The sequence below is a fragment of the Gopherus evgoodei genome, chromosome 4, assembly GCF_007399415.2.
Source record: "Gopherus evgoodei ecotype Sinaloan lineage chromosome 4, rGopEvg1_v1.p, whole genome shotgun sequence".
In the NCBI taxonomy this organism is placed as follows: domain Eukaryota; kingdom Metazoa; phylum Chordata; order Testudines; family Testudinidae; genus Gopherus; species Gopherus evgoodei.
The window spans coordinates 70,124,569-70,235,782 of record NC_044325.1 but is presented as its reverse complement, the minus strand read 5'-3'; the positions used below and the strand labels follow the sequence as shown (position 1 = coordinate 70,235,782).

The following is a 111,214-nucleotide window of genomic DNA, read 5'->3' as shown; positions in this document are numbered from 1 at the left end:
ACAAGCCCTTCTTAACCAAAGGGGAGGGAATAAGGGAAATTGAATGGGGGGGGGGAGAGGGCTCTGTTAATTTCTTTAGTTGAAAAGGTTAAAGTTGGTTCGCTCTGTCATCTACACACCCTGCAGGCCTCAGCCCCTGGGATGATAGCAAAGGAGAAGCATTACCAGTGTGGGAGTTGTCAAGACATGGGCAGGAATAAGTGCACTTAACACCAGAGTCACCATTATAATCTGTGGCCTCACTGCTGACAAGGTGTGTTTTTAACTGCAGGTATCTAGTATGTATTAGCTATTCCATTAAAAAACAATGGGGGAGACAAGGCACTTCAGTTTCACTACAGCGTAAACTAGGTGAGGTGAACATTATACCTCTACCCATCCAATGCAAAGAAGTAACAGAATAATTCATGTAAAAATATCTTTGATTTTGGCAAAAAGTAAACTTGTCAACAGGACTTTATTTTTAAAGTGGAAACCTCTTTACCAAGCTGCTGCTGCACCCTCTGCAACTCTCACTCTGCCTCCTCAACTCCTCTCCTCTCCTTCCTGTTTGCTGTCCTTTCAGACTCCCAAAAGATAGTGCTCCCAGTTTTAATAATCACAAGCAACATCTAAACACCACAAGAACACCACCGAAATGTATCAGAACAAAATAGGCAGCAAACCTAAAGGCTATAAAACTAAATCTTCAATTAGAAATGTAAACAATTCAGTAGAAAAATCAACATGTATGCAGCAAATGAAATAATAGAAGAGTAGTGTCTGTTTCAGTGTTTGCAGGATGAGAATTACTTACAGAAATAAGATTTTTTAATACATTTTAAATTAAAAAAGTGTGTGTGGCAGGGGAACCATATGTTACTCTGGAACTCCAAAGTGGCATTGAATGTTATAGTGGGATTCTCAAAAGCCTCTAGGTCCTTTTGTCCCTCAGAGAATATTTGAGAACTAAGTTCTACACACAGGTGGTGATATGAAAAAGCACTAGGGTACAGGATAGAGAAGCAAAACAACAGTGACAAATATCAGAGGGGTAGCCATGTTAGTCTGGATCTGTAAAAAGCCACAAAGAGTCCTGTAGCACCTTATAGATGGATGTATTGGAGCATAAGCTTTCATGGGTGAATGGCCACTTTGTCAGACGCATGTAATGGACATTTCCAGAGGCAGGTATAAATATGCAGGCAAGAATCAGTCTGGAGATAATGAAGTTAGTTCAATCAGGGAGGGTGAGGCCCTCTTCTAGCAGTTGAGGTATGAACACCAAGGGAGGAGCTAAGGACTATAGATGATGGCCCGCAGAGTTCTGTTGGTTTCTTTCTTGGGCTTATCTTGTAGCAGGAGGCTTCTGGGTACTTGCCTGGCTCTGTTGATTTGTTTCCTGATCTGCCAACAGTGACAAGGGTGATCCCCATTGGCAGAACAAAAGAAACTGAAGAAGTTTTGATATCAGCTCAGGCAATCAGTCAGCCTTGGTATATATATATGAGCCTGAAGAATAAACTTGTGTCATAAAATAAAGAAAAAAATAGAATTAAAAATGTAAATTACAAAAGTGTGTGAGATGTGATTGCTGAAGCTACTAGCAACTATTTAAATATGAATTACTATTTGCTAATAAAAATAAAAAAGGCACAATGACATCTGCACAATGGTAATGAAGGAACATGAGGACATGCCAAGAGTAATAAAAATAGCATTTTAAAAACTAAATAATTTAAAGGAATTAAACTACATTTACAGTGCATTGCCTGAATTGGACTGCCTTTTTCTTGTAATCTGAACAGCAGCCAAGACAAATTTGTGAACTGCCATGAGGGTTCATATAAACAGATTAGGCAGGAGCACCAGAAGCTTCCTAGAAGTGGGAGGGCAACTGTCACCCTGGCCCCTGCTCTACCCCTTCCCCCAAGGCTCTACCTCCACTCGCTCCTCTCCGCCCCTCACTCCGTTGCTTGACTTTAAGGCAGATAAAAAGTGATGGGGTCATGGCCCCCTGGCCCATCCTGTTCCAGCACCCCAGACTAGGTTTTTTTTTGTTTTTTTTTTAAGAAAAAACACTAACACCATGAATGACAATTATGATTTTTAGGGGTGGTGTTCCTGTAAAATATTTCACTGAGTCCAGTCTCTTTTAGCAGCTCAATACATCATTTCAGATAAAGAAGTGCAGTCTTATCTACGCATTGGGATGCACTTTGCCCTTGAGAACCCATCCCTGGGAAGCAGGTGCTGAGATGTATCTTTCTGAAAGGGAGGAAAAATCCCCTCTTCCCCCAACATCCTATTTTTGCAACCACTGCAAAGGGCTCACTTCATTTGAGGTAACTTTTATCCCTTCTACTCCTCTCTATATCTGGAGTTTTCCTTTCTGCCACTGTCTGGCAGGGCGATACTAACCGGCATTGCACCTCCTGCTGGCCATCTTGGGAATTAGCTCTTTCCAACCCAGCACACCCTCCACAGGCCGGCGTCTCGTCTGCCACTAGCCCTGTGTCCCTCTCAGACCCCAGTGCCCTTTGCCCAGGGATTCTGCCCGCCACAGTACCCCCTCTCTCTGGGTCTCCCCTCCCAGGGGAACCCCCAATCCTCTAAACCCACCTTGCCTCAGTGGCTACTGACAGTCATCATCTAGCCCCTACTCCCTGGGGCTGACTGCTATCTGAAAACCACTCATCATCAGCAAGGGGATTAGGACCTACTGCCTTTGTCTATCTCTGGGCTGCCCCTCTGCAGCCCCAGTACTAGGCTGGAGCTCCTCAGCTCCCTCTGCTTTTCCTCAGCACTGCTGTACCTGAGGTACCCTTCTCAGCTCCTAGGCAACCAGGTCCTTCTCTCTCAAGAAGACAGAGGGAGAATGTGTGCCCTAGCTTCTAGCCCACTGCTCTCTTATAAGAGCCAGCTGGGCCCTGATTAAGCTGACCACAGCTGTGTCTGTTTTCCCCATGAGCCTACCTTTTCCCAGCTGCAGCCCTCTCCAGGGCTGCTTTAACCTCTTCAGAGCCAGAGCGGGGTGACCACCCCGCTACAGAGTGCCTTTACCTCTTTCTTAACCCAGACTCCTGCCCCCATCCCAAAGGTTGCCAATCCTCCAGGATTGTCCTGGAATCTCCAGGAATTAAAGATAATTCCTAGAAGACAATAAGGTGATAAGTAACAGTTAGCATGAATTTGTCAAGAACGAATCATGTCAAATCAAACAAATAGCTTTCTTTGACAGGGCAACAAACTTTGTGGATGGGGGGAAGTGGTAGATGTGGTATATCTTGACTTTAGTGAGGCTTTTGATGCCTTCTTGCATGACCTTATCTTAAACAAACTAGAGGAATACAACCTAGATAGAGCTACTGTAAGATGGGTGCATAACTGGTTGGAAAACCATTCCCAGAGAGTAGTAATCAGTGGTTCACAGTCAAGCTGAAAGGGCATAACAAGGGGGTCCCACAGGGATCGGTTCTGGGTCCAGTTCTATTGAATATCTTCTATGATTTAGATAATGGAATAGAGAGTACGCTTAAAAAGTTTGCAGACAATACCAAGCTGGGAGAGATTGTAAGTGCTTTGGAGGATAGAATTAAAATTCAAAATGATGTGGACAAACTGGAGAAATGGTCTGAAATAAATAGGATGAAATTCAATAAGGACAAATGCAAACTACTCCACTTGGGAAAGAACAATCAGTTGCACACACCCAAATGGGAAATGACTGCCTAGGAAGAAGTACTGTGGAAAGGGATTTGGTGGTTATAGTGGATCACAAGCTAAATATGAGTCAACATATCACTCTTGCAAAAAAAAAAAGCAAGTATCATTCTGAGATGTAATAGCAGGAGACACAAGAAGTTATTCTTCTGCTCTACTCTTTGATTAGGCCTCAACTGGAGTATTGTGTCCAGTTCTGGGCACCACATTTCAGGAAAGATGTGGACAAATTGGAGAAAGTCCAGAGAAGAGTAACAAAAACAATTCAATGTCTAAAAAACATGACCTCTGAGGAAAGATTGAAAAAATTGGGTTTGTTTAGTCAGGAGAAGAGAAGACCGAGGGGAGACATGATAACAGTTTTCAAGTACATAAAAGTTTGTTACAAGGAGGAGGGAGAAAAATTGTTCTCCTTAACATCTGAGGATAGGACAAGAAGCAATGGGCTTAAATTGCAGCCTGGGCGCTTTAGGTTGGACACAAAAATGAAAGTGGAGTTAAGCACAGATTGCCTGCCATCCCAAATTAGATTGTGGTTGACATTCAGCATAGAAGTTTCAACTTAACTACTGTTTAAAAGAAAAAGAAAAGCCCTCTGTGAAAATATCTTGTTTGTCCCAGTTTACAGAAGATATCCAGAATGTCACATCACAAATACCAGTAGTCTTACTAATTATAAATATAGAAGGCTTAGTAATTAATTGAAACCACAATATGTGCAATGTCATAGAATTATGCCATATGGAATATTGTCAGTGAAGCTAGAAATACCAAATGCAGGGTTAGTTGAAATTGCTTTGGTGCTGACTTCTCTTTCATAGCCAATTTGGTGAGGACATGTAGTACACCAATTTGAGCTAGATTATGGTGCTAGGCACAGCATTGTGTAAACGGGAAGGAATTTTCCTCCAGGGCAGATTGGCAGAAGCCCTGGGGTTTTTCTGCCTTCCTCTGCAGCATGGGGCACAGGTCACTTGCTGGAAGATTCTCTGCACCTTGAAGTTTTTAAACTATGATTTGAGGACTTCAGTGGCTCAGACACAGGTTTGATACAGGAGTAGGTGGGTGAGATTCTGTGGCCTGCATTGTGCAGGAGGTCAGACTAGATGATCAAAATGGTCCCTTCTGATCTTAAAGTCTATGAATCTATTAGGAAAACTTTCTAACTGTCAGGGTGGTTAAGCCTAGGGAGGTTGTGGAATCTCCACCATTGGAGGTTGTTAAAAGCAGGTTAGACAATCACCTGTCAGAGATGGTCTAGATAATACTTAGTCCTTCCATGAGTGCAGGGAACTGGACTAGATGACCTCTCAAGGTCCCTTCCAGTCCTATGATTATCTCTATTTGAAGATTATGTCATGTGATGAAACCTCCAGGAATATGGCCAACCAAAATTGGCAACCCTACCTGTGATGGGGGATCCACCCACCACACTGGCGCCTCCTAATGGCTGTCTTGGGGATTAGTACTGCAGGTCGGTACGTCTTCTCCCAATGGTGTCTCACCCACCATCATGTCTGCTCCCAAACCCATATCACTCCAAGGACCACAGCATCTTCTTCATGACAGCCCTCCAGCTATGTCACAATCTCTACTCCCCATCTTCCGGGGGCCTTGCAGTCAACTGTCCAGCCACTTCCCCAGTGGAGAGTGGGGTGGACCCAGGCCTGCCCACTACTCTGGCTCCCAGCCTAGGGACCCTGTAGATGGCACCCACATATTGCATCCTCTGCAACTCAATACATTTTCCTGGGCCACTTCCCCATGGTCCCAGCACCTTCTTCACCCTCGCATCAGGATGCCAGTCCTAGCAGCCAGCCAGGAGCTCCCTCTACTCCCCATTCCTGCCCAGCACGGCTCTGCCCAGGGAACTAGCTTCTCTCTCCACAGCATCTAGTTCACCCTCCTTAAGCTCCAGGGAGTAACTGGCCTTGTGCTGCCTGAGTCTCTTTTTATATGGCCTGTTGGGCCCTGATTGGCTGCTTCTCATAGCTCCTCTCTTATTGGCTGCTTCCTGCGTAGGCTGTTTAGGGTTGTATAAACCCATTGCATGTCAGTATGGGGCAGACAGCCCATCACACTACCCATCCCTGATTTTGCACCTCTTCTTCCCCTGCCTCTAACTGCTCGACCCTCCTGTGTGTTCAGGTTTTCCCTACACACAGATTCTGCCCATTTCTTGCTTTCGATTTGCCCCCCGTGAACAGCATGGAGCACGTTGTCATCCCAAGTGAGGATGCTACAGAAGATATTTGCATGCTCAGTAATAGCAAATCAGCAAACTGTTATGCTGGGGAGCAGACCCTCTACAGGCCCGGTTCAGTCACATTAGTGGAAATGCCCTGATGGAGAAGCTGGTTGCACAGAGAATGAACTTCAGCAGTCTTCATCAAACTTTTGAGGGTGTGTGGAGCTGCCCCATTGTCTCTTGGGTTCATGCTGCACCTTCACCAGCACAGGAGCAGGCTCCCCTATGAATCATTACAGACCTAACTTCCCAGCAACTCCAATGATGGGATTCACTCATAATAATAACAAAAGAATGTGGTGCCGCCATGCATCCAGCTCCACCATATGGCCATGCAGAGCTTTGAGTGTTTTGTTTGCTTTCCTTCTTACTTTATTACTATTTTGGGAGCCAGAGAACATTTCTCCTCTGCTCTGTACCATGCTAATTGCACTGATGGTGTTCAAGTAGATACTAACAATACTAAAGGGGTATTAGCATGTTAAAAATGATATTGTAAAACAGCCCTTACCTTCGTTACAAGTATTGCCCTATTACAACTAAACAGATTTCGTAAATTCTGCTTTGCTTTTCAGTGCTAATGCTATTTTGTTGATGTGTTTTCATTTCAGTTAATGGATATGAGTGATTCCAATAGCTTTTTAAGTACATAGTCTGAAAAGCCTGTGTGCCTCAAACTGGCAAAGAATTCACTGTCTTAACTCCACAACCCTGGGCCTCCTTCCCTATCACGGCTCTCTAGGATGGGCACTCAGGTAGCTCAGGGTGGGAGCCATGAGGGAACATATTCTTCGATAACACCACTACATCTGGACATTTCATGTAGCTTAGGACTCACAAGAGTGGATGTGCGTGGTTCACTCCACTGCAATGGAGCATGTAAGTAGCTAAATTTGGGACTTTAGGAACAGAACAAATTAGACTGTTTATTGTACTAGTATACTTCCTGTTTCTCCACTAGATGGCATCAAACATCTGAACATAAGAATGGCCATACTGGGTCAGCCCAATGGCTCATCTAACCCAATAGCCTGTCTTCCAACAGTGGCCAGTGCCAGATGCTTCAAACAGAATGAACAGAACAGGGCAATTATCGAGTGATCCATCTCCTGGCATACAGTCTCAGTTTGTGGCAGGCAAAGATTTAGGGACACCGTGAGCATGGTGTTGCATCCCTGACATCTTGGTTAATACCCATGGGTGGACCTATCCTCCAGTAGCAAAATTTGGGCCTTTAGGAACTGGGCAAAGTAACCTGTTGATTGTACTAGTATACTTCCATTTTTGCCACTAGATGGTGTCAAACGTTAGTGCAGTCACTTCACATTGTCTCCTTAGAAAGCTGCAGAAAGTTTCTGCCAACTGTGGCAAGGGGGTAACAGAGAGTAAATAAGTTCCTGTCCACACAAATCTTTAAGTTTGTAGCCACTTACTGGCATGGTCAGCTTTTAAATGTGGGTTGTGTCTGGACACCAGGAGGTTAAATCTCAGTGGCTGTAACAGCTAACAATGGGTCTCCGCATCCCTGCCTGGTCTGGCACAGGGGTGCTTTTCTCTAACCAAATTAGCACACTTGGTTGTTTAGGACTTTTTGTTTGTTTGTTTTGAAATGCAGATAAGGACCCCCCCCCCAACTGTATAACAGGATTGGCCAGTCCTCCTTTCTCCCAGCAATCTTGGCTGGTGGACAGCCTAGAATGCATTGCCCCATGCATTTCTGCTTCTGCTCTGTAGTCAAGTTTTCTGGACCTGGAATATCCTACTGAGATCCCATTGGATAACTGCCTGGATTTTCCCAGAATGCACTAATACAAACATTGTTAGGCAGCACAGAAAATTTGTCAGCGTTGCTTATCACCTGTTAAAATGCCTGTTGCCTCCAACCAGCTGCAAAATCACAACTACAGTTATGGTATGGAGGGATTCAGTGATGCAGCAATTTGCAGCCATTTTCTGATCTTCCCCTCTGCCTCCAAATGAGAGAGACTGAAGATGGTCCAAAACCAAAATCCTCAATCCAAATACCCCCAAACCATTTGGATTGCATTATGGTCCTGAGCTGCAAATTCCCAGCTCGACTCCCCATAGTGTGCAAAACTCTGAGGCCACTAAACTCTGAGGCCATTTAGTGCTGCTAAATACTGGTGGGACGGAGGGCATACAGGCAGATACTCTTTCACTTAGGGCCTCGCCTTTTTGTGCTTCTGTAGGAAATATGTGATAGTGAGACTTGGGTAGGACGAAGTGAGGTTCAAACACAAAGTCAGCCTCTTCAGGAGGGCTGAGTTCAAATGCCTACCAGGTCACAGATTAAATGCATTTAATCTCATCCTAATTCTCAGTGATTTTTTTCCACTTCCCCAGACCCACCCTGCACTTTGGTTCGATTTACAGTCTGAGTCAAACTGGGCCAAGAGGACTGAGCCTCCTGGCAAAGCTAGAAGAGGGCAACATGATGGGATTAGGAGGTGCTGTAGCTCAGGAGGAAGGCGGTGCACTGGCAGAGCTGTGACGGAGAACAGGACTGGAATAGCAGAGCGTGTTCCAGTTCAGGACTGATGTGCATTGGGATACCCAAGGAGGAGAAACATCTACAGCACCTGCCTGCACTATTTATAACTGAAATCAACACTATTAGTCCTTCATTTGATGTTCAAAACAGCACCTTTTTCAATCAGATAAGGACAAGTTACAGGTGTGTTGTCAATTGGCCAAACATTGCTTTAAACTGTGCATGTGCAGCCCCAGCTGGCTTTCATGGGCAGATCTTCTTGCCTCTGAGGGCAGAATTTCTCTCATAATATTTAACTGTCTCTTAAAGCTCATTGACTAATCCAGTCCTCAGACTCCAGCTGCCACCAGTTTTTCATTTTAGCCACGCGAATCAACACAGCCTTGAGTAATAAAACAAGAGGTGCATAACTTTCTGTAGGCTCTACAAAAATGAAGGTGTAGAGCTTGGACCATCTGTTATCATGGCACGAGTGTGCATTTTAGTTTAGATTAAGAACCACAGTGAATTTCTACTAGTAACCACTTGCGTGCACCTCACAGCACCAGGCAGTTGGTGCAAAATGTGTCAGGTGCTGCCACCCATGGAGTTGTATCACCATAAGGTGTTCGCAAAATGTCAGCATTTCCCAGGAACACGATTGCCTTGTGCATGCTATGCAGCAAAGGGGTTCATTATACGCCAATGGATTTGAAAAGGGACTGAATGGAAGTGGGAGATTGAAAGCTTCCTTAGTAATCAAATGAGACCTGCACAGCCTGAACATCTGGACAGCATCACAGCAAACCTAGATCACTGGTTCCCTGCATCATTTAATGAATTAATTATAAAGAATTGCTAAGTGCTTCAAACACAGGGCCAGCTCTAGCCACACGTAGCAGACATGAGTACAGTTGACAGTAAGAAGAGATGGTGGGATGGCGTAGGGAAGAAGCTGCTGAAGGGGAGAGGCTGCAACCAGGAGGTGCAGAGGAGCTGCTGCATGGGGGTTGTTGAAGGGGTGAGGTGCGCACAAAAGGAACAGCTGCCTTTGAAGTTCTACATCAGGTCATGGCAGCGAGGAAGATGATGTGTCAACCCCCATTGACACTTAAAAACCTACTAAGATGCTAATCTAAATTTCAAGCAGATAGTTCAAGGAATTTAATGTCTCATATGAAGGGTCCTGGACAGCTTGGAGACCTGACTAAATACAGAGTGAAGAAGAAGAGAATACTATTGGATGGAATCATAGCAGGGAGATGGACAGATCTATTGTAACCACTGAGTCCATCCCCAGGCTTGAAGTCAGGACTCTGGAATTCGACTCCCCCTTCTCTCACTTGTGTGACCTCAGGCCACTGACTTAGGCCAACATTTTCAAAAGTCGATATCTAAAATCAGGCATCTCAGTCCATGTTTTGGTGCCTAATTTGCCTGATTATCAGAGGTGTTGAGGACCTTCAGTTCTCCTGGCAGTCTGTCACTATTTATATTAGTAGGATTTTTACAACAACATAGGTGAGAATGGGGCTTTCTAGACAGATAAAAGTCACATTCCCTGTCCCAAGCAGGCGATAAGCTATGGGTTGCAGGATGAAGCCCTTATGACCCAGTCTTGTTCCCAAGGAACTCATGGTACAGCCCCCAAGGACTGCTAACGTGCATGACTGGACCCTTAGATTGTTAATGCCACAGGGCAAAGATTTTGGACCAAATTCAACACTCTTAAAGGAGAAGAGTGGGAGCAGCTATGCCAGAATTGAATTTGGCCCCTTGTCTTCCTATGTGCTCACTAAGTACCATACACATCAATGGTACTATATAAATAATAATTGTAAGAAGGATCCTGATTCATTGAAGCAACATTGAGCTGTAATAACAGTTCTGCACTTAAGTGGTGATTCCCCTTTTATTAAAGCCCTGATTGCTTTTCCATGTTAGACAGGCCAGGAGACGGAGCATAAACAAACAATGCATGATGATCAAATATACAATCATAAGTAAACTGTAGCACATCTGGTGAAGATGTTCTATGCCGGGGTGGCCAGCCTGTGGCTCTGGAGCCACTTGTGGCTCTTCAGAAATTAATATGCGACTCCTTGTATAGGCACCGACTCCGGGGATGGAGCTACAGGCGCCAACTTTCCAATGTGCTGGGGGGTGCTCACCGCTCAATCCCTGACTCTGCCACAGGTCCTGCCCCCACTCTACCCCTTCCTCCCCCCTCCATTGAGCCTGCCATGCTCTCGCTCCTCCCTCGCCCACCCCTCTGCCCAGAGCCTCCTGCACACTACAAAACAGCTGATCAGGAGGTGCAGGAGGGAGGGATAAGTTTATGGAGGGATAAGTTTATGGAAGGGATGGTATGATGGGATAGCTTAATTTTGGCAATTGATCTTTGATTATCAGCAGATAAGTATGCCCAGTGGTCTGTGATGGGATGTTGAATGGGATGGGATCTGAGTTACTGCAGAGAATTCTTTCCTGAGTGCTGGCTGGTGAGTCTTGCCCACATGCTCAGGGTTTAGCTGATCGCCATATTTGGGGTCGGGAAAGAATTTACTCCGGGGTAGATTGGCAGAGGCCCTGGAGGTTTTTTGCCTTCCTCTGCAGCGTGGGGCATGGGTCATTTGCTGGTGGATTCTCTGCAGCTTGAGGTCTTCAAACCACAATTTGAAGACTTCAATAACTCGGACATAGGTTAGGGGTTTGTTATAGAAGTGGATGGGTAGGGTTCTGTGGCCTGCTTTGCCCCCACTACTCCCCTTGGAAGGCTGTTCCAGAAGTTATTATGGCAAATAACTAGATGTGATGGGATGAAATTAAGAAAAGAAAAGAATTTAGGCTGAATACTAAAAAAAACTTCCTGACAACGAGACAGATGGAATCATGTCCTATGGGAAATGATGGAAGTCACATAACTTGGGTCTTTTAAACCAGACAAAGCCTTGGAAAGTATACTGTAGGGAACAATGCTGCCCTAAGCTGGATGGCCTATGAGATATTTCCAACTCTAGTATCAGGGATGCTGTTCTTTTTTAGCAGGCTAAAATCTTGAAAATTAAAGGTCATCAAGTCACTTACCATAAATGCCACATGTACCCCATTTCTGAACTGCAGAAGATGCAGGGCTGCTTAGCTGGGACTGATATCTTCACAAATGCTATTGCTTCTTGAAGTTACTGGCTATGCAAGAGAAATATGGGCCTGATTTTCAGAGGTCTTGAACGCTTACAACTCCAACTGAAAGTATGCTGGGGGAGAGAAAGGAGCCCCTCTGCAGCCAGGCCCTATGTGGTGCTGGGACTGGCACTTTTCACTGTGTTGTCCCAGTGCAGTGGTACAAAATTCAGGGAATTAACTGACAAAGACTCTAAAAGCAGAGCTACTGTTTTCTATGACCTTTAAGCATTTCAGAGCTGGGGGTCCCCAAATCCTGGATCAGGAGAGGGAAGTAGCCAAGTGACAAGGGCCTTCTGAAAGAAATGTGTCCCCAAATCAGGAGAGCTGGCATTATTGAAATATAGATTCTGAGAGCAGATTCTGTTTATTGCTTACCTCTCTTTCTCTTGTCCTACACTTTCTTAGAGGAGAAGTGTCCTCTTGGATGAAGCTAGTGTTCCAGCATTAGTATAACCATGCCTGAACTCTTATCACCTCATCTTTGCAAGGCCAGGCCCTCTATAAGAAGAATCATTCTCAGCTGTTAGTCTCAAGGTGCCAAGATGGCTCCTCTGAGTCTCCTTTTAAAAGGACATTGTCAAGTATTTTTGGCCCCAACTTTAGGTTTTGTAATTAAGTGAAAAAAGAGGTTGGAAGCAACAAAACATTATGAATTAAAATATTTTCCAAATGTACACAAACATATATTTTTTCTAGTGGAAAATGTTTGTATTTGCAACTTCCCTGGCAGTGTTAGGAGCCCAAAGAACAGCACAGAGCAGTGCGGGAGAAATAGGAAGTAAGAGTGACTAGAACCAGAAAGTGAAATCAACCAATCTAATTTCACTCTCTGAAGGGTAAGCAAAATGCTCAAAATAAACAAACTGCACCAGTAGGGACTAATACATTAGATTTTAAAAACTCCATTTTAATCATTAAAATGTGGTTAATTACACAGGTAACAATATTGTTACTATACTTTTTGATTTCCACAGTGTTGTTTTTCTTTATTCTGGTCACCATTGGTCAGGTAGCTTGGCCAGCGTGAAGAGGTAAGCAGCAGTCTTGAGGACTAGAACACATTCTGAGCTATGAATTAGCCATAATGATGGTTTGATTCTCTTTCACCTCCTTGTCCCCATTGCGAAAAAAAATTATCTTTTTATAGTGCTAAGAAGCTTGCACCAAAGGAGTGTCCTGCAACCTCAAAAATGTCTCCTCTCCCCAAAGGCTTGAATGGAGGAAGAATGCAGCTTGCCTGGATTAAAATAAAGCTGGTTATGTATGCTGTTTAGTAAAACATTTCGAGGAAGCATTTTCCTTAGGAAAGGTATGTCACTGGAGCCTTGATTCCACCTGGGACTTCCAATGTGATGCTTCATATGAGATCAGATGCAAGATGGCAGGCTGGGGTGATGGATGGATAGCAGTCGATCAGGGACTATTTGCTGTTACCGCTTAACCTGACTGCAATGTTCCCTCGCCAAATGAAAGCTCTGGGAGACCTCCACTCAGTTCCTTCCAGTCACTGCACATACCTGTGGTCACCATGCTGGTTTTTGGCAGCGACCCTGGGAACTTCAAAAAAATGGAGATTGCATGGCTGGTTTAGGTAGTGACACAAGTCACTGCAGGGCAACTTGAGTGTGCAGTACTGTATTGTGTAATGTGCTTGGGTGGCAGCATTTCTGGCAACTTCATAATAATGGAGACAGGCCTGGCTCCAGCTTTTTTGCTACCTCAAGCAGGGAAGAAAAGAAAAAAAAGCTGGAAACAGTGGCACTTCGGCAGCAGCTGTACCGCACCACTTCATTCTTTCCTATTGGCTGCCCCAAGCACCTTCTTCCTGCGCTAGTGCCTGGAGCCGGCCCTGAATGGAGAATATGATTCTGATCCTAGTAAATCATCATGGAACAAACCAGGGTAATAGATAATGTGATGCTGACTCTGTACCAACTACACCAGGAACCCAGGATAATAGAGTGTGGTGCTGGTTCTGGTAGCTATGCCAAGAGCAGTGGAATAATTGACAAGGCGGTACTGATTGTGGGTACCAGCCAGGGGTAGCCAACGTTAACAGAGAATGTGACTTTGGATCTGGGCAGGGATACTAGGAACTACAGCTCTTTAATATTCATTGTAGAGATTATGAAACATTAGAAGCATGTTGTAAAAGTTTCATTGTACACATGTGCATCATTGTAGGGGGATGCGGTTAGACCATACTGTAAAGATTGAATTTCTGGCCATCAAAAGCCCCTAGCGTCTGCTACCATGCCAAGAATGCAGCAGTTGTCCCAACCTCTTCACAGGGTTCTAATTATTCCTTCATCTCTCTGGGCATATAGATACACACACGTAGCAAACTGAGGCCATGTATGTACAGACACTAAGCATATCAGTGGGGATCAAACCCAGGACTTTCAATACCAAGCCCACAATTTCTATAAACTTGAGATAATGGAGTAGCTTGCATAGCTGGTTGAAATTAGCAGGCTGTTATTCTCACTGTGGCTGACCAGCAGCAGGAGACAGTATTATCCACATTAACAGCCTGATTTTCAAAGGCACTGAGCACCCAGAGCTCCTCCTGTCTTCAACTGGAGCGGCTGGTGCGCAGCACTTCCAAGAATCAGGCCCTAAGTCAATACATTACACATGCATCTTCAGGCTATTTTGTCTTCCTCTTCTGCACAATTGGTAGAGGAAGAGGGACCTGGATTTTCCTTTTCCATGCTGGTGTAGCCTCTGAACATAATTCCTGGTCAGGTGATTGAATAATGGAATTGGCGTACCTGCTCCCTTTTCCACCTTCCCTCCACCACAGAAACCATCACCGTGGGCATAATACATCTATGAACCAATGCTGGGGTGGTTGGTCAACCAGCTTTGCCCTTTTCTGTCTGAAACGACTGAAATAAAGAGAGTGTTACATAACAAAAGATTCCATGGGGATGTACATGGTGCAGCATCCTCTGCTTCCTGACAGGATTCCAAGCTGCCCTCTCCCTCTCAAAACAGCCTCTGAGGCAGGTGAACAAATGTCAATTATTCTGATTTATTCTCCGTCTAGATAGCTTTTGCCTTCCTGGCTTGGCTTTAAATTTAGACTGGGTGGATGGCTGCCAAGGGACCCATATGTTGGGTTCTGTGGTTCTGGGAAGAAAGACTGCAGGAAATAGCAATCTGCCCAAGGGATTCCCTCTCACCACCCTCTCACTCCAAAAGTCCCCCCACAAAACACATGGTGCCAGAGGCAGCTGGCTAGCCAGTCAGAAGACAGATTTAACACCCCACTGAAAAGGAAGGGAAACAGCAAACAAGGGATGCAAAACTGGTGACTTGAGTAGGGGAACTAAGAGAACCAATCCACCAGAGGCCACCCCTGCACCTACTTAGTAGCTACCCCCAAGCATTAGCCTTCACCTCCTGTTGTAACCAAATAAAAATCATCATTACACATTTGTTTTCTAGGTAAATTTGGTATTGTTGTTGGGGGGAGGGCAGTCCCCTGATCTCTTAAATTCTAACACAGAAAACTGGTGGTCGTAGAACAGCAGTACCTTTCACTTGTCCTTCGAATGATTTAGAAACCTGGTAATTACAAAAAAGATCAGTAGGACCTTGTTGCTGGTCTTAGAGATGAGAAAGTCAAGCTGAGGCTCTGCTTCCTTCATTTGGTATGTCCAGGAGGAACGCTGTAGGTGGGGGGCAGCCTTGACAGAACTGGAGAGGAGAGAGAGGGGGAGATAAAAGAATAAAAACAGTTCCAGCCAAGGAACTTCACAGTATGGTTCCCCTCCAGTCCCATGCTCTTGTGCCCAGAAAGTCAACAGTTCTCTGTGTATCAAGGAGCACAGGGGGCCTTGGGAGGAGAATCCAGGTTAGCCACCACACTCGTCAGCACAATGCTGTAGTTCAGCATCATTTTGCCAAGCAACAGTAGTGACAACCCTTCAAGAAGGATCAGGAGCTTGTCTTCTCATTAAAGTGGGTTTCCCCCAACGTTCTTGGGCGAAGAAAAGGAGAAAGAAAGGTGTTGTAAGAGAGGAAATTAGGAAGAAATAGAAGAAACCCAGAGAGTGAGAGAAGGGAGCATGTTGGGCACAACTTAGACCCGGGTATGCCTACAGGTTCGCGAGGTGCCTGAGGCTGAGGCAGCCGCAGAAGTGGATGGGGACTCTTCATCTGTCGTGTCTCCCTGCTCTTCCTTGTGGAGGCCGAGGTTGATGTGGCTCTGCAAGGCTGCTGGGGTCAGCCACTCCTTGGGGAGGCAACTTTGGAGGAAAGGGATGCACGAGCTGAAGTAGGCTAGGCGATTCACCCAACGGGGGATCTCCTTCCCACACAGGATCTGCAGAGCAAACAGAAAAGGAACATGGTTACCAGCACCAAGGCATATGTATCACGAGGCTGCTACAAAGACCACCACCTCCTCCTCCCCAGTCAGTCAATGGCCTGGATTCCTCAGTGCTCAGAAGATTCCTGTTTGATTACAAGGGCTATCTTTTGAGGTCACAGCCAGCCTTAAACTCAAACAATGTAAGCTTCTTCTTGGGGTGCCTTAGGCAAACTCCCAAGTGACTGGCCAACCCAACCTGTCCCTCAATCAGCAGGTTTGGGGAAGGTGTGGAAAACTACTCCTGTCCTCTCTCTCTCCTCTGGCTTTTTGAGACCTTGTTCTTATTTGGGGCTCATAGATCAGTCCTGCAGGTAGCTCTCAGAATACAGTTGATGTCATTTTCACTCTGTAATGCCAAAAGATTTGGACTGACATTGCCCTGAGCTTCATTACGCTGACGGTTGGCCATAACCAGGTGAATGGATGATTGTGAGGAACTATTTTGTCTGCTCTCCACTTTCTGTAACATTGATGCAGTCAGGTTGATTAATCTACAAAGTAGATTTATGCCACAGCACCTTAAGTCCTTTTCTTATTGTAACTCTTAACCCCTCCTTTCTTCCCTATTCCTACTGAAATAGGAAAAAGAAAGCACCAAGAACAAATCTCAGTATCTTGGGGGTCCTACACATACCACATGCATTGTTTTGTGTATGCTTTCATGGCATGTATACTGCCATGTTTTGCTTTGCTTTGCTAAGAACCACACAAAATCTGACATGATGGCATGGGATGGTTCAGGGGATTGTTTTTGTGACATAGACCCTTTCTCCCTTAGGCCATAAGTCCAAATACATTTTTACTGAACCACAGTAGCATGTGGAACTACTTTAAAGTTTAGAGATAAGTGTATGAAACTCAGGGCATTGGTACTGAGCATCAGAGAAGTGAATAGAACCATGTACCTTGAGTAGCTCTTTTGCTGCCAAAATTACTTGTAAACATCCAAGTTATGTAGGAATCAGTAATGTTCTACATTTTCATTTTGGGGACAAATTCCTACATCAGTGACTTTCTCATGGAGTCACTACTCCTCCCAAATTTCTAAACACCACTGCCAGATCTTCTCATGGACCATACCCCTACTATATGGATTTAAGAATAGTTAACAGGAAAGGATCTGTAGCCCAGACTGATCCACAAATCACAGTTTGAGAACCACAGAGTAAGACTTTGTCAGCAGTCATTTTAGTTCCATCCAGGATCTTAAGAAAATTCATTTTTTAAATTATATTGTATAAATTTAGCCCAAAATTCACCTTTGAAAAGCAAATATTTTACATATCTATCTCCTTGAAGCCTGACCAGTACCTCCAAACCTAGTACCATTGCCTCCATTTTTGGTTGCATTTCCCCTCAATCCCTTTTCCAGCCCCAGTAGCTCTGGTAACAGACCGCCTCCTTGGAAAATGAATATATAAAATAAGGTGCCGTTTTTTAAAGTATGCATTTAATTCTGGGGGAAGGCACTGGATCAAAGCTACAAAGGAATCATAAAAATACCATTAGAACAATGAACATGGTAGTGGAGCTTTTGGAGAATTAGTGCTAGGAAAAGACCTGCAGAAGGAAGGAGTGGTTGGAGTGGCTGTTTTGTTTGATTCCTTTCACTAAGCAGCTCAGAAAACTGTGACAATTGCTCCTGCCATTCTCTATGTGGAAATGATGCTGAGGGATTTTGCTTTTATTACCTTTTTCACAGGGCAAATCAATGAAGCCAGGAGGAACTGTAAAGCATACTTCAGGACATGTGAGCATCAGGCCATCACTCACCAATTAGGACAGTTTATGGCGCTCGAGTGCAATGATGATGCCTAAGATCACGTCTATACTAGAAGTGGTACAGCTACAGCAGCTCTGTAGTGTAGATGCTTCCTACAATGACAGGAAAGTGTCACGGGGCAATCCACTGAGAGACCTTTCAAGCTTTAATCACAAACCAAAACCACTCTAGATCTCCTTTGCCCCCACCATATTGTACAGTACTGTGTTTTTCCAGCAGGCCACAGCCTGCAGGGTTATTTACATACATTTACAGTCCAGAGCCAGCTTCCCCACTTGCTTCAAGGGCAGGGACTAGTACTAGCAGCAGCCAGTCTTGCCTGTCTCTGCCTTCCTTTAGCTCCCTCCTCTTCCCCAGCACTGCCTTTCTGTCTGCTTATCTTATCCCAGGAGTAGGAGTTGCTTCCCCCTCAATGAGACCCTCAGCTGTAGCTCTCCTCAGTGAAGTGGCACCCTCAGTCAACTACCCGCCTTCCAGTGAGGTCTCCATTAGTATATACTGGTGGGGACTTGAGTGACAGGGAGCCAAGTTAGCTCCTGACTCAGCACACCCTGTTACCAAGGGGTTTTTCCATAGCCGTAGGTAATCCACCTTCCCAAGTGATGGTCGTAAGGGCAGTGGAAGAATCCTTTCATCAACCTAGCCTCGTCTACACCAGGGGCTAGGCCTGTCTAACTACAGCATTCAGGGATGTGAAATTTTCACACCCTGAGTGCTTTATCTATGTCAACCTAGCTTTTAAGTGTAGACCAGGCCTGAGTAGTTCCCTTCCCTCAGACACACGTCCATCTGAGTCTTCTCCATCACCAAAGCCACCTTGTTACTACTCCACAGTGGAATAGAAATCTCAACAAGGTAGCAAAAATGAACTTCAGGAAATCCTAACAGTAGTACAACCTTTTCCTTAAGTTTGAGCTGTCTGCTTTGCAATGTATTGTTGTGGAAGTAGTACACACCAGTCCAGAGGTAATAGAGAAAACCAGATTTTAATGAGATTAGACCAAGTGAACTTAATTAAAGCCATACAAGGAAAATGAAGAGGGAGAATTCCAATAATATCAGAATCCCTGGAAGCTCTGCCCATTGTAGCTCCCCAGGCAGAAAAATCAGTTAGAGACATTACATCAGGAGAACAACTCACCTACCCTGATGGCCAGACACTGTTTCCAGCCATGTAACCTTTTCATGGGTGTCACGCATGCCAGACAATGAGGCATACTTTCCCACTCCCCCAACCCTGAGAGGGGCATTCCCTTCTGTGGAGAGATGTGTACAAGCCCTTTTGAGACACAACAGGTAAACTGTCTTGGATCAGAAACACTGGTCTTGATTTCTAGATCAAAATAAACACCCATCATGCTTTCAAAAGGTACCTACTGGCTGCCCTAGGAAACTTTAAAGAGCTGTAGTGAATCCTCATCTGGATTGCTGTCAGGCTTTGCAGAGTCCCTGGGAGCATGACAACTGTACTGAAATGTAGATGGAATAAGGAATGCTGTCTTCTCCCAGTTTGTCTGAGACTTTGAGAAGGCAGTTGAGGCTCCTAGCTGATTCTGCTAATTGGGACAGGGAGCCTTTTGCACTAAACAAGCCCTTTAAGTTGACTGTAAAGATGCTTATGCCCCCTTTGAAAATGAAGACAGGGAGCTACGAGGGCTGGACTAGGCTGCATCACACTGAACTCTGACAAGGAGCATGAGGATGCTTAGGCATCTATTTGAGGAATAATACAGTTTGCTTTGTACCTCTCAAATGTGCCTCGATTTAAGGAACATTACACGAAGGCCTTGTCTACACTACCAAGTTTTGTCACTAAAACTGCCATTTGTCAACCCAAACAGTGAGTGCGTACACATTGTGAGGCAACTTTTGCCTGGGAAAATGTCTGGTTTTGGTGACAAAATACATTCATACTCATGATAGATTTATGTCTTTTTCCCCTACATTTTTTTGACAAAGTGCAAGTGTAGACACCATGTTTCATTTCACTGCTTTTAATGGGCCTCCAGGAGGTGTCCCACAATGCCCATCCTGATTGCTTTGGCCAGCAGTTTGAACTCCACTGCCCTGCAGCCAGGTAAACAACCATCATAGAATATCTGGGTTGGAAGGGATCTCAGGAGATCATCTAATCCAACCCCCTGCTCAAAGCTAGACCAATTCCCAGACAGATTTTTGCCCCAGATCCCTAAATGGCCCCCTCAAGGATTGAACTCACAACCCTGGGTTTAGCAGACCAATACTCAAACCACTGAGCGATCCCTCTCTCCCCAATCCACCCTTCCCTCATAGACGCCTTGGGAATTTTTGAAATTCCATTTCCTGTTAGGGCTCAGCATGGAGAGGTCTCATCGCATCTTCCCCAGTGACCATGCAAATGCTCTCCCGCCTGGACCACTGTGGAGCTGTTGGATCTGCTCAGTATAAGGGGACAGGAGGCTGTGCAGTCCCAGCTGTGCTTGAACCATAGGAACTGGGATACCTACGGGCAGATTTATCGAGGCGTCTGCTAAAAGGGCCATGATGGGGACATGCTACAGTGCAGAGCGAAGATTGAGGAGCTGAGGCAGGTGTACCATAAGGTGAGGGAGGCAACCGTTGCTCCACTGCTTCACCTAAGACCTGCAGGTTCTATACGGAGCTGGATGCTATCCTCAGTGGTGACCCCATCTCCACTGCCAAGAGCCCTGTGGATACTTTGGAGGGCACGGAGATGGCGGAAAGACAACCTAACCCAGAGGACAAAGTTACTGATGAAGAGGTGGAGTTAGATGAGGATGTGCAGCTCCCGGCGGGGTTGTCTCATGGGGCAGGGAGCCAGGAATTGTACTCCACTCCAGAGGTACCTAGTCAGCCTCAGCAGTTGCTCTCAGCAGTGAGCATGAAGCAGGAGATGAGACTCCTGGCAAGTGGCTGTGGCTTGTGTAGTGCAGAGGTGGATTCAGGGCAAAGAAATGTGGGAGGCTGGCTGTGTTTCTGTGAGCTGGACATTTCCCTGTGTAGCTAATCAATACAGCAGAACAGGGTGTTGATGCATGCCACGATCTCATGGGAATCCTCTAGAGAGATCTCCAAGGAAGTTTCCTGAAGGTACTCAGTAATCCTCTGCTGAAGGTTCCCTGGCAGAGCAACTTTGTTCCTTCCCTCATTGTAGGAAATTTTCCCCATGCCATATGGAAATCACTTGTGTGGGGACCAAAGTTACACATAGATGAGCAGCATAGGGAGCAGGGCAGAAGCCACAAGCATGTAGTAGATGTACCCTCATTTCCCTGCTTACCTTTAGCAGTGAGATGTCTGCTAGAATTACCCCACATGTGGAAAAGTGTTGGAGAATTTTAGAATTTGTTCCCTAGAATGCTGCACCATGACCCTTGCAAAGAGTGTGTGCTCTTTTCCCCATGTGGAGCTCCCCTTCCTCCCCACGCCAACACTCACCATGCTTTGAGTGTTCGCAGAGATGTGTGTCTGACTAGGGTCAGTGAGAAAGTGATAACAATGTTGCAAAAGGTGTATTTAATTAAAATGTTTCAATGCTGTGCATAAATTTAACAATCTCGCTTCTGTGCATTGTCCCCTATGCTTTACCAGATGTGGCCTTCAGGAACACCCCATACACCCCTGCCAAGTGTCTGCACAAGAAAGTGCCCAAAACTCAGCAGAGAAAAGACAAGTTCCAGGACATCCTGCAATGCTCCAATGCAGAAAAAAGAGAACGAAAGGAGTGCTGGGAAGCAGGGCTGGTGCAACCATTTAGGCTACCTAGGCAGTCGCCTAGGGCATTGGGATTTGGGGGGCACCATTTTCTTAGGCAGCGACTGTGGTGGCCAGATCTTTGGCCGCCCTGGTCGCCACCGGCATTTAGGTGGAGGGAGCTGGGGCAGGGGAGCGCGGGGAGGACCACCTGCAGCAAGTAAGGGGGGGGAGGCGACACGCAGGGGAACTCCCCGGCCCAGCTCACCCCTGCCCTGCCTCCATCCCGAGCACGCTGTGGCTGCTTCACTTCTCCCACCTCCCAGGCTTGCGGCGCCTAAGCTGATTGGCGCTGCAAGCCTGAGAGGCGGGAAAAGTGAGGCAGCGATGGCGTGCTTGGGGAGGAGGCAGGGCAGGGGTGAGCTGCTTCACTTCTCCTACCTCTCAGGCTTGTGGCGCCAATCAGCTTAGGTGCCACAAGCCTGGGAGGTGGGAGAAGTGAAGCAGCCACGGTGTGCTTGGGGTGCTCGTGCTCGGAGCAGGGGTGAGCTGGGGCGGGGGGGGCACCTCAGGGCGGAGGGGGGTAGCTGTCATGCGGAGGGGGGCGCAAGGTGGAAGTTTCGCCTAGGGCACAAAACATCCTTGCACCGACCCTGCTGGGAAGCCAAATAGCATGACAGAAAAGAGAATCGCGTGTTTGTTAAGGACACTACTGAGCAGATGATTAAAGTAATGGAGGAGCAAATGCAGATGCTGAAGTCCTTAATAATGCAGCAGACTGAGCAGATCAGTGCTTGACCTTCACTGCAGCACATTCAGAACTCTTTTCTGTGCCCCTCAAACTCCTCCCGCACATTTCTTTCCACCTTCCAGGACTTCTTAATTTCCTCTTTACTCCACCCCCTTGGACAACTTCCACAATGATAGCTGAACCTATACACAGTTGTGAAAGTCTGCCCTTCCCTGGTTCCTCCTTTCCCACTAAGCATCTGTGTGTTTGTGTGTGCTTTTTCTTGTGCAATAAAAGCAAACTTTTATAACGGTAAATCATCTCTTTTTTTAATACAAGGTGAGATTACAGGCACTGCCAATACATGCATATGCCTTTTAATCACTTTATTACAGGAATATCATGCCCCAAATGTCACCATTGCCCCCTAGGAAAACTACATGTAATGTAACATTAAAGCAACTCACACAGAGATATACGTTACTGGTGGTCATTGTCAAAGTGCTGCCTCAAAGCCTCCTTGATTCAAATAGCTCCCCTCTGGGCTCCTCTGTCAGCCCTGGTATCTGGCTGCTCAAAATCAGTGGCCAAGAAGTCTGCTTCAGCACTCCACCCCGAGCAAACCTTTCACCCTTAGCTTCACAGAGATTACACAATGTATGACACGTGGCTATGACCATGGGAATATTATCCTCAGTGAGGTCCAATTTGCCATAAAGGCATCACCAGTGCACCTTTAATCTGCCAAAGGCACATTCAATTGTCATCTGGCACCTATTGAGCCTGTTGTTGAACTGCTCCTTATTGCTGTCCAGGTGTCCCATGTAAGGTTTCATGAACCACAGTTGTAAGGGGTACACAGGGTCTCCAAGGATCACTATGGGCATTGCGACCCTCCACCCTCCCCGTAATCTTCTGGTTAGGAAAGGAAGTCCCTGCTTGCACTTTCTGTACAAGCTCGTGATTCTGAAGATGCGTGCGTCACACACTTTCCCATGTTGATGTTAGTGAAATGCCCACGGTGATCCACAAGTGCCTGCAACACCATGGAGAAGTACCCCTTCCTATTGATGTATTCCATCTCAAGGTGGTCTGGTGCCAAAATTGGAATGTGTGTGCCATCTATCGCCCCTCCACAGTTAGGGAAACCCATTTCTGCAAAGCCATCCACTATTTCACACACATTTCCCAGAGTCATGGTCCTTCATAGCAGGATGTGATTTATTGCCCTGCACACTTGCATCAACACAGCCCCAACGGTCGACTGCCCCATTCCAAACTGATTTGCGACTGACCAGTAGCAGTCTGGAGTTGCCAGCTTCCACACAGCGATTGCCACATGCTTCTCTACTGAGAAGGCAGCTCTCATTCTGATGTCCTTGTGCCACAGGTCTGGGGCCAGCTCCGCGCACAGTTCCAGGAAGATGCTTTCCGCATCTGAAAGTTCTGTAGCCACTGCTCGTCATCCCACACCTGCATGACGATATGACCCCACCATTCAGTGCTTGTTTCATGAGCCCAAAAGTGACGATCTATCCTATGCACCTGCTCTGTGAATGCCAAAAGCTATCTAAAGTTGCTCCTATTCATATCGTGCAGAATGTCAAGCACCTGCGAGTCTTCCTCAGTTAGGAACTTCACAATTAACTGCACTGGCCTCTGCAATGTCTTCATGACAGTTAACAGAGCATAGGAGAGCAGTGCAGGATCCATCCCTTCTCACCAAGATGCTGGGGTGCACAGCAAAGAAGGGCCGCTGAAAAAATGCCACAAAAGAAAGCCGGAAGCCCATGGAGTTCTGGGACAGAAAGCAGTGCATCACGGGACATATAGCACTGTCCCAAGATGCGCCGCAATCCACTCCATCATCCCACAAGACCTAGTGACAGAAGGACTGTGGGATAGGTACCCACAGTGCATTGCTCACATTGTCAATGACAGTGCCCCCACTGTGAAAGCAATCTGCCGACAGAGGGAACGAGTGTGAACACGAAATTGCTATTTTTATTAAGTCAACTTTTGGGTGTTGACATCACTTTTGTTGACACAAACTGGCAGTGTAGACAGTGGCCATCAGAGAAGTACAGCTGCTAGAGAAAAAGTCCGAAATACACATCCCAGGAACAGTTTTTCTTGTTCATACAAACCCCCTGTGACTTGTATCCATTCACTGCTGTTGGTCCTAGACCTTCCACAGCTTCTGTATTCAAGTCTGAGCTATTCGTCTTGCCCCACTACATTTTGGTGCCATGGGGGTTGTCACTGCTCCTACAGACAGAGATTCAACACTTTGGGCTAGCAAGAGTGGGGATTGAGAGTCACTGCTTATCCCCATGTACATCCATGATATTCCTGCATCTTCCCCCAGCTCCCTTCTGGGAGAACGGCTCACACTAAAACCTGCATGCTTCATGCATTGCCCCCATTTGAGGCAGAAAACTTCTGCAGCAGCTATGCGTACTTACTGCCACCATTAGGGGGCATTTTACAGCCGAGAAGTTGGCTTTCCTTTACTAGAAGTTCTTCTGGGAGGGTTGGCTAAGAGCTGCAAATGCCCCCGCTGCTGTCTGGGGAGCCAAGTGGAAACACAGTTCAGACATATAGAGCAGAAGCCAAAAGTGAAGGAGAGATGGGAACTGACAGTCTGGGATCTAGTTCTGGAGAGCTGTCAAGTCCACACCAGCGCTTCAGCTCACCAATTTACAAGTGACGCAGAAAACAGAGAGAGCCTCAGAGCCCCTGAAGTCAGACCCATTTCCCATTCCCATCCTCCAATGTATCTGAGAGTTGAATTCATTTAAATGAAGGAAAATAGCAGAAATTTATAACATCCACCATATGCTTAAAGCACGTTATTGCTGGCAACCGCATCCTTTACTACTGCTGAAACTGACAGCTGGGTAATCTGACCCACATATGCCAGAAATGCTACTTCACAGGCAATAGGAGAGTGACAAAAGGTGTGATAAAAAACATTTGGAATAATGCAACAGGAAACTATTGTCCCTAACTGGTGCTATGCAGCCACCTGAATAGTTCCCTAAATATCACTGGTATTTAGGTTTAGCCCAATATCCCCAAATACCCCTGTGATATTTGGGATACCTAGAAATGTATTGGAGACCTAAACATGAGAATGGGGATAAGGAAGTACTTCAGTTAGCAGGAAGGTGAGAGAAGAGCCACACAAATGATTAAAGGATTAGAAAACCTGCCTTTTAGAGATAGACTCAAGATACTCAATCTATTTAGCTTAACAAAGAGAAGGTTAAGCGGTGAGTCTATTACAGTCCATAAGTGCCTACATGAGAAACAAATATTTAATAAAGGGATCTTCAGTCTAGCAAAGAAGGTATAATATGATCCAATGGCTGGAAGCTGAAGCCAGACAAATTAAGCCTGGAAGTACATTTAGAACAGTGAGGGTGATTAACTATCGGAACAACTTATTGAGGTTCCTGGTGGATTCTCCATCACTGGCAATTTTTAAATCAAGACTGGAAGTGTTTCTAAAAGCTTGGCTCTAGGAATTATTGTAGGGAAGCTCTATGGCCTGTGTTATACAGGAGGGCAGACTAGATGATCACAATGCTCCATTCTGGCCTTGGAATCTATGAATCCGTGGCAAATAACAGACCACAGGATCTTCTGCTAAATTACTGATCAAAGCTTCATAAACTGAGAGAACATAGTAGAGGGATAAAGCTAACTTCATTGGAGTCACCTAGCTGAGATCTAGTGCCATGGACCACATTTTTGAACAATAATCTCACCTACCTAAAGTTAAGTTCTCTTTTAGTGACTGCAGGGAACATCAGCCTCAGCAAGATTACTATAGCATGTCAATGAACCCTTCAATGGAAAAAATAAGTCTCTGGTCGTTTCCTCTGCAGCGATACAACTTAAAGTGAAACCTCATGGTTAGAGAGGCTTGTTAATGAAAAAAAGAACTTCACCAGTGTAAGGAGGTTCTATCCTGCAAATCCCAGGAGGAATGTCTCCCTCATCTACTCTCCTCCCATCCTATCCCCTCTCACCTTACACCCCCCCCCTCCAATTTTCAAATGCTCCTCCCTCTGCAGACCTCCAAGGTCTGCAGGAAGGGAGTCCTTGTCCTGCAAACCTTAGGACACCTGCAGGGGGATGGGACTGCAGACAACAGGAGGCATGAGCCTTTTCAGAACCTGACAGACTTACGTTGGGGTTGTTGGAGGCCCAACAAACTCTCTAGACTCACTTGAGGCAGGCACTTCTTAGCAGTTTGGGTGTGTATTACCTTTCAAGAATGAGAGCTTTTAAGAACAACACTGTACAATCCCCACACATTATAAAATGCAGAGTGAAGGTTACTGTTCTCAAACACAACCCCCAAACCATCTTAACTCTGTCTCCATACGTGGGCCCTGCAAAATCAGAAACTTCTACTTCTTAATCCAAGCACTACAGAATTTCCTTTTATCAGTGACCACAAAGACTAGAAAGCCTCAACATTAAGTATATAAGTGTTGTGCTGCTTCACAACCTTCTTAAGGATCATACTTAGAATGCACACAGAATTTTACAAATTTCTGATTAGACAAATAACACAGTGAAGGCAATCATTTCCCACACCTCATTAAGGGCCTGATCCAAAGCCTCATGAAGTCAATGTGAGTCTTCCCAGGGCTTTGGCTCTGACGCTAAGGGCAGAATCCTGCAAAGACTTGAAGGTATTCAGTACATTGTAGATGGCGTTCCTCAAGCCCTCAGAACCAGGCTCTGTGATTCAATGTGGCAACCAGTTCTACAGATGCCAGGAAACACAGGCTAGCAGGTCTCCTTTTACAAACGTATGCCCAGATTATGCTATAGTGCAAATGTCATGTGAAAAGAGAAAGAGTTACTGTGTTGACAACGCAGCACAATTAGCAGTCGGGCATTCATAGTTTAAATTTTAGAATCTATGCTCTGTGGTGCGTGCTTTTAACAGTCTGCATGCAAAAGAGGGAAGATGGCAGCCTGGCATCTCTACGAAGGCAGAGTTACAGGAGCCTGGGTACCTTGTGGAGAAGTGCAACTTGAATTCCTCATTTCCTGGTTGTCTAATCTGAGGTTTGTTTGTTTCAAATAACATTCCTGAAAGGTAACATACTCAAGCATGAAACCATAATTTGAGATGTAGTGAAAAATAATTTCACATAAGAGCAGCCATAATGGGTCAGCCTAATGTCCATCTAGCCCAGTATCCTGTCTCTGACAGCGGCCAAACATAGAGCTTCAGAGGAAGTGTATAAAATAGGGCAATTTTTGAGAGATCAATCCCATCTTCCCTGCAGCTTCTGGCAGAGGTTTAGGGTTACCCCAAGCACAGAGTTACATCCCTGATTATCTTAGCTAATACTCATTGATGGACCTATCCTCCATGAACTTACCTAGCTCCTTTCTGAACTCAGTTATACTTTTGGCCTTCACAACATCCCCTGGCAATGAGTTCTATAGGTCAATTGTGCACTATGTGGAAAAAATATTTCCTTTTGTTTCTACAGTAGTACCTCAGAGTTATGAATACCTTGGGAACAGGGCCGACTGGCTTTTTTGTCATCCCATGCAAAAAACCACTGAGCTGGCCAGAGCAGCGAAGGGGAGGGAGGGACAAACAAACCTGCAAGCCAGCCAGAGCGGCAAAAGGTGAAAACAAACAAAACTGCAGAGCTGCAAAGGGAGGAAAAAAAACAAAAACAAAACCTGCGAGGCAGACGGAGCACAGGTGCAGGGGGACTCCCGGCCCTGCAGACGTGCCCTGGGCAGTGGGGGGGAGAGAGAGAAGGGGGGCAGCCAGGGCTTTCTTCAGTGGGGGGCTCGCCACACCGCCTGCCAGGAGGGCTCCACACCGCTCCAGTCGGCGGGCAGGGAAGGACACAGGCTGCCCTGCTGGGCTTGTTACAGACCTGGCACTACTCCCAAAAGGGCGCTCCCCTCCTCTGTGCTGCTGCCCCCTACAGAGCGGCCGAAGCAGTAAACCAAAAAGAAAAAACAAAAAAACCTGTGGGGGCGGCAGAAGCAGCAAAGCAAAAAAAAAAAAAAAGTGATTGGGCGGAATGCCGCCCCTTGGAATCTGCCGCTCCAAGCACGAGCTTGCTTGGCTGGTGTCTGGAGCCAGCCCTGCTTGGGAATGGAAGTTGTTTGTAACTCTGAAATGTTTGTTACTGAACAAAACATTTTGGTTGTTGTTTCAAAAGTTTACAATTGAACATTGACTTAATACAGCTTTGAAACTTTACAATGCAGAAGAAAAATGCTGCTTTTGTCCCTCTTAATTTAAATGAAACAAGCACAGAAACAGTTTCCTTGCCTTGTCAAATCGTTTTTTAAAACTTTCCCTTTTATTTTTTAGTAGTTTACATTTAACACAGTACTGAACTGTATTTGCTTTTTTTTTCGGTCTCTGCTGCTGCCTGATTGCATTCTTCCAGTTCCAAATGAGGTGTGTGGTTGACCAGTCAGTTTGTAACTCTGATGTTTGTAATCTGAGGTTCTACTGTATTAAACTTGCTGATTATTAATTTTTTGTTTGTGGAGAAAGCAAATAAAACTTCTCTATTCACTTTTTCCATCTCATTTATGACTTTATCTCTATCATATTTCTTCTTTTGTCTCTTTTCTAAACCGAACAGCCCTAGCCTTTTGAGTCTCTCAACATATGGAAGCCGTTCCGTACCCTGGATCATCCTTGTTGCCCTCCTCTGAACCTTTTCCAGTTCCATTATATCCTTTTAGATATGGTGTGTCTGGTTCTGGTCACCCTACACCATGGATTTATATTGTGGTGCATGAGATTTTTGGTCTTATTTTCTATCTCTTTCCATTTAGTTCCTAACATTTTGTTAGTCTTTTTGACCACTGCTGCACATTGAACTGATGTTTTCAGAGAAGTATTCATGACATCTCCAAGATCTCTTTCCTGAGTGATAACAGCTAATTTAGAGCCCTTCGTTATATATTGTATTTTTTCCAAAGTGCATAACTTTGCACTTATCAGTGTTGAATTTCATCTGCCATTTTGTTGCCCAGTCACCCAGTTTTGTGATATCCCTCTGCAACTCTTCACAGTCAGCTTTGGACTTAACTATCTTGAATAATTTTGAATACGCAAGCGTTGCCATTTCACTTTTCCAGATCATTAAATAATACGTTGAACAGTACAGGTCCCAGTACAGACTATTGGAGGACCTTGCTGTTTACCTCCCTCCATTGTGAAAACTGACCATTTACTTCTGCCCTTTGCTTCCTATCTTTTAACTAGTTACTGGTCCATGAGAAGACCTCCCCCGTTATCCCATGACTGCTTAGTTTCCTTAAAAGCCTTACTAAAGTTTTCATGTTGGAATTAATTGTAGACTAAATTTGTTTTATAGTTACTGTGTGAACTTTCACCCCAGGGAGCGTAACTAGCCTGCAGAGATCAACAAAATAGACTGAGTGGCAACATGCTATAAAGTTCGGGCCAGACTGCATTCAGTGTGCATGCACTAAAGGAGCAGTACTGTGAATGGCCTTCATCTCACAGCGTAGAGAACATTTGAGACTAGTAAATGAGGATGAATGGACTCAGGAGTTATGTTGTTTTCAGGGAATTGGTATCCTAAGGCCAGTGGGGAAAGGGTGAGAAGCTTTAAAATTAGTTCATGCAGAGCTGTCCAGGATGTACAGATTCCCTCATGCAATCACTTTCTGGTCCACCCTAGGTATGAGATGGTCACTCATGGAGATTCTCTCTGGAATCCCAGTATCAGAGGTGTAGCCGTGTTAGTCTGGATCTGTAAAAAGTGACAAAGAGTCCTGTGGCACCTTATAGGCCTTGGCTACATTGGCGCTTTAGGCATTTCTCACTTTTCCCCTACACTTTCTGACCTCCAAGAGGTAGCTTTCCTTGCTGATGCATCCTTTCTTCTATTCCTTAGAGGCTTTCTACTTTCTCTTGATAACCTATTTGAGATACTTGTTCATCCAGTTTGGTCTGGAACCGTTCCCTACAATTTTTCCTCCTTGCTTGGGATGCAGGGTTCTGATAGTTTCTTCAACTTTGACTTAAAGTAATTCCAAGTCTCCTCCACATTCAGATCCTTGAGTTCTTCAGTCTAGTCCACTTCCCTAACTAATTCCTTTAATTTTTTTTTAATTTGGTCTTTTGAAATCAAGGATCCTAGTAGCAGACCTCTTACAAAAGAGATGATTAAGGGGGGAAGGGATATGACAGAGGTATATAAAATCGTGTCAGATATATAAAAAATGACAGAGGTATATAAAATCATGAATGATGTGGAAAAAGTGAATAGAGAAGTAACTTCAGTAACTCAGCCAGAGGTTGTGGGCCTATTACAGGAGTGGGTGGGTGAGGTTGTGTGGCCTGTGATGTGCAGGTCTGGCCAGGTGATCATCATAGTCCATTCTGGCCTTCATGTCTATGACTAAATTGAACAGCTCTAATATTTTTAGTCTTTCCTTATATGTCAGCTGATCCATACCCTTAATCATCTTTGTTGCCCTCTCTGAACCATTTATCTGTTAATCATTTTCATTGAGCTGAGAGAATCACTCAGTGCAGCCAAGAGTGGAAAGGTTAGTGATGAAAGAATAATCTCTTAGACTTTTATATAGCATCTTTCATCCCAAGAATCCTAAAATGCTTTATAAACTTAAACTGATGTAGAAGCTATTCCTAGAAATCTCCTCATTTCACTGCCTTAATGTAGCCAAACCTGAAATAAAACAGCTGCTGTATTCAACAGCAAAACTACACAACCTTATGGCAGGAAATAAAGAAAAATCACTTACAATTGAAACTGCAGGAGGATTTGTGGATACAGAATGTCATTATTAATGAGCTTCTGTGGAATGCTGTAAATCATCATGGTACTTAAACTGAGAAAAAATATACAGCCCCTGCCCCCAGCTAGCCACATTCAAAGCCCCCTGAAGTCAGTTGGAGTTTTTCCATTCACTTCAGGGATATTGGACCAGGAACAAAACAAGCAAACACTTGCTGATGATCTTTGTTTCCCTGTTATTTCTTCCTGCTGCCCATCCCGTCTCCTACCTATCTCTGCCCCCTGCCAACCATTAACCAGAATAGCTCATATGTGTTTGCTGAACAAAATGCCATTCCCACAAACACATCCCATGGGCCTCATCTTTGGAGAACAAACCAACAGTAATCACCAGCTGAAGAAACCTTGGATACTATTTGACTAGGATATGCTCAAGTTCAGCTTCCAAAAGCAGCTGCATCTTCAAAATCGGACACCGGTGCATTCAGCTTTGGAGTTGAATTATTCACTGATAGCTAAAAAGCTGCTTTCTTGTTTGACCATTCCTTGATGCAGCAGACCTGCCTTGCTGACAATCAAACAATTTTAAAGAAAAATCAGAACACTGGGGTGAGTTTGTTGCACACATCAGCAGGTTTGCCTTGATTTAGAAAGGAAATACAGATTGCAAGAGGCCAATTAGTATGCTCCAGCCAGCAGCTCCTCAGCACAGCTCTACCCTCCACCTGACAATAGAACAAATTGCCCCATCTCGACATGGCTCCAACCGCCCTTATGAAGGATGACCCATTTACCCACCACATTGAAAGCAAAAAACATAACTCCGCCTGTCCACATAACAGGCATCTTAAGACTCCTTAAGCCCCACTCCACCATGACTTCAATTACACAGGACACAAACCTGTCCAGCATGATTCTATCAACCAGTGACAGACCTACACTCCCCTCCCTGCCACACACCACCACCGATCAATAGGGAGACCTTTGCCCAGAATGATAGGTGTAGGGTGGGGGACAAAATCTTGTATCCTGTCTGGATATGGCTCCACCTGCAAATCTTGTAGCATCAGGAATCGCCAGATACTTCTCAGAGACAAGGTAATTGAGGAAATATCTTTTATTTACCCAATCTCTGTTGGGGAGAGAGACATGCTTTCCAGCTACACAGATGAAACCTGCACAACACTTTGAAAAGATGTCCCTGGGAGCTTTAATTCATAACTTAGCTAGACACTAAAAATCATGATCTTAATACAGACACAATGTATGGTTTATTATAACAATCTGTAACCCCTTTCTGTGCTATGCTTCCACGAGCATTAACAGGCCGCTTCACCTTGAATGGTCCCTTAGAACAGAGGCGGGCATACTTTTTGGCGTGAGGGCCACACTAGGTTTCTGAAATTGTATGGAGGGCCAGTTAGGGGAGGCTGTGCCTCCCCAAACAGCTAGGCGTGGTCCGGCCCCTGCTCCCTATCCGATCCCCCCTGCTTCTCACACCCTGACGGCTCCCGCCGGGACTCCTGCCCCATCCACCCCTCCCTGTTCCCTGACGGCCCCCCCCGGAACTCCTGCCCCATCCACCCATCCCCCGTTCACTGTCCCCTGACCAACCCTGGAATCCCCACCCCTGACTGACTCCCGCCACCCCATCCAATCCTTCCTCTCCTTCCTGACCGCTCCCCTGGGACCCCTGTCCCCATTCAACCCCCCCTTTTCTCTGCCCTCTGACTGCCCCAACCCCTCGCCCCCTGACCACACCCCTGAACTCCCCTGCCCTCTATCCAACTCCCCGCCCCGCTCCCTGCACCCTTACTGTGCTGTCTGGAGCACCAGTGGCTGGCGGCGCCGTCTGGAGCACCAGTGGCTGGTGCACCGCCCAGAGCACCAGAACAGACAGCCGTGCTGCCCGGCTGGAGCCAGCCATGCCACCGCGCAGCACAGAGCACCAGGTCATGCTGTGGCTCTGCAGCTGCGCTGCCCCAGGAGCTCACAGCCCCGCCACCCAGAGCATTGCGCCAGCAGCTCAGTAAGCTGAGGCTGCATGGGAGGGGGAACAGCAGGGGAGGAGCCAGGGGCTAGCCTCCCGGGCCAGGAGCTCAGGGACTGGGCAGGAGGGTCCCGTGGGCCGGATGTGGCCCGCGGGCCATAGTTTGCCCACCTCTGCCTTAGAATATGTGATAACTACTTATGCTAAACTATCTGTCCAACCTTGTACTTAGCTATGACGCTCTGAGTACCTTTCCCAGACCTGAAGAAGAGCTCTGTGTAGCTCAAAAGCTTGTTTCTCTCATCAACAGAAGTTGGTCCAATAAAAGATATTACCTCATCCACCCTCTCTCTCTCATATCCTGGGACTGACTTGGCTACAACATACAGATACAACTGCATAGAGATACCTCCCACTAGATTCTATTTGCATGGTTTCATCAGGTGTGCCTGCCCAAGCCAGCTCCATCCGCCCCCATAATCTTGATAATCTTAACATAGTGCCAGCCACTAGCACCCTGTCCACTAGACTGCTAATTTAGCTCCTGCATGCTAACACTCACACTAGCCCTCAGGTTGCAATACCCTGCATAATCCCTCATTCAGACGCCATCTGACACAATCTTAGCAATTTCAAAATAAGTGTTACTGAGGATGACAACCCCAAAGAATTTGGGGTTTGGATGTTTACCAAAGTTCAGAGAACCCAACTGCCTTTGAGAGTTTCTGGGCTAACCCTCATAGCAGGATTCTCTGAGTGAAATGATGCTCAATCTTTTGAACCAGAACTCACAAAAGATTTCCAGCTACAAAGCTCAGTGTAACTGGTTCGACAAGCTTGGAATCTCACAGTTCAGCCCTAGTAAGGACATTTAAGTATTTTACTGCAGATTGAACTAAACCAGCTCAGGGGTTTAGGAGCCTCTCTCTTTTTCTTCTGGCAGTCAACTGAGGCCATCTAATAAAAAATATATATACTTTGGCCCTTAAAGCACCTGTCCTCAGAGGATCTGATGCACTTTGCAGATGTTAATTAGGCCTCACACTATGCCCAGGAAAGAGGGAAGTATTATTATCACCATTTTACAGACGGGAAAACGGAGACAGAAGTTTAGCAAATTTGTCCATTGTCACACAGTGAATCAGTGACAGAGGCAATGGAACACAGGAATCCTAGCTCATAATCTCACGTTCTAACTGCTGATCTCACAGGCACTCGCCTTCCATTCCTGTTGGTGTTGGTAGCTGCCAGCAAGCATGTCTTTGATCTGTGGGCAATCACAGACCTAGCTGGGGCTGATAAATGTGCTAGCCTCCCCTCATTCTGACTAAATAGGAGAAGCAATTAAGTTCCTTTATGGAGTAAGGCAGATAAAACAAAAAAAGCTACCACCCAAAGGCTGGCAGATAAGCAGCCAAGCTTTTGAATGCTTCTCTAAATCAGACCTCTGAACTCTAGGTATTGGCTCATTACCAATTAATAGTGAGAATCCAGTCTGTATGAGCCAGTAGCTATGGCCCCAAGCATGTCTGAGCAGCGTTGGTCTTGTGAAATTATGAGAACTGCCTAGTAGGACACAAGTTTCTTCAGTCACCTTCCTTTTATTCTCCCCAAGGAGACACTCCTCACCCTTTTTTTCCCTTAAGTAACTATTGCCACTACTCTTAGTCCCAGAGCTTTGGTCACCAAAGTGGGCACCATGTTCACCATCCCTAGAACCAGCTCCATATATGTACCCATGACCCACCAGCCAAAGTATCTTTCTAAATTCCCTCTCCATGATCCCGTCCAACTCCAGAGGCATCAGCAGAGAACTAATTCCTCAATACCATTCCCCACTGCCCATTTAGGAAACTGCTCTTTGGCTCCACTTCCTGATCCAATTTGGGTGTGAGGAAGGTGTGATCACATGATGAAGAATTTCAGATAGGGAGGGGAGGATTAACACTGCCCATAGACTGGCGAGAGGTGGCCAAGGGGTGGGTGGGTGTGTGGGTGTGTGTGTGTGTGAGAGATAGATATGCATAGGTGGGAAGATCTTTCCACATCCCCACACTACTTTTCCATTTGGCCAATTTTGGAACAAAGCAAAGCAGCTCTTTGGTCTGCTGGTTCCTAGATTTCCAAAGAAATCCAGCAGAGACAGAAGGGAGAGCATTTGGAAATTTTCAGTGGAGCATACTGGAATTTTTGCTAAGGATAGAATCAGGAAGTGCAACATCACTGAAGTCTGTGAAGGTGCATGAATTTGTCCCAACATGTTTAGATAATCAGTTCAGACTCAAGGTGCTAATCCAAACCAAACTTCTGAACCTTGCCAGGTTGCACTTGATCATTCCTCTAGCCCACACAGTGATGATGCTGGACAGATGGGGAAACTACTGGCTTGTGAGTGGAGGAATAAATGAGGAAAAAGGCAGCAGCAGGTGCAAAAGGAAGAAAAAAAACTAGCCTGGTAAGAAGGGAATTGGTCACTGGGATGATTCTGCTTCCCGCAAGTGATTTTTACCAATCAAATCTAAAGAGATAGTCTTAGAAATATAATTGCATAGGCGTTTGAACCTAATGTGCTAACATCAGGATCAGTTTCAGTCTATTTAAATAGTCTCTCTAGGTTTAAAAAAAATATGATGTGATAATTTAGGAGGCAATTTGGGATGCTTAACTCTCACCTCAGCGTCCCAGAGATCTCGTTCAGAACAAAAACAACAAGGAGTCCTTGAGGCACCTTAAGACTAACAAATTTGTTAGTCTCTAAGGTGCCACAAGGACTCCTCATTGTGTTTGCTGATACAGACTAACATAGCTATCACTCGGAAACCTTTCAGAACAAGTTTCTCAACCACGCAGCTGAATTCTGCTATCATTGATTTAAGCAGAATTATTGCCCATGCACACAGGCATATGTGAGCATTGTTTGGCCCAATAGCTGTCAGGGATTCTCTGTCTGTGCCCCAGGAGACCTGACCTGGTTGGATTGACTGATTCAGCCTTTTTCTATTTGCCCCCATTATATAAAAAAAGCAGCAGCAGGAGGGTTTCACAGCAACTATAAGACAGATAAATAACTACAGGCTGGGAGGCTGCTACAAGATGCAGAAGGTTGTGACCTTTTCTGTGGCACTTCAGATAAATTATGCATATAAATCTGAAAGAAAATCATTCTCCTTTCAAGAGCAAGGAGCAAAGAACCAATAAATGAACCAACTACTGGCCTTTCTGTCACTGCAGCCCTGCAGTGTACTTCCAACATGAATGTCCTTTAAGATTAAAACCAGTTTGTGGTTCTCAATCCAGTACCTAATTATAGGGACATCAGCTTGAGGATGCATCATCAAAAGAGACAGTTTGGAGCAGTCATGCATGATCTATCATAAGGATCACAGAACACACTTTTCTACAGTTTAAGACTTGCCTCTGCCCGAGAAGAATTTGAAAGGACACCAGGTTATTCTTGCACATTCACATCTGAAAATCCCTGCTGGAGGCTGCCACATTCACTAATTTCCCACTCCCTTCCCAGATGAACCATTAAGGTACCACTAGGGGCAGCTAGGAGGGATCTGGGTTGCAGCTAGAATCATTTAGATGCCTAATATGTGGGTGCAGTCCAGCAGTTAGACATCTAAATGACATCAACTGCAACCACAGCTATTTGCATCCACAAACAATGGTGGGCATGAAAAGGCAAGGCAAGCCAAGCTGAGGCCTTGTTAAAAGTAAATCTGTCCTACTGTAATAAAAGAGAGGTTGAAATCAACGCCTTTATACCCACTTTACCCCTCAACTATCAAGTGTTCAGAAACTGGATCCAAATCTGAATGTTGTAGCTCAAATTCCTGTCTCAGATTGTAACTGGGCTTCTGTCTGAGGGAGCTCAATCAATCAGCTGAGCCCGAACAATGGGAAAAGTGGGTGTTTTATTAAGATTGGACTCAGAACCTAACCCATTCCCCATGGGGAGAACAGAGCTCCTACGCCTTTCTGTCCTCTTTCTGTGGCAACATGATCTCTGTCTGCTTAACATGCCACAAAGTCTGCCTTCAGACCATGTGACCAGATGGTAGCCTCCAAACGTCCAGCCAATCAGCCAATTGAGTAACATCTGTATGGACACTAATTAACAGGGCCACAGCCAAATGAGGAAATTAAGAAGGCCAAACACAGTCAGCTAGCACACAGCTGTCCATCTAACTCTTGAAGCCCACCAGCCATATTTGTGAAAACTAAATGTTAACTCTTACATTGCCAGTTGGCTTTTGGGCTGTCTCAGCTCAGTCTTTCTGGCTGAGATAGTTCTTTCCCTAGCTTCATAGTGCCACCCCTGATTTTATCTGCACTGAGAGCACTACAGGCTGTGATCTCAAATATCCCAAGTAGTATTGGCCTGACAGATAGTAATAATAATAGTAGTAGAAGCAGGAGTAATACCTAGTTCTTATCTAGCACTTCTAATAAGTAGATCTCAAAGTGCCAGTATCATTATTCCCATTTTATACATGTGGAAACTGAGGCATACAGCAGTGAAAAGACTCCTCTAAGGTCACCCAAGAAGTCAGCAGCAGCACCAGGAATAGAACCCAGGTCTCTAGAATCCCAGTCCAATGCACTATCCACTAGGCAACACTACCTCCAAGGAATGCCAGAGTGCTGTAGGAAGTGGCATTGATGATTCAGTAGGTAGCACTTTTGCTTCCATGTCAGAAGTGAGTCAATGCCAAGCATGGTATAAGGGCACAATAGTCTTGAAAGTGACATCTCTTGGATGAGAGGTAGCAAGACAGGTCCTGACCACATGTACCCACTTGAGCTCCCTGGGGATTTTTTGCATGGGGCTGTGTGTTCAACCTGGTGTCCCTAATCAAATCCCAGTCTGAACAAGTAATTACATTCTGCTGATCTAAATTCCCACCTCGATTTTTTTCTTGGATATTCTTCTTTACTTCCAGTTCTTCACTTTTGCATAATGTAGCTATGCATTATTAAAGAGATGCTGTGATCTGCCTCAGATGAAGAGGAGCCTCTGTGGGGGTGAGGCTGGATAAGAACAGAAGGGGAGAGGGATGGATAGAAGCAAAAGGGATGAATAAATTGGAGGGTACATAGTCTCATAGGAGTGGGGGGACAGAAGTCAGGGGATAGGGGCTTGAATAAGGGGGGGAGAGCTGGAGGCAAAGTGCAGTAGGAGCATGGAAGGAAGGTGGGTGGAGAATTGGGGGTGGATAAGAGCAGAAGGATGAGAGCTGGGCTGTGATGGATAGGAGTACGGTGGAAAGAGACAGGCTGGGGGCATAAGGGTTTATAACAACTAGATTACATACCCCTTCAGAACCTGAAATTGAACTGAGGAGTCCTGAGTCTCTAAATGGTCTGCTCCCAGCCAATATCTGTGAAGCCTGCCAGCAAAGCGTGTTTCTCTGCCACCCTCCACTAACTGGTCTATAGAGAAGATAACAGCCTACTGTTGCTACTAGTTACAGCACTTTACTATGAATGCAAAGATCCAAACCCTGCTGATGACTCCGGTGGGTGGTCAATATGGTTCCACATGATAGAATTTGTTTTTTCAGTTTGTTTGTTTGTTTAATAGGAAGTAACATTAAAACCCACATGAAAAGAATATTACATCAAGCAGTCAAGCAAAGTTAAGTAGTAAAAAATTAGGAAATGCCAAAATTAAAGTTGCCTGCATAACCTTAATTTGGCCCCCTTGTGTGGGTGTGATTTGAGAGAGAAAGAACATATATGAAAATACAGACTTTTTATAAACTTTGATTATTTTTAGTTTAAACTGGATTTATCATAAGAAGCTTTAAAGTCTTTCCCCTAGAAGACTGAAATTTCCAAAGAGATAAGCGGCATGACCTGTCACCCATTTAAAAATAGGAAGGTTGCCAAATTATCATGTTTACCAAAAAAGTCTGAGACATCTGTCAGAAGATGTTCACATGTAATTTTAATGTTGCTGATGGATGTTGAGAGGCTGGCATTTTTGCTAGGGTCTTTGCAACCAGCTATTTTTACTGAATTTTGAGCCCTCATTTTTGGTAAGTTGGTGCAAGATATCAGTGAAGGCTTTCTCCCCCAAAGGGATAGGGAAGAGAGAGAGAGAGGTTAACTTCCTCAAAAGGGGTCTTGCGCCTCTTTCATTTTGGATATTTTGAGGGGTGACAAACTCACCCCCACAGTGCTTGTAGTATGCAACAATAAATATTTTTAAAACTGCTCGCTTAAACAGCACTTTTTCAAACTGATGCTGACCTAAAAATTATCTAACCTCTGATCGAGGTGTAGTTCAGCCTGATTTGCCCAAAAACCTCAGGGGAAGGTGCTGTAAGGTGGAGTGAACAAGAATCACAAACTATAAAAAAGGAGGTTAAAACCATGGGCCTTTGTTCATCTGCTCAACGAACCAGCCGAGGGAAGATTGACACTCCTGGTATACAAAGCAGGCCACCTTTGGGGAAAGGAAGTGAAGACAACAAAAAACAGATGACACCAACTTTTGCCCAGTCTCCCAGCACCAAGCACTGTACCAGCTACACCATCATCTGGTTCCTTGACTGCAGCTCCAGCTCCTATTCCATGTTATCTTATGTATTTTATTTTTTCCTTTTTCTTTTTTTGTCTTATTTTATTAATTGGAAGATGTCCCAGCCTTTTAGCAGCATTTTAGAAGACAAAAGCGTGGCTGTGTGTGTGCATATGAGTGCCTAGAAAGTTCACATGGAGAAGGAACTGGAAAGAAAGTTTAAACAACCCTGAACTCAATCTCTTGAAAGCTACTGATTGAATGCATGTTCCATGTTCTGTGTAGAGAACTAAAACACTTTAAAATTGTCAGCTGTAAACTGGCAAATAAGAGTTGTCAGATTTCGTCTTTTGCACTGCCTTGGATGAAGTTCTTTAGTTGGAACTTATAACCAGACAGCCACCTCCTGAGATGCCTTTTTATGATTTATAAGATTATCTGTTGTATAAAATAAATCTGATGATTTGACTCCCATCCAATATTGCTGTTAACTTGTTGATTTGGAAATTGTATTTCTTAATTCAGTGTTAAAAGAAGATTCCTTTTAGCGATATGCTTTCTTGATTTTATTTTTGTTTAATAACACTAATAAAATTTATATAACGGATACTGAATCTTCTTTCTTTCAATAGGCAACATGGACCAGAACCATTGAAAATCTAGGTGTATGTCAGCCAGTCATCAGCTCCTTCCTAAATTAACCTTTGGTTCTCACAATTATGACACTGCTTTTAATTACATGAGCACATACCATTTTCCCACAAGACCTCTGCCTCATTCGGTGCACAGGATGGACCTGCTGTGGGGATCAATCAAGACTGTGTAGTGACAGAGGCTTTTGTCTATAGGACTTCTGCTTCGTCTGTTGCAAAAGTTGGAAAGTGTATAGTGAATCAGGCAGGGGATTGCAGGAAGAGAAAGAGCATTCTCACGGTTAAGGCAATTGACTGGAAAACTGGAGTCTATCTCTGTCACAGAGATCCTGTGTGGCACTGGGCAAGTCAGTTAAACCAAACTTTACACAGATGGGCACTCACTGTGTGTTTCTCATTTTCTGGGTACCTGACTTGGACCCTGGGTCCGATTTGCAGAAGTGCTGAGTACTCACAGCCGTAACTGAAGCTGTGCTTTGAATGTATGAAGCACTCTATAATGCTAAGCACTCTGAAAAATCAAGTCCTGGGTGTCTCAAAGTGGGCATCCAAAATTAGGGGAAGCTTTTTTACCTTAATCTCTCTGTGCCTCAGCTCCCCACCTGTAAAATGGAGATAAAGGTGTTGTGAACATAAATTAATTAATATGCGTGAAGCACTCAGATACTACATGTTGTGCACCATAGAAAAGTCCGTAAGAAATTAGTAAGTCAGTCTTCAGTGCAGGGTCTGATGGTGTGTGGGAAATAAGACCTGGGGTCGCATACAGAATGCGGAGGATAAAAAGAGGTATCAAATAACTACCCATTCACTGAATGAGACTTGGGTCCTGTGGTAAAAAACAGGCTTTAATTGCATGATCACATACTATCATGAAGCATATGCACAAGGGGGCTGAATTAAGGTTGCATGAGCAGTTTAAGATTGCTTTAAAAAATTATGTACATTTTACATGCTACTTAAATATAGCCTTCCAGTTCCTGTTGAATGGCCAGGTACCCCTGCCCTACAGCACTATTCAGGTCCCTTCTCTTTACCACAGATACATAAGTTATAGGTGAGAAATACAGAAAATACCTACTTGCGATTAACCTGCTATATTGGAGCTCACTACTATCCTGATTGCATGCTTTGGAAAGCTTAAGAACATCAAAGGACTTTTGCAATATCACAAGGAAGATTAAAGCCAGAGATCAGAGGTTTGGTTATGGCTGTGTTGGCCCCAGTTCCCACATGAGCATTGTCGTGGGTCTTGAAGCAGTAAAGGTAAATAGAAAATAGCAATGCCAACCTCTGCTAGAGCGGTGGAGAAGTGATTGCAGTTCTTGTGCATAAGATGGTATGCATTGCCCTTGTACTCCTTGCCCAGCTCCTCCATAATCTTATCCACATCCTCTTCTGTGAAGTCAGTGGTGCCCAAGGCAACGGACTCTCTAGTTTAAAAACAAAACAGGAAACATGGGAAGACAGTGAAAAAGACTGAACTAACACAGGCTAAAGAGAGAGAAAACAAGACACTGGCAAATCATTTAGGCTTTAAATTTGGCAGGATTGGTTTACATGTGCATAGTGCTGGTGAAAAGTTCCTACATGACAACACTGCAGGCTAATGTCCTTTGTTTATCCACAAAAACAGATACAGTGCAAGCAGCGGCACTGAGACCTTGCCTACACACTACCCTGTAAAACTGCCTTAACTGTGAGCTGCAGAGACCACTTCTCCATCCATTAAGTCCTGGGTCCATCAGCTGAGACTGCCAAGAAGTGTACCCGTTATGGTGGTGGTTTCTGTGATGTGGACTTCTGACAGTAGGAATTGGATTTAAAATTCTCCGCCCCCACCAAGCTCATTTGACATAGACCATGGATCTCAGGGGGTAAAATCCTCTAGTCAGCCACTTTCTTCTGAGCCAAATTTGAATCAGTGATCTAGGGAAGTCAGGCTCCATCTTCCATTAACTAAGCCACAGTCCCAGAATCTGATCACCTTGAATATTTTATAACGGGGCATCTAAAATCCTCCCACTTCTGCTCTAGAAAGTAATGTATTCCCACTCTGTCAATATGGAACAGACAAAAGAGAAAACTTCCAATAGCCCCTGGTTTTTTGGAAAGCATAAAAAGCAACGTGTGATGTTCTTGTGCTCCTTCTACTGGCTCTGCAGCAGCTACCAAGGTACTAGTCTCAGAATTTTGCTGTATGGCAAAACTGGAGCACAAAAAGAAAACAACCAAGTTACAAAAAAAAACCTGTGTTCACGTCAAACTGTACTTGAAAACAGAGGAGGAAAATGCTCTGAGCACTCTCTCAGATATACTGCCTCACATCCTTGTGCACAACCTTCACCCACATCAAGAGTCCTGTTGAACTGCTTTTGAGTCAGGAGCAGGTGGAAACATTGTGGGGGTAGGAGCAGGTAATGGGAATATGAGTCAAAATGGCAAGACAGGACTGATTTGTTGACCCTAAATAGGCTCACTGATAACTGCAAGATGAAGGGTCTGTGGAGAAGGGCCCTTACTTGAACTTAAAGGTCTCGCCAAGTTCTACCGCACTGCCAGGTGTGATCTCGAAAATCCCACTGAAAGGATAAGGATGCCCTCCATAGGCAAATTCTGACAAGGAAAGAAAGAGACTGTGAGTAATCAAATGAAGGCTGTATCGGGGAAAGTCCACAGCAGCTGTCTGTATGGCTTAACATCAGCAAGGGTGTTAGGGCCATTGCTAGAGTCAGTTTCAGTCAGGCACTAAAATTCATCCTCCTAGTCCAGTTACATATCTGCCCCAGGATACCCTCACAACCCCAATTCCCAATCATGCTCCATCTCTGCTAATGCTATTAGTTGGCCATAGTCCTAAACAATCCCTGTGTGGGGCTCTCTGAGCCTGCCTGAATGGACTTGGTCAGCAAGCCAAGGTGGCAGCAAAGCTTATTACTAAGGTGAAGAAATCCAAGTCTGCACCTGATTTTTAGAAAACTGAGCTAATTGCAGCTGCACTCATCTTTATGCAGGTCAGACATATGGAAACTATAGGACCCATCATGTCATGCTCCATCTCGAGTCAACTGCAAAAGCTTCTTGGTTCAAGGTGGACCATTGCATACTGGAACATGTAATCTGTCATGTGGCAATGGTAAAAGAAAAAAAAATCACAGAAAGACAGACACTCTCTTCTAACACTGAACAAGGAGCTTTATTCATATAAAGAAAAACAAAATTACCCCTAAAGCTATTCTGTCTCTCTCTCTCTCTCTGCTTCACTGAAGAGCTCCAGTCTAGAACCTTCCTTCCAACCAGCTAAAGGTGCTGCCTCTTTCTTCTGTACTGAGTACTTTCATCAGTTTCAGTCATGTAGGATCTCAGGCTACGGCTACGTCCAGTGACAACAGTTGGTGTTGTTCAACATTCTTCCTCATGTGGTTTTACCAGGATTGGGTTTCCTGGTTTAAGACTGGATAAGCTTTGGGCTGCATTCTAACAATTAGAGAAGAAAGCCTCTTAGATTTGGCACCTCTCAGCCACCACAAAGGATTTATGTGGTATATATTCTACAATAGGTTTAATTCTCAAACAATGCATGAGAAAACCCTAGCATGTAAGGGGCACCTTTCCTAGATCTTTGCTGTTTATTAAAGGTCTCAGTGGTTTGTGGTCCATCTCGAGCATGAAACTGCCAAGACCCTATATGTACCATTTGATCTTCTCACATGCCCATATGCTTGCCAAATGTTCTCTCTCTGTTTTGGTTTTAGGATCTGAAAGCCATCTGGAACAATATGCTAAAGGCTCCTATCAGCACCCCACAGTAGCAGCTGAAATCTGTGGAGTCTGTAAACTTGGAAACATCATACCATATCAGTACCTGAGATGTGGTCAATAGATTCTTTAGATCCTCAAAAGCTTGTTTTTATGCTTGGTTCCAGATTCACTTAGAGATGGTTGTTTTAAGGAGTTCATAAAGAGCTTAGCCTTTTGAGAATGGGTTAGATCTGAATTTTCTCCAGTTTGTTTTCCAAAATTTTCTCAGACCAAGAAACCACATCACTTTTGGTATATTTTAGGTGGCAACATTTCAATTATAGCATTAGCTTTTTCTGGATCTGCTCTCCCCTCTCTTCTAGCAATCAGAACTGTCGCTGGGTTTGTTGTAACATTGCCATCAGAAATTGTTGCAATACTGTATTATGCTATGTTCTTTCTCTGATTTCCTAGGAGTTCTAGTATCATCCAGAAAAGCCTCCACTCTCTTCAGGCCTTGTAGTATCCCAGTCCTTTTCCATGGGAAGATTTCTGGGTACTTGTGACCTTGACTGGGAAGCAGCGAAGAGCAATTCCTTCTCAATAGTTTTGCAGAAAAGTTGGAACTGTTGGGGTAGAGAAGAACTTGTCTGAAACCTAGTGAAGAAAGCATTGTTGCACCCATTAACTTGGGGGTAGTATCTTCTGGGGTGAGACAAATATCCCTTTCCCTCCTTACTGTTCCATTGAGCCACTTCAGATCTGTGCTAATAGTTTTCCCCCTTGCCTCATGACACTACTGGGGCACATCATTCCCGTGGTTCATTACTGCTCTTTATTGTGCCATTCCTCTCCTTCCTATCCAGTTCTTCATTCACTTTCAGGAGCAGTGGGATGGGCACTCTCCAGGTAGTACTGCGCACATAGGGTACATCCCCTCTTCCAGTAGGATCTGGAATGGTTCTGTTTTAAGCAAGCTCTCTGTTGAATACCATGCCAATGTCCAGTTTTAAGAAGGCCATCTTAATGATTGTGGTTTGGTCTAGTTTACTTGCAGTAGTCTCATTAACACCACATGCTCCTTGCCTCTGTAGGTAAATCTGAATTGACTGAGACAATGGATCTGTTCCCCAGGGCTATTGAACATTGTCCTGGGCTACTCCAAGTTAGGACTAAGGAGTATCTTCTTAAGTCTCTTTATAAGATAGTCATCTCTACCCCTGAAATCAATTTTAAATTTAACAAATGTTGCAAATCTTGAGATTAGATCTAAATCTATTCATAAATGCTGCCTTTGGACACAGACCTAAGAAACATGAATTATTCACTCTTGCTTGTACTCCTTCCTTCCTTTGCTTTGATAGCTGCTCTGCTAATATCCCTGTTTCTTGCACTACGTGTATGTACCTCCATCAGTGGCTCCTAGGCATTACAATAATAAATAATAAATAATACATAATAATAATAATAATCATCTGTCCTGTGCTCTCCCGGGACACACCTGCGACAGTTCTGTCCAGGAACTCAGCATTCTTAAGAGCCATTGTTATGAGGCTTCTTTCCCCCTCTCCCTGATGGGACTTTTTTCATTGCTACTTCTTGCACATTGCTCTACTGTTATCTTGCTGGGTGACTTGCATTTTCACTAGTTCAGATGGCCATATCTGCTGTACCACCTTGTTCCAGAGGACCTCAGGCCTGACTTTTTTGAAAGCTCCTTGTTTAAAATCCCATCTACTAGATATTCTCTTACGTGCTCTCCCTGACAGATACCAAAGTCACGATGCTCTGCTTGTTCATAAAAGACCTTTAGAAATGCCATAAAAGCATAGCCGTTCATATGGTACTTTCCTTTTTGGAATTAAATTACCACCCTTTTAAAAGGCAATGTAATAGTTATTCTTATTGATTCCTCATTGAAGGCAAGTAATTTCTAAACATTTTTAACCTCATTTCCCACTGCATAAAATAATGAGCTGACTTGTATTTTACCACAAACTGTGTGGTAAGCTTCAATATCTAGTAAAGTACTCCTTCCCCTTAGGCCATTCCAGGGGCTTATGAAACTGAAAGTCTTGGGCAGGGTTGAATTTTGACATTTTATTTTTCTCACTGATGCAAAATGACTGAATTTCTGAGACCATGGCATTGGACAGTGAGAATGCCACTTTTCTGGGATTCTTTCTTCTAACACTGAACTAGGAAATGTATTAAAATAAGGGAACTGTATTATCCTTAAAGCTACTCTCTTTGTGTCTCTCGCTTTGCTTCACTTTGCCTATAATGTTCCCCAGCCCCTTCTTGCCTAACTTCCTGCTACAGCTTTGAAGAAACAGTACTCTAGCTTTGCAGACAGCACATCTATATTGAAAAGGAGATTATCTGCAAGGTCCATGATAGAACTGCATGAGCTGCATACCATACTTTGGACACCCCGGTCTAAAAATAATTGACTGAATTTCTACTCCTCAGAGCCCCCTCACCTCAAAAGGAACAAACCCGGGCACCCCTTTCTTATAAAAGATCATAAGATCAGTAGGATTGTCCCCCCAGACTCAGATGTAACTAAAAAGAAAGCTTCATACCTCTGCCGTAGATCTCGATGCCGGAATGGAAGACCCCAATCCCCAAGGTAGAGGTGTATTCATTTATCCAGTACTACAGTAGGAAGAAAGGTAGATTTGGAAGCATTAGTGCAGCATAAACTAAATACAGGACTTTGATCTATTATATATCCTGGTGTTAGGGCCGGCTCTGGCTTTTTTGCCGCCCCAACCAAAAATCTCAAAACCTGCAGCGCGGGCGGAGCAGCAAAGTAGGGAAAAAAAACAAACAAAAAAACCTGCGGCAAGGCCGGAGCAGCAAAGCAGGAAAAAAACAAAAGCCTGCAGGTCGGCCAGAGCCAGGGTGCAGGGGGACTCCCTGCGCTGCAGATGCACCCCAGCTAGTAGGGGGGAAGAGGGCAGGGGAGGGAGTGGGGGGAGAGAGAGAAGGTGGGCAGCCAGGGCTTCAGCAGGGTGCTCGACACGTGGCCCTGACCGCCATGCTGCCTGCCGGGCAGGCTCCACACCGCTGCAGTCGGCAGGGAGGGAAGGACAGGCTTGCTGCAGGCTTGCTGCAGACCTGGCACCAACTGGGGCAGACGGAGCACGCAGCCCGCTCCCAGCAGGGCATTTCCTTCCTCCGCTGCCCCCTACAGGGCGACCAGATCAGCGAACCAAAAACCAAAACCAAAACCAAAAACCACACGTATTGGGCAGAATGCCGACCCATAGAATCTGCCACCCCAAGCATGAGCTTGCTTGGCTGGTGCCTGGAGCCGACCCTGCCTGCTGTCTTTTCCTCAAGGCTATTTCTCTGGAGCCTGGCAAGGACCAAAACAAACAAACTCTCCAACCCCTTTGGATGTGGGAGCTGTGCTTGCCCAACTGACGGGGTGATGTCCAAGCAAACTGTTCACCTGGACTTCATAGTGTGCGACTTTCCCCTGCATTTAGATGTAAATATACCCTCTGTACTATGAACCCACCAAGAACAGCTGCTGCAGTAGGGGATATGGAGTGGAGGGATGCATATTTATCTGTCTCTACATTTTAATAACATTAGTTAACACAGAGTTAAGTTTGTTAACAACAATTTTTAAACCACCCATCCATCTGAGGATTTCAAAGCACTTTACAAACACCAATTTATTTAAGCTCACAACACCCATGTGAGTTAGGTAAATACTCTCCCCATTTCAGATTTTTTGTATTAAGGCATTTTGTGTGTGTTTACTTAGGTAGCAAGCTTTTTGGAGCAGGGAACATCTCTTCTCACATGTCTATAAAACACCATTCCCCACTATCTGTGCTACATAGGTAATAATTTTGCAGAACAGATGAGGAAACAAAAACACAGTGAGACGGCAAACTGCGGCCAGTGGAAGCTGTGATCAGCCGAACCTGCTGAAGCGGCAGGTAAACAAACTAGCCTGGCCCGCCACGGTGCTTACCCTTGCGAACCGCGTGCCAGAGGTTGCCGACCCCTGATGTGACTATATTGAAAATTATTTCCTTACGGTCTTGGAGTAACAGTGAGTCATCAGCGAATCATATATCTAGGTGATGGGCCATTCGGGTGAGAGGCAGTTGTCACCCCTGCCTGGTAAGTCAATTACATAATGTATTGCTCAGTTATCCACCATTACAACAACCAGTGCTTAATTTGTAATGAAAGAGGTGCCAGGGCTCAAGCAATTTTTTTACATTCATAACTGATGCAGCAAGCCTAGAGGTGCTGGGCCAGCTCAGTTCTGGCAAGTCTTAGCACAAATTAAGCACTGATAACAACCCAGAAAAGTCAATGGAGAACCATCGAAGATAAACTAAACCTCAAAACCACTTGGGAATGAAAAGGAAAAATATGACAGCAAGGGGATGGCCTTGCCTGAGAATAAAGACAAAAGACTGATTTAGCATATAACAGAGTGGAGAAAGACTCTCTGGATCCATTCACTGAGGAGGCACCTTGAATGAGCAGGGGTTGCTCCATGAAAGGTCCTAGCTACTTGGGGCCAGTAAATGCTGCGAAAGGCTGAACTTTGGAGTGAGAATGTACTTCATTAGCCAGAAAAGGTAATTTAGTAAGCGTAGGCCCCAGTTTGTGTTTTATGATTTGTTTTGTATGTAACCTCTTGTTTCCATCACTCACACTTGTTTCTATTTGAATCTCTGTTCTTTTTTAAAATAAATTTCCTTTTGTTTTATAATTGAACTCAAGGGCTTGGTGTAAAGCAGGAGTACTGGTCTAAGGTAAAACTGAGTCACTCTGTTCCTTTGGGCATGGAGGATCTGGGATTTCTGTGGATCCAGTGATCAGGAGCTGGATACCACAAGTGGACACTGTGAAGGGATTCAGAGGCTGGGGTACGTCTATTGTCACCAGCAGGGTTGGTATAGCCCAGAGAAGAGTGCTTGAGTGGCTGACAGGCTGGTTGTTTAGGGAACTAATACTGGAGGAAGGTGACATCAAGGTGACTAACAGCCCTGAGTGTCCAGAGAAGCATCACAGTAACCTCACCCCAGGTCAAGGAATAATGTTCATTGGTCTCTGACTAGCACATTGCTGTCTCATACTTCTATTACATGGTGTCTGCAAAATTGGGCAGTAAATCCCAAGCGAATGGATTTAGGCAGTTCTGTCTCAGTCTCATCTGGAACTAAGACACACAGAAAAACCTGAAAATGAACAACTGAGGCAGTGGAGAAAGCTAACCAAACTCTAAATTTAGTCTATGGATCCAGATTCAGATTCCAAAAACTGTCCAAATTCAGGGATTTTTTGGGTTCTAGAGGCTGGGTTTGAGACCAGCTCTAGCCAAAAACCTTGTAGTGTGGTTTGGTTTGGTAAGATAAATTTGGGGAGAAAGTTCAGACTGGTTCTTATTCTGATCCTATCCTCGTACCCATCTCTAGTCTTGCAGATACAGAAGTGAAGTGGAAATCTGAACAAGACATGATTTGAACTACGTTAGGCATCTCAGAAAAGTACAAGACTGAGAAACACCAACATTTTGATCGCTGCAGACAAGACTGGTCTGGAGAAGTAGAGGAGAATGTGAGTACAGATTACCTCATTTTGCAAGGTGTCGGGAAATGCGAGCACCCATGGGCTCCTATCAAAGATAAAGGTCCCAAGAGTAATTGCCCATTAACACTATTGCTCACATCTGCCAGCAATTCAATTTTCCATCACTGACTCTTACCCTGCTTTTTTACCTCAGACCACTATTCCCATCTGGCATCGAATGTTCAACAACGAGTCACAGAAATATTTCCTCCCCTCCTATGCTGGATGGTCTGGCTAGCTAACCTTTAGGGCAGGGATGCGGCCCATCAGGGTAATATGCTGATGGGCCACAAGACATTTTGTTTACATTGACCGTCCGCAGGCATGCTCCCTCGCAGCTCCCAGTGGCTGCAGTCCACCATTCCCGGCCAATGGGAGCTGCGAGAAGCAGCAGCCAGCACGTCTCTGTGGCCTGCGGCTTCCCACAGTTCCCATGGCTGGGAACAGCAAACCACGGCCACTGGGAGCTGCAGGGGGCTGTGCCTGCAGATGGTCAACATAAACAAAATGTCTCACGGCCCGCCAGCAGATTATCCTGATGGGCCACGTGCTGAAGGTTGCCGATCCCTTCTTTAGGGTATGTCTATACTGCAATATAAACCAAGGGTTCAAACTCAGGCTGAAGTCTAATCCCCCTTCTGTCTACATTCAAATTGTGCTAACCCAGGGCTTAGTCCCAGGTTGCCCTGGGGGTGGAGGGTGCAAACCTGAGTCAAATTGGGACCCAGGGTTCAAGCTCTATTGCTTTACAGTGTAGATGCAGCCCCAGTAGACTCATGCTCTGGGAGTCCGCCAAAAAAATCCCACAATCCCATGTGCTGAATTTCTCTGTCCTCTGGAGAGTCACGTTTGGTGGACAGTCAAATTCTCCCACACTGCATCACAAATAAATGGTTAGAGCAGCCACATTTGGGAAGGGCGCTAGGAAGTCTGAGTTATGGGTGTGTCATAAACAGATAAGCAAGAGTTAATAGAACAAAACTGCTTCATATCTCTTTTGCCTGGAAAGGGTTAACAAGAACAGTGAGCCTGGCTGTCACCTGACCCGAGGACCAATCAGAGGACAGGATACTTTCAAATCTTGAGGGAGGGAAGTTTTTGTGTTGTGCTGTTAGTTTTGGTTGTTGTTCTCTCTGGGGGCTCAGAGGGACCAGACGTGCAACCAGGTTTCTTTCCAATCTCCCTGCTACAGGTTCTTATAAGTTCAGAATAGTGAGTACTAGGTAGATAAAGCGAGTTAGGCTTATGGTTGTTTCCTTTATTTGCAAATGTGTATTTGGTTGGAAGGAGTTCAAATTGGTATTTTGCTGAAAAGATTTTAAATTGTATTTATATACTTAGGCTGGGAGGGTGTTCCCAGTGTCTACAACTGAAAGACCCTGTACCTATTCCATTTTAAATTTACAAAGATCATTTTTACTGTTTTTTTCTTTCTTTAATTAAAAGCTTGTCTTGTTTAACAACCTGATTGTTTTTTTATTCTGGTGAGACCCCAGGGGCTGGGGCTGGATTCACCAGGGAATTGTTGAGGAGAAAGGAAGGAAGAGGGAGAGAGAGGCTGATTTCTCTCTGGGCCAGGATTACTTTCTCTCAGGAAGAGTCTGGGAGGGGGAAAGAGAAGGAGGGAGGAAGGTGAATTGTCCTCTCTGTTTTGTGATTCAAGGAGTTTGAATCACACAGTGATCTTCCAGGGTAACCCAGGGAGGGGAAGCCTGGGAGAGGTAATGGTGAGGGAAAGGGTTTACTTTCCTTGTGCTAAGATCCAGAGGGTCTGGGTCTTGGGGGTCCCCGGGCAGGGTTTTGTGGGGACCAGAGTGTATCAGGCACTGTAATTCCTGGTTGGTGGCAGCGCTACAGGTTCTAAGCTGGTAATTGAGCTTAGAGGAATTCATGCTGGTACCCCATCTTTTGGATGCTAAGGTTCAGAGTGGGGAATTGTACCATGACAGGGTGGGTGGACTCAGGCCCATATAGTGCAGTGTACACACTGGAGCCCCAAGTTGGGATCAGGGTTCAGACCCAGGGTTCAACAATTCCTAACCTGGGGTTACAAATGAATGTAGATGCTCAAGGCCTAGGATAACAAACCCGGGGACTGCTAATTCAAGTTTACTAACCCTGGTCTTACATTGCAACGTAGACAAACCCTTAGAGGCTGCAGTCCACACTGTGGACATGCATTGTGACTATACTTCACATATTTGCTCCTCTAAGTGGTCCATATACTAAACCCTATTCCCATCCAATACCCCACCATAGCTTGGATACCCCACTTTACCACATTCATCCTCCCATTATTGGTCAGCAAACCTACCTCCGCCCTTCCCCAGATCCATCTGAACATGCTGGCCACAAACCTGTTGCATGATATAAATGAGACCCTTTGCTTGATATAGGTTGGAAGAGGAGTGCATATTAGTGTAAACCCACTGAAGTCAAGATGAAGTCAATGAAGTGGAGGATCCATCTGGCCCTATATCACACTAAAGAGACAATACAAATGTAATTCAGCAAGGTTGCCTTAACTTTCTTTCATGTGGCAAGTGGAGAATAAGAAAGGGCAAAGGGGAGCAGAGCTAAGGCTGAGATCTGGATGTTGGAGGGGAGTAGGGAGCATGTAGAGGTACAAGGGGCCTGGCCAGACCACCTCGCACTCCAGTGATCCTTAGCCTCTGGAGTCTTCCTGCTAAGTGTCACAAGCTTCTGAAATGGATTCCACCTGTGCAACTGTTTGTGGTTTGTTTTAGAGCCATTTTTATTGGGAGCCAAATCACACAGAGCCAAATGCTGAGCCTTCCTCCTTTGCAGGCATAGATAGCCTAATACAATTCCACAGTGCATTGGCAGCACTGAGAGGGTCAGGCTGAGAAGAATGGGGGAGTCAGTGGCATAATAAGGGCAAACTGAGAAAGGACCTATCAATATGTGATACAAAGGTTCAACCTCTCCCCCATAGGGACCATACAAGGGTCCCCAGCTGCTATCACAGTTCATCGGCTTCACAGATGTTCCACAAAAGGTACCAGGTTGACAGGGAGATTTTCTCCCCACACCAGACCCTCTTAGATCCTCCATGCAAAGTTCACTTGCTTAGGCTTTGTGCAGGGATGGGAGGACATTTAGCGCACGCTGTGATATACACGGGGAGAAGTATGTATATACACACTTGCATGTCTGATTGCATGTATGTAGTCACAAACACACCACAAGCATGGGGAAATCCATTAATGACATGAAGGAGAAAACCAGAAGCCATTATTAGAGGCAGCACCAGTTTGATTTAGCAGGCCAGTCAAGGGAGTGCTAAAGTAATGTCTTGACATTCAGTTCTTAGGCTGTATTGATTCAGATGTGAAATGTGATAGCATGAAAAAGGAAGACAGAGGGGAAACCAGGGAATACCACTTCAGGAATTCACTGAGTGAAATCCTGGCCCCATTGACATTGATGGCAAAACTCCCATTGATTTCAGCAGAGCCACGATTTCACCCAGTGTGTTTTTCCAACATAGGTTAATGGCTTCCAGAACCTTTGCTTAGATCTGTGAAGGAGGAAACAGAGAGAGAAAAGCAAAGCAAATATTTTACTTCTTTGATATAAATGGAATGCTTCCAAAGAAGAGGCAAGATTACCCTGATTATAAGTAGGCATGACACACACTACTCCACAAACTTCTGCCAAAACACCTCAGCCCTGATGTGCTTCATCCACTAATTGTCCAGTCCTGGGCTTGCACATAGTTCTATCAATATGCCTCAATCCTACTATTATTTCTATTCCAGTCCTGAAGCCCTAGGAGCAGAAACGTACCATCATGTGAAATGACATCAAATTACATAGCAGGTCTGATGTTAGCAAGTTCTCTCTAGCCATTGGATGAGATCCAAGGCTCATTTCATCTGTGACTTATGTCATTTTATACTCAGATTTCCAACGGTACAAAGCTTGTGAAATAACCATGTATAAAACCTTGCTTTTCCTAATGGTTTGGAAAACAGGAACAGATTGTAAGACACTATTAATAGCTGCTGTCAAAAAAGGATATTTCAGGAGGGAGTAGACAACTGAGATCTCCTTTTGGTATTTTTACCTGGGAAAAAAATATTTATGTTTTCACAGTGCAACAGCTATATGTGATTTGCCTGGGTGGAGGATAGCTTCCAACATTAGGTCTTCAACATGGTTCCCAGTGTGTACTCTACAGTGCCTTTGCTTCATGGCATAGACATGTCAGCCCTCAGTGGAGCATTCCAACTGGGGATTATTTAATCTCCTGAAATCCCATAAGTAAATTATACTTTTTTAAATCTGTTACAATTACTTTCATTGGATCAGAACATCAAACCACAACAAAGAAATAAATATGTGGATCCTCATTTACAAGTTACATCCACAGCTGTGTTCTTGAGTGCAGCTTCCAAAACAACTGCAGTCATAACAGCTACCAGTAAACAGGTCTTTAGAACTCTGCTACACAGAATGCACCACACAAACAGGCACCACCTCTGCCCTTAAAACTTCATACGCTACAGGAATTCACCAAAATGGTCTTTCACACGAGAACAGAAATGCCCGTCCTACTATACTAGAAGCCATGGGGAGTTTCAGTGTTAAGTCAGGTGACAAGTCAGGAAAGTTCATTGTTCCGTATCAAGACCCCATTTTCAGGATCTCTACTATTATATGATCTCTTTCTCTGTAAACAAAAGGTGAACGCATGAAATCTGGTTGCCGGTGGCCAGAAACATTGTTTCTCTACTGCTGTCCTTGGGAACCACACTTTCAGAATGTCAGAAGTTGAAGTCAACAGGGGCAGCATTGTTAATGGGCTGCAGAGCCTTTCATCTCAGGTTCAAGTGGTGAATCAAAGTCAATGACATCTGATAGGTAGTTGGTGGCATATGCAGTATAGCTGATGGCTTCAGTCCAGTCTTCTAGTGGAGACAATTCCACCTCATAAAAACCACCACAGTTCACACTAATTTGGCTCTGACTGTTGGCCCAATTAGTCCTTGGCCTCTCTGCTGAGAATCCCATGGATGCTGAATTCCCTTTGCAGCCCTGAAAGGCGGACTTCTCAAGTTTGGGTTGAAGCATATTGGTAGGCTTTGTGGATAAATCGATAAGACTTCAGTCTGAAGGGCTCTCAATCCTGTCTGTACCTTTCACTCAATTCACTTTAGAAATATAATAAAAGAGGCTACTCATAACACATTTTAATGGAAAAAAACTGGTTTAATATAGCAGTAACAGGTTTAACATAAGTACAGGTTTTAATCCTACTAGGAGACAAGGTACAGAAAAGGAAAAGCTGCAAGAGGGTCAGTAGTTATAAACAAAGAATCAGATTCTCTAACTCATTTATGAGAAGGTTTTGTAGATATCAGTGAGGGAAGAGAAATAATACAAAGGGACCTGAAAAGTTTAGAAATCTGGGCAGAAAATTTAAAATGGTCTTGTTCCACAGTACAGGAAATAAGATGGAATTTTGCATTGTAACAAAAAGCAATGCAGTTTTGGGCTACATATGCAAAGGAATCACAGTCTAGATCTGGAAATAATTTTTGAAATGATAGAGCAAAAATTAGTCAACTGGATTTGAGAATTATATGAAAGGAGAAATATATGCACTTTTGTGGTTTGTAAAAAAAAAAACATTTGCAACTTGTTTGGGAATAGCTTTAGTGCCTGTGCAGGTGGTAGCACAAACTTGGCATTAGGAACAGCTATTATGGAGTCTCCAACAGCAGCAAGCATTTGGCTTTAATGAGATATTCACAACTCTGTGCCACTCAGCTCTGGGGAGCTCTAAGGATCCCTTGGATTTTTGAGGGTATTTGGAGCACTAAGTAATGCTCCTAGAACAGACTATAACACCTCACAAATCAACTTTTTCAAAAATTTAACTTAAGATGTCATCTTTTATCAGCATCATAGAGTCAACCAACCAACTAACTCCTCTCCTTACACTCATTCCCCATGCGGAAAAACTTTTAGAAAATTAAGGACTTGAAGTAAGGCAAAAATTCTGATTAATTCAATCGGTGCAAAGCTGCACATGGGCATTTAGGGGTCAGTATCAGCACCAATGCATTTACACTCACTGATGAATCAGAGCTATTGACAGCTAGAGACAAAGCCTTAGTCTACAAGAAACTTGGATGGGGCAATGGAGGTGGCAGTAGACAAGGAAGAGACTGGGGAAAACAAGAGGTCCCTCCTTAAGGTTTAGAGCAGAGGATAAAGACTTTTCATGGTTACCAGTTGGGGGTGTCAAGAATGGAGCTAATGAGATACAAAGGACAGGGATAGTGGTGAAACAGTCATATTGGCTCTGTTAAAACTTTACATTCCTGATGAAAGATGCTTTAATTCCTCGGCTTGCCTTTCTGTCCACGCTCTCAACCAGTCTCCAACCCAGATTCCTCAACCCTTATGTTCACATAGAGGGCTGGGGGGCATGTTCTTTAAATAAACTGGGAAATTCCCAGACAAAATTCTTTGTTAACTTACAGTTAGGGCTGCACAAGAGCATTCCCCTCACAAAACCACAACCACTAAAAAGACATAATAAGGCAAGACAATATTAACAAACGAGGGTTGCCAACTTTCTAAGCACACAAAACTGAACACTCTTCCCCACCATGGCCCCACCCCTTCTCCAGGGCCCTGCTCCCCACTCATTCCATCTCTTCTCCCTCTGTTGATCGCTCTCCCCCACCCTCACTCACTTTCACCTGGCTGGGGCAGGGGGTTCAGGTGCAGCAGTGAGTGAGGGCTCCAGCTCAGGGTGCGGGCTCTGGGGTGGGGCCAGAAATGAGGGGTTTGGGGTGCAGGAAGGGGCACAGAGCTGGGGCAGAGGGTTGGGGTGTGGGCTCCAGGACAATGCTTGGGTGCAGGAGAGGGCTCAGGGTTGGGGCAGGGGATTAGGGTGCAGGCTCTGGGAGGGAGTTATGGTGCAAGAGGGGGTTCTGACCTGGGGTAGGGGGTTGAGATGTGGGAGATGGTTTGGGATGCAGGCTCCAGCCAGGCAGCACTTACCTCAGACATCTCCTGGTTGGCGGCACAGTGGGGCTAAGGCAGGCTCCCTGTCTGCCCTGGCTCCATGTGGCTCCCAGAAGCTGCGACATGTCCAGCTCCTCGTCAGAGGGGCCGGGGGCCTCTGCGCACTGCCTGCACCTGTAGGCACCTCCCCTGCAGCTCCCATTGACCGTGGTTCCTGGGCAATGGGAGATGCGGAGCAGGCACTCAGGGCAGGGGCAGCACACAGAGCCCCCATGGCCAGCCCTGCACCTAGGAGCCGGCCATGCCAGCCACTTCCAGGAGTGGTGCGGAACCAGGGCAAGCAGGGAGCCTGCCTTAGAACCTGCTGCACTGCCAACTGGACTTCTACCTGCCCAGTAAGAGTGCTGACCGGAGCCACCAGTGTCTCTTTTCAACTGAGCAGTCTGGTAAAAAACTGAATGTCTAGCAACCATATTAACAATCCCGATGAAGCCAGTTCACCGCCATGGTACTCAACCACTCCAAACTAAGGGAGGCCCATAACCATGAGGTCTGCATGATTATAAAGGCCAGCTCTGACTACTTTGTTTTCCATCTATTAGCTGGTTTCTGATCTACACCAGCTCTTTTACACTCATTCGACAGTGACTCAGATTCCTTAATTGCCTCTTATGAGGGACTTTGTCTCAGGCTTTTGACATTCCTCATTTTATTATTCCTATATACTTGAGAACTACAGTTGGATGATCCTATGTCAAAATAAAGGGCTTATTACCATGGCATATAAACATTGTACATGGATTAAAAAACAGCAAGGCTGCCTGGAGGCAGCAAGAAACCTATTTATGTTTTGAATGTTGTGATGTGAATATTTTATTGGGCTGAAAAAGGGTCACAAAGAAACATTAAACACTTCACCCAAAGGGGACATTTGTGTGTTTTAATATCAAAATGACTGATTCCGTTGATTCAGAAATTTTCAGAATACATTCTAGATGTGAAGGAAACTTGACCCTAAAAATGTGAAAGCATGAGTTTTCGGTTTGTTTTAACTTACAAGGGGATAGGGTCAAAAATCAGCCTCATAATGAGATAGTGTTTGCACCCTTATCTGTGACGAGCTGACCATTCACAATAAGAATTTTGTTCTACCAGTTTAGGAGGTGCACATTAGCATAGCACCTCTCCTGTGGATCACCTCAGGTGTGCAAGTGGAGCAGTTCTCCAGTCTTTGCCTCAGGCCACATGTGCCATTAGCCTACCATTCAGAATGTAGTTAAGCTAGCTACACTATGTGACTGCATGGGACACTCTGGCTGAATGGGTCTCCCCTGCTTGTTGCTGGATCACACAGAGGATATGGGCATGCTATTACTTACAGCTAAAGGAGCTACTCTTTAGCTCAGAAGTTTTGGGTTCTGAAGGTCTTTGTTTCTATGCTTACTGATGAACCATCTTGGGTTATTACACATGCAACACCTACCATTGTGGTAACTGCAGGATATTATTTGGGCATTATGAGAAGTGATAAGCCAGACTTTCAGCCCTATCTTCTTCGTCAGTCAGAACCAGGGCATAATGGCCAAGCCTACTGGTTAGCACAGAGCAGGGGGCCAGGTCACCATACCAGCTGGGGTTCAGAATTAGGAGGTCAGTAACCAAGAGTCTGACACCTGGAATCAGGATGAGTCAAGAAACCAGGGGATCAGACAGAGATGGGTAAGCATTACAAAGCAGGGTGAAAGCCACTTGTACAGACAACTTCCTGTTCCTCCTTCCTGTTTTAATAGGGGAAGCAGGCCAATCAGAAGCTCAGGTGTTCAACCAAGTGGGGCCCTGGGGTGGAGTCTGCTATCTAAGATGGGCTTCAAAGAGTCCAGGTAATGCCAGTAAGCTACTGGGTGGAGGCCTGGAGTGTGATGACTTCCCAGGAACACCTGGAGACATGGGTTTGAGACCCAAGGTTCGTGACAACGTTGCCTTGGCCATAACGCCACCCTAAAAAGGCAGCTGATGATTCCCTCTATAAGTCTTTTTCATCTGTGAGTATAGGGCTGTAAGATGCTTCCTGAGCTGTAGGACAAAGTATTAACAAAAAGCAACAAATCACTCTAGCTCCTGCTCTCTGTTCCCCACAGCTAGCACAGGAGTTTATAACATTCCCTCCCATTCCGTTAAGGGTCTTTGCTGGCTTGGATAAACCTTACCTATGCTTTTCACCTAGGCTGCAATTATCCAGTGTAATAGGACAGCATAAAGAATAGTGGCACAAATGCATTTTGCTTTATATTAATTAGCACAATATTTAGCTCACCTTTTACCCAAATTGCAACTCGTTTGACTAACTGCTCGTTAACATATATTAAAGGTGGAAGTAAAATAAAAGGAGTGATTACTATAGGGTAGATTTTTCCAGGCACTCGGATCCCTCATGCAGAATGAGACACAGACAGAGTCTCCTAGTGATCAGCCCCTGGCCACTCACCTCTTATTTGGGGCATGTTAGCAAAGAGAAAGGTGTCAGACTACTTCCCTAGAACCTGACATAATAAACACGGAAACTCCTTAGAGAGAACAGGGATGACAGATGCAAGATGAGAAAAGCTTTCCTCTGCCTTTGCTTAGATAGACTGCACTTGCTGGCCTAATATAGTGGTGGATTTGACACAGGTTAGGGGTCCTAGCAGGTTATTCAGTAACACTTTCAGAACCTTAACCCAAGGTAAAGATAAATTAATCCTTTCCAAGCCAACAGATTCATAGATTTTTAAGGCTGGAAGGGATCTCGAGAGGTCATCAAGTCCAGTCCCCTGCCCTCATGGCAGGACCAAATACTGTCTAGACCATCCCTGATAGACTTTTATCTAACCTACTCTTAAGTATCTCTAGAGATGAGATTCCACAACCTCCCTAGACAGTTTATTCCAGTGTTTAACCACCCTGACAATTAGGAACTTTTTCCTAATGTCCAACCTAAACTGCCCTTGCTGCAGTTTAAGCCCATTGCTTCTGGTTCTATCCTTAGAGGCTAAGATGAACACATTTCCTCCCTCCTCCTTATGACACCCTTTTAGATACCCAAAATCTGCTATCATGTCCCCTCTCAGTCTTCTCTTTTCCAAACTAAACAAACCCAGTTCTTTCAGCCTTCCTTCATAGGTCATGTTCTCTAGACCTTTAATCATTCTTGTTGCTCTTCTCTGGACCCTCTCCAATTTCTCCACATCTTTCTTGAAATGCGGTGTCCAGAACTGGACACAATACTCCAGTTGAGGCCTAACCAGCGCAGAGTAGAGCGGAAGAATGACTTCTCGTGTCTTGCTCACAACACACCTGTTAATGCATTCCAGAATCATGTTTGCTTTTTTGCAACAGCATCACACTGTTGACTCATTTAGCTTGTGGTCCACTTTAACCCCTAGATCCCTTTCTGCCATATTCCTTTCTAGACAGTCTCTTCCCATTCTGTATGTGTGAAATTGATTGTTCCTTCCTAAGTGGAACACTTTGCATTTGTCTTTATTAAACTTCGTCCTGTTTACCTCAGACCATTTCTCCAATTTGTCCAGATCATTTTGAATTATGACCCTATTCTCCAAAGCAGTTGCGATCCCTCCCAGTTTGGTATCATCTGAAAACTTATTAAGCATACTTTCTATGCCAATATCTAAATCATTGATGAAGATATTGAACAGAGCCGGTCCCAAAACAGACCCCTGCAGAACCCCACTTGTTATATCTTTCCAGCAGGATTGGGAACCATTTATAACTACTCTCTGAGTATGGTTATCCAGCCAGTTATGTACCCACCTTATAGTAGCCCCATCTAAGTTGTATTTGCCTAGTTTATTGATAAGAATATCACACAATACTGTATCAAATGCCTTATTAAAGTCTAGGTATACCACATCCACCACTTCTCCGTTATCCACAAGGCTCGTTATCCTATCAAAGAAAGTTATCAGATTGGTTTGACATGATTTGTTCTTTACAAATCCATTCTGGCTATTCTCTATCACCTTACCACCTTCCAAGTGTTTGCAGATGATTTCCTTAATTACTTGCTCCATTATCTTCCCTTGCACAGAAGTTAAACTAACTGGTCTGTAGTTCCCTGGGCTGTTTTTATTTCCTTTTTAATAGATGGGCACTATATTTGCCCTTTTCCAGTCTTCTGGAATCTCTCCTGTCTCCCATGATTTTCCAAAGATAATAACTAGAGGCTCAGATACCTCTTCTATTAGCTCCTTGAGTATTCTAGGATGCATTTCATCAGGCCCTGGTGACTTGCAGGCATCTAACTTTTCTAAGTGATTTTTAACTTGTTCTTTTTTTATTTTATCTCCAAACCTACCGCCTTCCCATTAGCATTCACTATGTTAGGCATTCCTTCAGACTTCTCGGTGAAGACGGAAACAAAGAAGTCACTGAGCATCTCTGCCATTTCCAAGTTTCCTGTTACTGTTTCTCCCGCCTCACTGAGCAGTGGGCCTACCCTGTCCTTGGTCTTCCTCTTGCTTCTAATATATTGGTAAAAAGTTTTCTTGTTTCCCTTTATTCCTGTAGCTAGTTTCAACTCATTTTGTGCCTTTGTCTTTCTAATCTTGCCCCTGCATTCCTGTGTTGTTTGCCTATATTCATCCTTTGTAATTTGTTCTAGTTTCTATTTTTTATATGACTCCTCTTTATTTTTTAGATCATGCAAGATCTCATGGTTAAGCCAAGCTGGTCTTTTGCCACATTTTCTATCTTTCCTACCCAGCGGAATAGTTTGCTTTTGGGTCCTTAATAGTGTCCCTTTGAAATACTGCCAACTCTCCTCAGTTGTTTTTCCCCTCAGTCTTGATTCCCATGGGACCTTACCTATAAGCTCTTTGAGCTTACCAAAATCCACCTTCCTGAAATCCATTGTTATTTTGCTGTACTCCCTTCTACCCTTCCTTAGAATTGTGAACTCTATGATTTCATGATCACTTTCACCCAAGCTGCCTTCCACTTCCAAATACTCAACGAGTTCCTCCCTATTCGTTAAAACCAAATCTAGAACAACTTCCCCCCAGTAGCTTTTTCAACCTTCTGAAATAAAAAGTCTGCAATGCAGTCCAAGAACTTATTGGATAGTCTGTGCCCCGATGTGTTACTTTCCCGACATATATCTGGATAGTTGAAATCCCCCATCACCACCAAATCTTGGGCTTTGGATGATTTTGTTAGTTGTTTTAAAAAAGCCTTATCCACCTCTTCCACCTAGTTGGTGGCCTGTAGTAGACTCCTAGCATGACATCACCCTTGGTTTTTACCCCTTTTAGCCTAACGCAGAGACTGTCAACACTTCCATCTCCTATGTCCATCTTCACCTCAGTCCAAGTGTGTACATTATTAATATATAAGGCAACACCTCCTCCCTGTTTCCCCTGTCTATCCTTCCTGAGCAAGCTGTACCCATCCATACCAACATTCCAATCATGTATATTATCCCACCAAGTTTCGGTGATGACAACAATGTCATAGTTGTATTTATTTATTAGCACTTCCAGTTCTTCCTGCTTATTATCCATACTTCTCGCATTTGTATATAGGTATTTAAGATACTGATTTGATCTTGCCTCCCAGTTTTGCCCTGACCCTCCTTTCTCTCTGCCATTATAGCCCACGTTCCCTCCTATTTCCGACCCATCTCCCAAGTCTCCATGTTCTCCACTTACCTGTGGGCTTTGCTCACCTGTCTCCGGCGAACCTAGTTTAAAGCCCTCCTCACTGGGTTAAACAGTCTGCGTCCAAATAGCAAGACGCATTTAGTGATGATGCAGGTTTGGCCACCTTGACACTAGTTTGGTATCACATTAGTTTAAGATCTCATTCTGTTACAACAAAACACACCCAGCACCTTCCTACACCCCAAACCCCTCGTCCCCAACCCCACTCCAGAGTCTGCATCCCCAGCCAGAGCCCTCACCCCACCAACACACACACACCAGAACCCACTACCCCGGTCCTGAGCCTCTCATCCCTGGCCTCACCCCAGAGCCTGTACCCCCAGCCGAAGCCCTCACACCCCAACCCTCTGCCCCAGCCCTGAGCCTCCTCCCACACTCGGAACCCCCTTTGTCCCACCCCCACCACATGAATTTTGTTGTGTGTCACACATCACTTCCATATTGGTGTATATAATAAAATTAATTCTGCACATGTGTGGGAAAAATTAGAGGGAACACTGGTCAGCAATGGTCTAGTTATCACATAGCCCTGCCTTGAGTACAGGGGACTGAACTAGATGGCCTACTGAGGTCCCTTCCAGTCTTACAGTTCTATGATTCTACCAGAAGTACTGCTTAACAGGCCATTGTGTGCACCCTGAACAATCTCTGTGATAGAAGGGGCAATGTCCCAAGGCTCAGGGACACTGGGACTCATGCTTAATGCCTCTTGTTGTACACCACAGTTATCAATCTGAGTCACTCCAAAAGGGAGTGTTCACCACTGTGCAGAGCAGCAGTATTTTTAAAAACATGGGATACCTGGGTGCTTTAAAAATGGGATAGAAAATAACACAATACCCTCAGCCCTGACTTTGCCTGGGTCCTGGCCCCATTTGCTGTGAAACTGAGCTATGCTCTGCACAGAGTGTAAATCCCCTGCATGAAAGGTGCCCTCCTTCCTGAAGAACACAACTGTACTTATTCTGCTGCCAAGGGAGAATCCATAACCGCAGAGTCCAGGGCAGAATTACCTACTATTGAATAAAATGCTATTTTTGCCTTCATTTGGAGCCCTGTGTCCAGGACTTATGGTCACTTCATCTTAAGAAAGATACAGCAAAGACTGAAAAGGTCCAGAGAAGAACAACAACGAGTAGCACTAGGATAGATTTATGTGGGAAGAGAGATTTCAAACCCCCAAGACTGAAGAAGAGGAGAGTTAGAGGGGACTTGATAAAGGTATTCAAGGGCAGAGTGAAAACTACCTTGAACCCTCCTTTTTATGCTCCCCTAAAAAGGGACAAAAAAAGAGCCACCTAAAGAAATTTAAGGTCAGTAAACTTAGACCAAGTGAAAGGAAATACCCCTGTTTTGTACAGAAATGGAATCAACCTCTGGAACTGTAGGCCACAGAAGTGGGCTTGGGTTTTAAAAGAATTAGCATATTTCATGACTGCCACCACCACCATTTGTGGTTATGCATTATAACGAGGGTAATCAAATACCATGCTTCAGGGTGTAGGCTGATCAACAGTAAGGGTCAGGACTGAATTTTCCCTGTCACTCACCATGCATTTACATAGGTACATGATAGGGCCTTCTGGCCTTCCTCTGGAGCATCAGTCAAAAATAGGATGCTGAACTAAATGGCACCAATGGTCTGATTCAATGACAAAGCAGGACCACCTGAGACATTAGCTATTCAGAGGGTAGCTCTCTCCTTCAAAGCTATGGACACTGAACAGGTCCAGGTGAGGGAAGCCAGGAACTCTGCACAGTCATGGTGGTGGGTGGAGGTGAAAACTTCCCTCTCAGCCTCAAGTTGTTCACTCAGGAGCCCTTGAGCAATAGCATTTGTTGCAATTATGAGCAGTTTCTCATTCCCCAGACCAGGATGAGCAGTGCCAGCAGATGATGGGTCCTGCCTACCATTATTAGATGCCACTACATTACCTTTGCAGTTCAAGGAAGACAGGAGAATAATGTGACCAGCCAAAGAGGGAATTTATAGCTGGCATAGGCTGATTATCCATCATGTAATTGCCACACAGCACCCCCATCTTTCCACAGCACCGAGATATTGGACTCAAGGGACTGAATTATTCACAGTTACTGTCAGCTAAGCTGTCATCTGATCAGCATTTTACAATTAATGTAACATCTTATCAGTAGGGCCTATCTCATGGGCAGGCAAACTTTTTTGGGTTTCTGAAATTGTATGGAGGGCTGGTTAGCAGAAGCTGTGGCCCAGCCCCACTCCCTCTCCAACCCCTCCTGTTTCTCACCCCATGATGGCCCACTGGGACTCCTGCACCCCACCCTTCCTTGTCCCCTGGCTGCCCCCCCTTCCTTACTGCCCCCTAGGGACCTCTGCCCCCATTCAACCCCCCTGTTCCCCACCCTGTGACTGTCCCAACCCCTATCCACGCCCCTGCCCCCTGACCACCACCTCGAACTCCCCTGCCCTCTATCCAACTCCCCCGCTCCCTGCCCCTTACCGCACTGCCTGGAGCAGTCGTGCTGCCCGGCTGGAGCCAGCCACGCCACTGTGCAGCACAGAGCACCGGGTCAGGCCCTGGTTCTGCAGCCGCGGTGCCCCACGAACTCACTGCCCCGCTGCCCAAAGCATTGCACCAGTGGTGGAGTGAGGGAGCTGAGGCTGCAGGGGAGCGGGCAGGAGGATCCCGTGGGCTGGATGCGGCCTGCAGGCCGTAGTTTGCCCACCTCTGGCCTATCTATTTTTAAAGCAAGTTGAAATCTCCCTCTAAGAGAAGATTTCTTCACCTTCCTCCTCAGCTATTTCTTATGACAGCAGCCTGTTCCTCTGCAATCCCATTGACATCTAGATTTAGTTTCATGGCTTGGAGTAACTGAAAACCTGCTCAGCTTCCTGCTTCTTTCAGTCACACTCTGACCTCTGTTTACTCTGTACTAAGGGAAGTGTAATCAAATTTCACACTTCAGAGCATCAGCCGCTCACCTGCCAGGATCAGAAGGGAATGTCCCCCAAACCATCCACAAAAACAGTTATGTAATTAGTCAAGTATTTGTGGTGGAGGGAGGAAGGCAGCACTTTCATGCATCAGGCTGTGACCAGTGCTAGGGGATGGGATTTGGCAGACATATGGTATGATCTGCTACAGCAAAGTCTGTCTTTCTGTGGAGTGAGTGGGTAAAAGCAGATCCACTGTGGACAAGTCCCTGTCAGCATTATTTTGCAGAGACACTGTCTGAAGAGCCTCACTCTGAAGAACCGCTGCACTGGGCCTGTGAGAGGATTAGGAGAGAATTTCTGAAAGTGAGGTGAGTCACAAAAAAGAGACCAGCTAAACTGAGGGAATTCAGCAACGAGTGACTCAGAGCTACAAATACCTAAAAAAGAAAAACAGATAAAAAGATAAAGAGTGCGCTAAGGACAAGAGGTGCAGGTTCATCCTCATCTGGGTTGTTGCCTCTCTCTAGAGGAGGAGCAGAGCTCTCTGATTCAGTCCCTCAGGAGAAAGACACTAAAGAAAGGCTACTCCAGGGTAGAGACTGAGAAATCATAAAGAGGAGGAAAATTCCCAGCCTGGACAGAAAAGAGGAATGTTGAGGTAAATGCTCCTTTATAAATTCTGAGAGACAGAGAGAGTCAGTGGTTCCTTTCATTCAGAATAGGGGATTAAATAACACTTTGCATCTTTATTTGGCAGTCCATCTGTGGGTTTCAAAGCACTTTGCAAGCATTAAATTGTTAAGCCTTGCAACATTCACATAAGACAAGAAAACATTATAATCTCCATTTTAAAAACAAGAAAATGCTGGCACAGAGAGACTGCAACTTGATCAAGGTCTCCCAGTGAGTCAGGAGCAGATCTGGGGACAGAATGCAGACATCCTGACTCAAAGGCCTGTGTTTACCTACACATTCATACTATCTGTCAAAAGGGAACTGAATGCCTCAGCAAGGGAAAGTGTTTACACGGACACATGATGAGGTTCTATAAAGTTCAAAAGAATGAAGTCCATCTACTGTAGTTACCCTTTCAAAAAGGGACGCCATACTGGCCTCCTTTGCCAAGAATAACATGATCCCATCGAAAGGGGACTTGCCTCCCTAAAATGGCAAGAGTAAAAGAGTGTAGGAGTAAAAGGCAAAAAACTCAATTTCATCAACTGTGTTGAGATTGTCAATTACATCAGTGGAATACTAGCCTTAAAAGAGCTAGTCAAGAAGAAAAGAAAGATTCATGCCTCTCACCAACAAGACTGCATTAGCCTCAGCATTCATCTTGCATGCCTTACTAGATTCACTGAGATTTTCATCGGGGACAATAGTCTCTCATAAGGTCTCAAAAAGGCAGCACCTGTCAACACCATGGAAAGAAGATAACCAGATAAAGCAACTCCCTAAGGACTCAGCAGAAGTCAGAAGTGACTACTTGGAAAAAGTTTAGATAGCAACCAAAAGGTATAGATAGCAACTATACTCATCACAAAAGGATAAGAAATCCCTTTCTTCATCATATGAGTCAAAGAAAGGGATAAAAATTGCACAGGCAATTGAATAAATAGTTGTCTTTAGGGAAGTCACTTAATCTCTGTGTCTCAGTTCCCCATCTGTAAAATGGGGATAGCACTTCCCTACTCCACAGTGTTGCAAGGATATGTACATTTGAGATTGCCAAGTGTTCAGATACTTCAGTAATGGGGCCAGATAAGTACCTCAGATAGACAGAGGTCAAGAAAATGGGAGCAATTCCAGTGTGTGGCTACCCCAAGGAGATTTCTGCACCCTATGAAAGGCCAAAGGTTATCCATAGAAGTCTGCCATTTTAAAATGAGATGCATTCAACAAATGGTAGCTGAGAGTGAAAGGACTAGATGAAGCAGTCAAAGTGGACATGGTTCCAAATCCTCACTTCACGCTTACAATCTCTTAAAAGAAGATGGAAAAATGGAATCTATTAGAACAGTTGTTTTCAATCTTTTTTTATCTGCGGACCCCTAAAAATTTTCAGATGGAGGTCAGACCCTTTTAGGAATCTTAGACAGAATCCCCCAAAGGTCCATGGACCACAGGCTGAAAACCACTGTATTAAAAATCAACCATCAGACACAGGCAGGAGATGCACTCAGTAATCTCGGAGTGCTTGACCAGCTATGATTACATTCTGCTTTGATCTTTTAGACATAGAAACAATGGGATCAGTCCCAAAACAAGAGCAATTTGGTGGTGTATACTCCGGGTTTCTTGTAGTACCAAAAGAGAAAGGAGGATTAATGGCAGTGCTCTCTCTGCCTGAAGTCCCTGGGAGAAGGATGTCCAAGGCACCAAACTGCTTTTTAGGACTTTGGAAATCTCTCCCAGTGTTATCAGTCTCAGCAATCTTTGAAAGAGCTAAAACAAGCTTATTTACCTAGATAAGGCCCAGCCATCAGAGATTCCTGACAGGTTTCAGAGTAGCAGCCGTGTTAGTCTGTATCCACAAAAAGAGCAGGAGTACTTGTGGCACCTTAGAGACTAACAAATTTATTTGAGCATAAGCTTTCGTGGGCTACAGCCCACTTCATCGGATGCATAGAATGGAACATATGTGAGAAGATATATATACACATACAGAGAACATGAAAAGGTGGGAGTTGTCCTACCAACTCTAACAGGCTAATTAATTAAGAGAAAAAAAAAATCCTCAGAGTCACATACCAGACCTATCACTTGTATTCGAGATTCCATACCACCATACTGATGCACAGAGATCATAACAGCAGAGATAGATAGAGCCAGGTCCCCAGGGCCTACACACTTATGTTATTGAATGACATTTTGATAAAAGCCAGATCCCTACAGTCAGCACAGGACACAGTAAAAAAGGGCCCAGTTCTCCTCTCACATTGGTTTTACACTAGCATTACTCAGCCGGCCCAAATGCTTAAATTTCACAGAGACATCTCATCCTCTTTAGTTTTCTAGGTCCACTTTCTCTTGGCATGAGCATGTGCACCTGTGCAGATGGTGTTGAGGGCAACAGTCTTGGGGAAAGCCGAGAGTGGAAATGTACTCAGAAAGAATTCTGAAGGTCTGTCTTCTGTCCCGGACTCATGCCTGAGAAAGATATTCTCCACGCTGGCTTGGGTGGCTCACATTCAAAATGCCTCAGCAGTGACTCTGAAGGGGTTGGATGGGTGCCATTGTATGGAGTACACTACTGCAAAATCAGTATCCATCGCTAAGCTTCCAAAGAGGGAATCATTTTTCAGAATGGAAGGGGAAACCCAGCTCCAGTGTGAATTGTGATTCTTACTAGGAAGCATCTAAAAGCTGTGTTGATTTGCAGTGTCTGATCAGTTTAGCTTAGAAAGATATATGGGCATATAGATTTCCTCAAATACTAGTTTCTCCTTCACCTCTGTTTTCTGTCTTGTGTAAAGCTCCCCCCAACGCAGTCCCCATTGCTGCCAGCCTTGAATCTCCTTCTATTGTACTATATTTCCTATGAGGTTAACTGAATACATTTTGTCATGACCACACATTCTCTCCTTCCCATATCACCCAATTACTGCATGACTGATTAGAGCTAGACTGCTAAAATTCCAAACTGGATGACATTGGTTGGAAGGTGGCAACGATAAAATATTTCTGTGACATGGGAATGTAGATCCACCATTAGTGTTTTCCCAATTCTACACACACAAGCCACCTGAGTTGGCTGCTGGCAGTCTCAAAATGAAACTGCAAATTAAGCAAGAACACAAGTCACAGAATGTGGTTTTACTGGGTACAGTAACATTTGGTTAACTGGGAACAGGTTTGGTTTTTGTTTTTTGTTTTTTAATAAATGCTCCTCTGCAGCATTTGTGACCCTAACATTTCAGCACTGGGCTGGTGCATGAAAGCTGACACAAGAATGCCTCACAGGGGAGTAGTCGCATGTGGGGGAGAACTGAGCAGCAACTCTTCAAAAGGTGTGGCATGCACTCCCCCAGCACAAAAGTAACAAGAAAGCAATCAGGGTGGGACTCTGGCCACACTGTGAAATTGGATTGGTCATACCTCCTTATGGCCTTGGAGTGCAACCGAGTCCATTAGGCCATGGCTACACTTGCAGATCTAGAGCACTTTGGGTTAAACCAGCCTTTGGAGAGCGCACCAGGGAAAGTGCTGCAATCTGTCCACACTGACAGCTGCAAGCGCACTGGCGAGGCCACATTTGCAGCACTTGAAGCGGAATTTGGAGTGGTGCTTTATGGGCAGCTATCTTACAGAGCACCTCTTCCCATTCTGGCGCCGTGGGTTGTGGGAAGGGAGCATGGGGTGCGGGGCATTCTGGATCCTGTCCCAACGCCCCATGATGCATTGCTTCACATCCCAGTAATCCGTGTTTCCATCCACATTTGGCACCATCTTTCAACGGTTTCTGTGCAAAGCGCACTTTGTCTTCTCTTTCAGGCTGTGGGAAATGGAGCCTGAACTGCTGCGGAACATGCTGACGAGTCTTGCCAACACATCTCATTTGGCAGTTGAGTTACTGCTTAAGATCCAAAGTGACAGTGAGGAGTCCGACGATGATATCGAGTCATGTAATGCATACGACATGAAATTGCTTGTCTCATTACAGACATGCTTTCCACTGTGGAATGCCGCTTTTGGGCTTGGGAAACAAGCACTGAGTGGTGGAATCACACCATCCTGCAAGTCTGGGATGATGATCAGTGGCTGCAGAATTTTCAGATGAGAAAAGCCACTTTCATGGGACTGTGTGCTGAGCTTGCCTTCACCCTGCGGTGCAAGGACATGAGATTGAGAGCTGCCCTGCTGGTGGAGAAGCAGGTGGCTAGTGCAATCTGGAAGCTGGAAATTCCAGACAGCTTCCAATCGGTCACTAACCAGTTTGGAGTGGAAAAGTCAATGATTGGAATTGCACTGATACAAGTTTGCAGGGCCATTAATTGCATCCAGCTCAGAAGAACCGTGACTCCAGGTAACGTGCATGACATTGTGGCAGGCTTTGAACAAATGGGTTTCCCAAACTGCGAAGGAGCGATAGATGGGACGCATATTCCTATTCTGGCACCAGCCCACCTAGCCTCTGAATATGTTAACCAAAAGGGGTATTTCTCCATGGTTCTCCAGGCGCTTGTAGATCACCGTGGTCATTTCATTGACATTGATGCAGGCTGGCCCAGACACACGCATCTTTCGGAACACTGGCCTGTTCAAGAAGTGGCAAGCTGGGACTTTTTTCCCCAGACCAGAGGATCACCGAAGGGGAAGTCAAAATGCCCATTGTGATCCTTGGAGACCCCACTTACCCTTTAATGCCTTGGCTCACGAAAACCTACACAGGGAGCCTGGACAGCAGCCAGGAACAGTTCAACTACAGGCTGAGCCGGTGCCGAATGACTGTGGAGTGTGCTTTTGGCCGTTTGAAGGGCCACTGGTGCTCTCTTTAGGGGAAGCTGGACTTGGCCAAAGACAGTATCCCCGCGGTTATAGCGGCATGCTGTACCTTCCATAATATTTGTGAAGGGAAGGGTGAAAGTTTCACTCAGGCATGGGCCTCGGAGGTTCAACACCTGGAGGCTGAATTTGCATAGCCAGAGAGCAGGGCTATTAGAGGGGCCCAGTGTGTGGCTGCAAGGCTTAGGGATGCCTTGAGGGAGCAATGTGAGACTGAAAGCCACCAGTAATGTCTGGTGCTCTGCACAGGAACTAAGTGCAGTGGCTGTGCTTGGTACACTGACTTGCAGTGCTTGTTGCTTTCCTGGGCTAAGGTATATTTTGCTTTATGCACTAATCAAGTATATTTTCAAAGTAAAAAACTCCATTTATTGAAAAGAAAATTCGTTTATTGAAAAAAACCAAAGTAACACAGAAATACCAAAAGAGCAAGTGGGTGGGGTGGGGACTGGTACACTCAGGCTTGAGTATGTCCTGATTTCATACTCTTGAATCCTGTCTGGAGTGTTGTGCACTGAGTGCTGCAATTCAGGATGGCTATAAGGCATGTTGAGAGGGCTTGAGTGCAGTGGATAAGGGTCATAGTTTTCATGGGTAGGTGGTGAAGCTACGGGTGTAGGAGGCAGCTGGGGCTGATAAGAACCCGGATGTTGGGGAAAGTGGGTTGGAGGGGACATGGGGGCACAAGGTGAAGAGTTTTGGGACAAGGACTGCGGGGAGGGGGTGAGCACAGTAGTGCTTCACCTGCATGGCGACGAGCGCCTGGATACAGTCCGCTTGGCACTCCATTATGCTAATCAGCAGTTCCAGTGCTTTGCTGCTGGTGCATCGTGTTTTCCTGGCGGATCCTCCTTTCGCTCGCCCTCCACTTCTGTGCCTTTCGATTCTCATTTACAAACTGCTGTGAGACTTCTTGCAACATGCCTTCTTCGCTTTTACGTGGCCTCTTCTGGAGTCTTCTCAGTCTGTCGGCCCGTGAGAAGAATGATGGATGAGATCTCAGGGTTGCACCTACACAGGCAAAATGCAATACTTAACAGAGGCAGCATTGTACACACCAGACAGAGCAATGATTCCCCTGTACTTAAGGAGAGCAATCACAAAAACTACAATTTACCTGTCCCAAAGAAAGAGCACATAACCCACGGGAGCCCCAGAAATGGTGAGTAAGCACAGGGTCCATGGAGACGGATTGTTTCATGGCTGTACTGTCCTCTGGGTTTCTGTACCTTGGGGAAAACCAACAGCTGCAGGGGGCACCTACACTGAACACTGTCCCAACATTCTCCACAGGAGTTCGTCCTGGAAGTTCTCTCGCTGCCAAGGGTGACCAGAGAAGCAAGTGAGGGTCTTCTCCTACAATGCAGCTTCTGCCCTGGCCCATACGCAGCTTGCCTGTGTGCAGCAATGGTCCCCCTGCCTTTCACGGCACAGTGGCACAGACATGTTGGCCTGACTGGGACAAGAACCACACTGGCTCTCCCAATAAACCTGCACAGGCACATTGCCCACATTCTGAGACTTTTGAAGAGATCACCGATGCCGATTACCGCAATGTGATAGACCACATCAATGCACTATTCCGCATCTAGGCATGCATGCAGCCCTTACCCTCCTCACCCAGAAAGCCTGTACCTAAAAACCTCCTTCCCAAAAAGAAAGCCACTTACCAGGAACCTCCTCTGTTCGTCCTTCCCCAAGCACCGGATGCCATGATTGGCTGCCTTCCTCCTGGCTCAAGAAGAGGTCCTGGCTGCATGCATCTAGGGATTCCAGGGTGTCTCCCCCCACCTCTGCATCATCACTCGGCGCTTTCCTCCTCCCCCCGCCCGCAACCCTTGCTGTGCTGGGCTCCAAAGTGTCCATGTTGGTTGTTGCAGTGGAGGTGGGATCGCCCCCAAGTATCGCGTTCAGCTCTTTGCAGAATTTGCAGGTCGTGGGGTTAGCACCGGAGCAGCCATTTGCCTTGCGGGCTCTGCGGTAGGCATTCTGTAGCTCCTTCACTTTAACCCGACACTGCACCGCATCCTGGTCATGGCCTCTGTCCATCATGGCCCTTGATATGTGCCCGAAGGTATCATAATTCCTATGGCTGGAGCACAGCTGGGACTGCACAGCTTCCTCCCCACAAACACTGATGAGGTCCAGCACCTCGCCATTGCTCTATACTAGGGCTCATGGAGGCATGGCCACCTGGAAAGATACACTGAGAGCACTCCATGCCTGGCTGAGCAAACAGGAAGGGGATTTTGAAAATTCCAAGGGAATTTAAAGGGCGGGTCTGACACTTGGTCACCTGAGGACAGGGCAGCAGAGTTCAAAAGTGGTGACCAGAGTGGCTAGAACAGGCATTGTGGGACACTTCTGGAGGCCAATCAGAGCCACTCAGAGCACATTAGGTGTCCACACTAGCACCGCAGAGCTCCAGCGAGAGTACAAACATTATTCTTCTCAGGGAGGTGGAGTACCAGGAGCACGGAGTCAGAGCACTCTACGTGCCTTGCCAGTATGGACGGGGAGTGAGGTAGAGCACTCTTGGCGGCTTTATTGCACTATAATGCACAAGTGTAGCCAAGGCTTAGTCTGTCCTTCTAGTGCCCAGGAAGTGCTCTGGGCAACATTCTGCCTGGGACCAGAGTGAATATGCAAGAGGGAATGAGGGAGATGCTCCCTGCTACCCATGGTGCACTGGTCTCTCACACTGCTCTTCATTCCCCTGCACAGGACTAACCAGAATTTAAACTGTCCTCTTTCCTTTGTGACTATGGCTCTTTTTGGAGAGAGAGAAATTGATGGGAAGAGGCCAGAGACTATTTCCTTTTTATTTAAAAGTGCACATTGGACTAAAAACCAACTAAAACCGTATCCTGCAAGTTCAACTGTTGTAGGTTGACCAGATAGCAAGTGTCAAAGATTGGGACGAGTGGTGAGTGTGTGTGGGGGGTGTAAATAGGTGTCTGTGTGTGAAAAAGACCCAAAAATCAGGACTGTCCCTATAAAATCAGGACATTTGGTCACCCTAAACCATTGTAAGTGCCATTAAAGCCAATGACATTATGCCAGGGGGGATTTTGGTCCCCAGTACGTGTATGTCTCTCTTCTCTGTAGGAAGATTTCATAATATGGCACACTACGATCCACTTCAAGATGTCACTTTGTAATATGTAATTACTTGGCAATATGTAATTCCACGCTTATTGTCTCAATCTGTATAAATTTAGATGTCGTTAAAGCTGTTACTGGATCAAACTTATGCAGATGGAAATTTTAAAAGTTCGTGTAAAGAATAATTTCATAGCCTCTAACATGCCTCTAACATGGACTCCACCCCTTCCCCAAGCCCCCACCCTGCCTCTTCCTGCCCCCATGCCACCCCTTCCTGCCTCCATTCCACCACTTCCTCCAAGGCCCCACTCCACCTCTTTCCACCCGCTCTCCCAAGCGCATCCCATCCCTGCTCATCCCCCTCTCTCCCTCCCTCGCTGATCTGCAGTGGGCAGGAGGCACTGGGAGGGAGGGAGCTTGGCTACCGGTGGGTACGAAGCACCTGCTAATTTTTCTGTTCAGTCGTCACTATACAAGCAGCTTTCCCCCATCCCTCCCCCATTCACACCATTTTTGCTAAGACCAGCGCTGGACATCACCAACATTCAGAGTTGGGTAGCCGGAGAGCAGTGGCTACTCGTCAGGTGCCCAGCACTGGAGGCAGCACCAACAGCAGAGAAGTAAGGATGGCAATACCATGCCATGCCACCCTTACTTCTGCATCATGTTTGACCTTTGCACTGGCAGGGCTGGCTATGGAGGGGGCTACGGCAAATTTTGGGGTGACTATACTCCCCAAGTCCCCCTCCGCAGTGCCCCTGCCAAGTGCCTTTGGCAGCAATGCTGTCTCCAGCACTGGACCATTCCCTTATAAATAGAGATGGGCCCAAGCCAGAAACTTCAGATCCAGATATGGATCTAAAAAGTTCCTGGAGTTCAGATTCAGGTTCTGGTTGAGCCCACTATAGAGACAGGGATTCAGCAGAGGTGGGCAATTTAGTAAACTCTAAAATAAAGAATAACCACAATGTTTGCACTGAGATCTAAACTTCCTCAAACTTTGGGTGTTCTTTGATGCAGTGGTTTGGTTTTGGTTCAAGCTCATCTCTAATTAGGATGATTCTGGAGGAGTGGAGAAAGAGGGAAAGAAGATACACCACCATGGTGCATGGAAGCATATATAAAAACAGACTAAAATCCTATGCTTTTATCCCTGGGGCAAGCCATCCTAGGGATGAATTTGTTCTCCTGGTCTGTCTCTGTAGGATCATTTCATAACATGGCACATTTTTAAGCACTCTAAAATGGGAAGGTATACCATACTCCTAGATCGGGGTTGGCAACCTCTAGCACACAGCTCACTAGGGTAAGCACCCTGGCAGGCCAGGCCAGTTTGTTTACCTGCCACATCGGCAGGTTCGGCCGATCACGGCTCCCACTGGCCGCGGTTCACCATCCCACGCCGATGGGGACTGCAGGAAGCGGCATGGGCCGAGGGATATGCTGGATGCAGCTTCCCGCCACCCCCATTGGCCTGGAGCAGTGAACCGCAGCCAGCGAGAGCCATGATCGGCTGAACCTGCCGACGCGGCAGGTAAACAAACTGGCCAGCCCGCCAGGGTTGTGTGCCAGAAGTTGCTGACCCCTGTCCTAGATGATACAGAAGGACAGAACTACTCACCTTTATTATTCAAACAGTCTTGTAATCTGAAGTCTGCACTTGTCACAGCAGAAACTCCAATTAAACAAATTTATCCTCTGACCCATTTATAAAAGTTTGCCAGAACACCTCAAAAGGCGGTCTCTGGTAAGAGCCAGATTTTAAGTGAGAGTAAAAAGATTCTCCTTGTTAACTACTTGAGTGATCCATCAAGTACTGTACATAAGATGATCACACTGCATATAAGGCTGTGCACAGAATTTAGGTTTCATTCTATTGTTCCCATGGTGTTATTAGGATCCCAAGATGTAGTCTCCAGTTAGCTGTATGCTACACCGTATGTATCATCATGTATAAAAAAAAACCATGATAGATGATGTCTGATAGGACATTTATCTTTGTGAGTGAGGAGATGACAGATATCCAATGACTGGCATAGTCATAAATGAGCACTCATATTTCCTCTCCAGTCAAGATGAATGTCATAATCAGAGATCTGCCTTCATTTGTGTGTAATTTATGTGTAATGACAGACAGAGCCATATACACAAGCTATATATGTTTTTCCTCCCACCATTTCAAATACAAAATTGTCTTTAATGGCTGTTGGAGAAAAATACAAGCACTTGGATTGTGTGTGAATCAATGGCTCTGAATACCACTAATCTTTATTAGATTGTGTCAGCCCACTGATGAAACTCATACTTGGGCCTTAATCTAAAATAAATGAAACCTGGGGCCCTACAAACTCCTGAGTTTTAATCCAGGCTGGCTTCAACTTAGTCTATGCCTTTAGCAAAACAAGTAATGTTCTCTGCCTGTTTCCCCACCTGTAAAATTGGAAGGAAAACACTTTCCTCCCTTATGGTATGGGCATTCGTAAAATGCTTTAAAGATTAAAAGTGCTACCTGAATACTAGTTATTATTACATATAAAATATACACCTGCATAAATCCATGTAATTCTCATAAGAGTCAGGTGTTACAGCTGCCTGCCACGCAAGGCAGTGGCTCTTCTCCTCCCCCTTTTTTCAGAGATTCTGCAAATGCAAAGCATGTTAGTTTTCCAGTGCATACCACCAGTTCTTATCAGACTGGAGAATAGATGTGTTCTTAATTAAACCTCATTCTGAGGGCCAGTCCTGCTCCAGCTGAATTTAATGAGAGCAGAATCAGGCCCTTAAAACTCTACTCCAACTCTGTGACATGGGAGCAAGCTCTCTAATTAGCAATTACCACTCATTCTTTGGCTAGAGCTCACCACCTCACCCTCAGTTTTGCCGAGAGGTAGAAAGATTGGCAGGGGTCGGCCACCTCTGGCACATGGCTCACCAGGGTAAACACCCTGGTGGGTCAGGCCAGTTTGTTTACCTACCGCATCAGCAGGTTTGGCCAATCGCGGCTCCCACTGGCCATGATTCACCACTCCAGGCCAATAGGGGCGGCGGGAAGCCACGGCCAGCACATCACTCGGCCCACGCCACTTCCCACAGCCCCCATTGGCCTGGGATGGCAAACTATGGCCAGTGGGAACCGCAATTGGCCAAACCTGCCAATGCAGCAGGTAAACAAACCAGCCCCGCCCACCAGGGTGCTTACCCTGGTGAGCCACATGCCAAAGGTTGCCAACCCAGATATATCGCCACTTGCTAAAGTGCAGAGTGAGATTCTCATTTCCTTTGGCATTGCCTTTGGCATTGCCACTTTGATCTCTTTCACCAGAGCTTCCTTTTATCACTATCAAATAAGCTTTTCTGAGAGGCAACCCACACACCTGCTCCTGGCCCTTGTTTTCATTAGCCTTTGGCCACATATGTCAGATGAAGCATTCAGCTGCAGCCTCTATTTCTTTCACTAGCAGAGAGATTCACTGGGGCATGGGGATGGCTGGCTTTATGACAGCTGAAGTTTGATTTCAGGGGGAGCTTTTTACTTCATTACACCAAGATGAGATGGGGTAGAGGAAGTGGGAGGAAACAGTTTCACCTCACTGCATATTTCATTTCATTAGCAAAGCCCAAGTAACTATAGATGGCTACCTGCAAATTTTAAATATATTTATGTTTTACACACACACACACACACACACACACACACACACACACACACACACACACACACACTCTAAAATACTCATTCATATGGTGATCAATTTCAAAGCTCTGCGGTTAGGAAATATCCTGACTATGGAGATAAATCATTGAAGATTACAACATAGAGTTCTAGCTATCCCTGTACACCACAGGGCTTGAGCACCTCACAGTCTTCAATATATTTGTCTTCACAACATCCCTGTGAGATAGGAAAATGCTACTATCCCCATTGTACAGATGGGGAACTAACACCCAGAGATACTAAGATCCACAGATGGGACTAGACTTAACATTGCAACACCTAACTTTCATATTAGGTCTAGGCTGTTACTGGAAGATATGAATGTAACACGTGTAGACATACCCGTAGGCACCTGCGACCTGGTGGAACCTGCAGCCGTGAGTTAGGTTCCCAGGTTCCTTATATAACACATCAGGAGAGTTAAGTGCCTAAGAATGGGATTTTAAAAAGCCAGCACACTGAGCCAGGAGCCACCTAAGCCAGCCAATAGAAAATACTGAGGAGAGGAGTAAGGCCTACGCCCCACTCCTCAAAGGGACTTAGGCACTTCAAGAGAGGTATCTTCCTCTGCCAAGGGCAATGAAGAGGGGGATCCAGGCCCCACATTGTCCAGCTCTGAGCAGAAACTCAGCTGCCACTCCCTGCCCTCCTGGCTGTGCCCAAGACAGCAATGTGGGACAACCCCACATCCAGGGAGCTGCAACCCCCCACAGGAGGTAATGGGCTGGGGTGCCTGCATCCCCATCCAACAGAGGAGCTCCTGCCAGAGTCCTGGCCCTGAAGGCTGTGAGGGGAGGCCCCAATGCTTCCCTGAGCCCTCTGCCCCAGGCAGGGCAGTAGCAGGGAGGGGAGCTGCAACCCAAATGCTGGGACTTTCCACAGGGACAGAAGCACTTCGGGCTGTGCCCTGCCCTGGCAACAGAGGCCCAGACTTGGCATATCTGAGCACTTCTTCCCTAGCTGCAGCCCCTCAAATCTACCTGTGGCTGGCTCTGCTCTCTGTAAGCCGTGCACTGAGCCAAGCCTGTGGGGACTGGAGTGGGGTTCTCTCTTTGGGCACCCTCCTTAAAAATATTCTGGTTGTGCCCCCTGCCCAGGATTCACAACTGTGAACTCTGTCCTCAGATCAGCATACATGCCAAACCCATGAAAAGACACAGAAACTAGGCTTGGTTTTGGCTTAATTGGCTTGTGAGTTGTTTTCAGGGGGAAGGAAGGGCCAGAGAGACTCAACATGTTCAGTGGCGGGGGGGCAATAAGAAGACCTTCTGGAAGATGTTTGGAGGGGTGCTGCGTGCTGTCGTGCACTAAAAGTTCCCTAATGTACTTTGATCTACTCCACTTTCAAATGAGAGTAGATCAAAATGGACTAGTGAACTTTCAGTATGCAGCAGCAGCATCCATATGGACAGTTAGTGCGCTGTCAGTTGGCACGGGACAGATTTACCTGGCAGTCTGCTGGGAACCAAGACGTTTGTATAGACAAGCCCTTACATAGTGGCATTACAGGGTGGGACATATTGGAGATGTCCAATGGCCAAGGCTACATGCAGACACATGCTCTGGAAATAGCAACCCGAGTGCACCCCTTGGGAAGGAAGTACTGTAATGAAAAAAACTGAACTGTCAGTACACAGTGATATGGATAAAGATGCTTCTGCACTGCCACTAGGAAGCACCAATCATCTTTATAACCTTAGCATGTGGCAACAGGGAAAAATTGGTCCTGAGAATTATGTGGGTGGTGGAAAAAAAAAATAATCCTAACGAACTGGAAGAGCAAATCCACAGTAGGCAGAGAGATTTGGATTTCCACTCTGCTGGATGTGGATAATTGCAAGAAAATCCCTTTTGCAAGCAAGAGCTAATTGGTCAATTATGATTTCATCTAGAAACCTTTGCTTAAAATGTATCCTGGCTACTTGATGACAGGGACAGCTTCCTTCCCAACCACCCACAGAACACACATTGTCTACCAGATGGGAGCTTGAAATTAATGCTTTTCTTGCCCATTCCTTTCTGGGGGGAATCCTTCTGCCATTTTCTCCACAGGTGCAGATGGTCCAAGATCAGGGAATTCATTTGCCTAAAATTATATACTTTTGCATAGGTTACACATAATACTTGAATGATAGCAAACCCCATTTTTAATGTTTTCACTACACATCTCAACTCTCTAACTATAAGAAATGCCAGAGAGGCCATTCTTACTTTGTCTCTCATATGCCTTCTGATCACTGCAGAGATAGTATCCTCAGGAGATTCCCAAGCTTCTAGCCCAGTTTTGTAGACCCAAACACTTGGGCGAGGTCAGACAAATATCCCAGACATGCACTGTCTCTCTGAATTGAACCTTCAAAACACGTGGAGGTTTGCCCACCCTTATTTTTTAGGTCACACTATTTAACACATCTCTTAACCTTTTTTGGCCTTATCCTCAAGTGGAGGCCTGCTGTCATGGCAAACTTGCTCATAATCCAAAATGTACAGAAGTGCTTCAGCATCCCCAAAAGGCCTGAGATATAGAAACCTTTACACTCTCTCCAAAGGGTTCCCCTCAACACCCTCCAAACATCTTCCAAAGGGTCTCCTTATTGACTCCCCTCCATTGAAGATGTTGAGTCTCCCTGGCCCTTCCTTTCCCTGAAAACAAGCATTTTTTTTTTTATGAATTAGCACCACAATTGTATAGAACACACATGCCTTCCCCAACCAGTTAATTCAGATTTGGCCTCCTTGCACTTATTTCACATCAGCTTTCTTCCCTCCCATCTTGCAAAGAGGAAGCCTCTGAACATACTATATCTTCAGTAAGAAAGAAGGAAAGAGGGGAGTGAGTTGAAGAGGCAGCAAGACAATGTCCGCATAACACATGCCCACGAATTGCAGTGCAGATCAGTACCTCCCTTGAACACTAACGTAACGATGAGATAAGCACGTTAAAAAGGAAGATGAGATCATCATTTGCCAAAGAGAGAAATGCAACTTGGTAGGCGGCTGGTATTTATATATTCAGCAATCTCTCTTCATGTCTAGTTACAGGGAGATTTGTGCTGATGAAGGGGCAGGTCCTGCTGCTGCACCTGTTCTCACTGGCTCACATCTTACAAACAAAGAGGAAAGGAAAGATAATACAAAGCAAAGGAGATGAACCAAGAGGAGGATGGGAAATTCGCTTCCCTTTTGCATTCACTTCTCCTACGACACTGCCTTCCACAGAAGCTATTGAGAGAGACAGGCTTGATGATTCCAATGTATTTCCACTGTTGCTGTGGAGATGAGTGGCTAGGCTGGGAGGAAGGGAAGGGTTGTGGGAAAGTTGTTTCCATAAAGATATGTGCAGAGTTAAAAAAAGTGGCATTGCACCTTTCTAAACCTCTTTCACTCACAGCTTTGGGCCTGATTCTGGAGTCAGTTACACCAGTGTAATTCAGGAGCAACTTCACTAATGTCCAGGGAGCTACTCCAGAAGTGTGGGGAGGGGAGGAGTAGGGGGGACAAACAGGTATATGAGATCAGACCTGTTGTCCAAGTCATTCTTGCCCATATAGCCTCAACACCCTGCTTATCATTAGTTGGACACCATGTTATACAATAGAAAGCTATAAAAACAGATATTGTCCAAAGCTAAATTATACAATCACATGATATATATATGCACACACAAATATTATGTACAATCTTTGTCTAAGTGTATCTGCTCCCAGAGAACAAGATACCCCGCTCCTACTCACAGTATGCAAGAAATGCTGTACTCTGATACCTCTCTTATGTAACTGTCACTATCTCTATTACCATAGCATCTGGAATCCCAAAGGTATTGCCTAGGGCTCCATTGTGCTAGGTGCTGTACAAACCAGAACTAAAAGATGGTCCTTGCCCCAAAAAGCTTACAGTCTAATTTCTTTCAACCAATGGCTAAGCCTGTTGAATTGTCAGAAGAATGCAAAGAGGGAGAAGCTCATGTAATAACATTTTCTACCAACTTCCACTTTTCACAAGAAGGATGTGCCTCACAGATGCAGAGATAGGAGTTTGTCCTGAACGTATTATCCCGTATATAGTCTATTCTCTCTGAAGAGATAGATAAATTGATTTTACATGTCAGTGGCTGTGTACACTAGTGTTTATCTTTCACTGGAAGAGAGGCTGAGCAGGGCTGTGAGGTATTAATAGGTAGTACAATCAGAGAAATTTCACAAAGTACCAAATGCAAAATTGGTAGCACAAGAAAAAGTGTCTACAAAGATGCAATCCAGTCATCAGGGGAGCTGATCTTATTTGTATGATAAATTGTTTATCTCCAGCAAACATTCATCTAACTCAGACTGAGACAGAAACATAGTGTGGGTAGAGAGACCAATCACAGATCTATCCATCTCACTAGGTACTTACATGGCTCCCACTGCTGCTTTGTCACCTCTCAACTATATAAAAATAGAAATTCTCTCTTTCTTCCCTCCCACTCTGTAGGTTAAGTAGTTTAATTAGTTTATAGATTGTGTTTGTCTCTCACGCACAAATAAGCAAGTAAACACAAATAGAGAGTGGGTGGGTGTGAACTCCCTGAGGGAAAGCTTAGTGGAAGAAATTAGAAATAACTGCAAAACTATGGCCATTCTTATCTCTTCTAGGGGTGAATTCCATAGTTTATGTCCAGCCCTTATATTATTACATGAAAGTTTTGTCTCCCATGCTCAGGACCTTCTCCTACTGGTTGACAAATTCATAGTGCCCATGAAGACCATGATTATGAAAAGAGATTGGTGATCTCTCAGGGAGCTAGGGCCAGTCCACAGAGGCCTTTGAACATCAGGGCAGAGACCATTCAACAGGGAACCAGCATCAAGAGCAGAGCACTGGGCTTATGTGTGCCTGGTAACCTGTTCCTAAGCAAATGGGCTACTGTGTTTTGTATCAACAAGAGTGGGATCTTTTTCAGAGTGTGCAGCACCACCCCTAGACCTGAGTTGCAGTAATCATGTCTGGGGGCGGCGGTCACATATTCATGGATCACTGTGGGTAGGTCTGCCCCGGCTCATAAGATGAGGTGCCGTTGCCTGGCCAGATACAGCTGAGGTGGGCATCCGTTTCCTGACATGGCCATTTGGGAATTCAGAAGCACTAAGAAGGCCAAAAAGACTCCAAGGCAGTGGACTGACTTTGAGGGTAGATGTCTTCAATAATGGGGAATGGTCTAGAGAAGACAAGGTTTCCCAAGGTCTTCTCGCTTCCTGCTGCCACCACTGAAGTCTCCCTGGGGTTCAATTTAGCCATTTACTCTGCACACACATGCTGGTTTTGGCCAGACATTGAGAGTGCTGGCAGATGGGGCAATTTACATATCATAATGAATATAAGGCCAACCCCTTTACACTAATATAAACGGGAGCTAAGATATATCTACATTATGTAACGTAACATAGTTTATATATATAAAATCATGTTACACTGTGAAATAAAATGAGAGAGGAAGAGAAAGTCACAGTGAAACTTATACAAGGTACCACATTTATTAAGCAACCTCCTGTCTTCTGAAGTCACACCAAAGTATCCCCCAACATAATGAGTATGTTCTGCTGTATCTTTATTGGATGAACCCATTCTTGAAGAAATTGATTGATCACTCCTAGGGGAGTCATTTCAGACATGCTTCTAAGTATTTACACTTACAGAATATACAGTGGTTTGCACGGCCAGTGTAAGGATGTTTTGTGCCCTAGGCAAAACTTTCACCTTGCACCCCCCCCCCGTACCAGCCCTGAGGTGTCCCCCTGCGGCAGCTCTCCCCTGCAGCAGCTCCCCACCCCTCACTCTCTGCCCTGAGGCACCCCCCCACCCCAGCTCACCCTGTCCCACCTCCTCCCTGAACATGCCGTGGCTGCTTCCCTTCCCCCGCCTCCCAGGCTTGCGGCACCTAAGCTGATTGGCGCTGTAAGCCTAGGAGGTGGGAGAAGTGAAGTGGTCACAGCATGTTCAGGGAGGAGGCGGGGCAGGGGTGAGCTGGGGCAGGGAGTTCCCCTGCATGCCCCCCCCTTACTTGCTGCAGGTGGCCCTCCCCACGTTCCCCTGCGACAGCTCCCTCCGCCTAAATGCCGGCAGTGACTGGGGCGGCCGAAGATCCAGGTGCCGTGGTCGCTGCCGAAAAAAATGGCGCCCCCCCCAATGCCAACGCCCTAGGTGACCGACCAGGTCACCTATATGGTTGCACCGGCCCTGGTGGTTTGGTTTGGAAGCTGTATTGGTATGAGTTTGGAATAGCTGCATTACTCAAGATAAATTGCTAATCCAGCAGGGAGTTGCATAGTTCATCCCAAATGATGATCAAATATCTGTTTCACTCACACACACTTAAAAAAAAAAGTCTCTATGTCTGCCTTATGGAAATTACACACACATCATTTGTTTGTGCACAACTTATTTTTACACATGTGGTACATGGCTTGTGCAATTTTGTGAGAGCCAGTACATAGGCTGTATATTTGAAAGAGTCCTCCCCATATGATTTTAAATATCAAATTATTTTAAGCAGAAGTGACATTTCCATAGTACACAATGCTGCTGATTTGTTGCCAAGCAATGTTGCTAAGCATAATCTCTCTTTCAGTGATGGACGGGACACTGAATGGCATTGCAGTGTCACCCACGCCAGAACACTCATTCGAGAAAGACTGAGAATTCTTTAAGTAAAGGAGGAAAAAACCACTTATACACAATAAATTACAGCAAACTGCGTCACAATCACAAAGACTTTCCCACGGTTTTTAAGTTTTCCCAACCATCATGACATACTGTGCATATTAGTCACTCTATTGCAACTTCACACGATTAAGCACCCGTAAGGCAGCTCGTCATCATCCAACAGTCATATGGCAACTTATGCAACCAAGTAGAAAGGATGATTTAGGTTTGGCATTGGCTTCATTAATCTTAAACTGAGCAAGTATATATACACACAGAAGGCCAGCTCCTTGGCTGGGGTAAATTGGAGTTGCTCCATTTTGCATCCCAAGTGGCTACCAGAAGGAAAACTGCCAACTGTCTTGGCTAATGGATATCCATCAAAATTAAAATGAACAGCATAGCGGATGACGTTACAGCCAAGAACACTGAGCATTAAAACCAAAACTAAACTCAGCAAGCCTGCTGGCGGGGGGGAGGGGGGTGAAAGAGCAGGGGAGCGGGGAGGGATTATCTGGGATATAAACTATGTAGCTCTTTGCCTTTACAATTCCACTTGCATTGGCTTAAAAAGGCAGGGAAAAAACGTTATTTGCCCATGTCCAGAGAGTTTCTCAGAGCTGGGATTGGAACTCAGAAGTGCCTAGCTCCCAGGCCTGTTCTCATACCATTAGAATATGTAGGAACTATATCCCAGGGCATGAACTGTACAAGGTCACACAGGGTCAGAAGACAGAACTTCTTGGCTTCCTGTCCCATCTCTCTCAGGAAGCCATCAAATTCAATGTTCTAATGCCGGGGGGGAGGGGGGGAATATGTACAGAGAAATGAAAATGGAGGGTCTTAAGTGTTTGCCCCATCCAAGAACTACCAGAAGTTCCTAAAAACAGACCAGGTTCAAACTCTCTGGCCTTGGGCAAATAACTGAGTCTGGTAGTATACAACTAGGAGTTATTTTCTCTCACAAATCCCAGGGAAATTCTCTTTATTGACCTATTGAGCTGCAGGTCATGCTATATTCTAAGAAGAATTTCTGGCCAATTGTTCACACACTCAAAATCCTATGGCGATGATTAGTACTAGTAATGAAATCTTTTTTCTTAGAACACCAATATTTTATAAAAACTGCATGCAGAAGGTGTTGAGGAGAGAAACAAAGGAAATCTTATATCCCAGGGGAGCTGCTGATAAGACTGCAGAGAAAGAAGAGTGGCAGATCTGGGGTTGAAGGCCAGGAAGCCATGTTACACACAGTTCACAGCATGCTCTCGTTACTTTGCAGATCTGCTCCAGCCTACTCCCAATGACAGATTTTTCATAGCTGTCTGGTAAGTGCCCTGTATTTTGGACTGAGGGAGTGGGCCACTTACCAGACAGGCTGCAATGCTTTTGTCATTCTGAGCACCCTGAACCTTGCTTTTCTCCAGAATGAAATGGGGCTCTAGGAAAACATTTTAACATGGCACTTTGCCCTTCCCTAATACTGCTTTCTCTTGTTCAATCTATACATCAATGAACCTGCCACCAACCCAGTAATGGAAGTTTATCTATACAGACAACATCTGCTGTGGGCTACAGACTCCAACTTCCTCTGGGCTGAAGAAGATCCTGAGTGATGACGCTGCAAAGCTGACTGACTACTGCAAGACATGGCACCTTCAGCCTAGCACCAGCAAGACAGTCTCTAGCACATTTCACCTCCACCATGCCAATTCTAAGAGAGAACTAAGCATCATAATGAATGGCCAGAGGCTAAAGCGTGAAGCCTGTCCAGTTTACTTAAGCATGACTCCCAACGGAACACTGACATACAAAAGCCACCTGAGCAAGATAGCAGCAAAGATCAAGACTCGCCACAACCTTCTCAGCAAACTGGCAGGTTTTTCATGGGGAGCAAATGCTCTAACCCTAAGGACCTCAGCCCTTGCCATCTTATACTCAATAGCAGAGTACTGTGTGCCAGTATGGAGTCAGTCGGCACACACCAAAACTTGTTGATATGTAATTCAACTCAGTGTGCATCATCACAGGAACTGTCCAACCGACTCATCTTTCAGGGCTTCCAGTTCTGAGCCACATTGCTCCCCCTTACATCAGTAAGGAGATTGCAACAGGCAAGCTGCTTGAGAAGACATGCTGACCCAAACCTGCCTTTTTCAAAGACCTTTTAAACCCACCAGCTACACATCTTTCATCACAACACTCATTGTGGTTGAGGTTGCCATGCCAGAACATGATAGCAGAGTCTCTCTGGCCGAAAGACTGGTGTTTATCACCAACCACCAATCAGTTCCTCGTCATAGACCCTACTGCTAACCCGCCCAGCTTCGACCTGCCGTATCTTCAGTGGGCCCTTCTTAACCCATTCCAAATTGGGCGAGGCCTCCGTGCAGCCAACTAGCACTGTTGGGATCTTTGAGCAGCTGTGGCGCAGATCAAACAAACAATGACACGTTGTCAAGGAACCAAATTCAGTAGTGGGCTCCAAGAGTTCCACTTGGCCACTAAGAACGCTATTGCTTAGCTCGGTGAATATGCAAAATGTTCAATATTTATTTATTTATTTCCCAGCAGTGAATCCTAGATTACCAGCTAACAGTTTTCCACTCTTAGAAAAAAGCCCATGCTGTGTACACCCATAGAGTTTTCTGTGCCATAAGGAATGCCATTGATTCACAGACTTGCTATGTGAACCCACAAAAGGGAGTGTCTGCCTTCACTCTGCTAATAGTTTATCAGCCTCATGAACACGTGATTTGCATAGGATACGTCAATCTTTTTTCAAGAAATATAGGCTAGCTCAGTAATAAAATGATACAAAAACACAGGAATTTTACTTCTCTCTTTCCCCTTCCTAAACAGACAAATAAGTCCATTTTGGTGGCTGATTCTCCCCCTTGGCCCCCAAACCATCTCTCAAGATTCAGACATTTGCATCATCCTGATGAGTGCAAGAAGGTCAAAAAATCCAACCTTGATCAAACAAGAGAAAATTGGATGATTGAGGGGTAGCTAATCAAAATTGGATGATTGAGGGCTAGGACACCAGTTTAAATTCAGCCCAGGTCACTTGTGACCCAATGTAGTTATCTGATAATATGGTGATGTGTGGTAATCTGAGGATTAACAGATACACTTGATGGATTGTTCAGGGACCCAGGGCAATGAGTTGGTGGCTTCATTTTAGTTGCTAGTGGGCAGGTAACCATTCTGCAGAATACTACAAGTTGCTGAATAGCACAGAAGCTAAGGCCTGAATGTAGTATGAGCAAGTCTGTCTTGCTTTCATGGATTTGTCTCATATGTTCAGAGAATCTCTGCCTTCCCAGATGCTGATATAAAGGAAAGTAACTATTGTAGGGTGATCCAAACCATAACCCCAGGCTGAATATTTCATCTGGAGCTGAACTTTGTGGGCCAGATGCTCAGGTTGTGTATGTTTCATACAAGCTCTACGTTATACATGGGCCCAAATCAAACCCCTGGATCTGGATCCCCACCTGAACCCCACCCTCTCTAACGCGCCAAATCCAAACACCCCAAACTTTGTGAAAGTTCAGAGTTGAGTTCTCTTCTTCCCATCAAAGAGATATGGGATCAGATCTTCAGCTGGGGTAAACTAATATAACTCCTTTATGGAGCTATGCTGATTTACACAACCTATGGCCCAGGGTTAGGGTGCTCTCCTAAGGTGTGGGACACTTGGGATCAAGTCCCAGTTCCACATCAGGCAGAGTGAGGATTGGAACCTGGCTCGCCTACATCCTGGGTGAATGCTCTAACCACTGTTTAGTGCAAGTCCTGGTGATATAGGTAGAGGTAACACCTAGTTTGAGTATTCTGCCAGGAATTAGGTGCTGGGCATCAGGACTGAGATGGCTTTGCACATGCCCACTGGAAGATATTTAAGCACCTACAGGGTTAGGTGGTGGGAGCAGGGTGGTATGAGGATCTAACTTTTGGATTTAGGCCTAATGTGGTAGTTAGATGCCTAAATCCCTTTGTGGATCTAGCTTGTGTGTGTCCAAACAAGCTGAATAGTTGAAAGAAATTAAACAGCTGGTGTAAAAGCTTAGGGCAGTCAGCTAGAAGATATGGGCATAACTGGATATACCATGTACAGGTAGTTAACTTGTCACTCTGACGACAAAGCAGATTGTCACATTGATAGTTGGCACATTTTCGGCAGTTGCTAAGACAACAAAAATCCATTTATTATGCCCAAAGGGACACATTTTGCTGTTGGACTTATTAACACAGACCATGACACTTACTCTTTTAGCCTTCTAAATGGTTTATTATTGTGAGTTTTAGATCAGATACCCAGCATGCTAATGGACTCAGTTTAACTGCTTTCTCTTTACTTTCCTTGATTGATTTCCTCTCTCAAATATACAAGAGATGAGGGATGTCTAGTTCCATTCCATCATTTTATCCAATGCCAAACCATGAAGAATATCTGGCTGAAATTGAATGGTGGAAAGACTAAAATGGTAAGCGTAGCATGGAAAGAACTTACCACCTCTAGAATATCACCCTTCACTGGAGGCATCTGCCTTCAGATCATTAAGACAGTCTCCACCCTCAGTCTCCACCTGCACCCTTCAGGTGCTTCTGAAGACACAAATAGCCATAGCTGTGAAAAATGCCTTTTTCCATCTACAGCTGGTCAGGAGACTGCACCCCATGCTGTCAGCTTCAGATTTAGCCAGAGTAGTTGATGCATTTGTGGCCTCTAGGATTGATTGCTGCAGTTTCTGTACCTACATATGAAACCAACAGCCTTAAAAAAGTGGCAACTGATATAGAACAGCAGCTCTACTCAGTAACAGGACACAGAGACTACATCACCCCAGAGTTAATCTCTTAACTATATTTCCTTTGAATACCACATCACTCAAAGTTTTGGCTCTCATCTGCAAGTCTAACCTGACAAACTGCCTCCCCCTGCACAATCATAACTTCCTACAACAGCTATGTTTCATGGGAACAATGGAACATGAGAGTGAGATTCATATGTACAGAAGACAGATTTCTTGGCAACCAACCTGTGCCTCTGGAACTGACTCCTGGAAAAGAGGATGATGACCACAAACCTCAGCACTTTCAGAGCAATATGCAATTCCTTCTTCAGCGTTGGCTTCCCACAATAATACCACGTTATACAGACAGACAGACACCCCTATCTAGGCCTGATTGACTGCAGTGGAGAGAAAAAATGTGTGTGTTCGCTTTGCGATTTCATGAGCCACTCAAATAGAGTGATGGGTGCCATATAAGAATCTAGATAAAAGACACTGAAATTCTATAATCAGCTAAGCAAATGAGAGACTTATGCATGGATTTTCAGAGTCAGCCCCTTGTTATCAATTATTGACTATCAGCCACTCGGATTACAATTGATTAAAGGATACCTGGAAAATGCAGAGAAGCCAATGGCTCCCCAAAGTGAAATAATTACATTCTGGCTATCATTTTGAATGTTGTGATCATGGGGAAAATGTAAGATCAAGTTTGCCTAGAACACACTAGATTCTCATTTACTTCCATGAAAATCAGGAATAAATCCATTGAAATCAGAGGAATGACACTAGTTTAATCGAGAGGAAACTCAGGCCCATACTTTCAGGAAATACAGAGATCAAGCATTACAGCTCTACATTTACTGCAGCCATCACACTGCACTTGGTGTAATCATTGGCACCAGGGCACAGTGGGTACCAAATGCCATCAGGCCAGATTGGTAGCATTTTTCTGCTAGACACAAGGTGCAAGGCAGTGGAGAATCATGACAATTTTAAAGATAAAGTAAGAGAGCAATGATATACATGGACAGCTGTTAATTTTAACAGCAGACATGTGCCATGTAACTGACTGAAAACATTAAGGTCATCAGACAGACAATCTCTTAATCTGTGCAAAACTGACTATTCTTTAGAGAAATGTTTTGGCAGGTCAATGTAGTTAGCCTGTCAGAGTTAAATACTTTCAAATATTTGCAATTTTACAGCTTTGATTTAGTATCTTGATCATTATTAAAAGTTAGTTATATTGATTTAGCTGATCATCCCAAAATAAGCCACAAATACTTAAAAGGAAATTCCCAGACATTCAATAGGCCCAGAGATGGACTGGTTGAAGCAAGTTATCTTACAATCTCACTAATGTTTGGGCTGCACTAAGTAGTTTAATTCCCCCCCCCTCCATCTTAATCTGAAAGGTGCCCTGATTTACCTTTTTAAAGGAGCAGTACTATCTAGGCAGCAGCCATCCCCTTCAGAACTTGCAGAACTCATTTCATGTATCCATCAACTACACTCTCGAACAGATTCAAACTGGGCATGTGGCAGTTAAAAGATTCTGAACCCCATGACCAGCCGCTGAGCCATGCAATCACTTCAGATTCATGTTTTGAAATCAGTAGGTTAACAGCCCACCTATTCTATTTTTAAAGTTTTCTATCTCAATAGGTAAATTCTCCATCCTCCTATTTTTTTTGTGCTCTTTAGAGTCATAGACTTTAGGCAGAAACAATATACAATATACAATACAATCCCCATCTATATTGTAGGTGGGTAGAATTTATTTTACTGATAGTAAGTTGAGTACTTGGAAACACTGAACAATTCTTGCTCAATTATTTTGTGCTGGAAAAAAATAAGGCTTCTAAACGTAGCTACTCACCGCAGCTATTTGCCAAAGCACCTCATTAAATACCAGCATTACTTTCAAAAGAAACCCTGTATATATCCAATGGGTAAAAGACAAGTGGCCATAATCGTTCAATACTCAAGACTGCACAAAGTGGATATTTCATATCTGCACAGAGGGTTCTTAACTGAACTTTTGCCCCAAAGCTAAGCTTTCTTTTAGCTAAAGTGCTCTCCGATGCCATGCTGGGGTCATGTTCTTTGTCAAGAAAACAGAGCTTTAAATTCTAGTAAATTGTTATCCCCAGCTGCTTTTCCCCCCCTTTTATTAATGCCACTTTTAAAAACAGTTATTTATGTGTGCAATTGTTTTCCTGCTGCCGCATAACTCCCCACCACAATGTAATGAACTGCATGGCTATATCCCATGCTGTATGGCATTACAATCATAGCACCAGTCAAAAGAATGTAGCTCCAGCAGTTATAATATAGAAACTGAATTGTATGTGACTCGGTAATAAGGCAAACTGTCGGAACATGAGACCAGAATGGTTTCTATGTACAGTCATTAAGTTAGGGGTAATCCGGGGGTTAATAATGAGGTATGGAGACTTTCACAGTTTGGTGGAGATCAAAAATTTGTTTAGTCTAAATTAAATTTGTGGCCTCAGTGCAGTTCCCTGTGGACAGGCATACACATCACAACACAAAACTGGCAGAGAGAAAAAAGCTCAATAGGCATCTTTGGTGACAATCACAGAAGAATAGTCAAGGACTGAATGGGCCATGGAAACTGGGTTCCCCTCACCTTTGGAGGTGATCCTTTCAGCTCAGGTTTGAGGCATATTGAGAATGGGGCACCAAAGGAAAGCTTACACAGCTGCCCATGCTGTAACATTGGGAAGGAGAATCAGCAGAATTTACCCTGCAGGGCTGTCAAGCTGACACGCTTCTCAGGGAATTCACTTACTAAAAAATGAAGGAACCAAATGGAGGTGGTGTTGGTCTGAATCTTTCTGAAATGAACCATCCTCTGAGACTTCACCATTCCAAGGCATCAGATAGTATGATTCTTACTACAGTCTCACAAATAAGGCACTGTTTTGGGCAGCCAACCAATTAAACATGGACTACAGCAGAGTGCATTCCAAAAGAAATGAATTTATGTCAGCGTGGTTCATAAAACAGAGAGAGCCTTCAGGTGATGCTCAGTATTGTACATGCCAAGTTAGTCTAGCTGGATTCCTCTGTGTCCTTAGATCTAGGTGTTACAGTTTAAATAGCACTTTTCTCCTCCAACAGGAGTACTTTAAGTGATTCTCTGTCAGCTGGGAAGTCTTAATCTTTGCTGTAAATGCCAACACTTCATTTAAAGTGTCCCATTATTATTATTTTTGGCATTCATTATGAACCTCCTCCTCATAATTCATTTGGCATGTGAGTGTTATGTGTTCCATGGACTGTGTTAAAAGTTAGTATTAATTACCACTGTATGGAGTTAAAATGAAGTGTCACACCATAAATTCTTAAAGTGTGGGATTGGATAGTTATGATCAAGTCAGACGCTGGCCCTAATAAAGTGGTATATTGCACAGAAAAGTTTATTATAATAATAATAAGAGATATACCAATCTCCTAGAACTGGAAGGGACCTTGAAAGGTCATTAAGTCCAGTCCCCTGCCTTCATTAGCGGGACCAGTTTTTTGGCCCTGATCCCTAAGTGGCTCCCTCAAGGATTGAACTCACAACCCTGGGTTTAGCAGGCCAATGCTCAAACCACTGAGCTATCCCTCCCCCCAATTAAAAATTATGGGACTGATGGAGTTTCATATTCTTGGCTTATAAAGGACAAATGGGGTGAAATGCTGTCATAAACAGATAGTTAAGAGTTAATGTCTCTCTTACCTGTAAAGGGTTAACAAACAGGGACCCCAAACACCTGACCAGAGGACCAATCAGAAGACAAGATACTTTCAAATCTCATGGGAGGGAAGCCTTTGTTTGTGGGTTTGGCTTTGTTCTCTCTGGGTCCTGGACGGGACTAGAGGTGCAACCAGGTTTCTGCCAATCTCCCCGCTACAGTCTCTTATCTATTCTGAATTGTGAGTAAGAACAAAGGCGGTTATAGTCTTTTAATTTGTTTTTTTTTTTCCATTTGCATATGTGTACTTGCTGGACGTAGCTTAAATTGTGTTTCTGCTGGAGAAAGTATCTTTCTATTGTTTAACTTTAGATGGTAACTTTTACCATCTAAAGTGCAGAGATAAACCTTTTACTTTCTCTTTCTTTCTTATTAAAAGTTTTGCTTTAAAGACCTGTTTAATTTTTTTTCTCCTAGTTAAGGTTCAAGGGAATTGGTGGGGAGAAGGGAAGGATAAATTTTCTCTTTGTGTTATATTCACACAGTTTGTATTGCCTCTAGGTGAGGGGGAAGGTAACACTCCTCTCGGTGTGGTGATTCAAAAAGTTGAATCAGGCGATCTCCTAGTGTTCCCAGGGCGGGAAGGAGCTGGGAGGAAGAAGGGAAGGGGGGAGGGAATGGCTTATTTCCCTTTGTTGTGAGACTCAAGGAATCTGGGTCTTGGGGTCCCCTGGGAAGGTTTTGCAGGGACCAGAGGGTATCAGGCCCTAAAAATTCCTGATTGGTGGCAGCCTATCAGATCTAAGGTGGTAATTAAGCTTAGGGGAATTCATGCCAGTACCCATATTTTGGACACTAAGGTCCAGAATTGGGAATTATACTTGACAAATACTTCCCCATCAAAATGTCCCCACTCTGAATGCTACTCAATGCCTATCGTTTAAGAGGGAGCTGGGTACAACTCTCATGAGTGTATGGGGGAACCATAAATAAAATGGTTTGTTCAAAGCCTTCTTACAGTTTTGAGTTGTAGCATGAGTTTTGAGATTTCTGCTTTGTTTATTGATTTTAACGCAAATAATTCCTCCATCCTCCTCCCCCCTCCAAAGGAATGGTAAGGGGAGCTGTTAAACATGCTTTGAACTTTAAGAGAACATTCACAGGTATGATCATGGAGTGCAGAATACTTCACTTCCCATGCCCCCTTGCAGAAGCTTTATCAGTTAAAATTGCTTATTACTCAAGCAATTACTATTCACCTTAAAAAAAATTACCCAGGTCATTTCTTCAAGCCTTTCCCTAATGACAGCCTCTGTTCAACTGTTCCAAACATGTGAGATTCGGATTTGGGTTGTTAGTTTTAACAACATTAAAGGGATATTTTGGAAACTGTTTTTCCTCCCCCCAGGGCTCACTCTCCAGCCTGATGCTTGATAGCCTTGAAAGTCAAGGGCATCTAGCTCTAGGAATAGGAAAGGCAATCGCCTCTTTCTCACTCTCTAGCTGCGACTTCATAAATTGAAAAGTCAATTTCGCTAATCTACAGAAAATCCAGCAGAGTTTTACCTTTAATCCGCTGTGATGTGCTACAAAAAAACCAGAGCCAGCACCACCCCAGTCAGCCAGAACAAGAAAAGCTTGAAAAATTCAGCCTCTCCGGGGCTAGATGCCAGGTTCCGCTGTCACCCACACCCTCCCCCCCCCCATCATATTGTTTCATACTCACCATATCATACACATTCAGAATCACCGCTTCATTTGCCATTGTTGATTGCGGCGGACACTGGATTTAAACCCCCAGATCCTTGTCAGATGTGGCGCTGCCCCCAGGGTACGCTTTTACCCTCAGAAATTTCCCATCCTATGTAGCTTTCTGTGGTCGCCGACGAAAGCACCTTGGCTGGGGTAGGGTAGGGGGGACACGCTTTTCCTGGATGCCAAAGTTGGGGGGGGTGTTTTTTCACCCCCCAACAGCGAAGTCAACCCTGGGGTTCCTTCTAACGCTGTCGCTCATCGGGGTTGCTGCATTGGTACAATACACTGCCCAGGCACCCTCCAGCCTTGTAACTGCCAATCCAGCCGACAGCCGGAGCGGGCTCTTCGCACAGCGATCAGCCCCCCTGTCTCCAGAAACATGCGGGGGGGGGGGGTGACTCACTGGGCGAGGGGAAGCCTCCCAGGCAAAGCAGGCTTTCAAATGGAGCATCCGAATAGGTGGCAGCACCGCCGAGGGAGGCAGGTCAGCTCCCCATCGCTGGGCTGGCGCGGGTAGAATCAGGTCCAGATCGCTGCCCTCATCCTCCCGGGGTCACCGCTCCCGCCTAGGCCGGGCGCGGCGCGGCTTGACACGCCCGCGGGGCGGGGGAGCAGAGCCCGCGGCGGTGCTGCCGGCCCCGCGGCTCCAGGGGAGTTGTCCGGGTGCTGAAGTTCCTCTCCGGGTCTCTTCTCGGGCCGCGTGCGGGGAACCCTACGGAGCCGAAAGGGCATCGGAAGCCGCAGCAGGGAGCTGCGGCGGGACTCCGGCTGCCGCCTGGCTCGACTCTCCGGAGGGGAGGGGGACGCGCCGCAGGCCAGGCCAGCCACCGGGCTGCTCAGCGAGCCCTGGAGTTACTCTGCCATGGCACCCGGCGGGCGGGGAGCTGCCCGAGCGCTGCAGGACGGGCTGGAGCGCGGGAAACCTTTGCTCTTCCCGCCACTCGGAGCGGGCTACAAACCCTACTTCGGGCTCCGCTTGTCCCGCAGGAGCCAGTCTGCGGGGACCGAGAGCTGCTGGAGCCCGCGCCGCTCTCTGCGGGGCCGCTGCATCCCCGCCCGGGGGCGGGGGTACGAAGTGGGGAGCGGGCTGAGCGAGCAGTGTCACTGCTGGCAGCGGCCAGCTGAGTCGGGAGTTACCTCAGCCCCGGCCCTAGTTAGGCGGGCGCCGGGCACTGGCAGCTCCGCAATTCCTTGCGAGCGACTTGCAAACAGCGTTCAAATCCGAGCAGACGAGAACATCCATTGGGTCAATCCCCCCTGCTCCTCCTTTCGCTTTAAGGGAGTCGCGAGGTCTGGGCTGGGGGGATGGGCGGCGGGGGGCTTCCTAGAGGCATCCGTTTCTCCGGGGAAGCAGCGAGCTGACCTTAATGCTGAGGAAGCGCAGATCTTGCCTGTAGTAGCCAAAAAGGGGAGCTGAGATGACCTCATCGGAGTTGGAGGCGTCGCTCAGGCTCTCTGCCAGCTTGCAGCCAACCAGATCTGAATGAAAAGTGCAGGGAGCCTGTTACATCAGCAAAGCCCAGCATTCCCCGGTCCTCCACAGGCAACAGCTGAATGCTTTCCTCCGCCGCATGGGAAACGTAGACGAGAAGGTCTCTTGGGGGCGACAATATCCCCAGTGCTGATGGCCTGGGAGTCAAAGGACTGCACCTGCCTGCCTAGATGGTTCATTATGCCATTAATTAGTAAGCCAGTGTGTGTTAGGGGGAAGGGGGATGACAAAATAATTTGCTTTTACAATCTTTTAACCACCCTTCATTGTTCTCTTTGGAGGTGAACCTTTCACAAATTCTGTGTTAAACGGTGTTCAGTAGAGGTGCCTAATGTTTAACACCTTTTCCAGCCTGTAGTTTAAAGGGGAAGTGTTGTATTTTCAGTGTGTGTGCATAAGGACTGCTGAGCTAATCAATTTCACACAAGTGCCCCCCTGCTTGCAAGGAAATCAACAACGTTCCAGCTTGCCAAGAGAGGACCGAACACGTCAGATAGTTTGAAGTACTGGCCTGTTCATTTCTAGCAACACCAGCAGCCTTGTTTTTAACGGCCCCACCCTTTGCCCTCTGGGTAGGATACTTTACATAGAAGCTAGTATTTTTGGTGGTTTTTTCCTGCTCCTGTTATTGCTGCAGTAAGGACTTTTTAAAAATATAATCAGCATTACTATATCACAAGACCTCAGAGTGCAGCCTAAAAGGCCGTGTCCCAAAATCCCCCCTGGCTGTGACAGTAGGGGTGAGGCCAGAGTTGATCAGCTGTAAACTCTCAGCCAACAAGCAATTTCTAGTCATCCCTCTAGAAAGATACAAGTACAAACAAATAGAATTGTGTGCCTTTAGGGACAAACCCTGGCCCTGACTCTCTACCCTTCAGATAGAGTCCTAGCAGAAGAATCCATTCATCTCTGCTGTGCAAGAAAGGGCAGGGGAGATGGAGGGCACATACACAGGAAGTTTTTATGGATTAAAAGGTATCAGAGCCAGGCAGACCCAGGGTCAGATGACCTGCTGCTCTAAGGAAGTCTTCACTCTATTCAGAAAGATCAGAGTCCAGATTGATTTCAATGGGAGTCTAGGCACTTTTGAAAATCCCAATATGAATTTATCTGTATCCTTGGGCACCCAAACACCTTTAAATACTGGTCCCAGAGGCATACTGAATCTTCTGGATTGCAGTAGCAGCTGCTCCATGTGGGTAGGCGAGGAAGAGTCCTTCCCCCATTCATATCTTCCTCAAGTTCAGATTCTTGGTTTGAGAGCTGAGAAATGGATTTGACCTGCAAGTTATTGCATGCTATTTTAAAAAAAAAAAAAAAGGGTAAAGATTCTATACTGCTAGTTACTGAGCATCCTAAGCTCCTAATGGATGCATTTACTCAACCTCACAAGGAATAGGGCCCAAAAAAGCAGCCATCACACTCCTGCCAAACTGGCAACAAGCCCTTGGGCTCACACAACATGAGTGTTCCAGTTTAACAGGGCACCTGCTACTCAAGCACCCCTCCACAAGCTGCAGGCACCTTACCTTAGGAAGCCTCTTCTTCAGGGCTTTTTAATAAACTCCATACAAAGGCCAGTGCTAAACATGTGTCTTAGCCCTCCACCCACATCAAACAAACTTAACCCTTAGTAGGGATTGCAAGATTCCACTAAGAAGGTCCCAAAAAACAAAACCATTCTTAAAAACAGCCTGTACTCAGCCCCTTTCTAGGTTACCTTTGAGTATTTCCCCTTCTTCTGGTATCAAACACTTGGCACCAGACTAACTCACCTGGAATAGCATTCCACTACAGACACCCACCTCAAAGCCAAGCAAGCCTGCCTACTGTCTTTCTGTTCCCTGAGTCCTTTTTTAAGGACCAGGTGCCTATTAAAGTATCAGCTGATCCCTCTTAGCCCCCACCTCCACCAGGTTGGGAAGGAGCTAATTAATTATGGCACAGAAGGGACCGGTCCCATTTCCTCTTAAACGGGCTCATCACTGTGTAACATATCTTATCTACACACCATACTATGTTACTTGATAAAATAATTTGATGCACAATATCTGCTGCTCAGACGGACCCTGAATCAAAGTCCATTGAACTCAGTTAAAAGACTTTGGAATAGGCCATATTACAAAGAAGGATTCTTAGATATACTAAAATAGATTTAAAGTAAATTGATCACGGTTTGCAATCTTTTATTCACTTTTATCCTGAAGACATTTCTAAAGATAACAATCATTTAGATTAAAAAAAATCTTGTAATAAATTAAATTAAGCCAGTGGTTCTACGTATTTTTAAAGTAGATTAAGGGTCAGAAAAACAAGGTTGGGGAAATCAGATTTAAAGCTAAAAGTCTATCCTTACCCTCATGTGGTTATCTTTAGAAAATAAATATAATTGAAAGGTTATTTGCTATTTAGAGACTTTTGTAGTACTGAGATACAATGAATGTTAGTCTCAGAACTGAATTTCCCTGCATTTGTAAGTTGAGATCAGTTCCGTAAAATGACTTCAAACAGTTATTGTTTCATTTCCTTGTGTTTTTGTCAGTTGCACTAAAACATCTTACTAACAAACAGAAGGTGTTTGCAACTTTAATTGGAATCAATGTGAGCTAATTTCAGCCTTGATTTAAATTAGAACATAAGAATGGGCATGCTGGGTCAGATCAATGGTCCATTTAGCCCAGTATTCTGTCTTACGACAGTGGTCAGTGCCAGATGCTTCAAGAGGGAATGATGCTTCAAGAGGAATGAACAGAATGGGGCAATTTATCAAATGACCCACATCCCCTAGCATCCACTTCCAGCTTCTGGCAGGCAGAGGCTTAGGGACACCCAGAGCATGGGTTGCATCCCTGACCATCTTATCTAATTCTTTTTTAAATCCAGTTATACTTTTGACCTTTACATCATCCCCTGGGAATGAGTTCTACAAATTGACTGTGCACTGTGCAGAAGTGCTCCCTTAGGTTTGTTTTAAACCTGCTGCCTAATAATTTCATCAGGTGACTTCTGGTTCTTGTCTATGTGAAGGAATAAATAACACTTCCTCATTCACTTTCTCCACACCATTCATGATTTTTTAGACCGCTATCATATCCCCCCGTTAGTCAGCCCTTTTTCAAGCTGAACAGTCCCAGTCTTTCTACTCTCTCCTCATATGGAAGCTGTTCCTTGCCCCTGCTCATAGTTGTTGCCCTTCTCTGTACTTTTTCTAATTCTAATATAGCTTTTTTAAGATGGGGTGACCAGAACTGCATACAGTGTTCAAGGTGTGGGTGTACCATGAATATATACAGTGACATGATCTTTTCCCTCTTATTATCTATCCCTTTTCTAATGATTCCTAACATTATTAGCGTTTTGATGGCTGCTGCACGTTGAGCAAATGTTTTCAGAGAACTATCCCCATTGACACCAAGAGCTCTTTCTTGAGTGCTAATAGCTCATTTAGATCCCATCATTTTGTATGCATAGTTGAGATAATGTTTTCCAATGTACTCTAATTCACATTTATCGACACTGAATTTCGCCTGCCATTTTGTTGCCCAGTCACCAAGTTTTGTGAGATCCCTTTGTAACTCTTCACACTCTCTTGAATAATTTTTTATCATCTGCAAACTCTGCCACCTCACTTTCTCCCCCTTTTTCTAGATCATTTATGAATATGCTGAATAGGACTTGTCCCAGTACAGACCCCAGGGGGACACCTTTCTCCACTGTAAAAAATGACCATTATTTCTACCCTTTGTTTCCTATCTTTTAACCAGTTATTGATCCACAAGAGGACCTTCCCTCTTATCCCATGTCTGCCTACTTTGCTTAAGAGCCTTTGGTGAGTGACCTTGTCAAATGCTTTCTGAATATCCAAGTACACTACATCCACTGGATCACCCTTGTTCCCATGTTTGCTGATCCCCCTGCAAAGAATTCAAATAGATTGCTTTTGTAAAGGGAAATCATGCCTCACCAATGTCTTTTCCAACTAATTATGTTCATCTCTGTGTCTGATAATTCTATTCTTTACTATAGTTTCATCCAATTTGTCTAGCACTGAAGTTAGGCTTACTGGCCTGTAAATTGCCAGGATTGCTTCTGAAGCTTTTTTAAAAAAAATCAGTGTTGCATTAGCTATCCACTAGTCATCTAGTACAGATGCTGATTTACACGATAGTTTACAAACCACAGTTAGTAGTTCTGCAATTTCATATTTGAGTTCATTCAGAACTCTTAAGTGAATACCATCTGGTCCTGGCGATGTGTTACTGTTTAATTTATCAATTCGCTACAAAACCTCTTCTACTGACAGCTCGGTCTGGGACGGTTCCTCAGAGTTGTCACCTAAAAAGAATGGCTTGAGTGTGGGAATCCCCTTCACATCCTCTAAAGCAGGGGTCGGCAACCTCTGGTATACAGCTCGCCAGGGTAAACACCCTGGTGGGCCGGGCCAGTTTGTTTACCTGCTGCGTCAGCAGGTTTGGCCAATTGCGGCTCCCACTGGCCATGGTTCGCCATCCCAGGCCAATGGGGGCTGTGGGAAGCAGCGTGGGCCAAGGGATGTGCAGGCCGCAGCTTCCTGCTGCCCCTATTGGCCTGGAGCGGCGAACCGCAGCTAGTGGGAGCTGCGATTGGCTGAACTGCTGACGCAGCAGGTAAACAAACTGGCCCAGCCCACCAGAGTGCTTACCCTGGTGAGCCGTGTGCCAGAGGTTGCCGACCCCTGCTCTACAATGATTTTATTTCGCTTCTCCACTATGTCCTTGTCTTTTTTGAGTAGTCCTTTAGCACCTGGAGCATCCAGTATCCCCACTGCTTGTTTGGCTGGTTTCCTGCCTCTGAGGTACTTAAAAATAATGTACTGTGTAGTTCCCTTTTTTGAAGTTAAATGCTACTGGGGTGGGTTTCTTTGGTATTTTCCCCTTCACAAAGAAGATAAATTTAATTTAATTATTGTTATCACCAAGCAGTTCAGCTATAGTCACCTGTTGGACCAGATCCTATGTGCCACTTAGAACTAAATCAAGAATTGCCTCTCCACTTGTGGGTTCCAGGACTAGCTGCTCCAAGAAGCAGTCATTAATGGATGCAAGTCCGTTGACTTCAAGTAGAATTCAAATTAACACTGAAATCAATGGAATTGTGCTCATTAAAACCAGAGTGATTTTGGCCCATTGATTTAGATGAATTGTGTGTATTACATGAAAAGGTAGTAAAACTCGTGGTTAGGACCTTTGGGACTGGGGCTCAAGAGATTTGGGTTTGTGCTTGGTTGACCTCTAGTGTGACCTTAAGCAAATAATTTATACCAGAATTTTCAAACACGTGCCTAAAGTTAGATACCTAAATTCATAGTTAGGCACCTAAGCAAATAAAGACTACCAGAGTTTCAGAGTTGCTGAGCAGCCAGAGTTCCCATATTACATGAAAGGTATGTCTACACTGCAATAGAAGACCCATGGTTGGGTCCAGGTCAGGTGATTTGGGCTCATGGGGCTTGGGCTTTGGGGCTATAAAATTGCAGTGTGTATTCTTGCAGGGAATTCTCTGCCAAAACATTAAATTCTGTACACAATTTTTTAAAATTCTGCATATTTTATTGGTCAAAATAACACAATATAATCACACGATTTTCAATTATTTTAGTAATTTATTTCAAAATGCCTGTAAGCAAGTATGTCTGTAACAATACAGACAACTAAAAAGATTCAGGATTTTTTTTTTGACAAATAAATTCCTTCTTAGGCATATTAATACAGAACTAATAATTCATTTAAACTACAATACAGAAACATATTTCTTGCATTCCTCAGAAGTAGTGCAAAGGCTTGGGGGCATCAGGGGTAACAGAGAAGCTGAGGGAAGAGATGTAATTGCTGGGAAGGAGCCTGGGAGTGAACCTGGAGGTTGTTGGGTGTGGGAGAGATATGGAATAGTTTTTGGGGGGTAGGGATTGTTAGGGAATTGGGCAGCCTTCCCCATGCAGACTCTGGCCTCTCCCATTCAGTCAGGCACATGTGTTCCTATCACCATTTCCCCCTGTACCCACATTCAGCAATTCCTGTGTGTCCCTGCACCCCCACTCAGCCACCTCTCCTCTCCCCATCCTCATGTGTCTCTGCACCCCCACTTCCATTCAGCCTCTGGCTCAATACTGTCACCCCACTGGCTCCTGTGCTCCTGCCCTAGTCTGTCCCCTCACTAGCCCTTCTGAAACCCAGTCTAGGTGACTTAGCAGTAGACCCAGGTGCTCTGCTCTGTCCATCCCCCCACTCCATATCCTGTACCAGAGCACTGTAAGAAGGCAGCTACTTCCCCCTTCCCCTCCTGGCTGCCCTCTGTTCTGGTGCCACAGCAGCCCCTGGTAGGTGAAGGTGTAATTGCAGTGCCTCCCTCTCAGAATCTATTTTCTGCAGGAAAAAAAATCTGCGAGGAACATGAATTCTGCATGTGTGCAGTAGCACAGAATTCTCCCAGTAGTAAGTGTAGATTTCCAGGCTCAGGTTGTAACCTAGGCTCCAGCCCAAACCCAAATATCTACACTGAAATTTTATAGCCTTGCAGCTCGAGTCAAGTGAGCCTAGCAGTTTAGCTGTGCCACAGCTCTATTATTGCAGTGTAGATATACCCCAACAGGAAAATTGTATTTGTGTGTTTAACTTTACACAGCCAAGTTTGCCAGTTATGACTTTAGACTCTGTGGTTCAATTTCTGTATCTTGAAGCTGAAATAGTATTTATAAACTGCTATAGCACTACCCATTCATGAATATCAAAGAAGTTCAAGGTGTTAAACAATATTTAATGTCAACTTCTAACAAATTATTTAAAAAAAACAAGAATCAGACACTGAACTTCAGTAATTACCGGTACCTATTAATCTGATTAATAGTGTAGATGAGAGAAGAGGAACAACAATATTTCTCTCACTTGAAGTCATCCTCAGGTTCCTTCCAGATGACACTGCAGTGCACTAGCACACAAGTTTTTATATTTCATTTGGAACTAAAGGGACAACAGAAGCGGGAGACTTTATGCATAGATCAGAGAAGATAATCACATCTCTGTTACCGGTAGCAGAAGGTGCCTTGAAAAAATTTCTACATCTGTTCCACCAACCCACCATTAATGTGTCTTATAATCATGTCAGGTGGACTTCTCAGTTGTCCATTACTATTTTTGACAACTTGTCATTTTGGGATTCCACACAATACTCTTGCCTACAAACAGCTGTCATTATTATCCCATTCTAAGTACATTAACCAGGATTCTATTTTTTTTAAAGCAGCATGAAATAGAGTTAAACACTGGAGGCAACATTTTATCAGATTTCCGAGGAAGGTTGCAGCGTTTGTGAAGGAGCAAAATGTTGTGTTTCACTTATTCCATCTTCAATAGTAAACCACCTGGTAGATCAGTACTTGAGCTCTGTAGACTGGCCCTTGGAGTGTTACAGGCTTGACTGTGATTATTTAAGAGATGTTTATATTCACCTTCCATTGTGCAACCATATATCTGTTACGGAGCTAGTTGATCTCTGACCTGAATCTTGAGTATGGGGTTTCTGACCAATATTGGGAAGGTGAATGGGAGTGGGATATCCAGCCAAGGACTGGGATGGTTTGTCTAGACCATTGTGAAAAGCAATATGTAAAATGTTGTGGCCTTTGGTCTGTACCAAAAAGGTCCCCAGCCTTTTATTATTGGATGGTTTCACAGTTTATGGGTCAGTTTGCAGGGTTTTATCCAGGATACATTTTGTGGCTTAAAGTTAAATGAAGGACAGTGGTTGGGGATAAGAGGGCAGAATTAAGGTTTGTATTGAAACCAGTGCTTAATTTGTGCCAGGACTTTGCAGGGCTGAGCCGAGCACCTCTAAGCTTCGCTGCTCATAGTCCAGGCAGCTCTAGGCTTGCTGCCTCAGTTATCAATGTAAAAAAATTGCTTGAGCCCCAGCACCTCTTTCCTTACAAATTAAGCACTGGTTGAAACCTGCACTGAATAGTTCCAAACTTCAATGTTTGAGTTTTGGTTTGTAATTCCAGCTACAGGTTCCTGACTGACAAGAATTTAAAGGTTTGGGCTTTTATCTTTTTGTTTGCAACACAAGATTGTAATAAGGTTGCTGTAAATCAATAGATATATATCTCCAAATGAAAGTGGATCTCAATGATATTTTTAAATCTGGAAATAGACATATAAATGCTGAACCTTTGTATTAACACCCACTCCTGAACACCAGAAGTACATCTTGATATTATTAATACGAATTCACAGCACAGACTGTAATGGTTTCAAAGGAGCCATCACAATTCATGGAAAGAGAACTTGCATGGTAACAATAATTCACACTACATATCACAGAGGCTGAGCAGATATATATTTTAGTATTTCTAGAGGTTCTTTCACCACTTGCTTCTTTGGATAAGCACCCAGAGGCTCCAGACAAGATCAGATCCTCATTGCAAAGGGCCCTGCACAAATACACAGGAAGAGACAGTTCCTGCTAGTAAAAGTTAGTAGTCTAAATATACAAGACAAACAAAGGCTGGGAGAAAGGAAGTATTATTAGGGTTTTTCAAATGTGGAACTGAGGGGTTAAGTGATCTGCTCAAGGTCATACAGAAAGCCTGTGGCACAGTCAGCAAATGAACAGAGATCTCTTCAGTCCTAGCCCAGTGCCAGAACCACAAAAACATCCTTTCCTCGCTTCAGAGATTTTCTGTTTGAAGCTTCTCAAATTGACACTGTCCCTTTGAACTCTGCAGATTTACCAGTCTCCCAACTGCTTAGCTAGCATCTGCTCTATTTGACTCTCTCTCTGTTTCCCACTTTCTTCTCCTGAGCATAAAATCAGGCCAAGATAAACTTTCCTTTGTTATCAAATTCCTCCTTCTCCTCCTTCCCTATAATCTTTAAAGACCAGCATTTTCTCCAGAAAACAGGACACTTAATTTATCAACATCATAGCGGTACAGAAACAAAATCATACACTGTTGCTACTGTCTAGTAGCTTCTAGAAAAAATACAAGTCTTGAGTCAAGAAATATAAGGATATGAGTTCAGGTAATAGAATTTCATTATTCCAAATACTACATCTAAAGTCTCTTTTGCAGTCTCTGCATAAAACATGAGTGCAGATGATAACAATTTAGTAGTATTAAATGCTGTTTTGTATTCTCATGACCATTCCTAATTTTCATTCTTTACCTATGAGAAAGAGATTTTACCAGCACAGGCAAGCATAAGATTATTTTTAATTTAGCATTTTGCAAGGAAATCCTGCAGTCCAGTAGATAGCATGCTAGCTCCATTTTTTCTCCTTCACTGTATATGTTTCTTGACAATCACGTTGGTGTCCAAATGTTAGTTTTTTCAGGATAATACAATTTACTTCACTTTTCTTAGCAGGGCACTATTAGCAGCACCCTGACATTGCTGCAGCCTGAAGACTTCTGCAGGCCCAGATGGAGACAGTTAACCTTTCCCTTGGGGGATTATGAGCAGCTGGGTAATAATCATTAGACTAACCAGGTAATTGGGAGACTATACATGGAAGGAACAGGCAGCAAAGGAGATAGTCTGAAGGAAGCTGAGAGGGCAAGTTTGGGCTGAGGAGTAAAGGTCGCAAGGAAGCCCCTTGTTCTAAACCTGCATTATACTTTTTTCTTTTTTGTGAAAAACTGATCTTTATTTTCCAGAAATCTACACATTTATTCTCTCATTTCTCCATCTTCTTCTACTCCTCTGATGTACAGGACGTTGTTACATCTCATCAAAACTTCACCAAGGTGTCCTGACAATGCACCATCTATGTATTCTTCTGTGTTTGCAAGCTGAGCGTTCATGTAGCCGTGGACAGACACCAGGTAGCCCTTGTACTCCATCCCCCACTTCAGCTTCACCATCACCAGCTTCCCTGTCAGCCCGTTCAGGAAGGGCTTGTTACTTTGTAAGAAAAGAATACACATCTTGGTGAAAGATAACAAGCTGGTGTGTGTTTGTGACCATGCAGCCACATGAACTGGGCAGGCAGTGAAGTACACTGGGTAATGACAGAGAAGCCCTGTGACACCATTCCATAGCCTAGTCTGAATGATTATTATCCAATTTACACAATTACCTTTCCATGGATTTCTCCAAAGCTATTATATCACTCAGATAACATGAGAAATCTTTGAGCTGCTGCAGTCTCTGGTCAATAACGTATTGAAAAAATCCTGTTGGTGCACTAGTGACTCTACAAAGAAACTGTAGAAAAGTCTTTCAATGTACTAAAGCAGGGGAAGGCAACCTAAGGCACGCGTGCCAAAAGGGGCACATGAGCTGTTTTTCAGTGGCACTCACACTGCCCAGGTCCTGGCCACCGGTCCAGGGGGCTCTGCATTTTAGTTTAATTTTAAATGAAGCTTCTTAAACACTTTAAAAACCTTATTTATTTTACATATAACAATAGTTTAGTTATATATTATAGACTTATAGAAAGAGACAGTCTAAAAACATTAAAATATATTACTGCCACGCAAAACCTTAAATTAGAGTGAATAAATGAAGACTCAGCACACCACTTCTGAAAGGTTGCCAACCCCTGTACTAAAGACTGCTAAGACATCCTATCCAACACCACCTGCTGGTAAACCTGTGTCAAAGCCAATTGGTGCATATATTTTCTCCCAAATTTCTCCCCCTCCCCCAAAAATCTTTAATGTTAGGGAATGAGATATTGATCTATATTTTCAAAGTGGCAGCCCTTGTTTAATCTCCCCCAAAACAAGTACCTCACTTTCTGATTAGTTGGCCACAGAAAGCATGCAGCTCATTCCCTAGGGGCAATAAAGGAGATTATCCTTTCATTTTCTAGCTCCTTGAATTGATTCACAGCATCTCTCAGGGCATACAGCACTAGTCTGGCTTTAAAAGAATTTTGAAGGGCTTTTGTATTAACCTAGTGAGCCATCTAGGGTTATAATGGAAATTCTAATAGATGCCTGCGTATAATCAGTGATAGTGGACAGGTGACATAGCTAACAATTTGCAATGCATATATTGATTGGCTGATAGATGTTCTCTGCCAATCCAAAGTACACCAGCTAGATTTGCTTCCATACAGAAAGACCACTAATACAGGAGGAACAGTTAGACAGCAAGATCCAGCAGAGGAGCCTGATGAGGAACAAAAAAGAATTGTCCTCAAGAAGTTGAAATTGTGTGTCCAGGTGTACATAGCATGTATCTGTCTTATTCATATTAGTGGATATCACTATAATGGAAGCTGAAATTTATATGAGAGTCCTAGTAATACTGTCTTGTACAATCCGGTTTTCCATGAGATCATTTTGCAGTGTTACTTTGCAATATAAATCTGATTGGAAGATAGTCCACAGCACAGAGGGCCTGCGGCAGTGTGCACATGATTTCTGTTCCCATCTATTTTGTTTACATCAGAATATGGTGCGCCCCATTTCCCCCCGCATAGGTTTAGCCTTCATTTGCAGGCATTCACAAAAGGGCTGTGTGGTAATTTCTTTCTGTGCTGAATGGAGGAGCATTACACTGCTCTACAGCCAAAATGCTTCTGAAATAAATGTAGTCCAACTTTACTAATTCTGGGTCACTGAGAACGAAAATGATGCTCAAAATTGTTGATTGGCTCTAGTTTTCAAGATATGCTATTGAGTCAGTATATACGACCCTTGACTTGGGAATGGCGGAGGATAAGTGAGTTATAAAGGGAAGGGATCTCAATTTAAACCAGAAATGACTAAAATATATCTTTGACTGGATCTATGAATAAATCTATGACTGGGTTTGGACAGTACTTGCTTTTTAGGCAAAACAATGAATGATGCAATCTGAAGCTGGTATTGCATCATACATGATATGAATTGCATCATGTTATTCCTAGAAGTCATGGATGATGCAATCATAACGAAGCTTACATCATTCTGCTGAACAAATTGCCCTATATCAGCTCTAGAAATCATACAGTGTCGTGCTCTCTTATTTGTCAGTGTTTGATTTTGCAAAGGGACACATTTCTGTTTAGCCAAAGTGAGCAGAGATGCCTCGTACTTGTGTGAACAGTGCAGATAACTTCTGCTATGTTTGTGGTGAAGTGACTTTTGCATCACAAAAGTGCAGTATAACCACTATGGTTAAGAAAGCCTATCACCTTTATTTTGGCTGCAAAATTGGAGATCAGGATAAGAGGTGGGCCCCACACATATGCTGCAACACTTGTGCAACAAATCTTCGCCAGTGGTTGAACAGGAAAAGGAAATCTATGCCTTTTGCAGTGCCAGTGATTTGGAGAGATCTAACAGATCATACCAGCAATTGTTACTTCTGCATAGTGCCTCCAGTTGGGAAAGGTGTGTCAAAGAAGAAAAAGTGGAATATGCATTATCCAAACATTCCATCAGCTATACTTCCAGTACCCCACGGAGAAGGACTGCCGGTTCCTGATGCACCAGAATCATTCTCACTTGAGTCAGACGAGGAAGAGGAAGAGGATGAAACTTCTGGTCCTGAACCATCAATGTCACATGACCCACATTTTCTCTCCTCCTCCTCCTCTGAACCACACCTCATAACACAAGGTGAACTGAATGACCTAGTCAGGGATTTGGAACTACCCAAGAGTAAGGCAGAGCTGTTGGGCTCCAGACTACAGCAGTGGAATCTCCTGGCAGGCTATCAGGGCAAATGGAGCCCTCAATGCTTGCAGACTCTTGCTGGACAGTGACAAGAGATGCTCCATTTAATGAATGCAAGAGACAAGCCAAGAAGCACCGAGTAGACACTGAATAGCACTAAACTATGTACATAATAGTTTTTTGCTTTTTGTTTCATAATAAATTTTATTTATATAACCCTTTTGCTGATTTTTAAAGTGTTACATAAACAGGACAGGTGAAATATTATCATGTAAAGCAACCATAAACACATGAAAAGACCTAGGTTTACAATTTATGATTAAAACTCTAATATCTACACAATATACATAGACATAAAATGTAAAAACTTAAATATCTTAGAAACAGTAGCCAATCAGTTGTTTCAATTGTCATATTTGAATTCAGCACATCAAAATACATAATAAATAGCACATTTTATCTCTGAAGCAGATGACTTCTCAAAAATTGTAGACCAGTGTTATGGCTAATGAAGACACAATGAAAAGGTGTATGTCTGTTTCCACAGGACTGCAGAAAATCAAGGAGCCTTCTTGATTAAATGTATATGTTGTTAGTTGGTATGTGAAAGTTAATTCAGACATGTTGGAATTGTAAGTAAGTGCACTGAAGAGAAATGGATTGTTTCACCATATTTGACCCACTTTTTCTGGCCACTTAGTAAAAGGCTTGGAGCACTTTTCCCCTCAAGTGTAGGGATGCTAACCTGAGTCACCTGACGATTTTAATCTTGGACCCCCACCCTACATTCTCCCTTCACTTTAACTCTCATACAATATTCTTCTTCATTTTCTGTTATGAAGAGCTATGAAATGTGGTTGTACGCTACTAACAATTTTGCCATTCCACCCCAGAGATGGATGCTTCTGATATGATTCCTATCACATTTGTAAAGCACTTGGGAATTAATCATGCTGAAAATATAATAGTCATACACCTTGTCTGCTTTTTTCCTTATAATTTGCTCAGTTTTGTGGATTTTGAGAATTACAGTAGCTACTCAAGAAATTTCCAAGTTTTGGAGTAAATTTCTCACTTTTTTCCTGTTTTTCAACCATGTAATAGAGTGTCAACATTTTTCAAAATATTGAAGAAACATTTTTTACTAGTGCTAATAATATATTTTCATCGGGAAAGAAATGGTCCCATGAATATCATCAGATGTTTCCTCCCAAATATTCATACCACACTTATGAAATTTCCAAGAGATGAGAAGACAAGGAGGCTAGATGGCACTATAGGCTAATGGACTAGCTTTCTGTTATGAGGATAAATGAAGTGAGTTTGGTTGTCTTAACAAAAACTAGTGGATACATTAAGGTGCAGCCAAATCCTATAAACACACACACACAAGTAACTTTGTTCTCTTACCTAATGCCCATTAAAAATCAGTGGGCCTATTCGCATACTTTACTTTGTGATTTTGCAAGCTCAGCCCAGAATGAGTAGTCAAGACAGGCCTGCTTTTCAGAGATGCTGATCTCCCACTGACTTTGATTAGAGTTGGGGGTGTTAAGTACTTCTGAAAAATCAGCCTTAACAGGGCCAGATCAGACACCGCAGGAGAGGCCAGAATTGCATGGCTTAAGAGACATGGGGAAGCTTACCAGTTCCTCATTATAGTCATGAAACACTAAAGCCACCACACTCTGCACCTAGAGTTTTAAATTATGATAACAACAATACATGCTAATTTCTGTAGCCATCTCTTTCCCCTTTGGCCCTAGTGGTTAACTAATAGTCAGGGCCTTGGCAGGTTGTTTGTTAAGTGGGAACATTGATTAAATGATTCAGGTATTCCTTTAGAGCAATCCTGTTGGTTCACAAAGAATGTACAGTGAGTCCTGTTTCCCTGAACACAGTAAGAACAAACAATAGCATGTAGTTTCCTTGCTCACATTTTCTAGACCCGCCTTTTCAGCCAGTCCCATGCCCCAAGGAGTTCTGTCTCTACTCCCTCTTTGTGCCATACTCATGACTGCTTCTCTACCCTTATGGTTGCTTTAACAAAGACACACAGCTTGCCAAAAACAATCTAATAGCCCCATGTGTTTGCAATCAGTTCCAGGGAAACCCCTCACACCACCCAGCTTAGTCCTGCTCAGACTTTGCCATGTTGCCAATTGCCTTGAGCAGTAGCTTCTATTGATTCACGTTCCATTCTATTGTTCCACAAAGAAGCTTAATTGCTCCTTCCATTTAGCATGAAAAAAGGATGCTTAGTATACTCACAGACTTTGACCAGGTTTGTGACTGATGTATAGATCAAATACACAAGTTATGGAAGCCATTAACACCTTCTAGCATAACAATTGTTATGCATGTGGCAATAGCTAAAGTTTTCTAAATATTGTACATATAGGAAAAGAGTCTTTGCCCTGAAGTGCTTACAATCTAAATGAACAAAACAAAGAACACACTCAAATCAAAGGAAGGGTGAGGGGAAAGGATACAAGAGATGGTTTCCCCCAACAGTTATGCTGGCTTTTCATTAATCACGTGATTTTCATTGTTTCTAATGAGCTGTCAATTATGCAAATTACTGGAACATATAATACTACTTCTGAACTTAGTGTTA

At 44.7% G+C, this 111,214-nt stretch overlaps 1 protein-coding gene across 1 annotated transcript; it reads right to left on the bottom strand.

Moving 5' to 3' along the window:
• Positions 1–13,419: 13,419 nt before the first annotated feature.
• On the bottom strand, positions 13,420–95,134 carry LOC115650171 (deubiquitinase DESI2-like). The gene is made up of 5 exons (XM_030559675.1): positions 94,431–95,134; positions 46,523–46,595; positions 42,719–42,812; positions 41,488–41,629; positions 13,420–15,960 (listed from the first exon to the last, which is right to left on the bottom strand). The coding sequence occupies exons 1-5, from the start codon at positions 94,467–94,469 to the stop codon at positions 15,718–15,720; spliced, it is 591 nt and encodes a 196-aa protein (XP_030415535.1). The 5' UTR covers positions 94,470–95,134; the 3' UTR covers positions 13,420–15,717.
• Between the last annotated feature and the right edge of the window lie 16,080 nt (positions 95,135–111,214).

Bases quoted from the DNA above. Each gene is read 5' to 3' on its own strand.
- LOC115650171 (XM_030559675.1), bottom strand. From the start codon at position 94,469: ATGGCAAATGAAGCGGTGATTCTGAATGTGTATGATATG. The intron at 41,630-42,718 runs GTAAGGGCCCTT...TTTTTAAACTAG, and splicing joins GGCGAGACCTTTAAGTTCAA to AGAGTCCGTTGCCTTGGGCA. The intron at 15,961-41,487 runs GTTGGCATTGCT...TTTGCTCTGCAG, and splicing joins TCTCCACCGCTCTAGCAGAG to ATCCTGTGTGGGAAGGAGAT.